Here is a 144,179-nt window from a genome sequence, read left to right as displayed (position 1 = left end):
ATTTGATTGCATTCAGCAACAAGAGCTGACAAGAGGTCAGGATGTTGGATGATCACCACACCACCTCATCCCCAACTCATCCCAGAAATATTGGACGGCTCAATGCTGAGGGGCTTTATACCCTGCTAGCCCACACATGGCTTTAGACATGGTGTGAATTGGTTCAGTTTTATCTGCTCCAGGTGGCTCTAGATGGCACATCTTAAAGGGTTCTGCTATCTCTACAAGCTACAGAACCTTGTATGGGTGGGATGTGTATAGATCCTTTTTGCTAGGGATGTATAACAATGATACTGTGGGTTCATTCTGTGAACTTTTGTTCCAGAAGAAGGTATCCCCAATGACAAAGTCATGGGGAAAACCTTGTATCTCCAAAATGCAAATTTTATATAAGAAGAAAAAGTGTTATTAACTTTAATATACTTTCAAGTCAGATTGTATTCCAAGAAGTTCTGTATCACATATATAGGTGTATTTATCATATGTTCACACAGTGTGAAAAGGGAAGCTGGCACTTTCCAGTGGTCTAAAAAGAGCGAGCAAAATAAATGGAGTTATGAGGTTCTGATACGACAGTGGCGATATCTCTAAGTCTGGAGCTGACATAAAACTCACAAGTGTGACTCTCGGAGTAGTCTTCCCTGCTCCCAGCTAGGCAGATAATGGAGGCTGCTTGGCTGTCCTTTCTTGTTGTGTATCAGCCACGTCTGATTCAGTAGCCTGAGCTGTGGTACAGCGGGCCAGATTAGGTCATCAGTTACCTGCGGTGCAACCATTCTGTCCCGCCACTAGCAGCCTGCTCGGGGAGTCGTTGGGTGTGATACGCGGCTAATATCTAACACGGGAACACAACAGGCCCCGCTGCCTCTGCCGGAGCATTTGTCTTTGTATGTGGGCCGCTTCGTGGCGCGCTCCCCACGCGGCACGGGAGGAACCTATCCGGCAAATTCATTTTACCGTTATTATGTTTAACTTCCTCGCCCACTTTCTCATAGTGACACTTCTGTAAGAGAGTAGGCTACTTGGCTAAGAGCCGGGAGCTTTCCTGCTGCAGCTCCGGACATAGACATTCACACGGAAAGCCGCGGGAGCGGGCGTGGGCCTCTCCGCAGCGAACAAACAATGTAGCACCAGCTCTACAGACTAAAAAACTGCCATTTCCCCCTGCCTGGGAGGGCACATTGCTGTAGAACATGTGAATAATCAGAATCAAAGTGTTGCACGGCGAGATAGTTACTCTTGTAAACTCGTAGGCCTTGTGTGCGGAGGATTCAGCGGAGGAAGCCAAGATCACAGCATTTGAATAATGCCAGTTGAAGGCACCTTTTTTTCCCCCCGTACCAGCAGAAGAGATTAAAATTCTGAAATGTGTAAACGTCTTTAAGAGGCTGGGGCTCAGTGATAAAGCATGACGCGCATCTCTGAGAGAGAGCGCGAGAGCGGGAGAGGGAGAGAGAGAGGGGCGTGCGAGGCAAGCGGAGAAGAAGAAAACACACAGACTTTGGCAAATGTGGTCTCTTCAGGATCTTCTGGGCTGGGATATACCTTCACTTTGACTGCTTGCCTTTTTTCGGCAGCTGGTAAGCCTTCAATTAAATGACGGCTACCTTTTTCAAGTCGCTAATCCTCTTAGCATGGAGCCTACCCTTTGCCATGTGCGGTTTCAGTGCCTGGCAAGACAGTGTACAAACTCTGCGAGCAAGAATTATACCACTCCGCCTCCTCTGCCTGGCTTGGGGGGTGTCAGAACGGAGCCCGTTGCTGGTTCCTGCAGTCTCAGCACCCTCAGATTCTCTCTTTTTCACTTAGACATACACCACACTCACAGTCTTAGCTCACAGAGAATGACCCCGTGATGACCAGGCGGTGTCGTCATAAAAGTCACAGTAGATCATGAGGAACACGTTATCAGCATGAGCAGACACCTCCTGGTGCTTCTCCCTTTTAACCAGAGGCAACGTGTCTTTTTGTCGGGATGAGGTTCCAAATGGCTTTGTTAGTTCGCATGACGTGTGAGACGCTTTTCGCTCGCTGTGCATTTTCACTTGGTGCCACTCTTGCCCTCTTGACGCCGTTACGATGCCCCTCTGCCTCCACTCCAAAGGGAAAAGAGGGCAACTTAAAGACTAAATCTCAGCTCGCCTGATTGGGAGGTCCTCTACACTTTGCCTTCCCATCAAATTGCCCTACCAATTTGAACTCCTCTACAATTTAGCAAATCTGAGTGAGGAAAATTGCCATTGTTAAATATTTCATTTCCTCCAGTGTTCCAGTTGAAAATTTGGTTCCATTTCCATCTCAAATTCATTACATCCAAGGAAATGGGTGGGCCTGAGAAATTACATCCAAACTATACATCTTGATGTTCTCTGACATAATAGGCTTGCATCCATTTTGGTAAAGAGTGCTTGTAAGTATATGGAATAAAAAAACAACAACATTAGCAGTAGCAGACCCTCACCTTAACCCTAGCCATTAAAAGCATCAGTTTTAGCCTCGCTTCAGGTGCATGAAGGTCAAGGCTTTGTAGATTCTGGCCTCATCGTGATCTTGAGTACAGCTTAGATATGCACCACTATAGAGATGTCATGAAGTTCAGATGTCAAAATTGCCAACTATCCACTGTCACAAGGAGTATCAGCTATGACAATGGTCAAAGCACTGCAGGACTTTCCCTACACTCTAAAAGAAGCCCATTTGTGGTCAGTATTCCGGGCTTTGCAGTCCTGATGCCATAATAGCAATCTGACAACCTCTACTGAAATGACAGGCTGACTCCTGGTCCTTTGACTTCATAAATAAGCTCTGATTGCTAGCTCACCCTGCTCCTGTCAAAGCACTGGACGATACTTGCCATGTCCTCCTAATGATTGGTCCTAGCTCTCCGCCGCCGAGCGCGGCTGGCAAAAGAAGAGCTATGCAGACTAAATGACTGCAATATCAGCCTGGTCAAAATGGGCCAAACCACATGGCAGGAGCGAGGGGAGGGGAGAAGGCCGCTGCACGGGACAGCTTTGTCACCTCCAGTCACAGCGAATGGAGGAGCTGTCACACGCTATAATCAAACAGATTTACCTCCACACACACATACAGACACACACGCACACAGTCTGAGGGCTTTCAGCTCACCGGCAGTTTGGTGAAGAAGGCGAGTGCCCACACACACATGGCCTGGGAACAATACCACTGGACATACAAGGCAAACACTCCCATCTCAATGTCCAGCCTGAAGACAGTGAGAGCTGAAGAGGAGGGGGAAAATGGGGGGCAGGGAGAGAAAGAAGCAAGGGAAAGACTGTAAATAACAGGGGGCAGTGACCCGTGCTGGGTGTGGGAGTGGACGAACAGGAGATGGAGATCTACACTAGTGACACCTTCCCAAACTCCCTTCCTTTCTGCATGAAGAGTCTATTGTTAGGTTGTTGTTGTTGTTTTGGAAAGTTCTCAGACAATTCCTCAGTTTCAGCATCTTTATGTCCTACAGCTAAAGCAGCTAACATTGTTAGTTGGAGCAATGCCACAGAAGACCACTTCTGCAACGATACTGCAGCAAGTAAAGTCGTAATAAATCTAATTTAAATATCACTAGTTACTATAAGAATAGGGTTACTCTAAGAAGATTAGTTGACATGTTTATACACATTTCTTGTAACACTTTAATGAAGGGCTTGATGACACCTGTCATAAACCTGCATTGACATTTATTAGGGCCAATTCCTACAAGAATTAGTTGTCCTAAAGTTTGCTTTTGCCAATTCTGATGTAATTTTACCTCAGCAATTGCATTAACAATTATTATTAGTTGGAATTATCCTTAATAAATGTCTATATTGGTTTATCTCTATTACAAAGTTTTTTGTAGACGCATTGTAGCCTTATGAATGCCCCCTCCATTTATACCCATTTTAAATAAATTGATTTGAAAGTGGCTTGTCATGGTGGCGCAACGGGTGGGTGCCGTACAGCTCCAGAAAACTTGGGCTTGTGGGTTCACATGGTTTCCTTCTGTGAGGAGTTGGGTTTGGTGCAGGGATGTCTGAGCCGATCCAGTGAAACAGGATGGGGCCAATACTGGCGTATTTTAATGGCTATTTTAATCCCAATCCAGTTCCGACTCTTTGTTTTAACTACAGTGTTCAGAGCGCCTCAAGGTGCCATTAATGGACATTTTTGCCCATCTCCATGTGGGTTTCCTTCAAGGACTCATCCCACATCCTGGTTTCATCCCGCCTTCAAAAACATGATAGGTGAATTGGCTATGCTTAAATGGTTCTAGCAGTGAGTGAATGGGTGTGGATGGTACCTGGCGATGGACTGCCATCTTGTCCAGTGGGTGTTCCTGCCTTGTGCCCAGTGATTCCAGGTAGGCTCCAGATCAACTGTGACCTTAACCAGGAAGAAGTGAATCAGAAGATGAAAAAATGATCAGAAAGTGTTTCTTGAAAGAACCTCTTTAAGTTTAATCGCTTAATAATTCTATGGTCGGCCGGTGGTCCATTGTAATAAGCCTTTCTGTGTTAAGGGATTATGAACCATCCTTGCAATTTTAAGGATCTACAACTATATATTTTTCTAAATCTCAACTGTTAATCCATGAACCTTTATTTTAAAGAGTTCAGCTCTTCCAGCTGCAGAAAGTGTCACCTCTTCTACAGAAATGGTTCAGTTGTTCAGTTTATTGTTTTCGGAAATCCATAACCCAAGCATGCCCATTAAAGCAAAAATTAAACATTGACATCACACTGGGAATAGTATAACAATTGGAAAGAATCATGTTGTCTCTCCAGACATGCAAGGAAGAAAAAACAGAATGAAAATTGCTAATGGTGAATCACGGGAATAAAATAAGCTATTATCTGTCAATATCTCTGTTTCTCATTCACGGTGGCGAGTTGAGCTAGGATACTCTGATTTACTGGCCAATTTTATGGCTTCCTGAAATCCTTTTCAATCAAGTACATTATATTAAAACTGGGCAATAATTTCTTCTGCTTTACTGCAGACACAACCCATATATCATACCCTAAACGAGGGAATGATTCATCCTAGGAACCATATTTTCAATCAAACACAATTTTACAAGGGCAAAGCCACTAATTGAATGACTCACCACCAACCGCTAGTGCACTGCTAAGCCTGGTCTAAGTAGTTTGAGAGGCGTTACATTATTTGTCGTGTAAAATCATTTCCGTCTTCAGATGGGATTTAATTTGAAGTCGTCATTCAGGTTGCTCAGCAGGAGGCTCAGGAATGACACACATACTGTGTCTATCAACATGCATGAAGCTACTTGCATATAGAAAGGGACACCTGTGGTGCAGCCATCACGTTACTGGAGTATACAAACTTTGTCTGTTTGTGATACTCTGTGTTCATGATCATCATCCTTCATTACTGTAGGTACTTCTTAGGAATGCCTTTCACTACTTTACATCCTAAGTTAGTGCTCCACAGTTTTCTGAACACTGTTGAAAGCTTGTCCATTGGTAGGAAGAGAAATGTAAGCCATTCCATTTAAATTCAGATCCATTTATGTCCAAATATGTTTAGGGCTTTTAACACACTTGCTTTTATCAAGCAATTTTAAATGTGCCAAAGGATGCATACACTCACTATGTTGCTGTCGTTATGTTGCATGTTGTGTCCTCAGCTCTGTGCTGTTATCAAGCTACAGACACTGTAGCTGGTTAGATTTTGGTCTTGCCCCCTGTCACTTCTCTGGGTTTAAAAAACAAAAAACGGTACTTTACATTCTGATGTGTGTTCAGCCCCAGTTTTTTCAGCTGAGGTAGTCCAGTGCATGGACGATGGAGTGACATGATGGTAAAGGCTAGCGTTAGCTTTTAGCCCAGTACAGCTCACCGTTCACCCTCACTGGCTTTCCCATCGCTGTGTGCCGAGTTTGGAGGAGATGTGCTGTTCTCTAGTATTAACACTATATTCTTACAAAGAACCGTCACGTTTTACAGCTTTGCCAGCTTTGACTATGGCTTTCTTTAGTGGGCTGGGTTTATGCACATTTCTGAGGCATAATTATAGCAAGACAAGACAGTTATTACACAGTTTGTGGGTTTTTGGGAATTGGAATTGGCTCATTCTTTTAAAAAAAGAACAGTTTCTTTCTTTCTGAAAATCGTGAAATTATTTTCTATACCAAAGAAAATACAGTTTTCCATTCTTAAATACAGTCATAATGCAAGTGCAGTCCAGGTTTCTGATGCTTTTAAATGGTTAAGGACATTTAAAATGGACTGGCATCTTGTCCAAGGGGTGTTCCTGCTTTGTACCCAGTGTTTCCAGGTAGGCTTTAGGGCCACTGTGACCTTAACCAGGATTAAGTGGATAAGAGACTAGGTTTCGGATGCTTTTTAGATGTTTAAGGACATTCAATCTAAACCACTCCAACTTGATGATTTTTTAGGATACAGGCTCTTTAAGGTAGCTCTACTCAAGACTGCTGCAGCGTTCCAGGAAGCCACAATAAAACACGGTGCTACTATTTACAATCTGTGCACGGCTGCACCAATTAGCAGCAATTAACACCAGGCATGGAGCACCTGCATCTTGTTTCTCAGTGAGCGGCGGGTCAAAATCGGTGGGGCCTGTGGTGAAAAAAGCCCCCCCAGCAAACACCCCCCCCCCCCCCCCCCCCCATGTCTCCTTGCCTCAGACCGGCAACGCAAGACGTGTTTATGTGTGTTCGATTCCTTATCTACACCCTGATGATTACGCTCCGCTTTGTCTGTAAATGCCACCCAAACTCACCCAAAGGAGGTGGGGGCAGCAGCTGGAGAAGAGAGTGCGAGAGAGGCGGGGAAGAAAAGGATGGGGCGAAGGAAGAGTGGAGAAGGGGAGGAGGACAGATGAAAGAAACAGCTGTATACAAATGACAAGTGTGTGTTGCTCGCCAGCACCCGCTGCTAGAGGTCCCAGTGCGGTCATCGAGCAGCTTCAAAGCACCAGAGCTGGCCGCAATGCACAATGGGCCTCCCACCCTTCTCTCGCTCTCTCTCTTTCTCTCTCTCTCTCTACACGACACGACCACCCGCACACTGGCTATCACTGTAGTGTGCAGAGAAAGGGAGCTGTGCCGAAGGATCCCCAATAAAAATCTCACAATTTCTACACCTACAGTAAATACTTGTATGGCAGGAACTCGTTACTGTCCTTTTTGGATAGGGTGTGCTGTAGTGAATGGTATCAGAAAAAAGGCATTTTGGTACTAGAGGTCATGGAGATGTCATTTTGCACATGATAATTAGCTTAGAAACCTTAGAAAACATAACATCTGTTATAGGCAATAGACAAGATGTTCAGTGGCCACTGAAAACAGCTAAGCAAACAGCGAACAACTGGAAACAGGTTCAATCAGATTCACTCAGGTTCACTCAGACTGCTTGAGTTGTTAACATGTTATAACATGCATTATAAAAGACCCTGCTGGAACCTAAAGGCCTACAGGACCAAACACATATTCTTCAATATCTGACTTATGAAAGATAACTTACCAACAAATCAGAACTCAGACCATGACCAGACAGACTCCAGACAGACTGCATCTGTGTTCTAACCCTCGTCCTGGAGCAAATGTTGGTGTTTTCCCTCCCTATAAGCTGGATTAACTCAGGAGCCTGGTTTCAACAGAATGTACCATGACTTGATAAACCCCAGTAACACAAACAACAAGCACATTTGAGTGTTTTTTCTGCATTAAGACATCTGATCCAACAACAAATCGCTAAATAGTAAAATAAGTGAATTAATTAGCTGAGTGAGTCCTTGCTAAGTGAAGTCCTGTGTGGGGATTGGGGCAGCGTCCCAACTGTTACCACACACTAATACTAAAGGTATATACTATATACTGATTCTAAAGGCCTATTCACACCATGTACACATTTTTGGATTTGAAAAAATGGATCCTTCTGTACTCTGTAAACAGAGCTTAAAACTCCATAACTCCCATAATTTCCACTCTCTATTTCTCACCGTTCCCTGTCCGCTTTTGCTCTCTTTAATTTTCCACCTCCACCAGGAGTGCTCTTTATGGACATGAACAGACTAGGGTGGAGCAAAACAAACATGGTGACAAAAAATGGCTACATAAATTTGCTGAAATATACTTACTGTCAATTCAGCCTTTCAACTATTTTACCACCGTCTGGATGCTCATTTGTTTGGTCTGCAACCATGACAACAGAGCTCTGATTGATCAGCCTGATTTTAATACATGCGCAGAACACAGAAAATAGAGCAGGATACATTCAAAAATTTCGCGCAGTGTCACAGTCCTTCAGCTTTGGACTCGCTGTAAAGGACATGAGTAGTTCCTCCCTTTCCACTTTGCACTGCATTTACATTATTTGCATTTAGCAGACACTCGTATTACACGTATTACAGAGGTGGGCCAATGTAGTGTTAGGAGTCTTGCCCAGGGACTCTTATTGGTGTAGCGCAGCATAGTTACCCAGACTGGAAATCGAACCCCAGTCTCCCACATGGTGTGGTAGCTTACTGGCCGGTAGTGGTGTTATGTAGATGTGGGATAACAGTGTCCACTGTAACCACCCTCAGAAATCGACCAATTCAGAGTATGTATCCTGGATATTTGAGTATGCTCAACTATACTACATACTTTTTACTCGAAAACCCGTTAGTATTAGTAATTAGTACACAATTGGGACACACCCTGGGTTTCTTCAAGGGTTCTTTTATTGAAGCCAGCAGTCCTATATATGACAATATCCATAACAACTCACAATATTATATTCATGACAAGTCAGAAAGCCGTCTGAGTGCTCAAACACTTCTATTCCTGGGTACATAATCCCTCTTTGTGAAGAAATATTTAAAGAATATTTCTATTTAGCACCAAAAGGGTTCCACTACGAGTCATTTTTTATATAGAGGTTCTATAATCTTGCAGAAATTTGAGAGGTTCTCAACAAGAGAGGTTCTTCTATTGCAGTGGTTCTTAATCCAGGTCCTGGAGTAACACTGCCCTTCATGCTCTAGTTTATTTTCTGCTCTAACACACACTTCACCTCAGGAAGAGCTTAGTTATTTAATTAGTTCATTAGCTACATCAGGTGTGTTGGGAGCGAGGGAGACTAAAATTTCCAGGTTATTGGAACGCCAAGATTAGGATTGAGAACCACTGTTCTATGGTGTTACTTTTTAGTGCCTTCATTTTTAAGAGTGTATGACCAGGATTGGGTTTCTTGGACCAAAGGCTGAGACAGGGGCTGCTAACCTGAGGGGTACAACCATGGCAGTAGGGGCTGTAGAGAGTGCTTGGCATGGATTGTGCCTTCACCAAGTGGTTCTGGATCTAATGCCCTCACCTGGGGTGAATAACAGGGGGAGGGGGGAGTGAGGGGTGTGGGGGTTGAGGGGTTGTCTCTAAAGAGCTAAAGGGGGGTGGAGGGGTGGGAGGTAGTGGGGTGCGGGTAAGAAGGGGGTGAGTGTTACCAGGAGAAGGAATCGCACCTTCACGACACCCCATAGTAATTACACACTCGAGTGGCTGGACTGTGGAGGAAATTGAAGGCCTGAGCAGGAGCCCAGCTGCCTCCCTCTCCCTCCCCATCAGCGTGCTCGTGATTGAGCCTGCTCACGCACACACACACACACACACGCACACACACTTTCCCTCAATCCTCAGAGGAAATGCCGCTTTGTGTCCTGGTAATGAGATTCTCACACACCCAACCTTATTTACCATCCCAGACAGGGGAGCAGCGAGCAGACGAGAGCAGAAGAGGAGAAGAGAGGGAGTTATACACTGCACAACTTTACCGCTCAATTACAGAGCCACTAATCAAACCAGTGTGAGAAGTGTGTCTCTACAGTCTTATGTGTAAAATACAGCTGTAGGAACAACACACTGAATTTCATGTAACATTTTATTTTTAGATTTTATTTCTACAGTTCTACATGTAACTTGACCATGTTTTTGTTTGTGTTAGTAAAGGTAATGTGGCTTTTCAAGGCTAATGTAAATAAATTAGGAACTTTACATAGTCATAAACTGGATTCAGTATGGCTGGATTCAGTAGCCCTTACGCAAAATACACAGGACTTGCTAAATGTTAGTATAATTGAAAGTCTCAATCATAAATATCTGCCCCTGACTGGAACAGCTATGCCACACAGCTACAACATGACAATGTGCCAAGTATTCAGTAAACAGAGTTAATTCTGGAATGATAAGCAACTCTCCACTTAAATAAACGTAAATACACTCTTAAACTGTTTGTAGAGCCTGTTAGGTCATTTTGCTGGGTTACTTCCATAGTGGTGGGTAGTGTTTAAGGCAGTTTCTGTGTAGTCCAGCTGCTGGGTTACTGAATACAGTACAGTAACATCTCAGCCAATGGGTCAAATATCAGCATTATCAAACACCACCTGAGGAAGCCGTTTTTGATCAGTTTTTAATTTGGCAGCACAGATTGATATGTAATTCCATAAAATAAATGTTTTCCTACTTAGTATTAAGTGAAATGCATCAATATGTGGATTAGGATTGTCTCAGCTTGCTCTTATGATATTATGTTTATTTCCACAGTTTTATTAGATGCTCACTGGTAGCTCGCCCGTTTTATGATATTTGTCCATTTATAGCTGACAATTAAGTTATTTTTAACTAGTTATTAATGTTCTCTGCGATATAGTTGTGTTGTGCTTGGCTAATGAGTTACTTAGCTAACCTAACTAGACAAACACTAAACAAACTTAGACTAGAATTTATCACTACTCCTCTATTTTAGTTGTTAGTACATTGAATTATTTTGGGCTGCAAAATGTCTCATGTGTTTTTTTGAGTGTCTGTATAAAGTTTCTACAATTTTCTAAAAGTATGTATTTCATTTATAGAAGTTAGAACAGCAGAATAGCTGCAGTAAATATTAATAACGCTGTTAGACAGACTAATAAGCCCTTAATTTTATTAAGAAAAATAAAATATGCTTGATTCAAATACAAAATGAAGAGCAAGCCAACAAAAGAGACAACCCTGTGTTGGGTCAAAGTAAGCACATATTTGGGTAACTTTTATGACCCACTGTATTGGGCTGTTCATAAAACCTAATGATGGCTGGGTCAGTTAAACTCAGCATGTGTTCTGCTATACAGTAACCCAGCACTGGTTGAGTGGAGAGGATCAGTAAATGTGAAGTTTCACATACACCATTCTATAAGACAGATTCTTCTTTTTTAGTAATATTTGTCAGTAGCTGCTGGGTAGATCGCAAGTCCTCAACTAATGAATGTAGCGTTAATGAATGAAATTGGACACAACATATCTCTATAACTCTACAAAAACTGAACAAACTCAGTAGCCCTGACTTACATTAGTATCATATGCAATTTCAATCAAGAATATCTGACTATTAGTGCTACAACAATGTCTAACTATAACTACAGCTGTAACACAGCTACTCTAAGTAAAGCAAATCTGGAAAGGGGAAGGCCATTGCATTTTCCTCCAAGCCTTAATATCTCAAACATATCAGTATCTGCAGATGTTCAGATTTGACTGACCTTTAAAATTCATGTTTGATATGTATGTATTGTACTCTGGAAGAGCAGAGCGTTAAGATGATGACTGACTACTGCATTTGTAAGCCTATAGAAATACATGCTTAGGATGTTAAGGATGTTGTGGCCTAAATTGCCTATATGACCAAGTAATCTCCTTACATTTTACAAGTAAAATATATTTTACAAAGCAAAAGAGTAGCTTTCACCACCTTTTACATATTTTATGTATTTTCATATCAAAAAAAGACCTACATAAATAATAGGGTCAGTTGCCATAAAAACCCACTGTTTCACTAAATACTGTTCAGTCCTCTGTGTGTGATACTGATTTAATTAAAAGCTGCTGTTCCAAAAAGTGAATATTTATATATACAAATATACAACTATACTACAAATCAATTAGAATAAAAAAGAATGACAGCAATGAGTATTACTATAAACAGTAACTCTCTCTCTCTCTCTCTCTCTTTCTCTCTCTCTCTCTCTCTCTCTCTCTCTCTCTCTCTCTCTCTCTCTCTCTCTCTCTCTGAAGCATTTTCACCAGTGGCTGCATGTAGATACAGTTACATAGAGACTTACATGTTTAAAACTGTAAAACATACGGCACATGTAAAAGCATAAACATTCTTCAGTTCAGAAATCCCTATCGGACACATTTTTTAGATCCCAAAAAGAGGACATGTCTGGGGGGGAATTGAGGCATGGTCACCATATTGAAATATTAATCAAGGAGGACTTTGTCCAAATTGCAAGTTTATGTATCAGCATAATCAGATACTGTATGTAGGCTACATAAACAATAAGGGTATAGGCATCAGTTCACAATTCCTATATCAGTGCATCCCTAATAAAAATCTTAATCAGCAGTTTCAGGCCATTTCTGCAACATTGCTCAAAGCTACAATATGAAACCATGCTTTCTGTTTGTGAAGCCAACGGTGAAAACAACTACAGCTGCCTGTTTTAGCTCTTTACACAGGTACTAGAGGCTAGTTAAGGAGTATTTGCAGTGAATCCATTTCTCCACACTGTTTACGTCCAACAGAAGCAGAAAACACAGCTACTTTAACGAGATGCGGCTGAGGCAGCTCCCCGGGCCTACCTGCCATCAGCGGGGTGACCGGCAGGTTCTTTTTGACCACCTGGGTGTGTGAGAAGAAGTTGGCCTGGCCAGCGTTCTTTTCCCTGCACAGTGCGAACACACACTTGTCACAGAGGCCTGGGAACGCACACAATTAAACACGTCAGCATGGGGTAACTGCCCTAGGCCAGCCAGGACATGGCTCAAAAAGCATCGCCCTCGACATGCTGTCCCTGGACGCCTCCATGTGTGTGTGTGTATGTGTGTGTGAGAGAGTGTGTGTGCATGCTCATTCAAGAAGGGTTGATGATTAAGAAGTTAGCCTGAGCAACATACAAAACAAAGCATGGCTGCGACCTCAATTTACACCACACCACTGTAGCGCCACTCAATGTGTAGCAAGCAAAGAGAGAGAGACAAGAGTCACACCAGCGAATCAACTCTGGATCTGTTTTGTACGCCGCCAGTGCACCGCGCTGGGTTAACGAATCACTTCCCGGGCAAGGGCCGCAAGTTTAACCCCATAATTCTGCATTTCTAGACAACTCGTTTACATTTATGGTGATATAACTCTGATTAAATGAGCCACAAGTGTGTCTGAGCAATTCAACGCAAGCCTGTATGTCTGCTTGGCAACAACGCAAGCTGTTATTTTTGTTTGTGACAGGCGGAGACAGAATTACCTCGATTATGTGCAAAAAGTCAATTAAATTAACTGTGAAAGGCTATTTATTTTGACCTGAGGATACATTTATTCTCCGTTCTTAGAAATTATAGGGAAAACAGCACAGCTCATATGCTGGCAAGAGAACAAAGAAAGCAGCAGCTCTTGTAGTTGGGCTTGGATCATACTGCCATCATGTGGGAAAGAGAGGTAAGACAGTGCTGCACCGGTGAGTTGCCCAATGCAGTGCCCAAATGCAATGAGATCCATGAAGGGGTTTACAGCCGTTGCATCAAAGACCTCCATTCAGACACCTGCACAGAGACCCACACCGACTTTCAGGTAGTTACACACAGTGGGTCATAACATGCTTTTCATGGCATGAATATGCATGTGTGCTAAACACGGCCTACTGACAGTATAATAATATGTATGCGGCACTTCTGATAATACATTAATCATTTATTACATTCATTCTGCAGTTTGTGTGCTGTCTACTGCATAAATGTGTACTGCACATCATTTCAGCTTTAACATAGTCCAACCTGTTCTGTACATAAATAATAAAGAATGGCTTATGCACCAGTTTATGCACCAGTATGGATGATTATTTAGCTTTGTTAACATTACTTGGTTGTTCTGGTTAGTACACAACACAGCTACACAGAATTCAATGCATTCAGCCACATAAGGTTGCACCTATTTCTAACATGGATGTGCATATGCACACACAGTTTGTCTACTTCCTGTAGAGAAGTATATTTCAATATTCAGTATGTAAATTAGAATTATTTTTATAAATTATAATAAATTGTGCTCTGAAATATGCAATGCAATTATTTTAGCGGGATATTTCATGTAAAGAATGTGTTTAGGCATATACACAATCATATGTCAAGTTTTTGACACCCTTGTTCAAATTATTGGTTAATTTTTCCATCAAAAGTGCAAAATTGTGATTAAAGTCTATACAGGAAATAAATGAAGACTTTCAGAATTATCTACATTTATCATATTGGGAATAATAAAATGTTATAAATAAACCATAATAAATGTGCCATAATCACTGCACCTGCTACCTTTTATATGGGCTAGTTTCATCAAGCAAATAAACAGAATTGTGCATTAAAAGTGCAGCAGTGTGTCCCTTAATTGAAACTTCTGTTTGATTAATAACATCAGTAAAACATATCATTGGAACAGCAGTGCCCAAAGTTTTGCATGTGACTGTATATACAGTATACAGTAAAGACGTGAATGCATCCTGTTACTGTAGGAAGATTACAAGATTATTTAACCTATTTGTTATTAATAAACGGTGTTATTAATAAACATTGTTATATATGAAAAAATAACTCACTTGACGGAAATACATTATTTACCAGTGCTATAAATCATATATTTCTATTAATAAAATCATTTTACAGAACTCACACATACACACACATATACTTATCTGCACTATAAACAGAGTCTATTAGCTCTCAGTGTAAATATCTATATATTTGGCAACCAAAGCTGTTTTTCTCAGCTTCTCTCAGTTTCAGTTACAGCTCTTTGCCTTTAGTAGGACTACGTGCAGCACTGCACAATATTTTCCAGCACAAACACACACACATCTCCCACCATCTACCCCATTAGTGTACAGCATGCAGCACATAGAGAGTGAAAGCGCTTGGCTTGTAGAGTCTTGTTAACCGAGTACCCGCTGGCTGGAGGACTGGCGGAGGATGGAGGTGTGGTTGTTGCCATAGCAGGCTCTCTCTCTCTCTCTCTCTCTCTCTCTCTCTCCTGATGGGCCAGTCATACTCTCGCACACAAACACACACACACGCTGCTTAGGACGTCCTGCAGTTATAGCATCGTGAAATACACAGCCCACATCAGTCAACATCAGCGTCCACAAGTACCTTAACCAAGAGAGAACAAGAAGAGCACACATTCACATACATGTGTCTTCAGTATGTGATTTAAACTGTAAACATATGTAACAATTCGTACAGAATGGAAATACAACGAGATGGTTGTACAATTTTGTGATTCATCTTTGACCAAAAAACAGAAGCTTAATGGCTCATTACAGTCAGACAATATTGACAGTGAAGTGTTCAAGAAGTTCAGCTTCGCTTTGTACAATTTACTGTGCTCAGAAGAGCTGTAGTCTGTTTCTGGTGGACTCCCAAGTTGTGGTGTGACAGCGGATCCATTGATTATAGATTAGAAACACAGTGATTATAAACACAGTGTGTAGTAAAATATGCTCAGATAGAGGGTGTCACAATAACTGGAGAAATAGGGGAATTTCACGTAAACTACAGTGCTGTGAAGCACCATATATAACCATACTTATGTCCACCACCTTCTATAGAGGTGGACCTGCGTCTATGGATAAGGTCACCCACCCAAACGCCCATACGCCTGCTCTTACTGTTTTGTGAAGGGAAAACCAACACCAGAACATCCTTACCCAGATAAATGGCTCGGTTCTGAACTTTTCAGGTGCTTGTGAGGCTCTTAGACTAACATCTTACCTGATTGCTTCACAAACACATGATACGTCTGCTTCACTAGAGCTTCATAGCCGTGCCAATTTCCCTGGGTAAGGATATTCTGGTGTTGGTTTTCCCCCCAAAAAAACAGTGATGGCAGGTATGTGAATGTTGTTGGTTTTGTTGGAGTCCTCTTCTTTGGATGTGGTGCACTCCAGTCTTTTGCATTGTGGTGGAAAGCTCTAGTTGGCTATGCGCTTAATATCTCTAAATAGCGTTAAAAAGGCTGTTGTTACACAAAATGACGAAGAAGAAGCAGAAGAGACAAACTCTGGAAAGTGGGAGTGGCAAAATAAGGTGGATTGACATGTAACCATAAGTTACCTGCAGAAAGGGTTAGAAACTAGCTACACGTATACAGTTATACAGTTATACATGCTCAGGTAACAATTTGATGCATTTGTACTTCTTCAAGTGCTAATGTTTTGATCTCTACTTAAGTCTAACAGTATCTCAGAAAAGTAAGTGATTTTTTTATTGATAGCATTGGTAATCATTTGTTGATAGGTGCTGGGTTTGCTACGTTTCTCAGCAGCTCTTGGTACTCAATTACTTTTTGAGTGTTTCCCTGAAAAACTGTGAGTTGTCAATTGCACAGCTCTTAGTAAATGGGGTTATTTGACTTGTAACAGTAGTGGAACAGTATTTGTTGCTATACAGAACCTTTTTTAACAGATTCAGTAAAGAGGTTTAGTCTTCTATATGGAGAACCATTTAACAGCCAAATGGTTCTTTGAGTTGCCTTGGTTAGAACCCTTGAAATATACTTGGGAGCAAACAACAGATGCTTGGCAAGTACACTGTAAGGACAAAAAGTATTGGGACACCTGCTTATTCATTGTTTCTTCCCAAATCAAGGGTATTAAAAAAGAGTTTGTTGGAGTTACTGTTTCTACTGTCATGGCAAGGCTTTTTGTTATGTTGTGGAGAATTGCTGTGCAGATTTGATTGCATTTAGCAACAAGAGCATTAGTAAGGTCTTGATGTTCGATGATTAACACCCTACCTGATCCCCAACTTCTCAACTCATCCAAGTCAAGTCAAGTCAACAGGCTTTATTGTAATTTTATCTATAGATAGAGTACACAGTGAAACGAAACAATGTTCCTCTAGGACTGTGGTGCAACACACAACACAGTGCAGACAGAAACAAGTACATGCAGACAGTACAACACAATACACAGAATGCAGACGAGACACAGAGTGCAGACGAGAAATGATTGGATAGAGCACCATCATTCCATAGAACATAGTTCCACAGCTACTTTAGTCCACACCTGGCATTAGGCATGGCGTCAGTAGGTTCATGTTTAACTTCTCTAGAGTCCTACTATGTTGGCAATACGTCACTACAGGAGCATGCTCTGTGTGTATGTGTGTGTGTGTGTGTGTGCATTTGCACATCTGTGTCAGCAATGGGCCCAACTGAATGCATTCATTAGAAGCAGTGTTCACAGACATTTGGATTTGCAATTTTTAGTAACAATAGCAGAACCCTTTTTGTTGCCATGCAGAACCCGTTATAAAAGATTCCTTGCAGAACCATCTACAAGAGGTTTGTTTGTTCTTGTTGTCTGCTAGTTGCCTTGGTTCTGCTTAGAATCCATGAAGATCCCTTGAAGCAAGCAAAGGTTACCAACATGCTTGGTTAGCATGTTCAGTTTTATGACCATCTGTAAATAAATAAATGCATCAAGTTTGTACTGAGCCATAAAGTACACCTTCCTGCTGTGTCTCAGGTTCTGCTGAGCAGAAATGTCACTTCTGAAACAGCACTCTGTGATATGGAAATGAGGTTTACTGTGCTCTGAGCATGTTAATGATGCTAATCCTGGGATTACTGGCACATTTTCAAGGTGCAATTACATCACCGAGTGTTGGGGATCACCATAATCAGAGATTCTGCATGGTGCTTCAGTTTAATCCTGTCACATTCATTATCAGACCAGGTGGAGAAGTGTCATCTGGGCTGTTGCAAAATGATGCTGAATTAGAAGGCTTTGTCTTTTAGAAAATGGATATAGATCAATTCAAAAGCTATGGATTTCAGGGACCGTTTTAGGATAGAGACTTGCAAACCAGAGACACAGGAAGCCCTGTGTGTGTTGTCTCCATGTTTCACATGACAGTGGAGGAAGTGCTTTTACTGAGAGGCCAGTTTATTGTATAGCCACCACCTTCATAAACATTGGATGAGGTTTCTAGCATCAGAGTTCAACTGAGGAGGAAAAAACAAATGACCTCAGTGACTTTGAGCATGGCATGACAGCTACAACTACTCCAAGAATTTAACAACCAGTGGTTTTTAATGCTGCAGATGATGATACTGCAGCTTCTGGATCAGATGCGTTGATGAAGAATGGTAAGTGTCAGATGGGCCACGACCAGGCCAATTCAATCCAAATACATCATTGTTTATATAACTAACCACTTAATATAGTTATAGTTGTCTGGTTGATGGGCTACAGCAGAGAATATGTGAGGTGCTGAGGTTGCCAGCAAAGAACAAGAAAGCAGTGGGAGAATCAAAACTGAATCACTGAGGAGTCAAAAGTAGTGGCAGGTCAAATAAATACCTTTGCATTATGTTGACTGAAGGGCTTTTAGATTTGTGGGGAATGTATTTCTAACACACATCAAGGCCCCTGATGCCCACTGAAAATCTGAAATCTCAACAGCATGGTGTATTTGAACATCGGTGCAGACCAATGTTGACTACGGTTTATCCACAGATGGCCACTTCTCACATTGTCTCCAGATATTGCTCAGTTGAGAATCGTTGGCATGAGGTGGAAAGGGCCCTATATAAAGTATACAGAGCTGTCCAACTTGCAACAAGTGTGCAAAGCAACCGTTTCCCCATGGTCAACTTAAAAAAAAAATTTTTTTTTAGGTGCAAGTATTTGTCACTGTACAGTGTACAGCGAAATGTGTCCTCCGCATTTAACCCATCTGTGGTAGTGAACACACACACACACACTAGTGAACTAGGGGCAGTGAGTACACACACACACCCAGAGCGGCAGGCAGCCAACTCCAGCGCCCGGGGAGCAGAGACGGTAAAGGGCCTTGCTCAAGGGCCCAACAGTGGCAGCTTGCCGAGCCCGGGAATCAAACCCACAACTCTGTTTCTGCTCAACACATCCTGCATCATAACCCCCAAAAAATTCATGCTGGTTCAGACAATGAAGATTTTGGACCAGCATAACTAATGCAAGACCAGAGGCTCTTAAATCTGGACCTTGAATCCAGTTTGAATTCAGTCCTGGACTTTGTAATCCTTGATAGGTGGACACTACATGCCCAAGCAATTACATCACCTGGTCCAATTAACTTCCAGGACTGAAAAGTGGAGGCACAGTCCAGATTTGAAGACCTCAGTGCAAGAGGAAACACATGCTAGCCTTCATTCTCCCAGCTTGGTAGCACTATATGACTGGGGGAAACCTAGCTAGAGATGGGATCTGCAAAATACAACTGCAAACTGCTTCACACCACAGCGTACAAACACCTAAACTAAATCAGTTATAGAAAAAATACGTCATGTGATTTCGTTTCTTTTGTCTTTTCTAGAAAGTACTTTTATATTAACATGAGAAAACATGGTTACATGGTATTTAATTATTCCCTTCATCCCTTACACATAGTTTGGTCCTAACACTTGGACTACTTGAAGCCCCCCCAGCTACAGCATCCTCACCACAGTGGATCACATATGATGCACAGAAAGGATACGGCGGCTCACTCAGCAGCTCCTGACGTTGCTACACGAGATACGGGACACTCCCATTTCCTGGAACCCACGGCTGCGTGTCCTAATGTTTGTGGACACCTGCATCAACTACTTTAAGTTGCACCAGTTGCTGACACAGATGTGCAAATGCACAGACATAGCTTGTCAATAGAACAGGACTCTCTGGAGCAGGTATACATGGGCCTATTGACACCATGACTAATGACATGAGGGGTATAAAGCCCTCCACATTGAGCTGTGGAGATCTCTGGAATGAAGGTGCTCCATATAATAGTATTGGGATGAGCTGAGGATGAGGTAGGTGGCCACCATCCAAGATCCTGACTACCTCACTAAGGCTCTTGTTTGTTATGTATAATACCAAAATATTAGGACACCTGTTCATTCACTTTTTTTTTTCTAAAATCAAGCGTATTAAAGAGTTTATCCTGCATTTGCTGGAGTCTAGGTACTAGACTTTGGAGCATTGCTGTAAGGATCTGACTGTATTCAGCAAACAAGAGCCTTAGTGAGGTAGTCAGGATCTTGGATGGTGGCCACCTACCTCATCCTCAGCTCATCCCAATACTATTATATGGAGCACCTTCATTCCAGAGATCTCCACAGCTCAATGCTGGACAGGCAAGCGCTACGACGAGTGAGACGTTCAGCAGAGCGAATCACTAGGATGGAGTTTCCTGACCTGCAGTCCATCTACAAGAAGCGGTGTTGGACCAAGGCCAAGAAGATTGTGAAGGACCCCAGTCATCCCAACAATGGACTGTTCTCTCTGTTGCCCTCGGGGAAACGCTTAAGAACCCTGAAGGCTAACACAGAGAGAATGAGGAGGAGCTTCTTTCCACAAGCCATCCGTGCCTTGAATGGGGACAGGGACTTAGGACACTAAATCAAAGTATCTACATACACAAACTGGACCCTCACTCACTACAATACACAACCATGGCTCACGGAAAACACACTACGGACAACGATGAAAATATTTCTTTTAACTCACACATACACTTACATACAGATAAATATGTACATATGTATATGTATGTATATATACACACACACACACAGACACGCACTATTTCATCTCTGTATATATATTTGTATATTTGTATTCTGTACTTTTTTTTGCTTATATTTCTATATTTTCATTTTTATATTCTATTCTTTAACTTAAATGTAACTTATTCTATTTTTATTTTCTTCATTTTTATTTTATTTTTCTTTTGCACTTTTGCACTTTACTTCATTAAGTTAAGGTTTAGTTAAGTTTAAATGTAGATTTTTATTGTATAGCTTGATGTGAGCAGACTGTCAAAAAAGCATTTCACTGCAAGTTATACTGTGTATGACTATGTATGTGACAAATAAAATTTGATTTGATTTTTTTTTTTTGATTTGGCTTTATACCCCTCATGTCATTAGTCATGGTGTCAATAGGCCCATGTATACCTGCTCCAGAGAGTCCTGTTCTATTGACAAGCTGTGTCTGTGCATTTGCACATCTGTGTCAGCAACTGGTGCAACTTAAAGTAGTTGATGCAGGTGTCCACAAACATTAGGACACGCAGCCGTGGGTTCCAGGAAATGGGAGTGTCCCGTATCTCGTGTAGCAACGTCAGGAGCTGCTGAGTGAGCCGCCGTATGGCGTTAGCTGTGTTAGCTCGGGAGCTAGCGGTACGCAGTCTGGTAGCTAGCTACTAGCTATCCTAGCATTGCGGCGGAACCAAATGTTATTAAACAACAGTTAGTTTAAGTCGTTTAAGAGCGGAGTCAGCACAGCAAAACAGCCTTATAGTCTCAAGGTAGGACTCCACTAGTTATCCATGCTAATGTTTGTGTGCTAGCTTCCTTTCTGTTTGTTTTCATTGCTTCGTAATAGAGGCTAGCTAGCGTTAGCCTATGGTGGCGAGTCCAGGTCCGTGGAGTGGAAATCCAGGCCAGGATTGCGTTCCAACTGCCTGGGCGGCTCGGCTGCAGCCGAGCCGCCCAGGCAGTTGGAACGCAATCCTGGCCTGGATTTCCACTCCACGGACCTGGACTCGCCTGGCCTGGATTTTTACTCCACGGACCTGGACTCGCCACATCTGAACCCCGAGGCCGTTCAGTTAACATGTCGCCTGTATGTGACAGCTTGCTAAGTCCTGGCATTATTTTCTATTTCTATTTCTATTTTCTATTTATTGTATTCACGACCAACAGTTTAATTTTAAGCCATTGATTTATTAGTTGCCTCCACCGCAATAGCTTGCATATCTTCAATTCTGAGTATAGCTGCTTAGACAGACAGTGTAGCCACTACCTAAATAACCTAAAATCATGCAGTTGAATAAGATAGCTGACCATCTAACCGACTTTCAGAAGATGTTCACCAAATATTATGTAGTAATTGACTTCCAGGAGCAACAGCTAGCTACAGCTAGTGTGTGGTAGATTACTACTGGAAGCCTCTAGAAAGCCAATGTTAGATCTAGGACTGGAGGTTTGGGGTTAGGAGACCCTGAAGTATCAAGGTTTTAATATTTGCAGATATTTACAGACTTAAATCTGTTAACTGAACTTATTAGCCCTTCTTTTGATTTAGTAAATGGTTACAATAACTTAATAAATGATTCCCTCACTTTATGATTTGTTCCTTCGATTTTACAGTCAGGTCCTTCGGTTTATTAAATCATTCCCTCAGTTTTATAAATCGTTCCCTCGATTTCACTGTTACTTCAATTTAACTGTTTGTTCCCTCAGTTTAATAAATTGTTCCCTTTACTTAGCGATCGTTCCCTCAATTTTATAATGTGGTTCCCTCAATTTTACAGTGTGTTCCGTCAGATTATTAAATCGTTCCCTCAATTTAACAACCTAGTCCCTCAATTTAATAAATCATTCCCTCAATTTAACAACCTAGTCCCTCAATTTCAGTGTTCCCTCAATTTAACAACCTAGTCCCTCAATTTCAGTGTTCCCTCAATTTAGCAACCTAGTCCCTCAATTTCAGTGTTCCCTCAATTTAACAACCTAGTCCCTCAATTTCAGTGTTCCCTCAATTTAACAACCTAGTCCCTCAATTTCAGTGTTCCCTCAATTTAACAACCTAGTCCCTCAACTTCAGTGTTCCCTCAATTTAACAACCTAGTCCCTCAATTTCAGTGTTCCCTCAATTTAACAACCTAGTCCCTCAATTTAACAACCTAGTCCCTCAATTTAACAACCTAGTCCCTCAATTTCAGTGTTCCCTCAATTTAACAACCTAGTCCCTCAACTTCAGTGTTCCCTCAATTTAACAACCTAGTCCCTCAACTTCAGTGTTCCCTCAATTTAACAACCTAGTCCCTCAACTTCAGTGTTCCCTCAATTTAACAACCTAGTCCCTCAATTTCAGTGTTCCCTCAATTTAACAACCTAGTCCCTCAATTTCAGTGTTCCCTCAATTTAACAACCTAGTCCCTCAACTTCAGTGTTCCCTCAATTTAACAACCTAGTCCCTCAATTTCAGTGTTCCCTCAATTTAACAACCTAGTCCCTCAATTTCAGTGTTCCCTCAATTTAACAACCTAGTCCCTCAATTTCAGTGTTCCCTCAATTTAACAACCTAGTCCCTCAATTTAACAACCTAGTCCCTCAATTTAACAACCTAGTCCCTCAACTTCAGTGTTCCCTCAATTTAACAACCTAGTCCCTCAACTTCAGTGTTCCCTCAATTTAACAACCTAGTCCCTCAACTTCAGTGTTCCCTCAATTTAACAACCTAGTCCCTCAATTTCAGTGTTCCCTCAATTTAACAACCTAGTCCCTCAATTTCAGTGTTCCCTCAATTTAACAACCTAGTCCCTCAATTTCAGTGTTCCCTCAATTTAATAAATCGTTCCCTCAATGTAACAATGCGTTCCCATAATTTTATAAACCATTCCTTCAATTTAACAATTCATTCCCTCAGTTTAATAAATTGTCTCTTAACTTAGCAATCATTTCCTCAGTTTTATAATGTGGTTCCCTTGATTTTTCAGTCTGTTTCTTCATTTTTATATTTTTTTGCCCTAAATTTCACAGTTACTTCAATTTAATAAATAATTCCCTCAATTTAACAATATACCCCCTCAGTTTTATAATGTGGTTCCCTCAAATTTACAGTCTGTTTCTTATAGTTTATAAAATGTACATTCTACAAGCTACATTTAATAAATTGTTTCCTCTGTTTTAATAATTGTTCTCTCCAATCCTTCCCCTGTTTTATTCATTTTCCTCTTAATGTAACAATCCTTCCCCTCAATGTAACAATTTCCCTTAGTTTAATAAACCATTCCCTCAACTTAACAATCATTTCATCAATTTTATAAATTGTTTTATCTATTTAAAAATCACTTATAATACTAAATAAATAAATAATTGATTAAATTGAAGTAATGGTTTATGGTTAAAGCAAGTGATCCATTTATATTTCTAAATAAATATTTTATTTCTTCCTCGATACGTTTGAGCCTCTGTATAAATCTGTATGCTTGCATGGTTTTACTTTCAGAGAAATGAGAAGTTGCCCTGTTAGCCCTGTTGTATTATTTTAAGGAAACCGTTTGATTTGTGGGTTCATTATCTGACAATGATTTCTGTGTCATTCATATAGTCACCCAATATACTGCTATCATGGAGGAGCAAGGAAATGGTGATATAGAAGTAACTGTCAAAACTCTGGACTCACAGAGCCGAAGTTACACTGTGACAGCACGGGTGAGTTTTCCCAATGGCTTCTTGTTGTTATTAATATTGTCATTGTGAGTGCTCTAATTTCTGAGTGCACTTACTTAAATGACCCCGCTGTTTCTTTACGATCACCAGATGACTGTGAAAGAGTTTAAAGAGCATATAGCCCCATCTGTTGGAATACCTGTCGACAAACAGAGGCTAATCTACCAGGGAAGAGTGCTTCAGGATGAGAAAACTCTGACAGAATACAGTGAGTTTGTTCTGACATTTGCAACACACTGTTCAACTGGTTCTATTTAGCTACAGAGCCCTTGGGGCATAGCTTAAAGGTGGCATGGTAGTGAAGTGAGTATTACTCATAGCAGCAGTCATAGGATATTGTTTTCTTAGAATTTAACTCTTAAAGATAAATTGTACGGTGTATAGTTGTTTAACATTTAAATTGTAAGACTTTTTATACTTCCCAAATTCAGCACTAAGGACATGCAAGATGACTATGGCTGGTATTTATGTTCCTGTCAGTACTGACGTTTTAATACCTGCACTTTTTAGTCTGTTAAATTGGACCCTTGGTGCAATCCGTTTGGGGAGGTGTAAACACAGTAATCACACTCAGGACCAAAACAACTGCACAGAGACCCTTGAGAAGAGGTGGTCGTGGTCTAGCCCCATACAAACTCTGAAAACTGTCAAGTGTACTAGTCAGGTGTTAACCTGGTGTGTTGCCCAGATGATTAACTGCTACAGCAATGGACAGATGCCATCTCTACAGCTGCTTCATGTTACATTGCTCAGAAATATGCACTAGTCCAGAACACAGGACCTTCTTACTGTATTTACTTTGTTGCTCCCGCCCCAGACAGGTCTGACCAATAAGCAGAGAATTAACCACAGCAGCTGATTGCTGTCAGGGCCGATCTTGATAGATTTTGAAATTAAAGTTCTTCCTCATTTTCCCTTCATTTCTGTTCTTGCGTTGGCAGATGTAAATGGTAAAGTCATCCACTTGGTGGAGCGAGCCCCACCTCAGACAACCCAGCCAGGATCAGGTTCAGGGGGAGTACCAGGCACCTCTGGTAGCCCACAGGCAGGAAACACCAGCTCCTCCACAACCTCTCAGGGGATGCCACATGGACCCACGCATGATCGAAATGCCAACAGCTATGTCATGCTTGGTACCCTTAATCTCCCAGTCAACATCATGGACCCCCAGCAAATTCAGGTATGAGCAAAGACATTCTTTGCTTTTTATGTGTTTGAGTGATAGACCATTATTATGCAGCAACATTTAGGCATCGTGTGCCTTTTTGCACCATGTTGGTCAATTTTAAACACTATGCTTTTCAGCTGTTATTTACTTATGGTGTGGAATTAAAGATATGACATATTTTTAAAAATAAATGCTATTGCTCTGCATATCATGCCATACTCACTAGACATCCCTTTTAGTATCGAGCCTGAGAAAAATAGATCAATTTCTGAAGACTCATCTAGACCTTCTGATGATTTCTGCTCATCTAATCCATTGTAACTGAATCTGAATATATTATTTCTCAGATGTCTATCCAGCAAATGATGTCCGGTCTGGGAGAGGGTGTTAGGAATACTCGTGTCAACACCAGTACTGGGGTAGGAGTGTGTTTCAGCCATTTAAAACTGTAAGTCCTGGAACATCCTTCTTTTTAATATTTCAAGTGATGTAACCAATTGTGTATCTTCCTGTTCTAGACCAGCGGCTCTGTGAATGTGCATGTTGATATGGACCAGTCCCTGCAGAGTGAGCCCAGGCTGCGACTGCTCTTGGCTGAGAACTTGCTGAGGGACACCATTGCCCTGATTCAAAGACTTGAGGTGTTAAGTAGCTCTAACGCATGATATTGCTTCTCATGGGTGCAAAATAAGATTATATATGTGTTCTATTCTAACTGGCGGTTTGTGGGCTGTCCAAAGATTATGGACCGTCCAAGTAGAGGTTTTATGTTACAGAAAGAAGACTCTCTTGACCAACATTCACACATGCAACACTCACTGACTGCCACTGTGATGTCTAGGGTCAGCCTGCAGATGGCTCTGCACCTCCTGAGGATTCTGCACCTCCTCCATCTTCATCTACTTCCACACCTTCTCCTTCTGTCCAGCCCATGGACACCTCCCCACCTCCATCCAGCCCACATCCATCATCATCTTCTGCCACTCAGACTGACGGTGCAACACCTCCTTCTTCAGGCCCCAGGTAAGGCCAGACACTATAGTTAGATAACTAACTATTGTACAATGTAATCACATCACATATATAAATATAAAAAAGGCTGAATATGCCATCCCAAAAAGTCAATGTTTTTCTATGTTTCTGCCCGCTGCTCTGGTCATGTATTCTCACTGTGTGTGTGTGTGTGTGTGTGTGTGTGTGTGTGTGTGTGTGTGTGTGTGTGTGTGTGTGTGTGTGTGTGTGTGTGTGTCTGTTCACTGTACGGATTGGATAAAGGCTGAGGCCACTGGAAATTATTAATATGGTTGTCATGTCTTGTGTTGTCTTGATAGAGAGAGAGAGCTGAGATTGTTCTGAATATTTTGATATAAAATGTGGGTTTTTTCTTATATGCAATGTCTTTTAAAAGGACCCAGCTGAAAATGATGGTAGATTGTGGGTATTTGTATGTGTTCCTGCATTCCCACCAGTCATCCTAGCCCTGCAGAGCTGGTAGAAATGTTGGCAGAGCTGAGAAGAGTAGAAGAGAGACTGCAGCCCTTTATCCAAAGAGCCCACACCATCCTTGAAGCAGCTACCACTGCTGACTACAACAATAACGTAAGCACTACACAGTTCTGCAGCACTGATTTGAAGTTATTTGACGTACAGCACAAAATCAACACTATTTTTTTTCACATCATTCGTGAGTCATTTTAATTTGTGTATATATATATGATATTTAATATGTTTTTTTTTTCTTAGTGTTTTCCTTTCCTTGGATAAGCATCTTTTGCTTTACGAGCATAAATTGAATGTGCAGGAATTCCCAGTCTGTATTCCCTTGCTCACTTCAGTAGATCATTTGGAGAAATGTCTTCTCTCTAGACACAGGAGAGGGAGGAGGACCAGCGCGTTCTAAACCTGGTCGGAGAGGCCCTTCGACTCTTGGGGAATGCTCTGGTAGCTCTAAGCGACTTGCGCTGTAATCTATCGAGTGCTCCTCCTCGCCACTTGCATGTGATCCGGCCCCTGTCCCACTACACTTCCTCTGTCCTGACACCAGGTGGAGTGCATCATATGCCTGTACAGGTAAGGGTTTTGCTTGAAAGTGCACCTTTTCAAGATCAGACAATAATTGTAAACATAGAAGGCATAATAGCCATTAAAAAAAGAAAAGCAATGCTTAGCAAGTGTAATCATCTTAAATCTAGTCAATATATCTAATATTTCTAATTTTTAAATTATTATTATTATTATAGAAATTATTTTTAGGTGAATATTTTTTCCTTTTTTTGCAGTGTTGGGATTAAGTTAGAAATATGGAATTCACATATTTCACATGAAAACTAGAGAATAGTTTAAGGTATTAAACAGACAATATACAGTATTGATTTCCGGTTCACATTAATGAAATTCCGGGTTTAAAGTTTGAGAGGTGATATTATAATTAACCACTTACAACAGTAACCTTTATACTTTGGTTTTAACTAGAATCATTACCTGGGAAACTTGCATTTTCCTTTTTGTTAATATATATTTTATATCTTCTTATAGGTTAACCTGGGAACCACAATGACCATGTCAGCCAACGGCAGACCCACAGCAGAGAGTCAGCCTCAACCCACTGGCCAGTCAGAGCAGCAAGGGCAGGGACAAACCCCCAACCTACAGCCAGGTATGGCCAATCAGCAGATGGGGCAGCCAGGGCCCAGAGTGATACGAATAAGCCATCAAACCATGGAGCCAGTGGTCATGATGCAGATTAACGTTGATGGTGGGTCTTTTGTGTTGCCACGTGAATGTGTGCATGCGCATGTGTGTGCTCGCACTTGCACATGCACTGTGTGTATTTGGTAAGCTACATGTTTATTTTTACATATCATTTTTTAATGATATTTAGAAGCTGGAAATGCTGCTCAAAGCACAACTGCTGGACAACAGAATGCTGCTGCTACCGGACAGCCTGGTAAGAGTTAAGCTGTCTGTACAATGAGGATTATGTTCTTTGTCTTTGTCTTACTGTGTCAATGTTTATGCATTTGATATGGAACTAATCCAAAAGTGTGCCCATTAATGCTGTTCCTTCCACTGTACAGTAGATTAAGTGACATTGTCACTACCTTGCGGTTCTTAAATCCCAGAATGTGTGGAATAATGAATAATAGTATAAATAATGATGTGCATCGTTGATTTGTATGCATGTCTTTTGTGTTTACTCAACCTTCTAGGTGCAGCTCCTACTATACAAATACCGGGTCTACCTCCAGAGTTCATGCAAGCCATTGTAAACCAAGTAACCCAGCAAGCCATGGCCATGGCAAATGCTGCCTCTGCTGGACAGCAGGGACAACAGATCCCTACTCCTGGTACAGGCCCTGCTGGTACAGGCCCTGCTGCCCCTCCGATGCCCCCTAACCCTTCTCAGGCTCGGGTAGTATTCACCCTTCCTTCATTCGCCCACCGGATGGCAAACCCTTCCTTCACCACCAGAGGCACCACCATCAATCTGAGAGCTGCTGTTCCACCAACAGTGGGCCAACAGCCAGGCCAGGTTACTGCCTTAACTTTCATGGGTCATGAACAAGTAAAATCTGAATCTGTCGCAACATTGTCTACTTCGACTCTTTATTTTTGTGCCTGTTACGGTTCATATTCCTAAATTGTGTGTTTTAATGTGCATGTTTAAAAGGCAACACCCCTGAATCCAGCTGCTCTCAACCAAATGATCAGTGTTCTGGTGGGACATCTCTTGACAGGATCTTCTGGTCAGATGAGTATGTTTGCAATGCTCTCAGTTCAATGTTTTTAGGTGGTGTCCCATAGAACCACTTATTGTGATGAACATGCCCTTTTTATTTCCACAGACAGTCAAACCACTACCTCCTCTTCCTCCCACACTTTCACTTTCTCCACTTCGTCATCCTCTTCAACACCAACCTCCACCACTTCCTCGTCCTCCTCAGCCTTTCCACCAACTTCTGCTCCTGCTGCTGCTGCTGCTGCTGCTGCTGCCGCCGCCGCCGCCAGTGCCTCAGGACCGACACAGTCCACAGGCACCACTGCAGGCTCTACTCCCCAGCCTGGTGCTGCCCCTACACCTCCTCAAGGGGCTCCTTTTGGGGGCAACCTGGACCAGATTCTAGGCTCTCTCCTGGGAGGAGGGGTAGCTGCTGCAGGCCAGGCCCCTGGAGCCAGTCCTTCTGTTACTGTGACCATGCCAGGAATACCTGCCTTTATTCAGGGAGTCACTGACTTCATACAGGTCAGAAAGACCATCAGACACATTTATATAAATTGCCTTTTTATATTAAGCATAAATTAAACTCATAGAGTAAAGTCAGCTGTATACCTAATGACAAGTGGACATTTCAGAATTGCTCAATTACTACATGTTTTAATCGCCATTGGCCTGTTATGTGGATGTGGTAGTGTGCATACTATACATGAATGCTTGCAAACCAGGCTTACAATCACACAAATATTCACACAGAAATATGACACGAAGCATGCCTGATCACACAGTCTCACTGTTTTTTTGTAAATAAACAAGATAACTTCATAATTATGATGCATTATGACTTGTAATAGAGAAATTAGTGTGTCTATCATTGCTGCTCTATGCAATGATAACACTCAAGAAAATTACATAATGCTGTGTAGTTATTTGTGAAAATTTGTGTCTCAAAGTTTGAACTGCACTTCCAGCCTGAGCCTAGGTGCAAGAAATCCCTCATTACATGATTAACTACTAAGAATTCCACATTTTTGATCATATCAGGGCTCCCATGACTGATTAAACTTGAATGATTGATTTAACAAGCTAGAGTGTTCAGTATAAACAATATTTGTTATAAGAAGGCATACATTGATGACTGATTAGTAACTGTATTATGGTTTCCTTAAGATAATGATATATAAATATATTAATATACTCTTCTTTTATCAGGCTTCTCAACAAGCCCAGTTTCAGCCACCCACAGATCAACCTGCAGCCCCAACCCCCCCTCCAACTAATAACCAACAAGCAGCCCCTGAGGCGGGTGCAGCTGAAGAAGTCTTGAACACTGAGCTGTTCACTGGGATAGTACAGGGTGTCCTCTCCACTATGATGGGCTCTCTTGGTGCCCCCCAGAACAATACAGAGAGCATTGCCCAGTTTATCCAGAGGCTCTCTCAGACCAGCAACATTTTCACCCCCAGCACAGGAGAAGCCATGGGTGAGCTCTGCTTTCAATAACACAGCTTATGGTTTCACACACTGTGCTTATTGGAAAGTTGTGCTATTCCAGACTGTTAAACATTTTTACATTAACAGATATTAAACTAATGTACTTAGATTATGATATTTAAGATATGCAGTGTTTTATGAGAGCAAATATATTAGTTATAATGAAATAATTATATGCTGCATTTTCAGGCTGATAAAACCAAAGCTAGTTGATATATGTCTATACTCTAGGGTTGTTTGATGATCTTACAAAGCATACGTGACATTTGTTTCATACCTCTTTTGAAAATCTGCCTATATAAAACTGAATAAACTATTTGTGTACATAGGTTTCTTTGGGGACTTGTTAACTCTGGTGTGTCAGAACTTCTCCATGGTTGACATGGTCCTGCTGCTTCATGGTCAGGCGCAACCCCTGAGCCGCATCCAACCCCAGCTGGCCCAGTTCTTCTCAGAGCACTATCTACAGGGCCGAGAGTCCACGGAGGCTAACATCACCGTATGTTACACAAGAAATATTTCTTCACTATCATATATTATGGGAATGGGAATTCTTACATTCATTTCTAACTAGTTGTTCCAGTCCGTTAATATTGATTCTTTTCTTCTTTATTTTCCAAAAAAAAAGGCAGCTGCTGATGACCTGATTAGAGAACTTGATGAATACATAACAGAGAGTTTTGTAAGTAGTTCAAGCCATTTCTCAGTGTTCATTTCAGTGGATTGTGCATTTGTGGGATGTTTATTGTGTCTTTTTATTCCTTAAAATCCCTTATCCCTTAATCTTTGTACTTTCACTATTCCGCTCCCTTTCTCTCTCACTCAGTCAACAGTTACAGTCCGGGAAGGAGTTGACATCACTCAGACAAACCGCTCATTTCTAAGACAGCAACTTACAGCCATTGCCACACATGTTCTGCGCTGCACAGGTGTGCCCAGGATATTTTATTATTATTATTATTATTTTTTTTTTTTTTAGACTGACCGCTGTACTTCAAACCTGCACTTGCTAATTTAAATTAAAGATTCAAGTGACATTATGAGCTGATTAGAAGCTTTCTAAACAGCTGGCTAAGAGTAATGTGCAAGGGTTAAATGCCCTCTATATTCCTCTAAATGTATGATTATCTTGCAAATTTTTTTTTTTTTTGCCCCACCAAGAATTTCTGTTAATTTATTTGTATGTATAATACAGTTAGTGCTATACAAAGGTTGCATTTCTCTTTCTTGTAGACCACACGTTTGGACCACGCTTGCTGCAGCTGTGTAACCGTGCTCTGTTTGAATGTTTGGCCCTCAATCTGTACTGCCTGAGAGGAGAGCAGAATGCCCTTACTGCAGTTATCAACAACCGCATAGTCAGTACTGCACTACTGAAGTTGTTTACACACTGTATTTTTCTTTAAAAGTCATGATGTAATCACAAATGCACCCCCCCCCTTTTTTATCTTGCTCTTTTACTCTCCAGAGAACTATGTCAGCAGAGGTTAACCCAAGTGTGGTGAGCTGGTTGACTAGTATGATGACTATGAGACTGCAGGTCATTCTGGAGCACATACCAGTTACAGAGGAGCAAGTTCTCCATTACGTTGTTCATGCTCGGGTGAGTGTTGTCTTGTATAAGATTGGTACATACATACACAACTGTTATAGGGAAAATTCACTTTTATATATTTTACAAAAATGGTTATACACTACAAGTTTTGTAAACTAAACAGGAAAAGGGATTTTACATAATTTAATATTTTAATAATGTGGGTACTCTGTACAATTCATAACTGTTTAAATAGCATCACCAAAAATTATACATATATTATGTTTATGTTTAAATTATACATAAAAATGATATAATAATACCTTAATATGAGGATACTATGTAGACCCTAGAGCTCAGTCAATATCAGGGGAGTTTGCTTAGCTTGACTCTACCAGTGCCAGAGGTGGCAAGTAACAAAAGTACAAGTAGATTTTTGAAGTCTCTGTACTTGAGTATTTCTGTTACTTGATGCCAAAATAGATGAACCACAGTGCAAGGGGATTTCAGATGAAGAGTACCAGTTTTTATTTAGCTAGTTTAAAAATGACTTTAATTTGTTATAATTATCAATAACGATGCCAAAGAAATACTACAACAGTATATTAGTAAATGTGTTAATTTTATTTGTTAGTGGCTATTAGTGGTGATCTCATGGTCAGTAAATAAGAGCTGAGAACCATATATTACCACAGTTAGCATCTGTGAACTGATTATGAAACTGGTAAAGTCAATAATTTAGTTATGTTTGTTTTAGTTTTTGCTGTGAAATGCTAATATGTCATTTTGTATGATTTTTGTTTCAGATTTTTCAGCACGTATCTTGCACTTAAGTCTTATGATTGTGCTCATGTCTAACTTGATTTGTTTGATATTTAGGTAAAGTGTAGTGTCTGTTTATCTGCACTGACTTAAGTTTGAGACTTGTTGGCACTTCTGCCACCTCTGACTAGTGCAGTGATCAGTGATCCTTGTTCATTCTTCAACTGTAAATATCTCAATGTTTCATTCTCAATTATATGTCAGAATGAAGAGGCAAGAGAGATCCCCCCACTTGAATCAGATCTTCAGCCTGTGGAGGTATACAAATACATATATATATATATATATATATATATATATATATATATATGAATCTTTTATCACTCAAAATACTCATACATGCCAATGCAGTGTCACTGCACCGGTAAAATCTAAACTTTAACTTCTTTCTCATATCTGCAGATGGATGACACACGCTCTCCCACTCCAGCTACCACTGCAGAAGAGGCCATGGCTACCTCCCAGGAGGCAGGGGCAGTTGGAGGCTTGGCTGGAGAAACAGCTGGGGCAACTGGTGGAGAGGAACCTGCCGGGGAAGCCGAAGCCTGGGCAGCTGCTTTACCTCCTGTAAACGGTTTTATACCTTTTTTGCTTTGTCCTTCTAATAATACAACAACTAACGGTTGTCTACTTCAGTACAGTTTATTTCATGACATGATATGATTAAAAACGTTATGATTAAAATAATGCTTAAGGAGTGCACACTGAAAGTGTGGTTTTCTTTTGTCTCGTGCAGGATTGGGTTCCCATCATCAGACAGGATTTACTCAGCCAGCGGAAGATAAAAGCTCAACCTCCTCTTTCTGATGCGTATTTGCAAGGGATGCCTGCCAAGAGGAGAAAGGTAATACTGTCTTGCAGATTGAATAGCATAAAGCTAAAGGTGAGGCGGGACATGCCTTTGTTCTTGTAAAGTTACTTTTCTTTCTTTTGGCAACCATTTTAAAGAGGGGCACCAATGTTTTGGAAAGCAAAGTCATCCTATGCTTGAATATTACCTGGTAAGCTTGTAAGTTTACATACAATGTTCTATTGGTGATTATACTAAGACTAAAGAGCTAGCAGATGTTATTTTCATTTTTCCTTTTACAAGAATATTCTTGTCCATTTGAGCACTGACTCCAAAAAGCTCTTTAACCTGACCCTCAGAGGCTCTACAGTACCAAGCAGTGATTTGTCTACATGTGTGTGTTTGTTTTTGCAGACAGCACAGAGTGATGGCCCCAGGCTCTCACTCTCTGAGGCAGTGAGCCAAGCTGCAAGGTCAGCTGGTGTCACACCTGTCACATCTTCCAGTGCCTTACAAGGTGACCTTGAACGATCTGAACTTCAGGAAGCATACACACAACAGGTACTACAGAAATAGGCTAAACCGATTCTCATTAAACTCCATCTTTAAAAACACATTGGAATTGAAAATGCTGCTTAATGAAACTACGTTCAAACATTTTCTAGAAGAGGGTGCCCATTCCTCATCCTGAAAATGTGATCTGAAGACTTTAAAAGTTTTAGATCCTGCAGACCAGGTTCTAAAATTAAGGTGGTCCTGAAAGTCTCCATTATCAAGAGCAGATGTGTTGTTTTCTGCCTTTGTTACCTGTTAAAATCAACACTGTTACATAGTGAGTTCTGTGCATACCATAAATCTTGAGGAGATGGTGTTTGTGTCTACATTAACAACAGCTGGTGCACTAACGCTGAAATCTTCTCAAGTCATTGTTCAGAAGAGATAGAGATCCTGACACTAAAATGTAGAACATTCTACTTGCCACGAGAATTCGCAGCTGTTTACATCACAGCTGTCTATATAGCCCCCAGTGCTAACACAAAAGAAGCACTGTCTACACTGTACCAGTCACAATCAGCACGATGCAAAGCACCAAACCCCAACTGTGTTTACCTTATTGCTGGAGACTCCAATCAGGCAAACTTGAAGACACTTTTACCACTTTACCACCAATATGTGCACTTTCCAACCAGGGGTGAAAATACACTTGACCAGGTCTACACAAACATCAAGCAGGCATTCAAGGCAGCTTCAGACCATCTCTCTGTGATGCTGTTTCCAGCATACCAGCCACTGCTAACCAGAAGCAAACCATCTGTAAAGCAGATAAGAACCTGGCCAGAGGGAGCAGTTTCAGCACTTTGGGACTGTTTTGAATGCACAGACTGGAGTATGTTCAAAGAGGCTGCTACTGTCAACAAACATATCATGCTGGGGGAGTATGCTGAGTCTGTGACTGGATTTATATCCAAATGTGTGGAATATGTGACCGTTGTGAAAAACATCAGCACACATGTCAATCAGAAACTCTGGCTCACCAAAGAGGTGCTTATGCTTCTACTAGAGCCAACTTGAATCGGAGCATGAGAGCAGCAAAGCGTGCTTATAGACAGAAGATCCAAAGTCACTTTACAGACTCAAAAGACCCCCAGACGCAAGTGTCAAGGCATCCAATCCGTCACAGACTACAGGTCACTTCTACCATTCAGTCTGCACAGTGCTGACTTCCTCAACACACTCAACACCTACTTCAGCCAGTTTGAGAAAAGGAACTTTAAGCACAAAGGCCTCCCCTCAGTCCAGGCGATGAAGTACTTCGTCTGGACCCTGCTGACGTACAACGGGGTCATTCCGCAAAAAGCTGTAGGTCCTGACAATATACCAGGGTGTGTACTTAGGGGATGTGCTGATGAACTGGCACACATCCTCACTGATACCTGTAACACTTCCCTCAGCCAAGGCAAATACCGCAGTCCCATAGCACTTACTCCTATCATGATGAAGACCTTTGAAAGGCTGGTCAAAAAACACATATCTGGACTCCTTGCAACACTTGACCCTCTCCAGTTTGCATATAGCCCCAACCGTTCTACGGATTATGCTAAATCAGCAGCGCTTCACCTGAGCCTAGCACATCTGAAATGTTATGTGCGGATGCTCTTCATTGACTTCAGCTCTGCCTTCAATTTGGTCATCCCTTAGAACTTGGTCTGGAAACTTGAACCACTAGGCATCAATACCCCACTGTGTAACTGGTTATTGGACTTCCTCACAGACAGACCCCAAACAGTACGAGTTGGACCAAACATCTCTGAAATCATCATCATGAACACTGGTGGTCCCCAGGGGTGTGTCCTGAGTCCTCTGCTGTTCACCTTGACGGCCCATGACTGCTGTGCCAAGTACAACACGAACCACTTCATCAAGTTCGCAGACGACACAACAGTCATAGGCCTCATCGGGAACAACAGTGAGTCTGCCTACAGAGAGGAAACAAACCAACTTGTGGTCTGGTGTGACAACAACAATCGGTCACTGAATGTCAACAAGACAAAGGAGATTATTGTCGACTTCGGGAGGAAGCACACAGTACACCTGCCACTTACAGTCCATGGCAATGCTGTGGAGTCAGTGAGAAGTGCAAAGTTTCCAGGAGTGCACATCACATTCCGCACAACCCCCACCTCCAATCAGAAAGGGTCATCAGATCCTCACTTCTGTCCATTCAAGATCTGTACCCGTCATGCTGCCTCAGCATAGCCCATAGATAGTCAGAGACCCCACCCACCCTGCCCATGGACTGTTTAGCCTCTTGCCATCTGGCAAATGCTACCACTGTATGTGGTGTAAGACTGACCGATTCAACAAGATCTTTGTCCCACAAGCCATATGATTACTAAACACCCACTAACACAACACAAAACATGATGACCTTTAGGACTGTTGATCAAAACATACACAAGCATACAAGTGCAATAATAACAGTAAATAAGTGCAAACTTACTATGCACAATAACTTTATTCTATATATGTCTACTTGCGTAGTGTAATCTTTTTGTGTTGTATTTGCGCATTGGAGCCTGGAGAAACGCAATTTCGTTTAGCTATGCACTCCTGCTGTATAATGACTAGTTTACTTTGACTTAACTCCTTAAATTTACCTTTGTGACACATACTGGACATCCTGGATGGGTCATAGGACAGTACAGCGACTATAGGACATAGGACAGTTTGCGAATGTGTGTACATGTGACCGGTTGTTACGTTTTACAACTGTCTCCACTGTACAGATGTATAGCTAAGCGTTTTTTTTTTTTTTGTTTTTTTTTAGACGTTTTAGATAGTAGACATTAATAAACCAGTTCTGCAGTGCGGTCTTTTGTTCAACTGACTAAAACACCAGCATGTGTCTAATGACCTTTGTGTCCTTTCTTAGGTAAAAAATGACATGAAGAAACGTGTAAAAGAAGACCCTGATTTCAATCCTAGAAGGTTCCCCAACACACACAAAGCCTTTTCTCCAGACTCATAACCTGTGGTCCATTTTTGCACCTTAGCCCTTATTTTTGTTTTGTGTGTGTGTGCACATTTTTGTTTCTTTTTAATTCTCTGAATTAAAAACAAAAATCTACAGTTTCAGCTATCAGATGATTTTTATGCTGTCTAAAGGATTGCCTCTGCTGTAATTACACTATATTTGTATCATGAAATGGCCAAGTGCAGCCTTAAACATCTTGAGATGCACAGCCAACTCAAATGACCTAAATTGAATGGTGGCAATGAAACGTGAGTCATGTCCTATAACATCAGTTACAAAGGCCACAGTGTCGATGGAAATATGTGACTTTCAAAGCAAGAACGTTCATGGCAAGTAAAGTAATCACGGCAAAAAAAATAACATATTGCTTTTTTTACTGACTGTCTGTACATCCTCATCAAAAAGATTCTCCATTTGCCAAGATTGTGATCCACATCACCTAATGCAATACAGATGTGTGTAAACAATTTCTCATCATATTTAATGACGGTATACATTGTTTAATTACAACTTTAAGTATAGTTTGCTCCTTTCATCCTTTTCATCTGTTTTAAAATAAAGCCAGGGGAAATCAATTAAAACCTGATTGTTACCTTTGTAACAATATTGTTACAAAGTATTCTTTTATTACTCTTCATCTTTATTGCTCTTCATCTTGCCTGCTGTGTCATTACAGGACTACATCAGTGTAAAATGCCAGAGATTAAACAGCTTTGCAACTATCAAGCAGAAGTAAGTTTTTTTTGTTTGTTTGTTTGTTTGACAATTTGTGCGTATATCAGTTGTATATATTTTTTTTTTCTCTCAAATGTCAGCTTTAAAATGAAACCATGGTCAAGTTAAAAAACTGACTGAGAGCTATAATATATACCAAGCACTTTATTAAGAAGACCTGTACACCTACTCACTCATGTTAACTCAAGTTAATCAACCAACTATGTCGCAGCAGTGCAATGCACAAAATCATGCAGATACAGGCCAGTAGCTTCAGGTAATGTTCAATGATCAGCTATGTGAAAAATGTGTAGTGTGATCTAGTGTGTAGTGTGAAATCTCAGTGTAGTGTGATTGTTGATGCCAGAAAGCCTGGTTTGAGTATTTCTGTAACTGCTGTACTCAGAATAGTGTAATAAAGACAAAACATCCAGTGAGTGATGGTTTAGCAGCCGAGATCACTTTGTTAAGAGGGAGGTCAACAGTCAGACTGGTTTGCAGTGAGAGAAAGGCTACAGTAACTCAGATAACCACTCTGTAACATTGGACAGTTGAAGACTAGGAAAACAAAGCCTGGTCTGATGAATGTTGATTTCTGCTGTTTACATTAGACTTTTTACCTGAATCCCTATTTGGATTGGATTCATTTTTCAAGTGGACGTCACATGATCGTATTTAATAAGAACAATTTGAGAAAGTTCTTATTTCCAACAACAATACAGTGTCATTTTCATTTCACAATTCGGAAAGTATCTGTTTTGCAGTTTGAAAAGTTAATATAAAATGTATAGCTCAGATACTAAATACAGCCTTTGTTTTAGTTTTTTTCCTCCCAGTGCAAGGTGATGTGGATCTGGACAGGACCATAATTAAGACCACCACTGAACTAGTATTCTTGTAAATTTGCTCTTCCCCAAACTGAAATAAGAAGTATGTCTGCCTGTGTGGACACAACTGGTGATCATGTGATGCAAACATCTGGGCTAGAAATGTCCTTATCCTGTGATGATTTTTATAGCTGTTCAGGTGTCAGAGTTTTACTACTCAGGAGGTAGATATGTACTAAAAACCTCCTGATAAACTAATCCAATCCAAATATCCTGAAAAAGATCCCTTTAGTTGATGTTTGATGGAGTCTTTATCCAGAGCAGAAGAGATTTGCATACTTTGATGTGCTGCTTGCAGGATATTTTTTTTTACCATGCTGGGGTTTCATTTTCTATTTGTAAGTACTAGCTATAAACAGAGGTTTACTCCTCCAAGTTGAACTTCACTCTGACAAAAGTTAGATTGTTAGCTTGTCTGAACTAAAGTTCTAGCTCCCAAACCAAAGGAAGAGCTAGTTCTTCTATGGCATCTCTCAAAGAACCATTTGTAGCACCATCATTATGTTTAAGAGTGTAGGGGTATTCCTGCCTTATGTTCAATGATCAAATGCAGGCTCCGGTTCTACCTTGACCCTAACCAGGAGGAAGTGAAAAAGAAGATGGATGGATGTTTTAATGTAATAATAATAACTAATAATAATACAAATATTATTATAATTACTGTTTTTCCTTGCCTTCACTTAAACGTTTAGCTGTTGTGAATTAGAGATTAAATGTGTGGTATAGCAGACCACTTCAGTTTTAACACACATCAGTCTATTTGAAGAGGTTGCCTTCATCTGGTTGACCCTACCATTAAAATATCTTCTAAGAAGAAGACATATTGGTACTGTAGTGACACAGGAAAGCGTGTTGACATTAGCTGAGCTGCTCTGATGTTGACTGTAAAAAATGTCATGTTAAATGATCTAAACACTGTAGTTTCCTTTCAAGAATGAAAAGAAACTAGTTGTCATTTTAAAGAACTTAGATAAACATTACACCATACGGGTTCTAGACTACTGGATTTCATTTTATTCTCCAATTCTGATTCAGAAAGTTTTTATTTCAGAACAGAGGTTGGTGTGTTTTTTTTAGCACAAATTGAAACTTCCTTCAGAGGTAACTGTGTAGTCTGAATTAAAGTTCTAGATAACATCTTGCTGGTACAACTATTATGCTTATTTACTGGCTTTAACACAGATTGACTAAACTGAAACACCACAAACACTGGACAATGGAAACCGTTTCAAGGGCAGCCTGGTTGTTCTACCTTTAGGGAGTGGCAAAATGATAGGAAGGATTGTCTGCCTGTAGTCATTGAGGATGGCACCTACTGAAAGATGAACACTCGATTTAAACAAGCACGTTCTTGCTTTTCAATGTAAGTGGCATTATTATTACTATTACTGCCTTTCATTTAGTCATTTTTCCTTGCTTTCACTTAAAGGTCGAGTGGTTGTGTTTTCTGAATTACAGGTTAAGTGTTTTATATAACAGATTCACTGATGAACTCGATTTGAGCATTTTTTTAAAAGAGCCTCTTTAACTTTTAGCTTTAACCTCAGTTTTAACACGCATCAATCGTGCCTTCATCTGGTTGACCCAACTGTCCAGATTAATTAGAAATGTTTACTGTAGTGACACAGGAAAGCGTGTTGACATTAGCTGAGCTGCTCTGACACTGAATGTGAAAAATGGAATGTTAACTAATCTAAAATCTAAAAAATTAAAACACTGTAGTTTCCTTTTTAAAATGAAATGAAACCGATTGTCATTTTCATGAACTTAGATAAACTTTACACCACGTGGATTCTAGACTACTGGTTTTCATAAACAAACTGCTGAAGGCTGGCAATCACTAAGGAAATGGTCATGGGAGTTTTTATGTGTACCTGTGATGAAGAGAAGATTCAGTGTTAACACTAGCAGGATTTGTCTACAGTAGTCCCTATTCTGATTAGATTCACTTATCAGGGGGACGTCTGTAATAAAAACACCTCTCCTCAGTGATGAAACGAGTGAGTTTGGACTTATTTGATCACATTTCCACTAGCATCCACATAGTCAAAGAGACACAAAGTTCCAACCGCAATTTGACCGATTTTAGATTCTCAAAGTTTTCATTTCAGAAAGTTTCTGTTTTGGGATTTGGGAAGTGTTTAATATTATTATACTGGAGGATCTCAGGTGTGGATTCAGACAGGACTAAAACTCAGACCAGTAAAAATCCCATTTTCTAATAGAAGAGGGGAGAAAAACACTGACATGACCGATCTGGACTGAAATATAATCACAGAAGAGCTCCATGAAAGAGAGAATCACTCCTGGCCCCTATGGAAGGTTAAGCCTGCTGCATGGTGATTTCATTTGGTACTGTGGCTTTGCTTTGCCCTCAGCTGAAACAAACTGAAACCAGTGTCTCTCTGACTGTGAGGATGCAGCTGGTGATCATGTGACCATGTATGGAATATTTGGGCTAGAAACCTGCTCGTCCTGTGAGTGTTTTATCGCGAATACATGCTGGGGGTTCCATTTTTTTAAATTAGGACAGGAAACTGTAAGCTGTGGCTTAGTTTCGCTCTAGCACAAACTGGAACTTCACACAGACGAAAGCATCTAACATCTTGCTAGTGCACCTATTGTTCTTTTTATTTTATGTATTTTTATATGGTTTATTTATTCACTTTCTTATTCACTTACATAGTTTAACACACAGATCGACTAAACTGAGACAATAACACAAACACTGGGCAATGGAAATTTTAAAGACGGACTGACTATCGACACTGTCCAGCAAAAATTTGTTTCATTTGGAATCTGGCAGTTGTTTGTTACATGTTAGCTAAATTTTATGATGAATGAAATAGAAATGCTCCAAAATGACTAAAATCTTTTAACATTGGCTTCCATTGAAAGATAGGGTTCCATTAACAGAAGGTTTTTCTTGCTCCTGTAAGGTTTTGGAGATGTTTTTTGTGTGCTCAATAAAAGCTGAAGGTAAAAAGGTTATTAAAGATAAAGAGGAACAACTCACTCTAGATACAAAACCTTGTGTCTTTGACTAATGAAACCATTTGTCATAAGTTTTAAAGCTCTTAAGACCCTTTAACACCCATATTTGGGACATAAAAAAAAACATTGTCTTAAAGCACATTTTGGAAGCAGACTTTGAACCTGTTTGTTTTTATTGTCATGGGTCATTTTTTTTTATCATGCTTGAAGTTTTAAAATGATGTTTAATGAGAAGCTGTGGGTTTAAAACCCCAAAATATTTATTTTTATTATTTAATGTTTGACATCAAGGAATCCATTTAAAGTCATTTTTAAATTACTTTTAAATGACATTTTTAAATTTACTGTAGTTCATAAATTTTGGCAGTACCAGAACCTGGTCCCTCATTTACTCACTTACTCTTTCCCAAGTGATTTTGACAGATGAACAATCTCTGGTGTGAACATATAAATTCCAGCTGTTCGCTTCAGTTTTCTTGTGTGCGGAAGCAGCAGTAGGCACATGACCTTTATAAACTAGATATGTATTCAGCTATGTATTTGAGAAGTATAGTTTATTTCTACCATCACTTGTCTGAAGTGTGATGCACACTGTCCGGCTTCAGTCTCACTACAAGGCAGATGTACACCACGTTCCAAATGATAATGCAAATGAGATTTTTATCTGGCTTTTATAAATGGTTAGATGCAAATGACAGTCAGCATAAGTAATCAACTGTTAGAGTATAAATATCATTTTATTGAACAAACCTCCCAATGATAACAGTATTTAAAAAAAAAAAAACCCAAAATGCACTGTTCTGAATGATTATGCTTAACACAGTTTCAAAACGTTTCATAGGTTAAAAATGGTAATTTGTTGAGTTTGCAGCATTAAGAGCCGCATTTACTGAAATCAAAAGCTATTTCAATCAAAAATCTTAACAGACCAAGTTACATGTTAACATAGGACCCTTCTTTAATATCACCTTCACAATTCTTGCATCCATTAAACCTATGAGCTTTTGGAGAGTGTCTGCTTGACACTCATTGCAGGGTGTCAGAATACCCACCTAGAGCTGCTGTTTTGATGTGAACTGCCTCCCACCCTCATAGATGTTTTGCTTGAAGGTTCTCAATAGGGTTGAGGTCAGGTGAGGATGGTGGCCACACCACGAGTTTCTCTCCTTTCATGCCCATAGCAGCCAATGACACAGAGGTATTCTTTGCAGCATGAGATGGTGCATTGTCATGCATGAAGATTATTTGACTACAGAAGGCACGTTTCTTCATTTTGTACCATGGAAGGAAGTGGCCAGTCAGAAACTCTGTATACTTTGCGTAGGCCTACCAGCTTTCTTCCCATGATTCTGGCCCAAAACATGAATCTGCCACCATCTTACTGATGTCGTAGCCTTGTTGGGACATGATGGCCATCCACCAACCATCCACTACTCAATCCATCTGCCCCATCCAGGGTAGCACGGCACTCATCAGTATACAAGACTATTTCAAATGTAGTCTTCATGTGCGTCTGGGCCCGCTGCCACCGTTTCTTCTTGTGAACACTGGTAAGAGTGGCCGATCAGTATGTTTATGCACAACTGCAAGCCTCTGGAGGGTCCTACACCTTGACGTTTGCGGGACTCCCGAGGAACCAGCAGCTTCAAAAACCTGTTTGCTGCTTTGAACTGGCATTTTAGCAGCTGCTCTCTTAATCTGATGAATTTGTCTGGCAGAAACCTTCCTCATGATGCCTTTATCTGCACAAACCCGTCTGTGCTCTGAATCAGCTGTTTTCACACCCTGTTCAAGGCATTGCACTGCTTTTCAGCAGCAGAGAGATTCTTTTTCATTCCCATACTGCTTGAAACCTGTGGTCTGTTTAATAATGTGGAACATCCTGCTTTAGTGGTTAACTGGGCTCACCTGGCAAACTAATTATCACAGGTGTCAGAGATTGCTTTCAGTGATCCAAAGAGCCCTGAGACACAATACCGTTCATAAGTTTAACTGAAAAATAAAAAATTTAATCTTTAACTCTTAAATGCAATTTGCATAATAATTTAGAACGCGGTGAACATGAAAACTTACTGAGCAAGCATGTTTTCTAGATATTCACTCGCTGCCCATTGTGTTTGATGAATCACTGGACAGGGACATACGCTATAGCAATATTGTCCAGCAGTGCAGTCCCATCTTCACATTTACTGTAGACTGTGATATTTAGATTTTTGATTCAACAATGGGGCTTAAATCAAATTAAAATTACGTTTAGTAGTATGGCAATTTTTACAACTGGTGCTGTCACAAAGCAGCTTTACACAATCAGACATAAAGAGATATAAAAATCTAAGACCCTCAGTGAGCAAGCCAACGGAGGCAGTGGCAAGAAAAAACTCCCTCAGAGCTGGAGGAGAAAACCTTGTGTGAAACGAAGACTCACATGGAGGACTCATCCATGTATACTTTAACCAGCTCATTAGACAGGTAGCAGTGGCAGGAGGGTGTAAGTGAAGCTGAGTGACCGCTTGAAAGCAGTGAAATATAAAAGAGGTTCAGAGTGAACCATAAGTTAAACCGACTGAACTGGCCTGGTAGGTTTCTGTTATGATCTTAGTAACAATGAACATAACTGATATGATGTAACACATGGATCTACACTGACTCCTGTAATGATATGCATCTGTATGCTTCCTCTTATCAGTAAAGAGGAAAGGCTCCAGGGGGTCAGAACGAGCCGAATGCTTTACAAGAGCAGAGCAATAGCGTTCCTCTTCAATATGAATCTGACACATTTTAAGGAGTTACAGAAAACTCTAGAAATATTACTGACAACATATACTCAGATATACTGAGACCGTACACCCACGATCGCCATCGTCTCAACAGCGGTTACATTTTCTTCAAGAGAACAACTTAAGGATTTGTAGACAAACAAATATAGGTAAGCTGCACTTCTGTCAAACGTGTAAACAGGAATGGAATCTATAGAAAAAGATTGAGTGTCAAAGGATTTGATAAAGTACATCATTGTCTGTGTTTATTATGAAGCATTTTGCTGGTAGAGTGAAATTTTGCATGCATTTCACTACATTTGTTTTCATTTGTTTGGCAGGTATCAACATTTAGTCATTGAGTTTGGGAAATACTGAAAGAGGGACACTCGATTAAATCAAACTTGTTCTTGCTTTTCTATGTAAGTGAAAGTATTATTATTATTGTTGTTGTTGGTGGTGGTGGTGATGATATTACTGGCTGAATTTAGTAGTTTTTCCTTGCTTTCACTTAAAGGTCGAGTGGTTGTGTTTTCTGAATTACAGGTTAAGTGTGTTATATAACAGATTTACTGATGAACTCGATTTGAGCATTTTTTTTAAAAGAGCCTCTTTAACTTTTAGCTTTAACCTCAGTTTTAACACGCATCAATCGTGCCTTCATCTGGTTGACCCGACTGTCCAGAATAATTAGAAATGTTTACTGTAGTGACACAGGAAAGCGTGTTGACATTAGCTGTGAAAAATGGAATGTAAACTACTCAGAAATCTAAAAACTGAAAGCAGGCTGGCTACACTAAGGAACTGGTCATGGGAGTTTTATGTGTACCTGTGATGAAGAGAAGATTCAGTGTTAACACTAGCAGGATTTGTCTACAGTAGTCCCTATTCTGATTAGATTCACTTCAGGGGACGTCAGTAATAAAAACACCTCTCCTCAGTGATGAAACTAGTGAGTTTGCGTCCAAACAGTCGAAGAGACACAAAGTTCCAACCACAATTTGACTGATTTTTTTTTATTTCAGAAAGTTTCTGTTTTGGGATTTGGAAAGTGTTTAATATTATTATACTGGAGGATCTCAGGTGTGGATCCGGACAGGACTAAAATTTAGAGCAGTTCAGTGAAAACACTGACATGACTGATCTGGACAGACTGTACGTCCAGAAGATCCTCCATGAAAGAGAGGATCACTCCAGGCCCCTATGGAAGGTTGATCCCGCTACATGGTGATTTCATTTGGTACTGTGGCTTTGCTTTGCCCTCAGCTGAAACAAACTGAAACCAGTGTCTCTCTGACTGTGAGGATGCAGCTGGTGTCATCATGCATCATGTGATGCAAACATTTGGGTTAGAAACCGGCTCGTCCTGTGAGAGTTCCTAGAAACTTCCTGGAAAGGGTCTTTTTAGTTGATGTTTAGTAGAGTATCTTCATCCAGAGCAGACGAGATGTGACAGGATGATAAAGTACTGACAGCAGGAATGCATCATTTTTACCATGCTGGGGGTTCCATTTAAATTAGGACTGGAAACTGTAACTTGTGGCTTAGTTTCGCTCTTTAGCACAAACTGGAAATTCACACAGAAGAAAGTGAAAGTAACCCTGTACACAGACTCTATACTTTGAACTGAAGTTCTAGCTAACATCTTGCTAGTACACCTACTGTTTTATGTGTTTATTTAGTAATGTATTTGTATTACATATGTGTACAGTTCTTATGTAGATGTTTAGTTTAACAGATTGACTAAACTGAGACAATACCACAACTGGGCAATGGAAATTTCAGTCTGAATATGTTTGGAAAGCTCAGTAAAATCTGAAGGTGAAAATGTTAGGATAGATAAAGAGGAACAAGGCAGCTTAAACACACTCTAGATACAGAACCTTATGTCTTTGACTAATGAAACCATTTCTCATACGTTTGAAAGCTCTTAAGAAGTTCTTAAGACGTTGTCTTTAACAGCCATATTTAGGACATTTTAAGAAACACTTAATTAGATAAATAAATATTGTAAATTGTTTAATGAGCAACTATGTATTTTAAACCCAAGTTATTTATTTAAATGATTCACTCTATGACATTAAGCAATCGGTTTAATTTCCTGGGCCAATATTTTCAGTTGTTTCAAGGTAAACACTGAGATGTTTTTAACATATATCATACATTTTGGCATGATTTATTCACTCTTTCCCAAATTATTTTGACAAATGAACAAACCTCTGATTTAAACTGCTAATTTTTTTAAATGTTCACTTCAGTTCATGCACAAATTCCTTGTGTGCAGAAGCAGCAGTAGGCTCATGACCTTTAGAAACTAGCCATGTATTTACTTGAGAAGTATAGTTTATTTCTACCATCACTAGTTTGTAGTGAGATGCACACTGTCCAGCATCAAACTCACTACCTGTACAAGAAAACTTACTAAGCAAGCATTGCTCTCCAGATTGTCATTCGCAACATTTATATACTAGCCCTTAATTTGCAGGGCAAGAACAGCTAAATGAAGTTCCCCTTCCTCTAATGTATCTCTTCAACATTTTCTCCTAGGTTGGACAGTAACTGACATCCATTAAGTTAACAAGGTAAGATTGTGGTCCACCCTGAATTGAACAAATTGCAATAAATCAATAAAAAAGTCTAATCATTTTAATTTGATTGAAGACTTTAACTGTTCTTTGGCATTGCAGCTTTCTGGATCTGGTCTTGTCCCTGTAAAGTGGACATGCTTTTCTTTCAGCTTGTACTCAGGCTCACAGCAAAGCACTGAAACACACTGAACGCAGAGCCTGTAAGACTCAAAAACAAAGACCCTCATCATGAGTGACTGTACTAAGAATAAGAAGCAAACACTCACTGTCCTCTCATGGAACGTAAACGGTTTAACCCGGAAAAAATCAGACGTCCTTCGTCATTTGAACCTTCTACAGGCTGATGTTGTCTTTCTTCAGGAAACTCACAAGGGTCCTAGTACCAACTGTCCAGCTGGAAGTATTCAAATTCAGAGCTTAGGACATGACTATGACTGGGCTGTGTATACCACATTCAAAAGAACATGTCGTGGAGTGGCCATCCTGTTCAGAAAGGGCTTGGGGTGTGAAGGACTCAAAGTAGTTGGAGACGAAAATGGAAGATTCATGGTTATTAGCTGCAGTATTCAGGAACAGGAATTCGTATTTGTTAACGTGTATAATCCAATGGATGAAAATCTGGATTTCACCAAGTTAAAAGATTCTCTCATCTCAGCCTCGGAATCGGCATATTTAGTAGTAGGTGGAGATTTTAACACTGTTATGGATGCCGAAGTTGACAAAACATCAAACAACAAAAACCGAGGACACCGTGATCGCTTCAAAGGTCTCATGAGTTTTCTGGAAACCTTTAGCCTAGTGGATGTCTGGAGGTGGCTTTTTCCTGAGGTGAAAAGCTTTACATACTTTGACGGGAAAGGAAAGTCAAGGCTGGATTATTTCTTTCTACCAGTCCGAATTTTGACAAGTGTGACTGCTTGTGAAATTCATGGAAGAATTCAGTACTTGGATAAGGAAGCCTGTATTTCTGATCACGCTCCTATATCAGTTCAGATCCAAACAGGGGGCCAAAAGTGGCAGTTTCAGTCTGGGTTTCTCCAGGATCAAAACATCATGGGACAACTTTCAAACATGATCTTAAACATCTCAGAAGCCAAACTGAACAGTAAAGGAGATCTGTGGCCAGCGCTGAAAGTCAGAATGATTTGTGAGACGCTGGCTTTTGCTGACAGCGAAGACGACCTCAAATCATCAAGACAGCTGGCTGAGATTCAAGCATCTCAGGTTTTTGAGAAGCAGCCACTGGAACAGAAAGGCAAGTGATGCTTCTTCCTTTCCTTTGTCTAATCCCAAAGCTATGTGTAATCAGCTAACCTTTCTCTCTTCTGTGTTCCAGATATTTCGAGTGAAGCTTCACCTCTTGAGAAATACTTGGACCACTTACATGAAACCCAAAAGTTTGAAGAGATCAATACAACACTGAACGCGACTCTAAATGAGCCAATTTCAAAGAAGGAAATTCTCTCTGCCATCTTCTCCCTACCTAACTATGAGCATGTAACACCAGATGGGCTGACAGCCTTGTTCTACAAGAACTTTGCAAGTAAAATAACTGACCTGCTTCAAGCGTTCTTCAACCAAGCCCTTGAGCTACAGAGCTTTAAGTGTATATTTAACGAAGCTTTTATTTCAGACACCTTGGAAACTACAGCGCTGAATTTCAGTGACACTGATCATACCTACAGCACTAAAGTCCAACACTACAGCCCAGTCTCCATATTTAATTTAGACTATCATATTCTAGCCTTGATTCTTGCAGAGAGATTGAACAGCATCATGGGGTATATGATGAAATGGGGGAAAATCAGGCCACATCTGCCTGCTCAAGAGTACGTTAATGCTTTTGAGATAATCAGAGCAGACCGAGTCCCAGTACTAGTTTTTTCACTAAAAGTGGATCCAGGTGCAGTAAAATGGACATACCTGTTTCAAAGGTTGAAGACTCTGAACCTGCCTGACAGATTTAGATCTATTGTGCGGTCCTTGGTACTGGGAGAAGGTACAGCAATCAACAGCATGAACACTACATCGGAATGTATAACATCTGCTCCTCCGTCACGAGGACTCAAAGTGGGCTGCCCACTGACTCCTTTACTGATAAGCATCTGTCTGCTTCCTCTTATTCACGCTATCAATGAAGAGGACAAGCTTCAGGGAGTTCGAATAGAAAGAGAGAACATAAAAGCAGTGCTTGACAAAGACAGGGTGATTATATTCATCTCAAATGCAAGTGAAATTCTGGATGTTTTTGAGGAGTTGCTCAAAGATTTCATGAAAAATTCAGGATTTGTGATTGACCCTAGGTTCTCTGAGGTATTCGTAACAGGACCCCCAGGCTTTAGGTTACAGAAAGAGAGGTTGCAAGAATTCAAGAGGATGAATAAGGGATTTTGGTACAAAGGTGTCTTTGTAGGCCCAGAGAATCATGGACATTAATATTAATAACACTGTGTAACACTGTTAAGAACTGAACTCATAAAACATAACTATGGTCAATCTAGATTATAGAAGTTATAAAAGTCCCTAACAAATAGAACGGATTGTTATTGGTAAATTATTATAATGCAAAGCTGCCAAAGTTCAACAGTTAAAGTGACCGTCTGTGGGGTGGCATTATCATATCACTATGTGGTAATGTCTCATTTTGATTTAGAATTAAAGACAGATCTAGTCCCAGTCCCCAGGCTCAGTCCAGAAATTTCTACACTGCTTACAACAGGAAATAAAGCCTGGACCTTTGCCAGACATTCTAGTCCATTGGCTTACATTTAGGCAGCTGAGGAATACATGTACCTCTACAATTAGAAAGGCTAGATCACATTAGAAATTATTTACAGTTAATGACTAACTGCTCTTTAAAGACAGTAAATTCTTTAAAAAATATTCATGTCCAATTCCAACCCGTTATAATTGAAGACCACTCCGTTTCAGTTTTCCACTACTGCTGGTGAACTTTTTCATAATTTAAATAACTCATTGCCTTCTAATACTTTTAACAAGCAGAATTCCCAGGATCTGGAAAACAGCTCATGTCATCCCACTTTATAAAGGAGGGGGTGCATCAGAGCTTAACCATGTTAGACCTAAATTATCAAAAAATTTGAAGCCTTAGTGAACGATCAACTCAAGACATTCCTTTAGGCAAACTCACGCAGTTTGATGCAGTTATCAGTCCGGTTTCAGACTTCATCTCTGGTTCACACTTGTTTTAAATGACCTCTTCTCTGCCATACACAGAAAGAAACATTGTGCTGCCATATTCATTGATCTCTCCAAAGCCTTTGACGCAGTTGATCATTTCTTTCTCTTAAACAGCTTACAAAACACTGGCTTTGGTGGCAAAGCTAAAAGCTGGGCTCAGAACTACCTTTCTGATAGGTACCAGTGGCCCTGGGACCCCATAAATCTGATCTGCTGCCAGTTATTAAAGGTGTTCTGCAAGGTTCAGTATTAGGTCTGACTTTGTTTAATATATACATCAACATTACTCACGCCTCTATTCCACACTGTAAAGTACATCTGCATGCAGCTGACCCTGTTTTTGCTGCTCTGCTGATTCTATACAGGAATAGCAGCAGTTGAAAAACTCAAGTGCCCTTCTGATACCTTACAGATAGCTCTTTAAGCATAGCATTATCATGCTGTTTTCCAGAAAAGCTAACTTTGCTTATGTTCAGTTTTGGTCTTATTTGCATGTTTTTGCTATACATTTTGTCATAAATGCATACTTATAATTTCCAGTCCCTTCTGTATAATGCTGGGCTACATTGTAAATGAGGGTCACTCTTAATGGACTCAAAAAAGTAACAAAGTAACAAAAAAGAGTAACAAAAAAGAGAAAAAAAGAAAAAGCTTGATTGATTAATTGATTGATTGGTTGATATTGGTCGAGGTTTATGGACCAACACTATAAGAAAGTGAAATGCATTATATAGCAGCATATATCCCTCTGCTGGTTACAATAAATTGTTGCTGTCTACCATTGGTAGGAATTATTAGGATAAGTATAGTCCATATTTGCAATAAAATGTAACATATCTTGGTGTAGCTGCTTCTTAACATGCTTTGTACAAGAGCCATATTTAACCAATGACAGGTGAAGGGAATAACATTGGTTATCCAGTCACAGTGGCACCTGTCAAGGGGTGGGATATACGTTAGGCAGCAAGTGAACAGTCCTTTCTTTAAGTTGGTGTGTTGGAAGCTGGGAAAAGTCAAACCCATGAAGGCCGTACCTCAGCTTATAGGGTTTAGTGAAGCTGTTAAGGTGAAAGGTGAAAAGGTGAAAGGCTTCTTTTGTCATTTTAAGTATTTACGTCTTTCACGTTTAACAGTTTTTACACATAACATTTTGAATGGTGCTGGAAGTCTACCACAACTTTTTTTTATTTGCTAAACTTAGAATAAACAGATCTAAAATAGAGCATCAGCAAACAGGGTTCTAGACAAAGTTCTTTACACTGTTGCTCTTGTTTATTTATTTTTTTCTTTTCACATGTGGTAAGTGTAATAAGTGTACACTGAATAAAAATCCTTATTTAAAAAGGACCCTAGAACTGTATTTTTCTTGGTATAGTATAGTAGAGAGTTTGTACATGAATCTGACACACGATGAACCTCAAACACTGTTTTCCTACTTGAGAAGAAATCCCAGCATAATAAAAAATGATGGAAAATATGGAAATTCCAAAAACACCAAAACTCTTCTGTTACAGTCTTGCCTCATTATATTTACTTCGCCAAAATTCCCATACACCCAGCCCACTAGTGAAATGCCTAATCAAACCTGCCTAATCAGTAAAATGTGGCAGTGACGTCTGTGAGTTTTGTCACATCACATCTAAGCATTTCTCCCCCCCCCCTGCGAAGGCAAATGCTTTTTACACATAGGGCCCTATCCTGCCATCAGGAAGAAGGTACCGCAGCATCCGATCCAACACGACCAGACTCTGCAATAGCTTCTTCCACCAAGCCATCAGACTTCTCAACTCCAGAGACTGAACTGATGTCTTTTCTCTCTCTCTCGCTCTCTCTCTCTCTCTCTCTCTCTCTCTCAGATAAAATGGGAAGCATTTCTTGCACAAAGCATTTGCACTAATAACTTTATTACCTCACTGGACTCAATATTTATTACATACTGCATAATTTGCACACTACCACCAATTATTTATTATTCTCTGTCTGTATTGTGTTGTATGGTCTGTCCGCACTTGTTTGTGTTGCACTTGTGTTCTGTATGCACTGTGTCTATGTTGCACCATGGTCCTGGAGGAACGTTGTTTCGTTTCACTGTGTACTCTGTATGTAGCTGAAATGACAATAAAACCCACTTGACTTTACTATACCCTGCGCAAGGCACGTTGAGATGCTCATTGCTATCTTACACCCCGCCAACAGTCTATTTTCAGGCCTTCCACATGTGTCATTGTCTCGAAATGTGGTGTGTTCAAGGAAATTTTGGCTTATTGCTATTTTGGCAACGGAAAACGCCACTGACTAAAAACAACCAAGTCAGGCGTTTATTGCTATCTTGGCAGTTAATTGTCAACACAGGCGCGTGCAGCCCAACACAAGTGCACCCCCTCTCTTTGTGCCATTGAAATAGCAATCCGCCAAAGTCAGACCTGGCGCCTGGCTCCAAAAGGGAATGGCAAGTGACATGCTGATTGATTTACTGCACACAAAAAACATCCATGATAAATTAAGAGACTTAGTACATGCCTTTTACATGTTTCGAGCCGTGCAAGGCGCACTTTTCCTGCTGTTACGATAGCATAGACACGCGGACACTCCCTAAATCAACCTGTGTGGTGCACAGTTGACAGCTCGCCAAAAAGACACTAAAATAAGGCCCCTGAACTTAAATCCTCAATTAATGCCTTTTTAATGCCTTTAATGCACCTTCAGGCACACATACTACATGGGAACAGGCCATACCCGGTATGAGGATCTTTAGTTGTAGTACAGTGACCGCATTATAGCACAGTGACCGTATCTAAGGCTGGCTCTAAAGTGGTGCTACTGTATGTGCATCTCAGCTCACAGCGTATTAATTCTATGTATTATTAAAATGTGTTCAGTCATCATGCCTGTTTATCAGGTTGAGCCAGAAAGTAGGACTGTGGCTAAAACAGAATCCAAATAAATGATGTCACGGTTCCTGCTCACATCCTGTTCTGCAGAACAGTGTGACTGTGTGGCACTGGGCTGAGGTCACATGGCTCTCTGCTTTTGTGAACCAGTGAAGGCTGAGACTGAAATGAGCAGCTTCCACTTACGACCCTCTGAGAAGAAGTAAGAAAATACTCAATTTTACTGGAGCAGAGGAGGAGATATAGACCTCGGGTTCTCCTGTAAGACGTCTCGAGAAATGTACCAGGTCATTCCTGGTTTAACACGCCAGTGTTTCACCACCACGTGAATTGCTAATGACTGCCTCACTTTATACTGTACTTTGTACTTTATTGCTACCTGTTTGCAAAGGGTGTTATTTCTTGGTGATTGTAGCTTCCATGACCGCATTCACACATTTCAGAGGTAAACAACCATTCAGTGACCAGCTCTCAGAACTATCACACCACTCAAATAAAATCATATCTTTACATTTATTATTTGAGGATTATTGTCTAATGGTACACAGTCAGATGCATCCTGCATTTTGTCATATGTTGTGTCAAAATTTGATGAACCAATAGAAATGCTCCAAAATGACTTGGATTAAAATATTTTTACACTGACTTCCATTGAAAGTTAAGGAGGGTTTTTTTCTTTTAAATGTAAAGTTGCCGTTCTGGAGAGGACAGTGGCAATATGCAAAAAGCAACTACTAAAAATAATCAAACATTGAACTGCATATATTCCAATATGGCATTTTAAAAGCTGTACATTACAAGACTATGAGAAGTTCAGTGGAAAGGGTTCTTCTAACTAGTTGAATGGGCCGGGATTTAAACGAGGCTCCTTTAGATTCCTGTATCTGTACGTTAGCCATACACCCAGAATCTGAAACGACAAAAACAAATAGCTGATAATAATATTCATGTAAAATACTTAGAAGGAACTAGAGAATGCAATACACAGATCAGCCATAACATTAACACCACTGACTGTTGAAGTGACAAACACTGATTATCTTCATCTACAGTGGTTTCATCTGTCAAGGGGTGGACATATTAGGAAGCAAGTGAACAGTCAGTTCTTGGAGGTTGTGAAAAATGAGGAAAATGTGCAAGCATAAAAATCTGATCCACTTCAACAAGAACCAAATTATGATGTCTAGACAACTGGGCCAGAACATCTCCAAAACATCAGGTAGGTATTTTGGGGTTTCTGGTATGCAGTGGTCAGTATCTACCAGAACTGGTTTAAGAAAGGACAACCGGTAAGCCAGCAACAGGGTCATGGGCACCTAAGGCTCACTGATGTGATCCATTGAGGCCACACCTCACAACTTACAGGACTTAAAGGATCGACTGCTAAAGGATCGTCTTGGTGCCAGAAACCACAGGCCACCTCAGAAGTCTTGAGGAGTCCATGCCTCCTGTAGTTAAATCTGCTGTGGCAGATTAAGGGGAACCTACTCAAAATTAGGCAGGTAGTACTAATGTTATGGCTGACAAGTGTGGGTACACTTTTGCCAAATCACACTCTATTAAAAGAGAAGCAATGATCATGTTTGAGCAGTAATGACCATGTAAACCAAAACCCATTATTTAGAGAACTGTGCACACAGGTTAACCGAGAAATAGCCTCACCCACCTCAGTGAAACTGAAGAACAGGCTCATTCCTCCTACAAAGCGCAGTGCATCATCAGCATATGCCTGAATTGTGGCTGAACATGGCCCACACTGCTGGTTTTTGACACAGTCCTGTTGGTATACAAAAGACATTACTATGGTGAAACTAGAACAGAATGGAAAAATATGATTAACCATAGGCCACTACGTCAGGGCATTAATGGATTTATTATAGATTGTCCCACATCAGAAAAACAGTACTGACATTTTCTACCTATAAAAGACATGGGAGAGCCAAGGTAGAGGCAAGGCTCAAAGCTAACTCTTCAGCTTGCTTACAGCTTATTGCACTGAAGAAGCAACAACAGTGACACTATGCGCTGCATTTAGCTAGTTTATTTGATATCAAATAATGGTAGTGGCTTCTTCTGGCTGGACATATAAAAAATTCCAGGTAATACTTACAGCATCACATGTTCCATTGTAGTTGACTTTGTAGAAGTCACAGCAGTCCAGTGATCTTTCTATGTCCTTCCGCATGGCCTCAGACTTGTTCCATCCCATCTCAAGTAGCTGGTTCTGCAGCAGGAAAAGACCTCTTTAGGAGTTAGCTTTGTGGACAAATATTCAACTGCTGTGAGAAAAGATTCTGTTAATACCTTCCAATTCATATTAAAAGGTAAATACATTAGTAATGAGGAGTTTGACCACATGTTTACATTAGTAATGAGGAGTTTGACCACATGTAGCTACATGTGAAAGGTTTTTTTTGTAGATATGTATTCTGTGTGTGTTTTTTCCAAAAACATTAGATTAGTGAATAGATGAATAGATAAGTGCTTTACATTTCACTGATAATTCCTTTTATGGTAAGTCAGGACTGTATAGATGGTCCTTTCTACCCCTCTGCATCCCATGGCTCTATGGTATCCACTGAGGTATCACTCAAGTTTCTGGGCACCACCATATCCAGTTGGGCTGCACAATAGATTGTTACAGCATCATTATCGCCATGTGGGCATGAGCAATAGTCACATTGCAGAATCTGCAATCTTATGTAAGACTAATTATTTTTGACTGACACATTATTATACTCCAATCTTCGATACAGAGAGTTTATCATGCTATGTTAGATCACTGACTTCTGGAGAATCCCTGTATTATGTTTTTAATATCACCATACATAGCAGATCAACTAAATATGGTAATGCTGCAATGTCAATTCCCATGCAACGGTTAATGTCCACTATCATGAAGTCCTAATATCTAGGGACCTGAAGTGGGAGGAGACCCCGGTCTCAAAAGCAGCACTGGATGTTCCAAATCTGCCACAGGCCTTAAAGATCCAGTTCTACACAACAATTATCAAGTCCATCCCCACATCATCTATAACCACCTAGTTATAGCTTAAAGAACAATACCTGGTGTACTCTGCCAGTGCTTTAGGACATACACACAACAACAGGGTCATGACTTGCACTGGCAAACTTACCACATACCTGACTCCTCTCACCCTGGACAGCACCTCTGTCTCTACTCTACTGTCCAGGGAAGAAGACTTTCCACAGATTTTGGTGCATTGATGTGAGGATTAAATTGCATGTACGGATAAGAGTGTTAGTGAGGCCAGTGTTGGATGATCACCACCCCACCTCATCCCCAACTCATCCCAAAAGTTCTGGATGGAGCCCCATCCATCATTCCAGAGAACACAGTTCCACTGCTCCACAGCTCAATGTTGGGGGGCTTTTTATACCCCTCTAGCCCACACCTGGTATTAGACATGGTGCTAGTAGGTTCATGTTCATCTGCTCCAGAGAGTCCTATTCCATTGGCAGTACAGATGTGCATTTGCAACTTGCATTTGCATTTGAAGTAGCTAAATGCATTCAATAGAAGGAATGTCTACAAGCATTTGGACATACAGTGTATGACCAGAGACATGAAGAAAGTACAGGTAAAATGTAAATATTAATTTCAGGTTGTTTTTTAAAATGTAATTCTGTGTGGTTGCTTGACTACATGGACTACAGTCCACCACTTTTAGCTTTATCATTTTACAGACTAGGGTTTGATTCCCTGGCTGGGCAAGCCCACCACACTACATTTGCCGACCTTTGTAACATGATTCACACGCAAGATGATTCACTCTGGATAAGAGCATCAGCCAAATACCATAAATGTAAGTTATGGCCCCAATTTCTGTGTAAAAGATGCTGGAGATTTCTCTTAAGGGACCACTTGCACTAGCTGTGATTAATATTAATAGTAAGCTTATATAGAATATACATGTTGAACTGAGTTCAGGTTTGCCTAGTACTGAAATTACAGTGTTAACAAAAGACATGCAATTAATCCCAAACTCTATACAAAACTCCTACAGAAGTCCTTTTGGACCTGATTTTCAACTGGTTTTGCTACCCATACCTCTGTTTGTATGCAGGTCATTATTTCACTGAAGCCATTAAAACCTCAATTAAGGCCCACAACCGCTCTCCCCTCCATGGTAAGCGCTGTGCTCATTTGTCTTACCTGCTGCTCCTTACTGATGGCCAGACATGCACAGGACACCGAGAACTGCACAATGAAAACCATGAATAGGATGACCATGTACTGACGGCAGCACAGTTAAGGTTTTTACTCCACACAAACATGAACTAGACAATATTTGGTTAACAAGGCGTCAATACCAGTCACATGTGCTCTGATATGAAGATTGTATCAGTACGTAGAAACAGATCATTGTGAAGGATACAAAAAACAAGAGGACTTGATGATGCTTCAGAGCTCCACACAGACCCACAACTGCCACAATGAAGAGAAAGAAGCCCACTCCAATGACGGCCGCTAACACTTGGAAACTGGAGACCAATCCAAACCACTTACCCCAGGCTGCCACAGCAATCATGAGCAGACTCACCAGCTGGCAGAGACAGGTAAATGTATTAGGACACAGCTTTAACCTGAGGAGGTGTTGGTTTAATTATATCATTGATATAATTAATGAAACCATTATATTATTATTATAGTACTATACGATTAGTAAGGTTGTGATGATTTCAATAATGTTTCAATAAATAAATGTTTGATTAAAACTGCATGGCTGATATGGCCCTATGCCTGAAACCACTGTCAGTAATAAGAGATACATATCTGGGTGCATCCTATCTATGATTGAGTTGTTTAGTGGCTAATTCTAATAATAATAATAATAATAATAATAATAATAAATCATCTGATATTAGAATCTAAGTAGCATATAAATAAAACTAGATTCAATGCTATTTACTATATAAAAAGAGAAATGTAATAATACCTTGACAACAGAACTGGATATTGTATTGATGGTTATATCCATTATTATTATTATTATTATTATTATTATTATTATTATTATTATCTTCAGTGGCCATGAATGAGTAGACTAGACACATTACAAAAAAGCACTCAAGAATATCTACAAAACAACCCAACTATAGTCCAATAAGTAGACTAGATATGTTACAAAACTAGATACATTACTAAAGGAACCCTTAAAATATCTAGAACACCAGTCTAACTATAGGCCCATAAGTAGACTATATACATTACTAAAGGAACCCTTAAAATATCTAGAACACCAGTCCACCTACAGGCCCATAAGTAGACTAGATACATTACTAAAGGAACCCTTAGAATATCTAGAACACCAGTCCAACTATAGGCCCATAAGTAGACTAGATACATTACTAAAGGAACCCTTAAAATATCTAGAACACCAGTCCACCTACAGGCCCATACATAGACTATATACATTACTAAAGGAACCCTTAAAATATCTAGAACACCAGTCCAACTACAGGCCCATAAGTAGACTAGATACATTACTAAAGGAACCCTTAAAATATCTAGAACACCAGTCCACCTACAGGCCCATAAATAAACTAGATACATTACTAAAGGAACCCTTAAAATATCTAGAACATCAGTCCACCTATAGGCCCATAAATAAACTAGATACATTACTAAAGGAACCCTTAGAATATCTAGAACACCAGTCCACCTACAGGCCCATAAGTAGACTAGATACATTACTAAAGGAACCCTTAAAATATCTAGAACACCAGTCCACCTACAGGCCCATAAGTAGACTATATACATTACTAAAGGAACCCTTAAAATATCTAGAACATCAGTCCACCTATAGGCCCATAAATAAACTAGATACATTACTAAAGGAACCCTTAGAATATCTAGAACACCAGTCCACCTACAGGCCCATAAGTAGACTAGATACATTACTAAAGGAACCCTTAAAATATCTAGAACACCAGTCCACCTACAGGCCCATAAGTAGACTATATACATTACTAAAGGAACCCTTAAAATATCTAGAACACCAGTCCACCTACAGGCCCATAAGTAGACTAGATACATTACTAAAGGAACCCTTAGAATATCTAGAACACCAGTCCACCTACAGGCCCATAAGTAGACTATATACATTACTAAAGGAACCCTTAAAATATCTAGAACACCAGTCCAACTACAGGCCCATAAGTAGACTATATACATTACTAAAGGAACCCTTAAAATATCTAGAACACCAGTCCACCTACAGGCCCATAAGTAGACTAGATACATTACTAAAGGAACCCTTACAATATCTAGAACACCAGTCCAACTACAGGCCCATAAGTAGACTATATACATTACTAAAGGAACCCTTAAAATATCTAGAACACCAGTCCAACTACAGGCCCATAAGTAGACTATATACATTACTAAAGGAACCCTTAAAATATTTAGAACACCAGTCCACCTATAGGCCCATAAGTAGACTATATACACATTACTAAAGGAACCCTTAAAATATTTAGAACACCAGTCCACCTATAGGCCCATAAGTAGACTAGATACACATTACTAAAGGAACCCTTAAAATATTTAGAACACCAGTCCACCTATAGGCCCATAAGTAGACTAGATACACATTACTAAAGGAACCCTTAAAATATTTAGAACACCAGTCCACCTACAGGCCCATAAGTAGACTAGATACACATTACTAAAGGAACCCTTAAAATACTTAGAACACCAGTCCACCTATAGGCCCATAAGTAGACTAGATACATTATTAAAGGAACCCTTAAAATATTTAGAACATCAGTCCACCTATAGGCCCATAAATAAACTAGATACATTACTAAAGGAACCCTTAGAATATCTAGAACACCAGTCCACCTACAGGCCCATAAGTAGACTAGATACATTACTAAAGGAACCCTTAAAATATCTAGAACACCAGTCCACCTACAGGCCCATAAGTAGACTAGATACATTACTAAAGGAACCCTTAAAATATCTAGAACATCAGTCCACTTATAGGCCCATAAGTAGACTATATACACATTACTAAAGGAACCCTTAAAATATCTAGAACACCAGTCCACCTACAGGCCCATAAGTAGACTATATACACATTACTAAAGGAACCCTTAAAATATCTAGAACACCAGTCCACCTACAGGCCCATAAGTAGACTAGATACATTACTAAAGAAACCCTTAAAATATCTAGAACACCAGTCCACCTATAGGCCCATAAGTAGACTAGATACATTACTAAAGAAACCCTTAAAATATCTAGAACACCAGTCCACCTACAGGCCCATAAGTAGACTAGATACATTACTAAAGGAACCCTTAGAATATCTAGAACACCATCACAGAGAGCAGACAGGTTCAGACAGAGGAGGAAGAGGGTCTGTGTTCAGAAACTCACCACATAGAGGATATTCAGCGCACAGAGGGCGTTTTTCGAACAGAAAAATCCACCACAAGTCATTCTGGCCGCTTCCCTGGATCACACGCAGCTCCTCTCGCAGACTCCTGCGGGTTAATGAAGAGTAAACACAGCTAAGGCTGCCAGTCTTCCTCTCAGGATCCTGCTCAGCCGACAGGTGTCGATTGGTCGCTGTGTTTCCTTCAAACTCATGGAAATCAGGAGCACAGCAGGAGCACGTCGCAGGGGGCTGAACAGACCTGTAGTTAATGAAGGTGGATCAGCAGGGTTTATCAGAGCGGCCAGAGTTCAGCGCTTTATCTGAACGTTGCAAACCATAAAATCTTAGTAACCCGAGCTCAGCTCAGCACAGCACACATCAACATGACCATCTTTAGATATACCTTTACCATTTTCACAATTACCTTTCTTTAAAAAAAACGATTATTATTATTATTATTATTATTATTATTATTATTATTAGCAACATAGTTACTAATTCAAAACCTGCATTTTCCAGAAACAAGCAAAAAGAACAAATTATATCAACAGAAAAATATTTTACAAATAAGTTAGGGAAGTAGGGAAATTAAAAAATACCAGCATCTATTTTTTTATTTGAAAGTTGTTATTTTTAGATACTTAGTCATTAAATAACAATAATAATAATAATAATAATAATAATAATAATAATAATAATAATGTCCTCCACATTTAACCCATCTGTGGTAGTGAACACACACGCACTAGTGAACTAGGGGCAGTAAGTATACACACACCCAGAGCAGTGGGCAGCCAACTCCAGCGTCAAGGGCCTAACAGTGGCAGCTTGCCAAGCCTGGGAATCAAACCCACAACCAGCGCTCTAACCACTGAGCCAGCACTGCTGTGAGCTTCCATAACATAAACAAACATGAATTAATTCAGTTTGTGCTGTTTGTTTGAAGTGATGGGTCAGTTATGTGCTGACTGTGTATAGCCTATGGTGGACGAATAGCAAACAAGGTACAATGCACTAACATGCTGAAATGATCATGCTGTAATATTGATCTGTCTTGGGGGAATGTTTCATATTCTTAAAGCCAGAGCTCTGAAACCTGACGTCTGATTTTTCTGTTTTTATATTCTTTAGAGAACCAAATCAAATCAAATTAAAATGTATTTGTCACCGTACAACTAGCAGTGACGCGTTTAGGGAACATTTAGGGAACAGTTTATTGAATTGAGAGAATGATTTAGTACATTTAGAGAACAGTTTATTGAACTGAGGGAACAGTTTGTTGAACTGAGAGAATGATTTAGTACATTTAGGGAACAGTTTATTGAACTGAGGGAACAGTTTGTTGAACTGAGAGAATGATTTAGTACATTTAGGGAACAGTTTATTGAACTGAGGGAACAGTTTGTTGAACTGAGAGAATGATTTAGTACATTTAGGGAACAGTTTATTGAACTGAGGGAACAGTTTGTTGAACTGAGAGAATGATTTAGTACATTTAGGGAACAGTTTATTGAACTGAGGGAACAGTTTGTTGAACTGAGAGAATGATTTAGTACATTTAGGGAACAGTTTATTGAACTGAGGGAACAGTTTGTTGAACTGAGAGAATGATTTAGTACATTTAGGGAACAGTTTATTGAACTGAGGGAACAGTTTGTTGAATTGAGAGAATGATTTAGTACATTTAGGGAACAGTTTATTGAACTGAGGGAACAGTTTGTTGAACTGAGAGAATGATTTAGTACATTTAGGGAACAGTTTATTGAACTGAGGGAACAGTTTGTTGAACTGAGAGAATGATTTAGTACATTTAGGGAACAGTTTATTGAACTGAGGGAACAGTTTGTTGAACTGAGAGAATGATTTAGTACATTTAGGGAACAGTTTATTGAACTGAGGGAACAGTTTGTTGAACTGAGAGAATGATTTAGTACATTTAGAGAACAGTTTATTGAACTGAGGGAACAGTTTGTTGAACTGAGAGAATGATTTAGTACATTTAGGGAACAGTTTATTGAACTGAGGGAACAGTTTGTTGAACTGAAAGAATGATTTAGTACATTTAGAGAACAGTTTATTGAACTGAGGGAACAGTTTGTTGAACTGAGAGAATGATTTAGTACATTTAGGGAACAGTTTATTGAACTGAGGGAACAGTTTGTTGAACCGAGAGAATGATTTAGTACATTTAGAGAACAGTTTATTGAACTGAGGGAACAGTTTGTTGAACTGAGAGAATGATTTAGTACATTTAGGGAACAGTTTATTGAACTGAGGGAACAGTTTGTTGAACTGAGAGAATGATTTAGTACATTTAGGGAACAGTTTATTGAACTGAGGGAACAGTTTGTTGAACTGAGAGAATGATTTAGTACATTTAGGGAACAGTTTATTGAACTGAGGGAACAGTTTGTTGAACTGAGAGAATGATTTAGTACATTTAGGGAACAGTTTATTGAACTGAGGGAACAGTTTGTTGAACTGAGAGAATGATTTAGTACATTTAGGGAACAGTTTATTGAACTGAGGGAACAGTTTGTTGAACTGAGAGAATGATTTAGTACATTTAGGGAACAGTTTATTGAACTGAGGGAACAGTTTGTTGAACTGAGAGAATGATTTAGTACATTTAGAGAACAGTTTATTGAACTGAGGGAACAGTTTGTTGAACTGAGAGAATGATTTAGTACATTTAGGGAACAGTTTATTGAACTGAGGGAACAGTTTGTTGAACTGAGAGAATGATTTAGTACATTTAGGGAACAGTTTATTGAACTGAGGGAACAGTTTGTTGAACTAAGAGAATGATTTAGTACATTTAGGGAACAGTTTATTGAACCGAGGGAACAGTTTGTTGAACTGAGAGAATGATTTAGTACATTTAGGGAACAGTTTATTGAACCGAGGGAGCAGTTTGTTGAACTGAGAGAGTGATTTAGTACATTTAGGGAACAGTTTATTGAACCGAGGGAACAGTTTGTTGAACTGAGAGAGTGATTTAGTACATTTAGGGAACAGTTTATTGAACCGAGGGAACAGTTTGTTGAACTGAGAGAGTGATTTAGTACATTTAGGGAACAGTTTATTGAACTGAGAGAATGATTTAGTACATTTAGAGAACAGTTTATTGAACCGAGGGAACAGTTTGTTGAACTGAGAGAATGATTTAGTACATTTAGGGAACAGTTTGTTGAACTGAGGGAACAGTTTGTTGAACTGAGAGAGTGATTTAGTACATTTAGGGAACAGTTTGTTGAATTGAGAGAATGATTTAGTACATTTAGGGAACAGTTTATTGAATTGAGAGAATGATTTAGTACATTTAGGGAACAGTTTATTGAATTGAGAGAATGATTTAGTACATTTAGGGAACAGTTTATTGAATTGAGAGAATGATTTAGTACATTTAGGGAACAGTTTATTATTATTATATATATATATATATATATATCTACAACCTGAAGAAATAGGAAAGTGGTGAAGTGGCGGAGAAATACAGGCATCAGATGAAGTTTCTAGACTGTGGTGGCCTGTACCACTCCAACATCCAGACCTGAATTTTGGAAATATCGTAAAATAGACGTATAGTATAGAAATATAGACGTACCTACCACATGCATATTAAGCAGCACATATATACACATCATTATCACTGGGGTTGATCAAATTTACTGTACACAGACAAACAAGAGCTGGAATGGATAACTTAGTGGGAGATCCTCAAACAACCCCCCCCTGTCCAGTGCTGATGGTACAGTCCTGTGTAACCATCCCATGCTGCGCCTCGGCTCCGCTGCTCTCTGTGACAGTCTGGTACTTTAGCTGTCGGGGTTTCAGGTCTTCTGAGTCGTCTTTAGATAAACAGCTGTGACTGATAATGTCTGCCCCGAAGAAAGGAGATCTGTCCGACACTGAGAGGGAGTTATTCGTGGTTATTGCTGCAGGTAAACGTCAGCGTTAGCAGCTAGCTAGCTAACTGTTGGAGAAGTAGGCTAGCTGGCTACTGCACTGATTTAACGATAATGGCAGCGCCAGAATCGTGGACATGCTGGGTTTGGGTCGTACTTTACTTGCCAGTAATATGTGCGATAGTTGGCTCAGTAGTGAGGCGTTAAACTGTACTATTGCTACTGTAAAATCATCTGATCAGCTGTGAGATTGAGAGTTAGCTAGCTGTTAGCTAGCCTGCTGGCTAGCAGCCTGTCAGTGACAGGCACTTTACTAAGCCAGGGTGGTGCTAGCTAGCCTGTACATAGCTGTAACGTTACAGCTGACATTATATATATATATATAAAGACAGGAGACGAATAAAACATGGGTGCTTGTATTGAGCTTGGCCAGGCATCCTTATTATTGAATGTGTTCAGCTATAGCCCTGTTACACCTGTTTCTCAGGGAGCTGGCTAATGTTAGGCTCATGTTGAGTGTGTTTAATGTTGAGTCTTTAATGTTGAGTCTTTAATGTTGAGTGTCTAATGTTGAGTGTCTAATGTTGAGTGTCTAATGTTGAGTGTCTAATGTTGAGTCTTTAATGTTGAGTCTTTAATGTTGAGTCTTTAATGTTGAGTCTTTAATGTTGAGTCTTTAATGTTGAGTGTTTAATGTTGAGTGTGTTTCTGTTGAGTCTTTAATGTTGAGTCTTTAATGTTGAGTCTTTAATGTTGAGTGTGTTTCTGTTGAGTCTTTAATGTTGAGTCTTTAATGTTGAGTCTTTAATGTTGAGTCTTTAATGTTGAGTGTGTTTCTGTTGAGTCTTTAATGTTGTGTGTGTTTCTGTTGTGATTGTTTAATGTTGTGAGTGTGTAATGTTGTGTGTGTAATGTTGTGTGTGTTTCTGTTGTGTGTGTTTCTGTTGTGTGTGTTTCTGTTGTGTGTGTTTAATGTTGTGTGTGTTTCTGTTGTGTGTGTTTAATGTTGAGTGTTTCTGTTGTGTGTGTTTAATGTTGTGTGTGTTTAATGTTGAGTGTTTCTGTTGTGAGTGTTTCTGTTGTGAGTGTTTCTGTTGTGAGTGTTTCTGTTGTGAGTGTTTCTGTTGTGAGTGTTTCTGTTGTGAGTGTTTCTGTTGTGAGTGTTTCTGTTGTGAGTGTTTAATGTTGTGTGTGTTTAATGTTGAGTGTTTCTGTTGTGTGTTTTGTAGGTAATGTGCAAGAAGCCTCAAGACTGCTCGGCTCCAAAGATGTCAGGGTTAACTGCTTGGACGAGGTAATGTTTAGCAAGACAGGTTTTGTGTAGAGATCAGACACATTTCACACATCTGCTGTTTCCATTTGTATGACAGGAAGAAAAAAAACTGCTGAAGTTAATCAGGTGATTCATACAGAGCCCCTGAAGTATCAAGGTGGAAAATTCATATTAAGAGACATATACCGTTCCCTCAATTTAATCCCTAAATTTAATAAAATTGCTCTGTTGATTTATTAAATTGTTCCTTTAGTTTAATAAACCGTTCCTTCAGTTTGGATGAGACACTTTAGTTAAATTATTGGTTAAATATTAAGGAACATATATTTAAATTAATGGAACAGTTTATTAAAATGAGAGAATGATTTAGTAAATTTAGGAAACCGTGTATTAAAATTACAGAATGATTTATTGAATAGAGGGGACAGTCTGTTGAATTGAGAAAATGGTTTAGTAAATTGAGGGAACAGTATTACATTGAGGGGTCAGTTTATTAACATAAGGGAATCATTTAGTAATTTAAGGGAATTGATTTAGTACATTGAGGGAACAGTTTATTTAATTATAGGAACAATTAATTAAATTGAAGGAACAGTTTATTAAATTAAGGGGAATGATTTAGTAAATTGAGGGAATGATTTAATAAATTGAGGAAATTGATTGTCGAATCTTTAAATTTAGAGAATGATTTATTAACTTGAGCGAACACATTTTTTTAAATTGAGGGAATGTTTCAGGTATCTTGATGCTTTAGGGACTGCAGTAAATTAAACCTTCATTCATTTGCTGGCGGGGGAGAGAAGATGATTGCATCCACGACTAGAGACCTGCCAAGATCAGGTGTCAAGGGCACTTTGCTTCCAAAGCAGCTGTAGTCCTAATTGGCGTTGACTGTTCAGTGTCTGTCTTTGTCAGTTACTCAGGCTGCTTGTGTTAGCCAAATAAGTAGTTAATGTTTTAGTGCTTTGTGCTCCTGGCCTGTTTGTTTGCCAAAACACCATCACTTTAAGTCTTGAAATGTATTTTGTGATTGATTGATTGATTAATTGACCGATTGACAGTTCTTCCCTGACATTCTTTATGTTCCTGTACCACAGTATGGAATGACTCCCCTCATGCATGCTGCCTATAAGGGCAAAGCAGACATGTGTAAGCTGCTATTGCAGCATGGAGCAGATGTCAACTGTAATGAGCATGAACATGGCTACACAGCTCTCATGTTTGCCGGCCTCTCAGGTTTGTCTTACCATCACTGTGTGGAAATGTACAGATTTTAATTCTTAAACTGTTCTCCCACAGAATAATACTCTTAATCCTGAGTGTATGGGCACTTGCCATTTGGAAGCAGCACTAAATAAAGCACTGCTTCATTTTGTTTGTGTTGAAGGAAAGACGGATATCACCTGGATGATGTTGGACGCTGGAGCAGAGACAGATGTGGTGAACTCAGTTGGCAGAACAGCAGCACAAATGGCTGCTTTTGTAGGTAGGGTGACATTGACACAAATACTGCGAAGATCTCAGCCTAAGACATATCTAGCACTTTACAAGCCTGTTTGAAGTGCTTATTATATTGTAAAGGATACTTCCCTTCCTTTTTTCATCTCTGTCTCTAGGGCAACATGACTGTGTGACCGTTATTAATAATTTTTTCTCCCGGAAGAGGCTTGACTATTATACAAAAGCCCAGGGCTTAGAAACGGACCCAAAACTACCTCCTAAACTGGCTGGACCGTTGCATAAAATCATCATGAGCACAAACCTCAACCCTGTCAAGGTAGCAGCAAATGAAATGCACTGTTAATTGGTTTGTTTGTTACGTCTCCACTCTTCATTTCTTCTAATTAAATTAAGTTTGAACCATTTTTTAATGTTTTTTTATTATTAGTTCTTTTTATTAGTAATATTTATTGCGTTACCTCATTAATTTGTGGGTTTGTCTCAAAATCAGATCTTCTTACAAGTTCTCCTCACATTTGATGCCCTCCTGCAGATGGTGATGCTGGTGAAGGAGAACCCTCTGCTTGTGGATGCAGAGGCTCTGGAGAAGTGCCGTAAGGTGATGGAGCTGATCTGTGAGAAGTGTGTGAAGCAGCAAGACATGAATGAGGTGCTAGCCATGAAGATGCACTACATCAGCTGTGTGCTGCAGAAGTGTAGCTCCTTCATCAAAGACCGTGAGGATAAACTGGATGGCCTCATCAAGAGGTACTGAGACATTTGTGGTGGTAACTGAATTTAGGGTAAGATGAGGCTAATATAAACACCAATGACCATGAGCCATTCAAAATATGAAAGCAACACTTATTCAAGATACAAGTGAAAAAAGTACAGTACATACAGTAAGGCTTAATTATAGGTGTTAATTTAGTACCTGGAATAAATGATGTGTAGAGTTCCACAATCTCTGGTCAAGGCCTATATTGACTAGAAATGGAAGGATCGATCGACTGTGTATCAGCCGATTTTTATTTTTTATTTTTATGTGATTTGTGATTGGACAATAATTTAGCCCATCTGCACAAGATGTGGTCAGATTATATGATGTGCAAGGTTACAAAACACTGCAGTTCCTTGTTCTACCGCTAGATGGCACTTGCATCGGCAGAATCACATTAAAGCCAGATTCCATGTGATCTGACCTCATTAAGGTTTGCGAAAGGTTTCATAACAATGAATGTGTATTATTGTTTATCTTCCCTAGTTTACTGAAGGGTAGAGACAGTGATGGCTTCCCAGTGTTCCAGGAAAAATTTATTCGGGAATGCATCCGGAAATTTCCTTACTGCGATGCTACGTTGCTTCAGCAGCTTGTCAGAAGTATAGCTCCAGTGGAAATAGTGAGTAATCCTCAATTTATCTTATTTTGCTCAAGAAGAGTAAGTTTACCATATCAGAACTTAAACTGTAACTTATACTGGAGCTTGTACTGGTCTTTAAAGCATCTATATTGGCCCAGTAATATGTAGATTATAGTCATAAGCATTATGATGATTGAAATTTATTGACAAAGTATTAACAATGCGTTTGTTTCTCTTAGGGTAATGACCCCACAGCTTTATCAGTGCTTACCCAGGCCATCACAGGGCAGGTGGGCTTTATGGATGCAGAATTCTGCACTACGTGTGGGGAGAAGGGGGCAGAGAAGAGGTGCTCCATTTGTAAAATGGTAACGCTGTTTTTGTTTTGATTTTCTTGCTCTGTGCTCTTTCTCTATCTCTCTCACTCTTTCTGATTAGTTAGAGTGGGCAATAAGTCAATGATATTGTTATTAATATGGAATATGGAATATGTAATATGTAGTACATAGTGTAGATCATTATAGCACAGTAGCACGTTTTTCTTTTCTGATATTGTTGTTATTGCATGAGGATCAGCTAATACATATTTAATATTTTAAGAATTACATTCAAAACTAAAGTGAGCTACATTAAATAGACAAAAGTATTGGGACGCCTGCTCATTCCTTGTTCTTCTGTAATCAAGGGTATTTGAAAAAAAGAGTTCATCCTGCTTTTGTTGGAGTAACTGTTTCTAGTGTCCAGGAAAGACTTTCTTCTAGATTTTGGAGCATTGCTGTGAGGATTTGCTTCCATTCAAATCCTCGCTAAGAGCGTTAGTGAGGTCAGGGTGTTTGATGATCGCCACCCAACTTATCACAAACTCTACAACTCATCACAAAAGTACTTCTTCAGAGAGATAAGCAATACGTCTCTACAGGGACTTTGTTTGTGTTGGCACATCTGGCTGCTTTTGTAGGTAGGGTGACATTGACACAAATACTGCGAACATCTCAGCCTAAGACATATCTAGCACTTTACAAGCCTGTTTGAAGTGCTTATTATATTGTAAAGGATATTTCCCTTCCTTTTTCATCTCTGTCTCTAGGGCAACATGTGCATTAGTGAGCATTAGTGAGGTCAGGGTGTTTGATGATCGCCACCCAACTTATCACAAACTCTACAACTCATCACAAAAGTACTTCTTCAGAGAGATAAGCAATACATCTCTACAGGGACTTTGTTTGTGTTGGCACATCTGGGTCAGCTATGGGGGCAATAGAAGGAGCTGAATGCATGTATTATAAGGGGTATCCACAAACATTTAGACATATAGTGTCATTGTAACTAAAGCTTAAGCTTTACTTGAGATAAGTTTCTAAAAGGAAACTACCAAACTATTTAACACTGTACCTCCAAATATACACAGCTAAGGGATTTGATTGGATCCATAGGTTTTCCCCCTTTATCAGATCCAGCATTTTTGACATCTGGACTGATTTTGGACCGATAACTGGTATCAGATCAGTGCCATCTCTATAAGACTTCTGTTGTAACCACATAAACTGCACAGTATTAAGTAGCTATTTCAGTGTAAGCCCATTATGCCTGTTTTTTACTGTGGCATGTTTAAATACTGACATACACATCCTGTATTGCAAAAAGTAAAAGCTACTTCTGCATCATCACCCACCCTTATTCTGTAGGTAGATGTAGGTTGTCATTAACAGGCGCCATTTTATGTTCTCAGGTGATTTACTGCAACCAAGATTGTCAGAAGCTTCACTGGTTCACCCATAAGAAGATCTGCAAGATGCTCCAAGAGCAGAGGCAGAAGCATGAGGCTGAGTCAGCCAAGCGACTAGAAAAACAGGCCAAAGGTATCCTCAGCCTGTTCTATCTCCTGCCTGACAAAAACATGACTTCAGTATTGTTGCGAGTCATCCAAATGTCTTCATTTCTGTTTTTTTTCCTCCCCAGAAGCTGAGGAGCATAAAGCACTTGAAGAGACGACCAACACCATGGAAAGTCTCTCCGTTGAGAAGAGCGAAGTTGCAAGCACATCAGACATCCAAATAGAAACGGGTAGCTCGGAGCCCATTTCAATAAATGCAGAATGATCATTCCGAGACGAGGCGTTATCCCAGCTTGTCTCCCGTCATCATCATTCCCTCTTTATCAAAAACCAGCCTCAGCTAGAACATTCTGATCTCGTCATCGTCCAGCATCTGAGGTGGCCTTCAGAATGTTTCTGAGAGAGAAGGGCTTCATGGAGTTTGAGATCATGTGGAAAAAGCAACAAAGCTTTTGACAGCTGCACACTACGAAGGGTTTCCGTCCACATATAACACTTCGTACTGCGTGTTTTTTAAGTTAACATAATGTGTGTGACAATGTATAGAGAAACAGATAGATTTATTTATGATAGTTGGTTTACTTTGAGTTGGTTTTTGTAATAAATTGCATAAGGACACTGACGCCTATGCCTTAAAACATGCTGTCAAGTCCATACATGTGGCAGGAGATTAAAAAATATATATATCTATACTCTGACTTGCCTTCTCAATAGAATTCTCCAGTCGGTGTCTCTGTTCTACAACTATGATTTCAAGTAAAGTGAGTAGAACACCAAGAAAATCACAGCAGTGGACATTAAATTTAAATAAGTTAAACAAGACTATGTCCTCTTTTAGCAGTGAAACGTGAATTTAGTGAATGTTGCATAATTAATGATAACACCCAGAAAAGCATACTGCAATATATACTATATTGACAAAAGTATTGGGACACCTCATTCATCATTTTATATACTCCTCTAGCCCATGCCTGGCATTAGGCATGGTGCTAATAATTGAATGTTTATTTCCTCTTCCATTGGAAATACATCTCTACAGGGATTAAACAAGTTGTATGTGTGCGCATTTGCACAAATGTCAGCAATTGGTGCAACTTAAAGTAACTGAATGCATTCATTAAAAAGGGGTGTCCACAAACATTTAGACATGTAGTGTTTAACATTTTAGTACAGTAAAAATATTGTAATATTGTAACTGGTAATGTGAAAACACCTCTGTGATCAGTAGAAAAGTAGAAAAAGGTAAGAAAGTAAATAATTAATACAAATAATAAAAAAAACACTGAGGTGTTTTAGTGTTTATTACAGCAGAGGTATGTCTGTGTGACAGGCCGAGACTGTAAATGCATGGGTTATCTGAACTTGACAGTAAGGATCTTGGGTGCAGTTGGGCTACAGTCCTCCAGGGGGCTCTGCTGAGCTGTTCCCATACAGCACCAGTCCATGATAGAGAATTGCAAGGCTGATCTGTACTCAGATGGGCTGCTGAAAATACCAAACAAGATTACACTACTACTTTCTCTTCAACCCCTTTTAGCCCGAGCAGTTTGGACTAGTTTCTCATTTTAATCTTATTTAATAATTCAGTGTTCACTTACTTGCAGGATCTTCTTCTACGTTGACCTGGAATCAATAAAAATGAATTATTGATGGAGCCTTTATAAAGCAGTAGCCTATCAAACTTACAAGAATCCAAGTAAACAGAGTAAACCTGCATATCCCTTGCCAGTTCGCATATACACTACATAGGTCTGCTGGCACATTCAATATCCATAGATTCAATGTATGTATGTTCACAGCCATAATATTAAAATATTGCCTAATATATACTGCAAAACAGCTCTGACCTGGCATCGACTCCACAACACCATTCTGCTAAAATACTCAATTAATGCTTTTTGTAGGACCCCTGTCAATCTCAGGTCCCCCATCTAGCCCCCCACCCCCATTTCACATGGCATATAGGTCCATAAAGGTGTCCTGTGGTATCTGGCACCAATACATTAACAGCAGATCCTGTACATTCTTTTGTGAGGTGCGGCCCATAGGGATCAAATCAATGATCAATAGACCTTGGGCACCTGTGGCCTCGTCACCAGTTCACCAGGATTTCTTCCATGGACCATTTCCATTTCCATTCCAAGTACTAACCACTGCATGCTGGGAACACCTCACAACACCTGCCGTTACAGAGATGTTCTAACCCAGTTATCTGATTTCCATACTGAAATAAACAGCTCGGCCAGCTCAAGCCGGTCAAGCTGGTTAATCTGTTTGACCAGCTTAGCTCTCGATCAAGCCCAACAACCAAGCTGATTCGACCAGCATCACCAGCATCATCAAGCTGGAGGACCTGCATGACTAGCAAGACTAAGTTGGTCGACCAGCATGACCAAGCTTGACCAAAATCAAATGCAACATACACTATGCCAAGAGCTGGTCAAGAGCTTGTTAACCAGCTAGCTTAGGGTATGTTTTTGGTCTGGATGACCAGCTTTTAAACCACCTTGACCATCATAGACCAGCTTAGGCCACCCAAAACCAGCAAAAGCTGGATTGTTCAGCATGGTTGGCCCTTGTTAAAGTGGCTCAGATCCTAAAGCTTGCCCATTTTATCTTCCAGCTTCGGCAATGACTCTTCATTTGCTGCCCAATATGTAAATCCAACCTTTTGACAGGTATGACTGTAACAAGAAAATCGATGTTATTCACTTCATCTTTTTTATGGCTGTTATGCTATGGCTATTAGTTTATATTTCTATGTAAAGTCTCAGTACCTCTCAGATTGAACGTATCAGGAGTCGTTTTTCTTCCAGCAGGGGGCGTCACTGCACGTCTACCAAATGCAAGTGTGTCCAGAACTCTCTGTCTGTCAGAACAGAAGAGTCGGAAGGCATGTCTCCTCTCCTGCGGCCTCACTTCTGTCAGTCAGTGAAATACAACCTTCTCAAATACAACATTCTCCTTCATTTCTGAACACAATCACCACATATTAGTAAAGTCAGTAAAGCTGAGAAATACAGTACCTTTCCTGTCCAATATTTGCACAGTTGGCAAGTGATGGATCACATATTGCCTGTATTCAGGGTCTTGTGTGAAGGGATTGAGGAAGAAATCTGAAGGGTAATATGCATTGAAGCGGTGGCTTCATTACTCAACACTCAGCACAGGTTTTATAGACTACTGCTCACTTATTGCACACTACAAAAACCTGAGACACAGGGTTTTTGTGGGACAGCAGCGAAATGCTACTTTTAGGCCAGAATTCCCCTTAAAACAGACGCTGCTGTGTAATCCCAAAGGGAAAATTTGTTCTCACTCACTGACGGTTTGCAAGCAATGTGTGTGCCTCAGCTCAGCCACTGTCTCCTCCAGATTCTTCAGCCGGTTATTGTGAAGCAACAGCACTCGCAGACAGGTCAGGTGCCTCAAGGCCCCTATGTGTGCAAAGGAAAAGGCAGAGAGTGCTCGAGTTCTGCAGGACAAAGACTGGACATCATTACATGTATTTCTTAAAGTGCCCATATCCCACATTTACTGTACTTGATTCAGATTAATAATGTGATTTATTAAAAATGTGGATATAGAGCAATAGGATCACTCACATCCTGGCTTTAGCTAAACTAGTTAGCGACCTAGCATTTTCCAGGAATATTCTGGAGTCAAAATTTAAACTCTACTATCCGCAGTAAATAGTATGTTTCCTAGCTACATGTCTGTAATGGGCTTCAGATATCTACAATTAATCCACAAAGCTGCTCAAAATCCAAAAGTCACTGCTGTTAGCTTGATGCTTACATAACAGGCAAATCCCCATTACCAGGCTCACTGAAATTAGCGGGGCTCAGACGTTGGTTTCTGGGTTAAACGTTGGCTGACTCTTGCTCAATTTGTAGTAACTGTATCCAGGATAAGACAGGGATTGACAGGGGTCCTACAAAAAGCATTAATTGAGTATTTTGGCAGAATTATGTTGTGGGGCCCAGTGTGACATCTTTTCATGGCATCTTTTCAAAATTTCTGGCAGCGCCCCTGTTCAGAGTTCTTGTGGAGTCGATGCCAGGTCAGAGCTGTTTTGCAATACTGTATATATTTTATGGCTGATCTGTGAACGTATATACATTGAATCTATGGATATTGAATGTGCAAGCAGACCTATGTAGTGTAAATGTGAACTGGCAAGCACTTATACCGGAAATAAGCCTAAATAAGCTTAAAAAGTGGGGGCTCAGTGGTTAGAGCTCCGGGCTATTGATGACAGGGTTGTGTCTGCCACTGTTGGGCTCTTGAGCAAGACCCTTCACCCTCTCTGCTCTCCGGGCGCTGCAGCAATGGCTGCCCACTGCTCCGGGCACATGTGCTCACTGTGTGTTTGATCACTGATACACTAGTGTGTATGTGTGTGTGTGTGTGTGTGTGTTTACTGCACGGAAGGGTTAAAGTCACAGGCCAAGTTCCTTCTGTGTCCAACACCAAAGGTAAATATTGTCTTGTGTGTGTGTGTGTGTGTGTGTGTGTATCATTGCTGTCATGCAAAAATCTTCATTTTTCATTTTATCACATTTTGACATAAGCTGCATCTAGAAACTTCCCTTTACATTCTGTCACAATTTCATGATGAATGGACCAATAGAAATGATCCTGAGTTGGAGTAAAATCTTTTTACACTGACTTCCATTGAAAAGTTTTTTTGTAAGGTTGAAGATGAAGAAGAAGGAAGATTTTTATGTGACAGCAGTGATTAGACCAGTAATTCAAAGTCAACAGAGATATTACACTGAAAAATACCTGAGATTGAGGAGATTTCATTATTCTGGAGGTAGAGCTCTGCTATGCAGCAGTGAAACACGTGGCCATGGACTTCCTTTATCTGGGAAGAGTTTAAAACACAGAGGAAAAACACTGGTGGAGCCATATGAGGGGTCTACATGCTCGATGCTATGACAGAGACAAACACAAGTGCTACATAGAGGAAAATGTAGGGTATAATTGCTATATTTAGGAACATCAGAAATCTCACTTTGTTGTTGTTAAGCCATACGTGTCTCAGCTGTCTGAATCTAGACAGATCAGGAATAGCTGAGAGGCCCCTGCAAGCACAAGAATGCAGTGTTGTAAAGTACCATCTATACTTCATCTGTAATTATAATGTACTCGTGTTTGATGAATTGTCTGATCATGATGTGTTGTAGTGTTGCAGTCTAACAGCAGCATTACCTTTCTGCAAGATGAAGTTCACTGATATGGAGGTCTTCTGAAGGGTTGTGCAGAGGGCTTCCATTTTCCTGCAAAAAAACAAAAACAAAAAACAACAACAACAGTGGCACTAACTGTGTAGTGGAAACACTGATCTGATGTTGAGATTAGGTGATTAGGTGTTGTTACCTTCCTGCTCACCTCCATGTCTGCCACAACCAGCCTGTTGCCAAGAAACGCACTGTGTGTTTGTTTGAGAACCGAGCAGATCTTTGAAGTGCTCACAATGGAGCTGCTTCTAGAGTCTGAGAGAGGCCTGTTAAAGGCCCTGTGAGGCGCAGTAGCGGCTAAACTTACCCATAAAAATGCAGAGTGAGACTAGAGCAATAACCTCAGAACAGGGGTGGAAAATACTCAGTACTCAGTATATACTGTACTATTATTGGAATACTCAGTTACAGGAGAAAAAATTTATTGTTACTCCTTATATTTTCAATTATATTTTCTATATTTTTATTTTAGATTTTCCACTATTCTGCCACATATACTATATGTATTTTACACCAAATCCAGCTATGCATATTTGTGTAAGGACCAGGAACATCCAAAAATCACCACATACTATACTATATACACACTACACACAGACTTTACATACACTATACAGATACTATACACACACACTACACACACACTATACATATACTATACACACACACTATCCATATACTATATACACAATACATATACTATACACACACATATACTATATACACTAGACATATACTATACACACACTTTACATACACTACACATATACTACACACACACTATACACACACTATACATATACTGTACACACACTATACAAACACACTATACTTATACTATACACACACTATACATATACTATACACACACTAAACATATACTATATACACATTATACACACACTAAACATATACTATACACACACTACACATATACTATACACACACTATATACACACTATACATATACTATACACACACTAAACATATACTATACACACACTATGCATCCATTACACATACACTATAAACATTATACATATACTATGCACACACTATACATACATTACTGCACTGTTTAAAATGTACCTTTTAATATATATCTGTGAAATTGTTATATTACGATTAAATCTAGACATTGGATAAGGTGTGTAGGTTTACTGTAGTGTGAGTGTGGGTGGGTGCAGTATGACTGAGCAGAAGTCACAGTTTCAGTAAGTAAGGAAGTGCAGGGTCCAGAGAGAGTGTGTGTGTGTGTGTGGGGTGGAGGTGTGATGAGATCCTGTGTGATGAGACCGGTGGGATAGCTTTGTGATGGACTGGACTGATACACTGTACTACTTGTTGTTCAGCAACCTAAAATGAGTACATTTTGGCTCCTTACATCCACTTTTAACTGAATATTTAAAATTGTAATAAAATGTATTTGTACATTTTTCACACCTGCAACAGACAGTGTAGCTGTTGTTTGTGCTTAAGGGATCCGTTGCAATGAGCCATCATTGCCACAAGAGGGCATACACTTCTCTCAAATATCGAACATTTGGTCCTTGACTGGTCAATCTATCCATGCCCCATCATTACGGTGATGATATATATATATATATATATATATATATATATATATATATATATATATATATATATATATATATAGAAAGAGAGAGAGGGAGATTTTGGAGCATTGCTGTGAGGATTTGATTGCATTTAGAGACAAGAGTACTAATGAGGCCATGATGTTTGATAAACACATCATCTCATCTCATCCATGACAAAAGTATTGGATGAAACACCATCCATCATTCCAGAGAACTCCTCCACAGCTTAAGGATGGGGGGCTTTAAACCCCTCTCGAGCCCACGCCTGGCAATAGGCATGGTTCCAATAGGTTCATGTTTATCTGCTCCTGAGAATCCTATTCTATTGCCCATACTTCTTTGCAGGGATTAGACAAGCTGTGTGTGAGTGTGTATTTGCATATATGTATGCAATGGCTGCAACTTAAGGTATGTAAATGCATTCATTAGAAGGGGTGTCCACAAACATTTGAACATTGGAAGGTAAAGAATAGGGCTTTACATTTATTGGCTATCTATTCTGTTTAGCATGGTTCTGTGCTGGTTCCTGGAAAGCACACCTCTTGCTCACACTTCTTACTCCCAAAATATATTATTTTATTTTAGACCAAACAGATTTTTGTACTTTTGAAAGTTTCAGTTTTACTAAAGTCACTTCTTCACTGAAGTAGGACCAGGCTTAATCAGACATCTGGCTTTTTACTGTTATTATATTTTTACTAGAAGTTCTTTCATTCGTGGCAACTACAGGATCTGACCTATGGGCATCAACCAGTCCACCAACTGATCAATAGTTTTATTGGTGTTGAAGGCATTGGAGAAGATGATGGCGTGAAGTGAGGTAGATGCCGGAGAGAATGAAAGCTAGAGCTTTGATTATGTAAGCTTCATATGGTGATTAAGTGTGCCTCCCTGATCCGGAGCATAAGCAGACCAGTGATTTGTGCTTCAGAAGCCTGTACCTGAAAGCTGGAGAATCCAGATCAAACTGAGCTCATGTCTGTGTGGTTCAGCCAGGAGGACAAGCTCAGACTAATCATAACTCAACTCATGTTATGTAGCGTCAGACAGACACATTACTCACGGACGATAGATGTGATAAAGCAGTGTGTATTCCAAGCCAACTCTGAGGCCCCGACTTTTACTTGATTCAGTCCAAAATGAACATGGCAAGTGAAGCGCTGCGGGTTCAGAGGAAATATGGAAATGTCCTTCAGAATGACATTATAGAAATGTGAATGTACTTGAGAAAAAATATGGAAAATCCAGAAAATGACATGTTCTTTAGGAAAAAACAGGTAATAGAGGTGATCAGACAAGTCACAGACATTTAGATGTTCTTCAGAGAAAAATCTGGTCATAGAAAAGCTCTTCAGAATAAAAGGCTTTAAGAAATAAGCTGGTAACAGAGACGATCCTCAGAAAGAGACAGATGTTTAGATGCTTTTCAAAAAAGAAAAGCTGGAGATTGAGATCTATTTTAGGGTCTATAAATGTATGTCAGATGTTACGGTAACGTAGCAATGAGAGGAAAAAAATACTGTGGTCCTTCTTACAGGGTTTAGGTGGTGGAAAGATAGTAATGAAGAATACGTTTTAACAGAAAGACAGAAAGAGACCCAAGGGAATAACAAACGAGAGGATGTTGAGAGGGAAGTGTGGGTTTTTTTTTTTTATAAATAAGCTGGTAGTAGAGACGATCCTCAGAAAAATAAGCTGGTAAAAGCGACGATCCTTAGAAAGAGACAGAAGTTCAGATGGTTTTCAGAAAAGAAAATGATGTTGAGATGTTCTCATAAATACTAAAAACTGAAATTCAGAAAAAAAATATGAAAAGATAAAAATGTAACGAAAGAAACTTGAGAAAAGATTAAAAAAGGATGAAAAGAACAACAGAATGGAAATGTAGATGTCTTAAAAAAATGAAAAAGGAGATCCTTCCTTAAAAAAACATGAAAATAAAGATGCTCCCCAGAAAATAAGATTGAATATCTTCAGAAATAAGGTAAAGGTGCAGGTATTTGTCACTGGACAGTGTACACTGCACAGCGAAATGTGTCCTCCGCATTTAACCCATCTGTGGTAGTGAACACACACTCACACACACATGTGTTAGGGGCAGTGAGTACACACACACAGCCAGAGCGGTGGGCAGCCAACTCCAGCGCCCGGGGAGCAGAGAGGGTAAAGGGCCTTGCTCAAGGGCCCAACAGTGGCAGCTTGCCGAGTCCGGGAATCGAACCCACAACCCTGTTATCAATATCCCGGCGCTCTAACCTGAGCCACCACTGCCCCAAGCTGGGAATGAATGACGATGGTGTTTTTCAGAACTGTGGAAAAGCTTATGTTCTTCAGAAAGAAACATGCTAATGGATGTGATCTGCTGGAAACAGAGACGGGCATCTTTAAATGAAGACGGTGGAAATGGAGATTGAGATGGTCTTCAGAAGACAGAACTGGAAAAGAGAGGCTCTTTCAGAAGGTCTTCAGATGAGGCTTCATTACATTTGGGAGCAACATTCATCACCAGCAGTGTCAGTCTTCTAAGTGCTAGGAGCAAAATCTAATCTAATCACTTTCTGCTGCTGATGACGTCACCCGGATCCCCCCCAGACGCGCACTCTGTTTACTCGGAGCGCGGATGGGCGTGGAGCTGCACGCGCGAGTCTTCCGTTCACCTGAGCCCGGCAGCGGACTCGGGAGGGGTGTAGAAGTGTCCGGGTGGAGGAAGGAGGAGGTATATATAAGTGTCCAGGCGGCTGTGGTCTGACACAGTGCAAATCCGGTGCACACGCTCCTTCACGCAGATATGCGCGCGAGCTCCGAGCCCTGCAGCTTCGTGCTGCTCTTGTGCGTCCTGCTGCGGAGCGCAGCGTCTCTCAGCAACCACAACACGGAGCTGCGGCACAGCACACACGCCACACACACCGCACACACCACACACACCACACACACCAGCCACAGCACCGAGCCGGACACAGCCGGGGCGGCAGTGCTTAACCGCGCACGGAGCGCAGGCAGGGGACTGGAGAACACGGGAGCGCGCAGGAATGACGGTGAGTGGATGAGCACGCGCATGTGGTTGGGCTGAGAGGATGGTATGGGGTAGAGTATGGGGTGCAGTTTATGGAGAGTACACAGAAAGAACGGGAAGGGCAGGATAAGGGAAGGTAGTATTGTAGATGTATTCATGTATTCATTCGTCTGATTGTAGAAGATTAAAGATGAAAAGAAAGAAGAAAGGAAGGACTGAAAGTGACCAATAGTCATGATGAAAGAATGGATGAATGAAGAAGGGGGTTAAAAACCAAGGAAGAGAGACAAGGTGACGGGAAAATTAGAAAGAAAGGAGGTTAGACATTAATTTAGGGCAAAGTTGCTGAGAAAGAAAGACATATCAGGACAGACGGATGAATGAAGATCATAATTTAGGGTAAAGTTTGCTTGTAGAGGTTTAAAACAAGAAGGAAAGAGAGAATAAAGATAGTAATGTAGAGTAAATTCGGATTATGTGGTGTTAAAACAGAAAGAATGAAAGGGATCAAAGCGAATGATGAACAAAATGATGAATGGAGATTTTAAGTCATTTAGATGTATTGTGGGGAGTAAAGGGTTAAAAAAACATAATCAGGACAGATAAATGGGGAGGATGGAAGAAAAAAAGAAAGGAATGGATGAATGAAGATTATAATTTAGGTAAATTGTAGAGACTATTATGAATTATTCTGATTAGTCCCACAAGGTTCTATTTTAGGGCCTATAAATGTTTGTTAAATGTTGCAGTTACGTAGCTATGAGAGAAAAAAAATACTGTGGTCCTTCTTACAGGGTTTAGGCAGTTACAGAAAGAGGAAAGATAGTAGAATAAATTTTAAAAGAAAGACAGAAAGAGACCCAAGGGAATAACAAATGAGAGGATGGATGGAGATAGTAATGTGGATGTGATTTGGGGAGTGTGGGGTTAAAAAACTGAGAAAGACAGAGAGATTAGAGATGAAGGGAAGGGCGGAGGGATAAAAGAAAGGAAGACAAAATAATGAATGAATGACTATAATTTAGAAAAACTATAATTTAGGGCAAAGTTTGATTATGGAGGGTTAAAGAAAGAAAGAAGGAGCGGATCAGGTTCTTTGATAGCTGCATTCCTAGTGTTAATTCTATAGGGGAATAACTGCACAGTAGTCCTGCTGAACCCAGGAGAGCAGGCCACTATAGACCCTATGAACAGTGAGGGTTTTACCGTGTTTAATGAATAATACAAAAACAAGCCTCAGACATCAAGATAATCCTCTAATCCTCTAATAATACCAATAACGCAGATTTCTTCCACACTCTCAAAGTTCCCCAGTACTGTCAGCTATAAGGTGACTTTTCCTTCAATGAGTCGCTGTAGCAGTGAATGGGCCGATATGCATTACACAGTCCTCTGGCACACACCCATGCTGAGCGGCGGAGATGAGAGGGCTCGGCAGACAATGTGTGCTGAGTGAATCCTGTCAGGCTGGCTGAATGGCGCTGCGGCTCAGTTGCTCAGGAAGTCTCCGGTCAGGGCCGCGTTTGTCTTGAACTCCTGCTACCTGAAGCGGGGAGAAAGAAAGGCTCCTGCGCTCCTCCATTCATTCGCAGCCTGTCATGGAGAAGGGGGCTCATTGTTGCTGAGGTGTGTGTGCTGCCCAGTGAAAGGGGCTTGGCTTAGGTTGCACCGTTAGGAGGTGTAGCCTCAAGGCAGAACAATGCTCATAGTATTTAGCAGCTGCATCTGCCTAATCCAACAATAAGAGTCGACATCCGTCGGGGCACTAAACCATTTGCACTAGGCCAGAGGTGTAGAGATGTAGAGACGTAGGTGGGACACCCCACCTGAGAAGCGCAAAAACCGTGATTCTAGGGCTTAATGTAAGATAGATCAGACACTCCTAAATGGTTCTTTAAAGGTTCACTTACACAACTAATTTATAGAAATAGGTATTTAAAGAAAGGTTCTCTAGGGAACCAAGATTGGTTCCTCTATGGTATCTCTTCAAAGAACTGTAGGCAGCATGTTCTAACTGGCCAATTACTAGTCAAAGCATACTGTTAGCAAAAAGGGTTCAACAGTGCCACATAGAACCAGGCTCTTAGAACCATATACAAGAGGTTTTCCTGCTTAACCAGGCCTAGAACCAGTTAAGCATTCAATCCAGTTATTAGGGTTCTAGATATAACCACTGTCTTTGCCAAAGAACCCCTGAAGTACCACTTTTAAGGTGCAGAAAATGCCATTTTCTAAAACACAGCTTTTTGTTTCAGATCAAGGCCCGGTGGGCTGCAGGGAGCTGCGCTCCACTAAGTACATCTCCGACGGCCAGTGCACCAGCATCAGCCCCATTAAAGAGCTAGTGTGTGCAGGAGAGTGCCTCCCGGCCCAGATGCTGCCCAACTGGATAGGTGGACATGGCAGGAAGTCCTGGAACCGGCGGAGCAGCTCCAACCACGACTGGCGCTGCGTCAACGACAAGAGCCGGACCCAGCGCATCCAGCTGCAGTGTCAGGACGGCAGCACCAGGACCTACAAGATTGCGGTGGTGACTGGCTGCAAGTGCAAGCGCTACTTGAGGCAGCATAACGAATCAGGGAACAAGTCAGAGAGCATCTCTCAGCCACAGCAGATCCACAAGCCCAAAAGTAAGCGGAAGCACGGGAATACCAAGGTAAACGGGAACTGGCCTGAGCTGGAGTCGTGAGACTGGCCGAGGCTGTGGATTACCTCTGAGAGAAGGACTGCACAATGGAGCAGCGGAGAGGAAGACACAGTGAGGGTGAGGGTGGAGAGGTTGAATGACAATCAATGGCTATTACATCCTGAAGTGACTGAAACTTCAGACCAAGCTTGGCCTCCAGCAAAACGCCACCATCAACCATCACAGCTCCTGATTCCTAAGACAAAAACCACAGTGACTACATGCCAGAGTCTGGCATTTGAATATATCTAAAACATACTCTGATGATGACCGTCTCTCTGTGAGAAATCATATCTCTGGCTGTAGTATTATGAAGGCCAGATAAAGTTGAATGTCTCAAGTTTGAGAAAGATTTAGCTATGTGTAAATACAGTCTGTGTAAATAAACAGCATATGCATTTGTATGTAATGACCTGTTCTGCAAGATATTTGCTTATTTCAAATGTGCTATAATGAATATGGTATGGTATATATTGATGTAATATATTTTGTACTAATATTTTCTACCAGTTTCATCTACTCCTGCATATTGCATATACATGTTTTAATTTCATATAGGCCTTCATTCAACACATGGTATTGCACTATCCTATGAGACAGCAATGTTCATATTCACTGTTTTAGTGTGAAAGTATTAAATGGTAATACTTTGAATACATCTAATGTCCTGTCGGTCATTCCACTACTCACCCTTTCACCCTTTCGTCAGTACATGGAGGCTTTTGGCATCTCACTGTGAAAATGTTAGGCAGCAACAATTTGACTGTAGGTGCACATTTCTTTATATTTGAATGAAACTTGTAATCATATATATATATATATAAAGAATAAAATTACATTAAAAACAGTTGCCCACTAAGATTGCACTCACAATAAGAGGTTTAGAGGATGCCTAATGACTAAGAAATAAATAAAAGAAATAAGAAAAGCAAGAAGCGAAAGTGTTTCTTATATTTAGGAGAAAGGAAGAGAACCTTTGCTTATCCCAATATTATGGTCGAATTTGCACGGGGCATGCTCATAATATTAATACTGGGCAGGGAAAATAATGGATCATTTTTTATAGGAATAGTTTACGAACAGTTCAGAATATATATATATATATATATTATAACTATATATGTGGTGTGTGTATATATGAACATTGGACATTAAACATCTTGGCCAAGCAACTATTTTAGGGGGGCTTGGGGGTATATATGAGGTTTGCAGGCTCTATTAAATAAAGCACTTTTAATCCTAAAGGTATTTAATGTACATATTTAAGGGACAGCTAACAGGGGCATATTGTTTAATGTATTATTTAAGTTGGTGGGAGCTGTTTTTTCTTTAATAAGACAAGGGACCTTGGTAAATAGTATAGATTATTTTAGATAATAGCTAATTAAGTGCTATTTTACAAACTTGCACAGTAAATTAAATAGTAAAGTGCACAGGACTGCGGTCAAACAGCTTCACCAGACCACAATGATGACAGTCTTCTTCTACATGGAAAGATTAAACAGCAGGGAAAACTATCTGATCTATCCTAAAATCCCCATCCCAGCGCAGCGCATTGCCCTCCAGTGTCTGCAGCGCTGCTCCGTGCTCCTTAGCCTCTCCGTGCTAAAGCTGCAGAAAGCTGGCGAAGCTGCCACGGCTCCGGACCTGCGACAGTGGGTTTACACAGTACCGAGAGAGACATCGCTATGCAGGGGAAACACTATGCTACACGTCCCAGACTAGCATAATAACCAAGCGGAGCGACGCAGCTACGGAAATATGCAGGGCGACAGATCCGCATCCGACAGGCCCTGTGATCCGCGATGTCTCCTGAAATCCTCGGCCGGACTCAACGAGGGAAAGACGGGGCACCGCGCGGTGGATTTTCCGGTCGCTGTGGTTCTTCCAGCCGCTGGCTCTGGGGAAAGAATGGGCTTGGCCACACCGAAGCAGTTCTGCACTTTCCTTAACAGACCGCTGATCAGCTACACAATTGAAACCTTTGAGAGGTATGTCAGACTGAAAGGTGCTAATAATTCAGCTTTGGCAGTTCCCCTTTCATCCTAAAGAGACCGGATTAGTGGGAGGGTAAGTGAGCACAGCCCAGTCCATGTAGAGGAACCTCAGCTGCAGTCTGCTGTATGAAGCTGATCAAGCAGGCTGTGTTTTCACTCATTTAAAAAGTAGGCTGGTACTATCTCCACTATTTGCACGGTGTTTCTCCCAGGTAAACACACATAAATATACATATAAGATAACCAGAGGATATAATAAGGTCTGTACCCGACTACTCTTCAGCCAGACCTGGTCCATAAGCAGGTCTGATACTTGACAGATCCTTGTATTCTTGTGTTCACCAAAGTCATGTATATTGGGCGACTATTGCATGTAAATAGAAAAACATGTATTTCTCATAATATGCTGTTATCCTGGCACATTGCATGATATCCATGACTTTATGAGCTACCAAACGGGACTACTCTTCTGCCAGACCTGGTACATAAAGGGGTATTTGTACCTTCTGTATTAAATGTCTTAGGATATTCCATAATAAAACAATTTCTTGTATTCCTGCATTCACCAACTACTGTACGTGAGAGCCAATGGAAACCTCATTTATAATCTGCTGTTATCCTGGTACATTGCATGATCTCCATATATTTATTACTAACCGTGACTGACAAACTCCTCAAAATCTTACGCCTTATTGTTTTCTTCCTATAGGATCCCATGGATCGAGGCCATTGTGGTTGTGGTCGCTAAAGAGAGCCATGACCTGATGCTCCACATCGTTCACAAATTTCACCACACAAAAGTAAAGGTGGTTGAAGGTGGAACTAGTAGACATAGGTCCATCTTTAATGGCCTGCAAGCCTTTAATGAGAGCACGGAGGGTTCCTCACTCCCCAGACCGAAAGTGGTCATCGTCCATGATGCTGTGCGGCCTTTTGTGGAGGAAGACTTTCTTCTTAAAATTACATTGGCTGCCAAAGAGCAAGGGGTTAGTGTGTTCCTTGGTTGCTCGGGAATGTTAGTGGCACCTACAGCACTGTGCAAAAGCCAAAGACCCTGTTTACAGCTGGTCACTTCATGGGAATAGTATCTGGATTGTATTCTGATAAAATTTCAGCCACGCTGGGCAGTCAAATGTGTCTCTGGACAGTCAGACTGAAATCCAATTGCTGTATGGGACAGAATATGCAAATTCGCTCATTGTGCGGCAGTTATTACTGGTGTTTTGGTGTTACTGGGAGGGTTTACACTGCCATAACGTGGCTCAAATGCATGTCAGACCACCTCCTGAAGTGGCTTGAGTGATCAGATTTATCGTAGTAGATGAAGTGAAGTGACCAGGTGTAAACAAGGTCTTGGGTCATCTGGAGAAAAACAGATGGTACATGAAGGTGTTAATCTGAGCAGAGACCTACATAAAAGTGTATATACCTACATACAAATTATATATATTAGAATAAATACAAATGTATGTGAGTTAGCCTCATGATTTCCAATGCCAGGACCAGGATTGCAGTTAATATCCAACATCTAGTTTATGAAATCAAGCCTTTAGTGAAGTTATATCTTCTGCTAGAATAAAACAATCATGTTTAGAGAACAGTTTTCTACAGTTTTCTCGTATTCACACTCTTTATCTTAGGATGGGAGCCCTGTGTCTGTGTTTTGCCCAGCTCGCGGTTTATTCAGTCGTTGATGAAGCCTATCAAGCTAAAATGCATTGTTAATGGCTACGCTTCAGTTAAAATCCTTTGTAATCTATTCTAGCCCTAATACGCATCTGGAAGGCTGGCTATTTGTGTGTGCTGTTGCCGAGTGAGACACTCGCTCTGTGAATATCCATGTGACTGGCTGTGACCACACACTGTTTGTTAGTGGAATCTCTCCATGCTGGCTTTTAATCAGAGCACACAATAATGTGGCTTTGTTTCATAAGGCCACAAAATGTTGAAACTGTGTAGGTGTTTGTGTCATAGTTTATCGCAGTTCTAAAGTAGGAATTTGACGCAGTGCTTATTGAGACGAATGCTTAGGCTGATTGATTGTTGCTGGAACGAGCCACAGTCCCGCTGGCATTGGGTCAAATTTACGAGGTGAGTAAGAGCTGACCATCCAGTCCCAGAAATCAGAGATTATTACAGGTTCCTACAGTTCCTGCGAGTGGAGCATGAGGTACTGCACTTGCTTGTCCATTTCAGTTTTAGTATCTCGAAGCCAGTTTGCCTGCTGGCTTTCATTATCTCCTCATTACTCCTGATTATAAAGGAATGTCAGTTTGACTGGAGAAGCAGCCATTAAACTCTGCAGAGCTTGAACTGTATACACACCACACAAAACACACTGTTTACTCACTCGGCAGGGTAATCAAAAATCTGGTAAAATATGGGGAGTCTAGCATGCTTCTTGGATGGTTTGTTATTTCTGTGAATTAGAAGGGTCTAGATTTAGAAGTCCTGCTTAGACGTGAAGGACCCCCCAGAGGTTCATTCATTTATTCATTCATTTATTCATTTATTTATTTATAATTAAAGGTTTTTATTATAAAGATAAGCAAGAAGTCATTAACTCTACATTTGTTCTAAAAATAAAATTATAGAATAATATTAATATCTACATACAAATACATCCTGACGTCCACATTTGATGTTTGATGGGAGGTGGAACATGGCCGAGATGGGAGTGGCTACTTGACTTACGCACTGCTGTCATCTCCAAAACCACAGTTGTGTTTACTGTGTTACAGAATGATAACCCGGTTTTAGTAGTAATTAGGTTTTAGTGTGAAAGTTAACAGCTGCATGTTCATAACACATACGTAGGCTATAAGCTACGCTACGCAATGACTTAACTAAAGCCGCCAGAAGGGTCATGCCTCTGAGGAGTCCTTTGGCTCGACTTTTGGATTTGAATGTTGTATGTTGTACAATACCTGAGGTGCCATCAGTGAAAGTGACTGACATGGTGCATTCAGGCAGGTACTAAAATCACTGAGAAACTCTGGTAATAATTACACTACCCCAGTTCCCCATGTAGAACTTAGCCCATCTGAATAGGGCTCTAGAATCGTAGTTCGAATCAGGCTGTTCCTGACTGTCTTCAAGAGTGATCAATTTCTGATCGGCTTGTTTAGGCAGATATTGTTTAGGCAGAATAGGCAGATTTTGTTTTTTTCTGACATTATAAAACTAATAATTAAACATTGTATGGACTACATGAACTAGAAAGTAGATCATATTAGTATGTTTTTAGATTTTAATCTTTCTATATATATATATATATATATTTCTATAATGTGGGTCATGTATATAGATATGTGAGCTATCAGGTCATTCTTAAAGGTTGTTTATTTCAGAAAAAAAAGATACTGGTCATGAGTGTACATTTAGTTTCATGGTGCTGTGGGAATCTGAGAATGACTGAAGTATGTGGACTCTTTTGTCAGGCTGCAGGAGCCATCCGTCCTCTGGTGTCCACAGTGATTGCCACCACCTCAGAAAGCTACTTGGACCATTCTCTGGAGAGAGCCAAATACAGAGCCAGTGAAATGCCACAGGGCTTTCTCTACGACGTCATTCATCAGGCCTACCAGCGGGTAAGAGACACGTCAGGGTGAATCTGCCTCAGGTCACCAGATTTCAGAAAAGGTTCCTGACTGATTCATTAATCCTGGCACATTACGTGATATTCAGGCTTTAGTACTAACCTCAGCTGTAGAAATAAATACAATCACATGTGTCTTATTGTTTTCTTCATGTCGAAAAACGTTAAGATGGTCCTGGCTGATCAGCTCTGATTTGCTATCATGAAATAATGCTGTGTAGCTAGCAGTGGTTAGCAAAATATTAGAAAATCTATACAGCTTATAAGCATATAACCATATTTACCAGCATTGGGCAGCCTGGGGAGCGCTGAGGCAGCGACATCGCTGAGCCACCACTGCTCTCCAAAAAAGTAAATAATTTTTATGGCTTTTTGGTGTGTTTTGGCACAGTTATATCGTCACACTTGAAGCACATCAAATCTTAAAGATGTTTTCCACCTCCTATATCTTAAAAACTTATAAAGATATATACCTTTTCATAGAATCTGATGGACATAATGGCCGTTTCCTGAAAGTAATAAGCAAATCTGACATGATCAATTAGAAGGCTGTTGGTGATTTGACACAGATTGACCTAGGGATGCACAATGATATGATTAAATCATATTGTTATTGGCAGATAATTGCTTTAAAATAATTATTGACTTTCAACACATGTTTAGGTTTAAGTGCATTTTGCTATATTTGTGACTCTATATAAACAGATATTTCTAAGTATCAATAATAATCCAGGTAGATTTGCTCACAGATTCTACATTTTAAATATTTATGTTTGGAACTGCTATTGGCAATATGACGACCAACTACCAACCAACAAACCCAACTTTCACTGTTTTCATATAAACTGTCATCATATCAACCTAACAAATGTCTCACTTCTCAGGAAGTTTAGGATAAGGGGGTTTATTTCCAGTTCTGATGAGTCAACATTGTCTGTAAAACTTGTTGTACTGAGTTGAACTGGGTGTGCTAAGTGAGGGAAAGCACAAAAATGTGCATAGTGTGGGGTTCCCCAGCTGTTTCAGATCTTTAAACTGTAATTCATGCCTTCAGTATAATTACTGTGTCTTAGTATCAAAGGAATCCTAATCTTCCTGTCCTGAACTCCATTGTTGCTGAAGGCTGATTGGACCTGCAGCCCCCTGTTGCTGTTTAAATGGCATCTTGTGTCTCTTCTGTTTGTTTGTTTGTTGATTTGTTGGTTTTTAATGAAAAGCAGGAAACGCAGAAGCCAGGCTATGCCTGACTAAAATCAACAGCTGACAAATTTGGCTTTGACAGGCAGACTCACTTTTGAAAACCCTCAGCAGTAAAACCTCCTTATCAGAGTTTTTTCCCTGTAAATATACAGATAATTACAGTTTTACATGTTGTTCAGTATTTATGCAGCATTACTGTTGTTCTTACTGTCCTATGTTCATTAGATTTGTGTGTGTAGTAATTCAACCATGGCATCATACATCATACTGTGAGGTCTTAGGCCCTTAAAAGCTAGCTCCATGTTTTATCACTGACACGTTGTGAGTACACATTTACTAGCAAATGTATTGTTTTTGGCTCTCCTGTTGCAATACCATAGTTGTCATATTGCATTTTAATGGGAATGAAAGTCCACAGATATCTGCTATTGTGTAGAGGCGTTGTCAGACGGCTAGCTCCGTCTATCAAGGCATGCACTTGGCTGATACCTGACACTCTAACACTCCTGGGCCTTTTCGCATTCATCTCCTGCAGTCAGCTCTTTTTAAGGCTGAATATATAGCTCCCCGCTTTTGAATCCAAGCGTTATAGATCTTCCAGAATATGACAGGCGATAGTTCAGACCTCATTTTAACTCCGGACAGGCATTTTAGCCACATTTGCTACTTCTAGGTTGAAGGTTATTGTGGTTTCTCTTTAAATTTCAAAAAGGGCCCATCCACGCACTGTTCCAGTGTTGCCAAAGGCCATATGTGAAAGCCTTTGCTGAAGTGCTTTCTGCTTGAGTGATGTATTCACAGTGTGACATCCATTGAGGCTGATGGAGCTGTGGTAGAGGAAAAATAGACACCCAACCCCCCCTGTGCGGTATACTTTAGTAAAGGAAAAATGCCAAAGGTTAAATGACTGCAGGACCCAGCATATTTTCTCCTCTAATTTGCCTTGAAATCACTGATCCCTGTGAACGAAGCTCTCCCTTACGCTGGGGATAAAATATGGCTGTACAAATTGCCTCCGCGGTATCTCAGATGGCATGATTTAAACCCTGTAATATAAGTACTTGTCTTAGAGCTGTGAGCTAACAACTCAAATTCAGAGTGCTGAATGTTTCTGGTGTCCTAAGATTCCTTTTGGAGAAGAAAAAAAAAGCACACATTAAACAGTGACTTGGTTGAACTCACGTTCTACATAGCCGAAATGCAACAAGGGATAACCAAGTGATTGACACTGAAAGGTTTAAAAACTAGATAAAAAAATAAAGTCTGGGTGAGTAGGTTTATCCTGCCCAGCTTCCCGTTTCATTTGGAATGGACATTCTATCTGTGTGCGTATTTACCTTCCTCCTCTTGTGGTTCTCCTTGGCTGTCTGCAGTAAATAAGTAAATAAGCCCACTTCAGTATTTACTAAACACATACAAATGGGACTGGGCTTGTTTCTGTTATGTCCTGATTTCTCTCCGCAGTGTAGCGAGTTTGACTTTGAGTTTGGCACAGAGTGCCTGCACTTGGCCCTGCAGTACAGCGGCACCAATGCCAAGCTCATCGAGGGACCACCGACACTGTGGAAAGTAAGCGATGATGCTTTTTCACTTCACTGGATCTCTATGCACATAAATTAGTCATTTTCTTTTTTTCAGCACTACAGTTATTAGCATTAGGTGGACATACTTTCATAATTTCATTTATTTGGTTCGCTTTTTTTTAGGTGACGTACAAACGGGACCTGGCTGCAGCAGAGTCTGTTATCAAAGGTATTTATTCCTGAATTTCAGTGATACAGTACACTGCTTGTCTAGTGCCTGTAGAGACGTATTCCAATAAAAAAATGAATCTGTGAGGCAGATACACATGAACCTATTGGCACCGGGCCTAATGCCAGTCATGGGGTAGAGGGCACAGACTTGAGCTATGGAGCAGTGGAACTGAGTTTTCTGGAATGATGGTGCTTCATCCAATTCTTTTGGGTCGAGTGCTCCAAAATCTAGTAGAAAGCCTTCTTCCCTGGACAGTAAAGATAGTTACTCCAACAAAAGTAGGACAAATCTTGATTTCTGAAGAAACGGTGAACGAGTAGGTGTCCCAGTACTTTTGTCCATTTGGAATGGGTTCTGAAAACACTTTATTTATTTAGTTGCTTATTTCTGTCATGAATGTCATTAGCTTCATATCAAGAAGCCAGTAAACAAGACGTAATGCTACTGTAGAACACTTCTCAGGTTCTCAGTTCCGGTCCTAGAGCAGCATTGTCCAGCGTGTTGTAGTGTTTTCCAGTCCCTAACACACCAGGAAGGGTTTTGTTAATTAGTAAATCTGTGCATCAGATGTGTTGCGAAAATGGAAAATTGAGTCATTCTATGCAACAGGTTTGATAAGATGCATTAAGCACAGTAAAATGTGCCAGTGTGAGTTTCCAAAGCTTAAAAATATAATAAGTGTTCTTGTTAATATTATATATGAGAAAATAATACTATTTCTTAACGGGTTTTTCATTTTAATTAGTACATGACTATTTCCATATGTGGGTATTCACCAACAATACAGTTTGGTGATATTTTCATCTAAAATATCACCAAATATATGATTATATATGATTTGTGTGCATCCCTCAGTGTGACACACCACCCTGTAAGACTAACTTGTTTAGTCTATAAATAATGTACTGTTGCTTTAAATAACATCACTTATCGGAAGTGACATCATTTCAGCCTTTGGAGCAGCCGAGATCAGCCGAAAATTTTTTGCATCGTTGATTTGTTGCTTTTTCATTTTAGACAGTGTCTTTCAAGCTTAACCTCACCACCCAGTTGTGCAACATGGATAGTGAACAGTTTTTACACAAAGAATGAATGCTAGGTCAGGGACCACAAAAGCTCACAGTATGGTGTTATTTTAGGATGGAATTTACCACCCTGTCACGTTTTCAAAATGTTCATCAATCGAGCAAACGCTATATTTGAAAGATATATTCATCCTTAAAAAAACTATTTTCCCACCTTATATTTATACTGTCCATTTTATTTGGACAAGAAAGTCACATTTACAATAAAACATGTGTTGTTGTTTTTTTTGAATTAATGAATGAATATGTCTTTCAAATATACCGTTTGCTCTTGATGAAAATTTTGAAAATTGCAGCATGGCACCTGTTTCATAGAATGACTCAACTACTGCTTTAGAAAAGCGAAAGTTATTGCAGGTCTGCCTGTGTGTGCACACCTTTGCTTATGTTTGTAAAAAAATATGAGGCAAACAATGATAGCTCCAACAGCTCCAATTCAGTTCATTCAGTCCAAATCACGTGTTGAAACTGACGTGGAAAATTACTTTTACTTTTTCGAAAGAACCCATAACTTCACCACATGAGCTTATTCCTCGGCAAGCCCATGATCATTTACTGGAAAATCTCAGTGGTACCTTTAGTAGGCCCAAGGTTGTAAGGTACTGTGTTTTTTATTTTTTTTATCACTGTTATATGATGGTTTAATCGTGTGTGCATATTTATGTGATTGTGTGGGATCAATGCATTAAGGAGAATTTCCATTCAGTCAGTCGCTCTGCTGGCTATCCTGCCTGGGCATTACTCTCCGCTTGGAAGGCAGCTCTGTAACATAATGCCAAACTGCATTTGGAGTGGAAAAACAACAAATTCTTTTAAGACCCCATCCATGAGGTTGCTCCGCTAAGGCCCATGGTTAATGGCTTTCTCAGGTCTGCCTTTATGATGTTGGATCTTTGGCTGCATTTGATGTTTTATTCAGGGTGAAACAATACATCTACGTTTATGGTAAGCAATGGTTTGGCTTTATTAGAGCAGTGATATTTCCCGAGTCTTAATGCAGGGTGAACTCTGAACCTCTAAAATATGTGGGGGGTGGCGGGGTGTGTGTGTGGGGGTGCTTTTGACCATTAGAAATGCTTGTTAGGTTTTATTGCTTTGCAGAGACCTTCCAAATGTTTGGCATTTATGAAAACCTTGGTTGTTTACTTTATGTTCTTGTTTATTGTTGTTGAAGAACCCGTTGAAGAATCATGGATGTGCATTTTATGAATGAATTGATAAGATTTCTGAAAGTAATGAAGGATTTAGAGAGTTTTAAGTGCTGCGGTTTCTTTGTTTTGCAGTGAGGTTTCATCTTCATCAGCTAAGCTAAACAAGTTGCTGTGCTGGAAGACTTTTTCCCCCCAAACATCTTATCGCAGGTGTGTAGAGTAAGACTCTTCTGTTCTTTATTATCTATTTCCAGAGACTCTCTCGCTGTCAGCATGCCTCATCTCAGGAACCATAGCAGAAACGGTTGAGCTGGCCAGGACGGTCCAGAAAAACTTGGCAGCTCACAACATGGTAGGTTATGAGAATGGTTTTCTTAATAAGTCACGTGATGATCATGATGATTATGACCATAATGTCCTTTGGAATTGGTAGACCTTCACCTCGCTGCTTTACAAAAAATTTATCAAATTAAAAAAAGGCTCTGCTTGGGTGGGCTTTGTGTATCAGATGTTCCGAGCCTGATGTCTACTGGAGTAAGCTTGGGCTCTCAACCCTTCCAAAAAAACAAAGAAAAAACAAACACACACCCACCCCATCCACACGCTCTCACCTGCACTGCATGAAGAGTTGCAGATGGGGAGCCGCTATAGCAGGGCCTGCAGACGTAATGCTGAAATGGATACAACATCCTTGAAAGAAAGAAAGAAAAAAAAAACCTGTGACCGCCATTTGTTTCTTTTTATTCCTGGAGCCGACCCAACTCTTCTCAGGTCCCCACATTGTGGTCCTGCCTGTGGTTCCCTTGGACGTCTCAGGAGATCCATCCTTTGATGGCAGGCTTTGACAAAGGGGAATATGACGTGCCTCAGCAGGGTCCTACACGCTGAAAGTCCATCCTTCTTTGTAGCTGTGCCAAGTTCTAACTCATATAGTGCCAAGTGCATGTCCCCCTTTTGATAATGCTGCAAGCCACGGAGACACCGCTAGTCCATCTTGGTCTGTTGCGGCTGATGAGCCCCAGAAGCGTGTTGTTCCTCAGGTGGCGGGTTGTGTTATTACCCTCCCTTGTGTGTGTACATGTGACCTGACGCGGCCCTCCGCAGGACTCCAGGGAGATGAAAGAAAAGCAGGAAATGGTGGATCAGGAGCTGAGCTTGTTTCCGAGCCATGTGTGATTCTAATCCACGATACGGTGATCCTGTTCCCCCAGTACAGGACATCTGTGATACAAGCCAGTTCCACGAGTGCAGGTGGTGTGGTTGGCTCTGGGTTTTTGTTGCATTTGCCACTGAGAACAAGGACAAAGAGTGAAGATAAGGGCTGTCCTTTTAGCAAGATGTAATAAAGATGGCAGGGCCTGCCATGTGACTGTGGTCAGGAGACCTTGGAAGGGACTGTCTGTTTTATGGAATGATTCAGGACACATGGAGATTCCCTCAGTTCTAGGGGTGTGGTGATACATGTGTTTATCCCGAACCGCCACAACGTTTGGCACAAAGCCTCTATCTGCAGCAACTGGTTATTTCCCAGTAACACACCAGTGAAACGAATGCTAACAGTAAGGGTGATCAGTTACAGGGCAGCGGACTGCCCCCAGCTCAGTTTCTCAGCAGCTTTGTAGTATTAAAGTGGTGTAAAATGGTAAAGAAGGTGTTTCGTGTTGCAGAGCAATAATCAGTACATGAACTGCGTGAATGTTTTGATACTGAAGACTAGAGCTGAATGGATCTAAATACAGAACAAATAAAGGGTGTTAATTTATTGCTTTATAGTGGCTTATTGTTGAGAGAAAGAACCGTATACTGAGTAAAAGTGGATACAGGTGGGTCTACTTTTCTGATTCTCTTCTATTCTCTAGATTTTTTTAGATGAATTTACTCTGAACTGGTAAAGAAAATGACGTTGGTCTTTTCTGTGGAGATATTTTCTTAAACAGTTTTTCTCTGTTGAATTACAGTTGGACAGGACTAAATTTGGCCCGACCGATGTCAAATTTGTTTTAGCAACACCTGTGTTGATCAATGTACATTTACAGATCAAACTGGCCACACACTTTTGTGGCCACACAATTAGCTAAAACAGCATAAAAATGTTCTAGTTTGTCAACCTTTGATCTCCTAACATAACCTCTGTAAAACATTTCTCACTTTAAATGCTTTGTGTTTTTTTATTTCTATTTAATTATATTACATTATATATACATTATATAACATTTTATATTACATGCAAAAAGCAGCATTATTAATAAAAACAGCACTGGCTTAATGATCTGACCTTGTCTGCGCATTTAGCTGGCATTAGCATTAGCTTGATATCATTTTTTTGTACACATGTCTTTGGTACACCTCTGCAGCTCTGAGTCAGATGCAGCTTACTATTGTTACTATTTTAACTATGATTAAACTGCATTAATATGTAAATATATGTTTATATGAACTTAACATTGCTAAATGCTTTATTAAAATAAACATATTGATATTTCAAACCACTAGACTAGTAAATGTGGATACAGGTGGGCCTTCTCATTTTTCTGATTCTCTTCGATTATCTAGAGTTGTGGTACTTTGAACTGGCAGAGTAAAAAAATGATATTAGCTAAAGGAAAAAAAAAATAATTTGAGGGTTTTTAAGTCTTTTTCCTGTTGTTCCTGTTTCCTCGTTCCAAACCAACTTGTGGTGTAAATCAAAACTTAACTACTGTGTACCATTACACCCCTACCTAATTCAATCCCACTTGGCCATAAGAATTTAATGAAAAATGAATGTGTTTGTGTCTGTGTGTGTCTGTGTGTGTCTGTGTGTGTGTGTAACGAGGGTCACACTATTAGAATCCTGGATAGATTGGGTGCCTTTTGTCTTTTGTAACTGAGCTGCTTGAGCATTGTAGCAAATTCATCATTTTGGTTTCCAACATGCCTAGTATTTGGAAGTAGCGCATAGAAAGGTCAAATTGTTTCCTCATAAAGATGTGAATTCTAGGCGCATTTATTATTGTCATCCAAATTCTCTATGTTTATCCAAAAATCGGAGACAGGTATTTGTCTTTGTGCTCTCTGGAGTATTTTACTTCATTGTGTGCATTTGTTTGGCAGTGGTCAAACCCGAATGCATTCAGGTCCACTGCAGCCCTGTGACCCCTACCAATATGTCTTGATGTTGATGTCATTTTGGAAGAGTAATCAGCTCTGCTTCTGTCCATTCCCTCCATTCCATTCCTATTGAAGGCTTAATGGCTCATGCCAGTCTATAATTACAAAGCATGTCATACCTAACATGGTTTAGATCAACTCAGAACGCTCAATCTCGCCAATCACCAGATTTAGAAGCATTTTTGTTTAAAGTCATGGTTGGTTACCTTTCAACAGCATTTACGAGCCCACATGTGTTTCATATTTCTTCTTTCATATTTGCAATTCGCCCTGTTTCGTTTACCGTCGATATTGTCAAGTTTGTGTCAGGCACAGATCGCACTTGCTTGTTTCTGTTTATTTCATTTGCGTGTGGGAGATCTGACAAGATTCAGTTCAGACAAGGTACTGAGTAATCTCGTGTTTGTGTTGAAATAAAAATGTAGGAAAGTTTATGTTTATTTGTTGAGCATGTGCACATGAACAAGAAATACACTATGTGTCCAAATGTTTGTGGACACCACTTTTAACTTTTAACTACTTTAAGTTGCTCCCATTGTGTACACAGATGTGCAAATGCACACACACACACACACACAATTTGTCTGGTCCCTGTAGAGAAGTATTGCCAATAGAATAGGACTCTCTGGGGAAGATAAACATGAACCTAGGCCTAGGCTAGAGGGGTATGAAGCCCCCCAGCATTGAGCTGTGGAGCAGTGGTACGGTGTCCTCTGGAATGATGGATAATGCTCTTTCCAGTACTTTTGAGATGAGCTGTGGAGTTGGGGATGAGGTGGGGTGGTGATCATCCAGCGTCCTGACATCACTAACGCTCTTGTTGCTGAATACTGTCAGATCATCACAGCAGTGCTCCAGAATCTAGTAGAACGCCAAATATTTCAGTTACTGTTAATGATTTGTAATAACTATACATTATTCATTAACTGCTGTAAGTTTTTAAGGTTCAATAACTACTGTACGTTTAGTAACAGTAAGCGCTAATTACTCAGAAACTGCTACAATTTATATATACTGAGTAATTTATATTGTTTGAAGGTGAGAAACTGAAGAATGGCACACATACAGGCCTTTAAGGACGTTTAAAGGACTAATGAATGTGCAGGTGTTCCAATACTTCTGGCCATATAGCGTATGTTACAAAATACGATATTTCTGATGTGATATGATTTCTAATATATGACTAAAAGTTCTCTATTACCAACAGCATTATTATTAAATAATTCTTTCTTTTTTTGTGTAACTGAATGCTTGTCTTTTTGTGTTTTGTAGACAGTGGATGTCTTCTCGTGTGCAAAGGAATACAAAGAGTTGCTGTCCAAGACCAGGAATTTCATCCAGATATCTGTAATCAACCATTGTTCATTGCACAAGATATGAAAAAGAGCAAAGCCTGTCTTCAGTCACATTCATCATAATATGCTTTATCGTGTGTGTGTTTTTTTTTTTTTTGAAGGCAGATGGGGAAAGGTTATCTGAAATTGCAGAGCTGATAAAGGTTTTGGAAGAGACAAGCCATGCTCTTTTATATCCAGTGGTTGTTATATGGGTAGGTATATATCTGATGATTGCCCACCTCTTTTTGAGTGTTTGCTTCCTGTGCTGACCTTACACTTAGAATGTTCTCCCATAAGGCCAGTAGCCATTTCTTATGATATTTAGTGGCATGAAGAGAGAGAGAATATTCTGGAGAGAAATTCTGTTGAGTTTGGATGAATTTGGTGTTGCTTAAGCTGACCTGTCTCACGTAACTATGTTGCTCACCTGACCATTATGTTACCATACACACTGGTGATGCTGTTTACTAAATCAAGGCTAACTACATTGATTAACTCGTGTTTAGGCTAGTTTTGTATATATCTGTAACAAAAACAGTAAATGTGCCGAACCGCTAATCCTTGATATAAACATACCAAAGGTAATTGTAACTTCTGATTGAACTTGATCCTGTTTGGAGCCAAATGGCAGCAAGAGTTGGAAAAACCCTGGACAGTTTGAACGTTGATTCTTTTCCAGTATGTCCACTGCAAAACAAATCTGTCTTAATCATGGGAAATGTCATCCCGAAGCGACTTGATTAAACCTTCAGCATGATTTGTGTAAGAGCTCCTAGCTTCTCAAACATGTTTTGAAAACACAACAGCCCTGTGCCTGTTATTATAAAGCTCCATCTCGGTGCAGGCAGTGCTTCAGAATAGAAGTCTTTTGTGTTCCCATTACATCTCCTTCTAGGATCCTGGTAGAAATTAGCTCCTCGTTTTCATTTGTATGATTTGGATTTTAGCTTAATTGTCAAACTTAATTGTTTAATTTTAGATCTTTAAAGAACATTTAATGTAAGACGAAAGACAGTCCAATTAAATGCAAAATACAGTGATTAAACCATATCATTTATTAAAGGGAAAATGTTCCAACTGGCCCTTTCTTACTTAATCAACCAGTTAACCATGTTTAGTTGATAACGGGGATCCATTAAACTAGACACATTCAGGCTTGATTACAGCTAAGATCAAAAGAAAATCTGGAACATCTGAGAGAAAAAACTCTTTGAAATATTTGAGTCTGGAAAGTGTTTTGAAGCCATTTATCTCCAATTGGGAAAACCATGGAACAGTAGAGAATCTTCCCAGAAGTGTCCAGCCTACCAAACGTCTCCCAAAAGCACAGCAATGATTTATCAAGGCAGTCACAAAAAACGAGAGGAACATCTAAGGAACTGCAATTCTCACTTGTCTCAGACTTGCTCATTTATCCTGATTTCACCATTTGAAAGAGACTTAAATGTGTTTTTTTTTGTTTGTTTTTTTTGCAAGAGACAAACCACTTCTAATCCAATAGAAACTCAAAGCTTGCCTCACATTTGGCAAAAAACACCACCCAACCTTTTTTGAATAATTTTTTGTGGACTGATTTGGAAGTGGAACTTTTTGGAAGACAGGGGTCCCATAAGATCGTTCAGCATTCCATAACAGTAGCAATATATAACCAGTCAAACATGGTGGTGGTAGTGTAAAGGTGTGGGGATGTTTTGCTGCTTCAGGTTCTAGGTGATGTGGCGTAATTGACTGCTTTAATAGTCCTGCTAGACAAACCAGACTCTACCACAGGACCTGGCCATAACACACTCCCCGTGGGCTCTATGTTTTTTCGTCTTAAATAACCATAGCCTCGCCCCTTAACTATCTAACTAGTTCACAGTTTAACTCAGAATAGATAATAAATGTGTGGTTTATTACACAAAAATAATAAACCCTAAACAGGTCTTTTTTGTGTTTTTTTTAACTACTAAAATGAGATTTCTCACATTAGAGACACTAATATGAACTGTTAAGAGGAACCTTGGATTTTTGCAGACAACTCCGTTACTCTGCCACCTCCATTTACAGTTTAAAGAGGCATGGAGATCTGTGACAATCCATGGTCTAAAGCTAAAGATTTCGGATTGCGCTCTTCAAAGTACTGACTGGAACCCAATTGAGATCCTATGGCAGGACCTTAAATGGACAATTCATGCTCAAACTCCCTGCAGTCTTGCTGAATGAAAGATATTCTGTTGCCAAAATTCTTTGTAATGTGAAAGACTGATCCCGCGTCTTAGGAAGTGTTTGGTTGCTGTTGTTTCTGCTAAATATGACATAATCCTTTTTTAAGTTTAGGTGCATTGCCAGTATTTGGACACCTGCTTTTTTATTATTTCTTCAGAAATCAATGCTATTAAAACAGACTTCATTTTGCTTTTGTCGGAGTAACTGTCTCTACTGTCCAGAGAAGGCTTTCTGCTAGATTTTGGAGCATTACTGTAAGGTGATTTGATTGCGTTCTTAAAGTAGCTGTATGCATTTATGAGAAGTTATGAGAAAAGTTGCTTTGCATAAAATAAATGAAATGGTAAAAAAAAAACAGAACTGTACATGTCATTGTTATGAAATCCATCTTTAATGCAACTTAATAGTTATAATAATTTCTAAATTATTTCAGCCCCGTTAAGGATAAGATCTGTAAAACTTTGTTTTTGTTGCAAAGGGCAGTGAATTTGAAACCGCTAATTGGTTTCATGTCAGTGGATCAACAGTTGGTAATCCTTTTGTGTTATTGGAAGGTTGTCATTATTATAAGATTAGGTTCGGTTGCATTTAGCCATTTGTCATCTTTTTTCATCATCAGTCACCTCCTATCATTTTTGAGCAAAACATGAAGCTTTCAAAGAAAGCACAGACCGAGTTCATGGAAAATGAAACGGCAGTTAATTCGCAACATACTTTTAGTTAGCTTATGTCAACAGAGTACTGTTACTTAGAAGTAGAGTCGCAGTGGAAACTGCACTGCTTTTAATTGCTCTGTTTGAAGTGTTTGTGCTGTTTACATGAGCCCCCAATTTTCTGAATAAACACAGAATACTGTTGTACGTGCAGAAATTTATAGCTTAGCAAGATGGATTATGTCCTATACACAGCAGCAGCTAATTAGAATTTTCTGTCAGTGGAAATACGTGTTAACATGCGTCTTTTCGCGCCCAGCACCTGGAACTAACTGTCTCGTCGAATTGCCGGACACCAAATGTGGTTTCAACAATGTGGGCTTTTGTGTTTATTATTCCATGTATGAGTATTTATGGCGTGGTGGTCTTTTTCGTTGAGAGATATTTTATGTTTCTCTGTTGTATGTTGATAGGTTAATTTATACATGTCGGAAGAGCAGTCCCACAGACAAAAGGCTGATGAGCTGACTCCCATCATGGACCTCTCTATGAAGGCCAAACAGAGGAATATATTACTCTACGGTATTCGCATTATCCACTCAAAGGTAGGTCTCCAGATGTCCTTAATTAAGTGTACATTATCACATAAGTTGTATCATTTGTATAAAACCTACATGTTTAACCACCCACAATATGACAAATGATCTAGATGTTCTTACGTTGCTGGACGTTCAGCAGTATTAGACTTCCAGGGATGAAACAGTCATGCTGTTGTGCATGGGAATGTTCATATTGCTAAGCACTGAGAGCAGCTGGGAGCTGTTGGAGATTACTTAGGTGTCTTTTGACAGAGCCCGAGTTGGCCAGAAGGTAAGTCTGTGGACCGCGGAGCTTATGTAGTTTCCCAATTAGTAAGCCAGTCGGCCGCATGTGTCTTACACTGACGTCAGAGTGTTGTATAATTAAAAAACGCTGCACCCTACATTCGTCATCTGGAGGCCCGAGAGGTCCCCCTTCCACATGTGAGTTTGATTCGACTCCTTGTAGTATGACCCCTCTCCGTGATACAGAGCATTCCAGAGTTCAGGGTCATGTTATCTGAAGCGATATTGTAATTCAGCTCTTCCAGCTGCAGTCTCTTTTAGGCAAGGGAGTGGACGGAGATGATGTGTGTTCAGCATGATAAAATGCTTATCATTATGAGATAGTGAAAGTGTATAAATCATTCTTGTGGACGCTACGATAATGAGCCTAATTCCTCCCAGATGCTTCTTATTCATACTTTTCAAAACAACTGCCAGGACTCTTTTTGCAAGCGCCGACCTCATGTCCTGCTGGTGCTCTGTGAGTTCCGACCTTGTGTCCTGATGGTACTCTTTTTGAGTGCAGACCTCATGTCCTGCTGATGCTCTTTGTGACTACGGACCTCACATCCTGCCGATACTCAGCTTAGACCTTGTGTCCTGCTGGTGCTCTTTGTGAGTGCCGATCTCATGTCTTGCTAATACTTATAGTGAGTGCCGACCTCATGTCCTGCTGGTGCTCTTTGTGAGTGCTGACATCATGTCTTGGTAATACTTGTAGTGAGTGCCGACCTCATGTCCTGAAGGTGCTCTTTGTGAGTTTTGACCTCGTGTTCTGCGGACACTCTTTGTGAATTCCAACTTGGTGCCCTGATGGTACTATTTATGAGCTCTGACCACATGTCCTGCTAAAACTCTTTGTGAGCTCCGACATTGTGCCCTGATGGTACTCTTTGTGAGTTCCAACCTCATGTCCTGATGGTATGATTGGGTTAAATACCATCAGGACATTTCAGACTCAAACAAAAACAGGTTTCTTATAGGTTTCTTGGTTAGAACATGGAGTTCTAGGTGAAATATTTAATAGTGGTAGAACATTTGGTTTATGCAGAGGATTTTTAAAGATAGATACTTTAGAATACTCTTAGAGTTTTCCTAGAACTGATAGGGTTACATATGAAGTACATGCAGGCCAAGAACCATTTAGAACTTTTATTTTAGGGCTCTGGGACATTAGGTCTCAGAGGGTTAATTTATGGTTTCATAATTGGAGCCTGTATTTCTTTATTCTGGATGTATTATTATACGCCACATTTATTTGTGAAGCAGTGCACAGAGCTTTGTGCCGAGTGTATTTGCTCTGACTCACTGTTGTAAACTGTGCTCTGAAATGATTATGACAAGCATAGAGGCAGGCAGCAACACAGTTGAGGAATGTTTCATAAGACCCGTTAAAAGACATTGCCAAATGTTTACATTGTGAGCCCTCCAGTCCTGCAGAGAGATTGTTGTTTTAGCAGTACTGGTATTTGATAAGGATCAGTAAACATTTTATTGTAAATTCAGTTTCAAATGTCTTATTAAAAACATCTAGCTTCTTTATCTAGGAGTTCCTTGTTTTTCCCCTGTTCCTATTAGTAAAACGAAGCTTCTGTCATGTCCAATTTCCTCCAAGGCTAGGATATGTTTGCTATTGCCGCTGGCTGCTGATGTATTTCATTATTGCGCTGCTTTTTCAACAAATTCGACTCAGCGAGTTGTATATAATTTGACAGATTCACTCAGCGCTTCAGTGGGTCTCTTTCTACTAAACTCAGGGGACCTGAGTGCTGGTCCTGTGAGTCAGGGTCTTGTAACTCAGGGTCTTTTGCTCAAGATTTGAAATTTAGTTCAATTTTTTGAACTGCTATCTTACTGACCTTCACCTATGGTCATTTTTCAGTACATGGTGGGAAAGACTAATTTAGTGTCCTCTCACCCTCCTATGTACATGTACACTCCTCATAGACATTAAGGTCCTGAAAACAGTTCTGAGATGGTCTAAGCCTGGATGTGTAGTTCTGTGAAACACCTTTAATGGGTATAGAACCTCAACACTATTTTTAAAACCTGTAAAAAACAGCCACTGAAGGTAATTAAGGACTACAGTAGTTCCTCTTTGCCATTGGTCCAAATAGCCCCTTTTTTCAAAGACTATAGATTTTGTAGTCTCCTTTTTCCAGTTTTCATGGATATCATCTTCAAATTGGATTGACTACAAACACACTTAACATCTAAACACATACTCCACACCGCAGTGTTATTAAGATGATCAAATGGTGTGAGTAAGGCAATTTTTGACCCGATCAATGTTTCCAGCAGTGACAGGAAGTGTCACCGGATCCCTGTTGCGCCGGGCCCTGGTGACCTGTCACTCGCTGAAAAGGCTTGTCACGATGATATATGGGCCCACTAATCCCTTCAGTGAGAGCCCTGCTGTTTACCCTCCCTCCGCTTCCTTCTCCTCAAAGAGCCTGGCCAAGGAATCCTAAACCTGAGAGGAGATTAGCTGCTCCTTAAAAAAGAGAAAGAGAAAGAGAGAATGAGGGGAGACTCTGGAGAGCCATTCTCTTACCTGCTCAGATCCACCACTGAATGGCAGGTTGTGAAACTGGACACTTGGAAAGTGGAGTCTTTTCACAAGAATGTGGCGCATCCGAGTTCGATATTGCATTCTCACATTCTCACAAGATTCTCTAGGCTTTAGGTTCTCGACTGTAAGCAGGTTTTTTTTATTATTTGAGACCTACACTTTGCACCGTGGAGTTGACAAATTCAGAAAAATACAGATTTATTTTCAGAATAAAAGATTGCCAAGTAGCTTTTGCAGGCCAGTGATCCTGTTAAACTGTGCCTTTGAGATATAAACAATACAAAGAGGACACACTCAGATGATTAGTTTCCACAAATGATGACAAATGGGGACTCTCCGAAGAGACTAAAGGGGTGCATCTGTCTTGCAGTATTAAATTTCAGTTCACTGTTTGACCTTTCCTTTTTTCCATTTTTGTAGTCGGGTTTAGACATTTATAACACCCATACTAAGTAAGGAAACACACAAACATAAATACACAGATCAGCATTAACATTAAAACCATTAAAGTACATAAAGCCAAGTCAAGTCAAGTCAGGTTTATTTGTATAGCGCTTTTTACAACTGTTGTCGTCACAAAGCAGCTTTACATAATTAGTACTTAATAAAGGACAGAGACAGAGAAGAAAGAAGAAATAACATGAAGGGTCAAAGACCCCCGTGAGCGGCGATAGTGGCAAGGAAAAACACCCTCAGAGCTGGAGGAAGAAACCTTGGGAGGAACCAAGACTCACAAGGGGGACCCATCCTCCTCTGGCCAGACTATTTAAACATTAATGATAAAAATGACCAAACCAGATACAACAGACAGTTAATAGTGGTGATATTAATAGTGGCAGACAGCCACGAGTCCATCTAGGTTTCTGCACGGCCACCACACAGGCAGCAGCGGCAGGCGGGTGAGCCACCGGTCCGCCATGGGTGGTGGCGGGTGGGGGATGCCCGCTGGCTGGACTGGTAGGTGGCAGCTGGTTTGACGCAGGTAGAGGGGACCTCAGCGGGCAATCTTCCTGCAGGTCGGGCTGGGTGGCCATTTACTCGGAGAAGGTAAAAAGTTAGTTCTGAGAGGAATTTTATGGAGGGCAGAGAATGTTGAGCATCAGCATCAGAATATGTCTGACGACTCCGGCAGGTCTGATTATAACAGCCTAATTAAAAGGAGAGAGCCAGAAGGTAAGCAAATATCATTTCTTTACACTGACTCCTGCTGTCAAGGTGTGTGTATCTATCTATCTATCTATCTATATATATATATATATATATATATAGATAGATAGATAGATAGATAGATATAGATATGAAATATATTAGGCAGCAAGTGAATATCTAGAAGTTGGTGTGAGTAAGCAATCCGAGCCACTTTTGTGATGGCTAGACAACTGGGTCGGAGCGTCTCCAAAACATCAGGCAGGTCTTGTGGGGGTTTTCTGGTATGCAGTGGTCAGTACCTACCAAAAGTGCTCCAAGGAAGGACAACCAGTCATGTGCACCTAAGACTCTTTGGTGTTTCTGAAGAGTTCAGGCTAGCCCGTCTGATCTGATACCACAGAAGATTCATTTGTAGCACAAATTGCTAAAAACAATGTACTGGATATGTCTTGTGAACATCTACACAGTATTTCGCATGTGGTTTTAATGTTAAGGCTCATCGGTCTACATATACATATCATGGCGCTGTTGTAACAGGATCTGGTATCTAAGACCCTGTTTACACCTGGTCACATCTTGTGACTAGTATCTAGATTGTATTTTAGCCACATGTATTTACACCTAGTAGTTAATCAGACTGAAATCTGATTGCTGTGTGGGACAGAATATGCAAATTTGCTCATTGCACAGCAATTATTACCGGTGCTTGTGTTGTAATGGGAGGGTTTTGGTTGTTTAATGCGTCTTGGACAGACGGATGTGTTTACACTGCTGTAACGGGGCGTCTCAGACCACCTCCTGCAGTGGCTTGTGTGATTGGATTTGTATCTGTTGTAAATGTGTCTTCGGTGTGTTTACACTTGCAATTGTATGTGGTTTGGCCTTATCCAGATAATTATCAAGTCACATGAAGTCACCAGGTGTTAACGTGGTCTGACAAATGGCACTAACATACAGAAATATGACAAGATATTGGACCACTCCTTGTAGTCCATTGAAGTCATGGAGAGTTCACTGTATAGTGAAGTGGGTAGCATATGGTGTAAAATGAAGTAAAAATGAGATAATGAAGTAAAACAGTAACATTTAGGGGACGTCTAATGTCTAACTATGCCGTACCTATGGAACACTCCTCTCCCCAGACAGTTGCATGAGCATATTTGGTCTGTTATACCGTCCCATGGTCATCCTTCATACCCCAAATATTTCCTCTCTGTACCAGTGCCTGCTTGTTACTCGTTTGTTTTCCATCAGCTGGAAAAGGCAGATAAGTCTTTGAGTGGAGCTGATCTATCTGCTCTGACAGTTCCAGGATCAGCCTTCTGTTCCCTGATGTATTAACCTAGTGTTAAAGGGAAAAGCCATAGGAGATCACAGGAGACCGTGGCGACTCACGCTGCATATCGCGAGCGATCTTTTTTACGCCCGGAGTGCTCCAGATGTGCGCTGGCATGTGCAAATGTGAGCCGGCAGGGGAAAAATGTAACTCCCTGGACCGCTGTTTACCCAGCTTTGATTTAGCAGATTACACAAAAACCATTGATGGGCTCTCAGAGCTCCCTTCACAAATACTCGTGCTAAGGCTCATTGTGAGACAGCATTCCGACCTGGAACAATCACAAACAAATGATACGTTCTTATGGAAGACATGAACACTTACCAGGTCCACTGAATTGGTTTGTAAACATTTAATCAGTAAAAGAACACTGTAGCGCATTCTGTACGTGCAGCCTATGCTCAAGGAGCACTTGTTTTAAATTTGTGCCGACCACCCACAGTCACACGTAGAGCATCTACTTGTTAGTAATCTCATGTTGGGCTCACAGCATCTAGCATGAAGCTTGTTTCAGAAATCTCCAATTCCAATTCCAATTCCAGTTCAAAAGTTAGGTGATGATTTTTTTGTTTGTTTGTTTTATTTTCTGTTAGATTTGTATTAGTAACAGTATGTTTATTATTACATTAATCTTTGTAGGCCTTTTCACTGTTCATTACATATATTATTGACATGGTTTTAGATTGCTGAGTACTTGTTATACATTCAGCAAGACTACACACACTGTATATTATGTTGTTTATGCATCCTTGACTAAATTTTTAATAAAATTTGTCTTTTCTTTTCTCTTGAAATATTTGTCTAATTTTACGTAATATGGCCCTAGCTTATAAACCTAGTGCAATGAATGATTCACTTACATTTACATTTACACCATTTAGCTGTTGCTCTTATCCAGAGCGGCTTACAAGGTTACTCGTACTACAGCCCAAGGACTCTTATTGGTGTAGCACAGCACAGTCAGGCCGGGAATCAAACCATAGTGTCCTTGCAAACATTTGAAATATTGGAATGCTTTTAGTAAAATAAATCCCATTTGATTGCAGATAAGCGTATAAAATTATTCTAATATGCCAGACCTGTTTACTTTCCCAGGTTTTACATAATTTGTTGGAAAACCTTGAACTGCAGATCTTGACAGGAATTATAATACATAACACATAATAGATAATAGATGTAATTGTATAAATTATGTTTTTTGTTGTGACTGCTGATTATTGTGAGAAAGCTTGGAGTATTTATTAAGATTTGTCCTTTCCTAATGATAAGTAAAACATGCCATAGCCTTAACAAGCTAATTAAAGTCTGAAGCCTTGATAAAAGTTATTTGAGAGCTCAAATCTTTTAAAGAGCCCAAACTTGGCCCAGCCTTTTCTTGCTTCATTCTAAAATTGTACAAAACAAAAAGTAACACACAATTTATTTATTTATTTATGTATTGTACTTTTTTATTATTTATTGTACTTTTCAAAACAAATATTATTTGGCAACATCAGCACTCTTTAGTGGGGAAATTACATTTATTTAATTATTATTAATGTATTCATTGCCTTTTCTTTCATTGGTGGCCAAACTTTTGCATGCGACTGTATGGTAGTTTTTCATTCATGACGTTTTCCAACAGGGAGTCAGGTGGTTACAGCATATGTAACTCACTGCAGTTTGCACAGTTTACCTAACCTTGACCAAAGTTACAGGAGTGTAAAGCTACTTACCTAATTTAAAGCTAATTTATTTGGCCTGTGACCAGTTACTTTACCATATAATAGGTATGGTCTTTCAGCTCAGTGTCAGATGGGCTCCATTTGAAGATATTTGAATATTTTGACACTATTAGTTTGGAGTGTTACATATTGACCACCCTCATTCCCACACTTTCACCTCCGCTCGTCTGTTAATCACAGTTGTTTAGTCTGGGTTGCAGCCTTGTTTTGACAGCCGTGTAAAATGTGACCTGTATCTCTAGTCTTTTTGTGCGCGGCTGTGTTCGAACGCGTAACAACTTTTCTTCCTGAGTTCAGGTGTTCAGCTGCTGCTCAGCGGAGCCGTGATGGATGCGTGGTGCCGCTATTTGAAAAGTTGTGTCACTTAATGAAATAATATACGTGACCCTGTTTGACCGTGAATGTGTTGTGTGTATCTGTCGCGTACGTAGCCCAGTGGTTCACTAAGGGTGTCATAACTTCGGAAGTTTTGTTTCTTCATGTGGGCTTTGGGATGTCATAACACACGTTTCCACCGTCCCTTCATTCCAGCAAATGTAAGAGTGCATTGTAGTCTTTAACGTCTGTAAGTGTGTCTGTCGCCAGGTCGTACAAACACAGTAATCACTCACTTGTTCAAACAGAAATGCATTCACTTGTAAGGTAACAAAAGCTTCCTGTATTTTCTTAGCTCCGGCGCTGTGTATGTGTCTGATTATGACTAAGGAGCTCTAGGTAAGAAAGAAGAGGATATGGACCCAGACAGCACAGACAGTGCATTGTGGAATCTGTTTGGTTAGACATGGAAAACTCTATAGATAGCCGAGCTCTATTCAAGCCCAAAGCGGAAATATGCTTTATCACTTTTTTTTTTACCTTAGTTTATCTGAGATGCTCTTAAATCAACAGTGCAGAGTGCAGGGCTTGAAAAGAAATGTGGAAAGCGAGTTTTGGAGGCACACACAAAAAAAAGTCAAACAATCCAGACTATTATATGAAGTGAGAGTGATTAGGGATGACTGGGTCATCATAAGTACAGATACATATTTTAGGTGCAGTTCCACACAAGTATTTTCCTTTTGAGAGAGAAAAAAAAGGAAAGATGAAAAAAAAGTACTTTTTTACACTGTACAGTTATGTACATTTCTCTCAATTAAAAAAAATACAGAAGCACTTAATTTGCTTAACTCTTACTGATTAATTCTGCTTGTGACTAAATCTTACTTTACTGAAAAAGCTACTTAACTATTCACATGAAATTGACCCAGTCAATAAGTACTTATTTAGACAACTGGCAACTTCTAAAACTATTAGTTTAACAAAATAAATCAAATTAGTTTTATTAAGAAATGCATATTAGACCAGTATGCCTAAAATTGAGCAAACATTAACATTATGCTCTCAGTTGCTTTCACAAGTGCTGCATTATTTGCATAGCCAAGTTAATCAGAACTGCTATGTCAACACTAGCCTTTGTTTCAGAGCTTCATTTACTAGAATAGAGTAGACATCACTTAACCGCAATTCTCCAGGTCTGAGTGTCAACCCTGTGTAACCTTACTGCTAAAGGGGTCAACCGATTTGAGCTCATCCATGAGGAAAGTACCCTCTTAGACAAGGGGCAGTCCACCAAGGACTACAGTGGGACCTAGAGCCCATATCAGATCTCTTGAGCTGCCAGTAAAATCTCTGTCATGGTCTTTCCCTCCAGCTACTGCCCACTGAATGGGCTAGAGATGGGTGGGGGGCAGTCTGTACCCAGTGCTATCATAATACCCTAAAAGAAACGCACTGTTGAGCGAGAAATGTAATACTGGTTAGCCAGAGATATGACTGCCTTTAAGTCTATTGTGTTGGCCCCCGTTCTCATGATATAGTGTAGTGGAGTTGGGAGAAGTGCGGTAGGAAGGTGTGTTGTGTATTATCCTCACCTGCTTTACTTATGAGGCTTTAGCCCATCACTAAACTAAGGTCATGTGAAGCAATTGTAAAAAGAAAGTAATTAAAAGAATTTTTCAGAGCAGTGTTGTATAAAAATCCTAAATAGTCTTTTAATCAGGAATGTTCTGGTAGAAAAACGTGGGTAAACCCTAAATTTACATGGACACCCTTTTGTGTAACTGTAGGACAATTAACTACATACATAAACCAAGCATCACTATACTGTTATGACTTCAGATTAGCTGTAAATCTGTTTTACAGTTTGCATACTTTCTGTAAAATAAATGATTCTTCTATTGTTCTATTGATAAGCATCAGGATTGGAATTATTCACTGTTGTATTTGTATCAACAGCAATCTTCAAATTCAGACCAATATCACAAATTGATGTTTTTTCTCTAGTTTGGCAGATTCTGTCCATAATACAATTATTTTCATAAGAACTGTGTACTACCGCTTAAAGATTTTGTTGATAGACATGTTCTGAAATCTTTTTTACTTTCATTTTACTCATTTTTGGTGATATGGTACTGCCACTTACATCCCTCTGCCTGTTTGATCAACTCTCTGACTTACATCGCTCTGCTGAATGTTGCCCGAGGCTATAACTGTCTTATTCTCCTAAATGGCAAAGTGGTTTTATTTTCCAGAACATCGTATCATGTGTTAGATTAGTTGATGTCTAGACAGTGTGATTGCTTTCAACTGCCCCATTCCCAAAAGTGCATGTATTCCTTAGAAAAGCTTTCTATTGTACATATTAGTAGCAGGGTCCTCTCATAAGTGATACACTACAGTGTTTAGTCATAGTTTGTTTTAGTCCAGCTTCAGTTGACACAAATGAAGTAAAGTTATATATAAGTTTATATATAATGAAGTTATAGTTTTAGTCCAGTAATTTCTAAAATATATAGTCTAAGTTTTAGTCTAAAGTCATGCATTTTAAAGGTTTCACTATTTTAAGTTATATTTATTGCTAACTTTCTTACAATAACAATAGCTAACAATAGCTTGAAAATTATTACATTTAATAACACATTAGCATCTGAAATTATTTAAGGAATATGTTTTGTTATTTGTCTAATTATGTGTACATATAATATGGTTTCACTGTGACTGAGGATGTTTTGTTCATACGTATCCTCTTGTTGCCCTTTATTTTTGCTATATTATTCATATTTATTACTTTTAGTGATTTGTAATTTTTTGTAATTTGCACATTTTTAAACTTAGCAAACTAAGGTAGATTGCTATTAGATATTCAGTGGCAATTAGTGTTTTGCACCTCCTACATTTTTTGAAGAGTTCATAACAAACACCAACAGGCTTTATCTCTGTGAATGTTTTACATTTTTTGGTCTCTAACCATCTTTGATGTACTTGACAAAGCTGAAAGATCAGAAATGATTGCAATTTCTTGTTCCGCCACAATTTAGAACATGTACTTTCAGAGATGGCTGATTTGAAAAGTGCTGAAAAATGTCATTTCAAATAATTAAAAAAATGTTTCATTATTGTTTAGTTTTTATTGGTTTTATTGATTACTTTTTGTGTAATTCTCATCTTGATTTCGGCATGAAAGATAAGTCATTGACGAGTAGTTCTCGCTAACAAAATTAGCACTGCTACAGTTGGTGAATGGAGCTGGAAAGAGACGGTGGAATGGGAAAACTTTTAACCAGAACAGGACTGAGTGCAAGCGTGCTCAGTCGAACAACATTATACAACCTCAAGAAGTGATCTCTCAAAGTAAACTCTCAAAATGTTAGTAAGGGAAGGGAAGGTAAGGTACACAAGAGTACACAAGATTATACATTTTAAAAATGATGTAATCTGTGTTTACGTACATTTACCCTCCACTGCATCCTTGCTTCCAGTAGAAGCTCCAGCGCTTTTCAACATGATCTCTATCTGCCATATTTTAGGCAAGTTTCCCTGTAATCAGTGAAGGGAAGAGTCCAAACACTCTTAAAATGAAATACAGTGAGCAGGTGCTAAAGCAGGTGTGTTTTTAGTCAACAGTTTTTTGTTGAAATTATTGTCCGGGGTAATTTACCACACAGTACAGATGCTGCAGATGCATCGCTCCAAAGAAACTTCATGGCACTTCTTTATTATTATTATTTATGACAGTGTCATTTAAGAGTGCACTTACACTCCTATTTGTGATCCAGGCACAAGTGATTTATACAGATTAGACATTTGGAGTATTAGAGCTGGTGGTTGCATCTCTATCTTATTGATCTGGGACCTGCAATTGATATTAGCCTTCTTTTTCAATCTTCTACTATATCTGGTCTTAGAAGACTGAAGCCTTTGCAAAGACCATTACAGCAGCAAAGCTGGCAGAGATTTAGGGAAAAGAGGAGAGAAGCTGGGTAGCTGGCTGCAAAGAAGCCAATTTAACTTGATGGAGTGGTGCAAATTGTCACTGTTAAGTTCCTAATTGCTGAGGCTACATCTTCAAAGGACGTGTTGGTGCGAGGCGGTGGTGGGTCGCCCCGCGCCGATGGAAAGGTTGATTGCCGCTGTGGAATTTTCAAGGACAGTTGGAGAAAGGCTGCTCACTGTGTGGTCTGCTGGCATGACGGGCGTCCTCTTTTCCTCCATGAATTTTCCTTTGTCAGAGAAATCCAGTCTCGCGAAGGGCCACAGCATTTCTGTTTCAGTAATGAATGAGCAGTGCCACATTGTTTTTACTGCTCATATGAAAGGCAGTATGTGGCAGTCCGCAGTACAGAGTGATGTACCTGGCTATCAGCACATTTTCTCAGTCCTTATAACTATGCTCATCTCTGTCCCTTAACTCATAAACCTACACTCTTAAAAATAAAGGTGCTACAAAGTGTTCTTTGAATTATGCACAATGAAGAGATACACTGCATTTCCACATATTTGTGGACACCCCTTCTAATGAATGCCTTTAGCTACTTTAAAGTTGTACCCATTGCTGAGACAGATGTGCAATTGCGCACACACACACACACACACACATGCAGTGGTGGCTCAGTGGTTAGAGCGCTGGGATATCGATAACAGGGTTGTGGGTTCGATTCCCGGGCTCAAGCTGCCACTGTTGGGCCCTTGAGCAAGGCCCTTTACCCTCTCTGCTCCCCGGGCGCTGGAGTTGGCTGCCCACCGCTCTGGGTGTGTGTGTGTACTCACTGCCCCTAACACGTGTGTGTGTGAGTGTGTGTTCACTACCAGATGGGTTAAATGCGGAGGACACATTTCGCTGTACAGTGTACACTGTACAGTGACAAATACGTGACAAATACGTGCACCTTTAAACGCAGCTTGTGTAGTCCCTGTAGAATGTTGGTGCTCCATTTATTGCATTTGGGACGAGTTGGGGAGTTTGGGATGGTGGTGGGGTTCTGATCATCCAACATCCTGACCTCAATAATGCAGTGAGGTCACTGAATGCAATCAAAATCCACACAGCCATGCTCCAGAATCTAGTAGAAAGTCTTCCCTGGACAGTAGAGACAGTTACTCCTACAAAAGCAGGATAAACTATTTTGTGTTATACCCTTGATTTCAGAAGAAACAATGAATGAGCAGGTGTCCCAAAACTTTTGTCCATATAATGTATATTGTATGTATGTAAGATCCTTATAAAGATTTAAAGAAGTCAATGTAAAGGTTCTTTACCAGTTTAAAGGTTTATCACATACAACGTAGTTCTTTGTGGAACCAAAATAGGGTCTTCTGTGGCATCTCGGAAAGAACCTTTTGTAGCACAGTTATTTTTAAGACTGTTTAGTGAGTATTTACATTCTCTGTAGACATTTTAGCTTATGTTAAGTCCAAATAATTTGGAATAATTAAAATCTCTGTTTTAAATGCACGGAATGGCTCACACATTGTTTTTACCACAAATGGTAAAAACAAAAATCCAGACAGATCTGCTGTTCTGTCCAATTCTGGTCAATTCTGGTAACTGAACTTTAAATAGAAACTGTGGAAATGTGGAAATAGTGATGAAATGTCCAGTGTCCATGGAATTGTTCTGATTTGAGTTGTCTGCATTAAGATACAGCTTACTCATTCAGCTGTCGCTGGCCAGAAGGTAGTGAAGGGATATGGGCAATTCCCTTTTTATGGCTTTTTATTTTCAGATAATTGGATAAATGACCCATAGCAGTTGAGGTGAAGTGGTGACCAAGTTACCTTCAGCTGTGTCCGTTTACAGTAAACATATGTGGTCAATGGAAGAAGAAGCCAGCAGACATTAATGAGAGTTAGACCAGTAAATGCTAATTATTAAAGAAGCTTTGATGTGCTGTAGTTGATTCCTGCAGTAATGTGTAATGTGCATTTAGTACGGTTATAGGTATAAACACCAGCCCGGCTGCATTAACCTTCACTATAAAGAGGCAACTGCTTTGGTTCTGGAGCTGCATGGAGCACCACCGAATGGTTTATCCATCTCATAAAAGCCTGGAAAAGACACTGTGAATCAGTGGAAAGTCCTCTCACTTGCACACGACAAGTTATTGCCTCTGACAAGACGGAGACTTTAAGAGAAGTTAAAATTCCAAGTGTTGAATTTCCTCTTTCTTTTCAAGTGAGAGCCATAACAATAGTCCAGAATAGAGCTCATTAGCTAAGCCTCTCTTTCTCCCCCTGGCCTGCTGTCAGTTCAGAGTGGAAATATGACGGAGTGGGAGAGAAAGTGTGTTCTTCACACATCACTTCTACTCCACCCAGCTCTGACTGATTTACAATCCCCTGAGCGCTCAGTGCTGGGCCATTTCAGACTCGAGTGTTTTAGCCACTAGCATGCCTCTCTGACCCCTCTGCGGTTCAAGTTCACTTTAATAAAGGCCTCAAGTCGAAACCAATGCAGAAATTATATTTCCATTATTTGCCAAAAAAATAATGTTAGATTGTAGGGTCATTGTAAGAACTACATTTATCTCTTTCTTCGGTCATAAATTAAATGTTAATTTGCTATCTGGAGACTTGTGATTTGCCTCAGATATACATATTGGGACATATTCATAAAGCATACTAATGACTTAAGATGTAATGAATGTTTCCTCGTTTGTAATCAGGATTACCTTCATGTTTTACTGTGTCTGTGCTTTTCACTCATATGCATGCACCATTAGTTGCACGACCACTGTTGCTCAAACATTACTGTACTGAACCTGATGGAGAAGTTCCAGGTAAGTTGAAATAAATGTCTTTTCACACAGTCAAGCCCTAAAGCATGTACACCCACTCAGCTGATCAACCAATATATTTAGAAGGCATATTTTTGTTTTCACAATTAAATTTATTTGTATAGTAACACAGCAGGTGTTCTCACAAGGCAGATTTACAGCAAACCGGGTCCAAGCCTCTTTTGAATAAGACTATGGCAGCAATGGCAAGAAAATCTGCCTCAGAAGCAAAGGAAAAAGGTTTGAGAGGAACCAAGACTCAAAAAGGGAACCCATCCTCCTGGAATAATGTTGGAATAATGCTGAATTATGATTAACGTGAGAACAAACCATGGGTTATGAGAATGGAAGTAAGTGCAGGACACATGCTTCGTATTACTGTAGAGGGCATGGGAATGAGGTGATGATGTGTAGAGTCAGTGCGGGATAAACAGTCACAATTATGCAACATCATCCCTTTGTGGACAAATTGATGCAAACATTCAGAGCAGACCAGCTAGAAAGTGGATAGCCAGATCAAGGCAGGAGGGATACAGACAGCTTGACCAGCTCATCCCAGATAGAGAGACAGAAAAAGGAACAAAAAGAAAGGAAAAAAACAGAGGACTTAAGGCTTGTTTATACTCCATGTTAAATATGGATATGGACGGAAATGAGCAGTACCACTGGAAATCGTGGGGGCAGCGACCACTGTCATATGGACACAACGAAGAAACTTAGACAGTGGTCATGTTTTGCTTGAACTATTGGCTACACTGCCCCCAACTTTTTTTTTTTAACAATGTTTACAGACTTCTGCTACTTTTTCATCTTTTTGACGAAAGTGGATCTACTGCTGTACATCTTAATCAGCGTTAATCAAGGACACATAAAAGTATGTTTAAAGTGAATGTTACAATGTTTGAGTATAAATGAGACTTTAAAGGATTACCACAATTATCAACAATTGTGGTGGGAGGTTGTGGAGGGAGAATCTGATCCAGAGGAAAGACAGGCAGCAGCACCTAGCCGCAAACAAACTGATGCCAGCATCAAGTGGACAGCGGTAAAGGAAAACAAACACTTGAGCGTTTGAGAGAACAGATGGATTCCTGTGGAAAGAGAAGTGTTATAAGTATAATAACTATTTTAGCATTTATTTAGCAACAAAAAATGGGAGTAATAGATAACCTAAAACTCAAAAAAAACCAAAGAAGAACATTTTCAGTCAAGATTTAAAGAATGAGATTTGAGTCCTAAACTAGAACAGGAAGGTTGTTCCAAAGTTCATGAGCTTTATGAGAGAAAGCACTTACCCCTGCACTATTTTTTTCAAATCAAGAAATGCGTGACAAGTTGTGCGATACACTGAGATCACTAAGACCTTACAGGGCCAAACCATTGAGAGCTTTTCTTGCCAGGAGAAGTGTTTTATAATCGATTCAGAATTTACCAGGCAACCAGTAAAGAAACGAGAGAATTGAAGTTCAGTGGCTGAGTGGTCTAGCTCTGCATTCAGCGTCCATCCAATTTTTTAATTAGTGACTAGTTAATGCTGTTTCAGTGCTGTGATTGAGTTTAAATCCAGACTGAAAAACTTTATGAACTCCATTGATTTGCAGGCTGTTTTGCTGCTGTGATACTATTTTCTGAGAGATCTTGGCATTGAAAGGGGAAGTTGATGTTGGCCTTATGTTTTTGTTTTATATATAATTGATTTAATGGTTGCTAGTTTTGATGATTAAGACATTTATCCAAGGTTAATGGATGGGTTAATGTTGAATCAAGTATATATGAAGAACAAGTCAATTTTGATGAGCATTGGCATTCTTCTACAAATACAGCTGTAGTTGGAGACAAACTTTGCATTCAGACATGGTTCCAATTAAACCAATTTTTAAAAACAAAAAAAATATTTTTGTGAACTTGTTAATCAAAATGACAATTTCAGTTTAAACCAAGTAATTAGTTCTTGCTCTGACACTTTCATACGATGTCTGATTTCAGTGTTCCACAAATGGAAATATTCCAGTGTTATACAGGCTGTGAATCTTTGATCCTCCTTGGTGATCTTTCACTGGCTTTCATGACTCGCCTGCTTTTTTTTTTTTAATTTGTGTTTTTCCAGTGTTGCTGTCGTGTCGCCCCAATAACAAAACAAACCACATGAACAGTGTTGTGTTTAGTTGTGGTTACGTTTCTTTAGCATTATAGACAAGGCTGAAAAACAGTACTGCACACAGTATTTTCCACTGACCTCAGGAACACGTGGGTGGCTTTCTCCAGTTTTGTTTTCAATTCTATGACTTAAAAGCCTTATTCAGAAAATCCAAAGAATGGTTTCATACATGTTTATCTTGTTTTTCAGACAAACACACCCAGGTCAAATGGAGGGACTGAACAGGCAGTTGAGGGTTAACAGACCCTAAAAGCAACACTTTCTGTTGACTGCTCACAGATGTATTGGCTTTGTACCCAGTGCGTCTTACCATTAATTGGGGGGGTAAAAAGAAAAGTGACTTTGTCACATCCTTAAGAAACACAAGAAACCTCTTTTTAATCATTTCCATGTCAGGGTCAAATGTAAATTTTAGAAAAATTACTGCCGTCCATGAGGAATGCTGGTTATATTATCAGATCATGTTCAGATGTGCTTACAGAAAACATTTTTTTAATAAGTGAGACGCTTTGGTTTGGTTTGGAAATGTATGGAATAATCCATGTTCTCAGAGTCATATCGAGTTTGATATACTGTTGTAATTACTCAAAATTGAGCAGAATTGACAAACTTTCAGCTGATTGCAAAATACCAAGTAAACAAGACCAATTTCATTAGCTCAACACAAGCACTTTCAACTGCTGCGGGTTTAGAATTATTTAACCCCCTCAATAAAATCCCTCATAAGAGCACACATCTGCAAATTAGGTGGGAAATCAAGGGCTTCATTATTTGCATCAGGTGTGCTTGAAATAAAACACATCAAATACCTGGACTGGCTGGTAGTTTGTTGACTGTGAAATTTAATAACAGCATAAATAAATGTAAGCAAATCAAGTCAAAACAGTTGTCCAGAAAGTTCAGAGAAGAGAGCATTGCCTTGCTCAAACAAGGAAAAGGATACAAAAAGATAACAAAGGCAATGAACGCTCCTAGAAATACAGTTGGAAGAACAGTTTACTGGCTCCGCAACCGGGCCGTGGACATCAGATTGCTGAGGAGGCAGGTGGTCAAAAACCCTTAAGTCAGTGCAAAAGTAAAATGCATACTAAGCGCTAAAGGTCCCCATGGCCCTGCACCTCCTCTGACCCTTGCAAGAAGGATTCAGTTAGTTATTGGGAAATTCTAAGAGAAAATGTCATGCCTTCTGTGAGGAAGCTGAAACTTGGGGGTCACTGGTCCTTCCGACTGCACAGTGATCTTAAGCATACCTAAATGTCTTCCAGAGCTTGGTTTCAGAAGAAGTCCCGGAAGATTTTGGAGTGGTCATCACAGTCGCCTGACTTGAACCCCATAGTATATATTTGGTGGGATTTGAAGAATGTGGTTGCAGCAGCAAACCCATGAATATTAGAGACCTGGAGGCCACTGCCCATAAGGAATGGGTTATGGTTCTTCAGGAATGCTGCCAGAAGCTGTTTTCTGGAAATGCATCACGCTCGCAGCGGGTCATAACAGCAAAAGGTACTAAAGTAAGTACTAAAGGCTTATTATATAAGCTGTGTTGAGCTATTTAAATTGGTCTTTGGTTTGTTTTTATTTCAAACAGCTGAAAGCTTGGTACATTTTGCTAGTAAACCTAATTTGCTGTGGGGAGTGAATACTTTCGATTGCAACTGTAGGTATATTTCCTAGTCATGGAGGGCTGTCACTGGTATACAAAAAAAAGAATATCAGTTAAAGTTTACCTTCTTGAAGAATCAGCAGTGATTTTTAGAGCACAATTAACTCACACATATTGCCATGGTAATATTGGGTTTTCTATATTTTCTAATATTTCTTTAAATAAATGTACTATGTACTAATCTTTAAGAGAACAAATATTGGTGCACATTTATATGGGTTTTAAAATTCACACAGGGTCAAAATTATACATTCAGCCCAACTAATTATTGATAGATATCCTCTGGAAAATTGCAACTTGACCAGACGCTTTTGGTAGCCCTTAGCAAACTTCTTGGATGAATATTTGACCACTCTTCTTAACAGAATTGGTAGAGTTCAGTGATGGAGATCTTCTTACACCCCATTTATATGCTATATGCTCTTCAGAGTCAGGGCTTTTGTTTTCGTTAGAAATATAAGTAACAGAAGTGGGATTTCTGTCATGAGGCAGTGAAGCGTCATACCGTAGGAATTCATTTAAAATAAATTCTGAAAACCTGATGTAGTTTATTCCTGAGTGGATGTGACTTAAATATAGTATGTCTGAGTTCAAATGAACCTTAACAGGGAAAGTATTTTATGTGGAAACACTAATATCATATCCAAATGGATGTTCCATTTGATTTCTGCATTTTTCTTTTTATTTCCACACACTAACGCAATTCAGGTGACAAATTAGAAGCTGCGAGACTTGGATGATCGTTATTTTGTTGGATGCCAATTAGCAGCTGATGTAAAGCACCAAAAAAGCACAAGGTCTAGCCATTAAAAACATGCCACACAAAAAGAGACTAGAGAAAGGACACAAACGAAACATGAGACCAGAAGGCCACAACGGGAGGGCAGGCATTTTAAAGAACGTGGGGCTCGACTGACTAAAAGAATAAAAGCTCTTTGGTGTCTAGCAGCCGGTTTCTTTTCTGCTGCCTAATATCACGGCCTGTAAACTGTAAAGAATGCTGAGGAAGTATCAAGTGAGACATCTTTTCCATTAAGGGCCTAAAAAAACACAATAGACCCTGAGCTTCATCTGATGCTGTTTAGGCCAAATATCAAACATCTGTATTACTGTAATGTTCCTGCACAGGTTATGTAATGAACTTGATTTCCAGATCACTTGCTTTAACTGCAGTCTCACAGTGATGGGGTGGTTCCTGTTGACTCCTTCTGGCTTCCTGTAAGCTTGTGTGGGTATCTGTGTACTCAGTATTTGTTTCCTTGTTTGGTTCCCTTGTGAAACATCTGTCTTTGTCCTGATCTGAACTGAATTAACTTTGAAATCTTTGCTTGGGAGTTTCATGTCTTGGATAATCCCTTTAACCCTGTTGTTATTATTCAGTTTATTATTTTGAATTATTTGGTAACCAATCGGTTTAGCATGTGATGTGGAGTCCCACAGGGTTCTATTTTAGGGTTTGTGAAACTGATGTTAAATGACAGCAATAAAGTTCTGAGAGTGAATAACTAAAGTGTGGGTTTACACACAGGTTAAATGCTCAGCCTTAAAAAGGGTTTATTATTATTATTATTATTATGGGAAAAACCTGTATTTTTTATTGTTGCAGGTTCCTGAGCTGTGGGAGAAGTCTGCAGAGAGACTATCAGAGATCACAGCAGCTCTCATCAGAGACAGAAACCCTGCATTTACTGGACAGCTGCTACAAGCATGAGATAAATACACACATACACACCATCCCAAGCATTCACTAAACCTACAGTACTTTCAAAACCAAGATGTTCAATAAAACTGATATCTGTTTAAGATAAACGTGTCTGTTCTTGCCACTGCTTGGAGATTAGGCTCAAGTTTGAGTTACTATGATTAACTATAAATATATAATAATAACTATGAAACTACTATATAGGTGATACACCAGAAGGATGTTAGTTAAGACCTGAAGGTTGAAGGTTTAATCACCTGAGCCGCCAGGAAGTGGGGGCGGGGGCAGTGAAGGAACAGGGCTTTTCCCCTTTTTTGACATTAATGGCTGAGGTGCCCTTGAGCAACGTACCTAACCCCCAGTTGCTCCCTGGGTGCTGAGGTGGCTGCCCTCCCCTCCGGGTGTGTGTGTTTCACACCGCCCTAATCGTTAGTGTGTGAGGTTAAATGTGGCAGCTGAGATCAGTTGTACTGCTGTGCAACAGGCTGTGAAGTAGAGCTGGGCAATATGACAATGTTTTTGCATATTGTGATAAATTTTGTTATGGTGATAACAATATTTATAAGCCTATTGAGGATATTGTTAGTGCTTAATAATCACTGACCACCTGCATGTTTCATTACAAACAGTCTAATTAGACTGGTTTAATTAGATAAAGAGCAGCAGATGTTAAATGAAAATCACTCTTCAGTACGGGAGAGTATCTGGATAGTAGTTTTTAAGGATCTGTCGCTACTGATGTTTTCAGTCTGTGAGTACATTTATCGTGATAAATATCGTCTATTGCAAAAAAAAAAGTTAAATATGAAATATTTTTACCATATCTTCCAGCCCTACTGTAAAGTGTATTTCTTATTCTATCTGAGAGCAAAGCACCACTGTTCATTATTTCGAATGCAACATGTTGGTTTACATGCACTTTGGCAATCTCAGACCTAGTCTAAGCCATGTTGTATAGTTTGTATATTATTCATCATATCCGTCTTACATCTTCCAGAGGCATTATCTGTCTTGCAGTGTGAGTGGTGTTGTGCGGTCCTGCTCAGTCCAGGCTAAAAGCATTAGAGGGCCTGTGTTTGTGAGGTAATGCTGACCTCTTGTGGAATAGTGGAAGATATTTAGCTCTCTTTGGAAAACCAGTCTTTTTCCACTAGGGGCAGTATTGGCATTTGTTTTTATCAGCCATATCGATGGAGATATCTATAGATATTTATATTTGTCTCAAAATGAAATGAAATATTTAAGTGGAAAATGGCCTTGAATGAATGAATGAATGGTCTTGAAGGGTGTGGTAGTTTTTTTTACTGCAGTTTGAATAAAGTGTAGACCACCTCTAGCTTCATCCATATGCTTAATTTCTTTTACTAATTATCTAGAGCATAATGACCAAGATTGGAACTGGTTTGTGCTTTATATAGTTTCAATATCTTAATATGTTATCTAAATATTTTTTGTTTTAGGTTAGTAGTCACAAGGCATTACTTAACCTACCAAATTGTCGCTGTCATGCAGAAATCATGCAAAAGCCTCAATTTGTGTTGTTTTTTACTTTTTGACATAATGTTCTTCACATTGTGTTAACATTTCATTATAAATAGACTAATAGAAATGCCCCAAAATGACTTGGAATAAAATCTTTTACTTTGACTTTCATTGATAATTAAGATTACTATATATAATACACTATATGTTCAAATGTTTGTGGACACCCCTTCTTCAAATGAATGCATCCATTGCTGACACAAATGTGCAAATACGCATACACCGCTTGTCTACCCCTTGTAAAGAGGTATTCATAAACATGACCTTGTTGGCACCATGAGACTAATGGCAGGCGTGGGCTCTAGGGGTATAAGCATTGAGCTATGGAGCAGTGGAACTGTACTCTGTGAAATGATGGTGCTCCATCCAGTACTTTTGGGATGAATGCGATCATACCCTCATAGCAATGCCCCAAAATCTAGTTAAGGGCCTTCTCTGGACAGTAGAAATATTTACTCCAACAAACGAAGGATGAACACATTTTTATACCCTTGATTTTGAAAGAAACATTGAATGAGCAGGTGTCCCAAAACTTTTGCCTATGTAGTAAATACCGAATGTACTATTTAATAGCACTTTATTATTACATTGCCACAGTTGTGTATTCTTTAGAAACACTAAGTCTTGTGGTCTTGTTTTATTTTTTATTTTTCTTGTTTTAACTTCAGTCTAGTGAATATTTAATATTGAAAAGGTTTTTTTTTTCTTTCTACCAAAATTGTTTACACAAGGTTTCTGGGTGATAACAGGGTGAATGTTTTATTTCCATTTAAAACAGATGCTGTAACAAAGCTCCTGTTTTCAGGTGGGTTTTGTCTTTATTTCACTGCAGATTTAAAAACACTTTGCTCTGCTGGAGCTTCTTTGGGACTTCAAACATCTACTTTCCAATTTGTTTGGCGGTTAGGCTTAACACTAGCCAGACCGGAGTGATGATGCTGACCACATTTCATAAACTGGGCTGTTTTTATAGCATTACCCTGGCCTGAGGAAAACAGGGCCTCGGACGAGCCCCTAAATTTGTGTCTGCGCTCTGGGGCCATGCAGGCCTCTCGCTCCTCCTGAGCCAACCACTGATTGCTAATTGATTATGGCCTTGGGTTTCCCGTCGGCTGAGCCAGAGTGTGAGGTAATTATGGAGGGTGGCGGGAGAGCAGGAGAGTATCCTTCCCCCCCCCTCATCCTTTCAGCTTGCAGTGGAAAAGAGTAGTGGATAGAGCAGAACCCAACAGAAATAGACAGGAACCTGGACTCATCCTTTGGTTTTCTTTGAGTGACACTTTAAAGGCCAGAACAGCCTCTGACCCACACTAAAACCAACAGCACTTCAACCATTGGAATTAATAAGTTAATTACACTGTTAAATTGTTTAAATTTAATTCTATAATTAGTTGCAAAAATGAATAACATTGTATTTTAATTCTGTATTGACAGGTTCGAGTCTACAGTTCTGGAAAGAAAGGACAAATACAATATAAATAAGCTATAAGCATAAGCTTTCCGCCCAAAGTATTTTTTATTTAGAAAATGTCTTTACCTTTTCAAAACGTTGGGAGATTAAGGCTATTTATTAGTAAAAAAATACATTTTATGAATGCAGACAAAAGTCAGTTTGTATTTTTTTCATTCAACTTCCATTTGTCCCTACCTGATATAATCATCCATAACATTAACACCACCTGTCTAATATATTTAGTAGGCCACACTCTTGCCATCACAACAGATCTGTCCATCCAAGGCATGAACTCGAGCGGCGATGGCTGCCCACCGCTCTGGGCATGTGTGCTCACTGTTACTGTGTGTGTGTGTTTGCTCACTAGTGTGTATGTGTGAGTTCGCTACACGGATGAGTTAAAGGCAGAGGTCAAATTCCATCTGTATCTGAATATAGTGTAGAATATAGTTTAGTAAGTAGTCTTGTCTTGTCTCTCTTTATTAAAACTCTAAAATCCATAGTCTTGCCAGCATTCCTGTGGGTGTTTCCAAAAGATACAAGTTGGGGAAAAATCTTCTTAAATTGTAGCAGGTTTTGGATATTTCTGGTGATAATTGGGAATTCTATGGGCTTATGTGTTCTGTTTTGTATCAGAGTCTTTAAACAGCTTTAGCAATAGAAGCTATTAAAACCAGCACTCAACTTTTAGTGCTAAAACATATCTGTGTCGCCCTCCCCTCACTTCATCCAGTCGTTCTGTGTGCACTGTTTTAATTTGTTCCACATTTCCATGTGACATGTACATATGTGAAGTGAGTGCCCCCCCCTATGTTCTTGGGAATCAGCAGGGTACAGACTCGGTGAAAGACAAGAACGGCTCTCTGTGTGAAGCCACCGCTTATGATTGAGATGGATTAACCTCTCCTCAGATGCTCTGGATCGCATGCCTCTGTGGCTTCTCGGTAAAAATGCACACACACACACACACACGCAAAAGAGAAAGACAAAGGGTTTCTGCTAATACTGGTATCACAGCTCAGGGAGTACATCTTCTATCATAAGACGTTTGATTCTAAGACCAGTGGTTGTTTGTGTGAATGGCTGTAATGGCTCACTGTCACTTTACACAAAGGTACATTGACTGCAGAGCAGATGACGATTGGGATGGTAAGGGTCTCGGAGATGGCTGAGACTCCAGATGAATGGAGGGAAGATTCAGATCTTCTCTGATCTTTCTTTTGCTACTAAATTGACTCCTTAAAACGACACACTGTCACCTGCTAGGCTTTAAAAAAGCAGAAATGAGTCAAAATCATATCACGGCAATCTGATTCCCGTGTTCTCCTGTTCTCCCAGCTGTGTGAGTTTGTGGGAAATTCGCTGTGATAGCTGCTAATTGAGAACAGCTGTGATTCCGACTCCAAAGTGCTTCAGATATTTATTCATGAGAGGGGCTTCAGTCATTTTCTGATGTCGGAGTTGCAGCATGTAAAATGCATGGTGCATCGTGGATGAAGTTCAGCCGGGGGTTTCTCTCCCCCTGGAGTTGTGCCTCTCACATTCGGCAGTTTAACTCGGTTTGTGTTCCGCACTTCCTTTGAATTCCTCTGGTTCCCTCAACAGCACCTGCTTAGAATTATAGCACAAGTCCAGCAGAGAGGCCAGGAAGATATTGACCTTATGTGTCTGTGTCTGTATGTGTGTGTGTGCACAGTGCAAAATGTTGCATGTTAAAAAATAGATCGTTTTTGTTTGATACAGATGGGTTTTCATGAAGCATTTCCTCTGTATGACATGTAGAAAGTATAAGTAAAGCAGAGCATGTGTGGAATGAGGGGGTGTGTGAGATGGACTCTGCAGAACATGACCGATGCTCAGTGCTTGGCGGCCTCCCACTGTCCTGCAGAAATGATTTATGACTGCAAATCACTCACACTCACCGCGGCCTCTGTGCAGAATTTGCAGAGGCACCATATTCACAGCACACCAAATTCTCTTCGTCCCATTCCCTGCCTCAAATCCACACGCTGTAGGTTCTTCCATTCTCTCCTTATTACAAGAGAAAGTCTTGCACCCAAGTCAGAGAGATACAGCTATTTCTATATCACCATAATCAGCGAGTTTGGCCTGTTAAAATACTACATAAACTTGGAAACACGTAGTAATGCAGTAATGCAGAAAGATATATGAGTTTCTTGTGAGATACATTACATGGACAAAATGTTTTGGGACACCTGCTCATTCATTGTTTCTGCTCAATCACCTCTTCACCTTATCCCCATCTCCCCAATTTTATCCCAAAAGTGTTGCATGGAGCACCAACCATCATTCCAGAAGACAAAGTTACACTATATATATACACATATATATATATAGCCATTACATACATTAGCATAATAGGAATTTGTAGTGCGGCACTGAATTATTGGCAAAATACAGCGTACAGATTTCATCTGCCAAACAAAAGCTTGAATTGTCAGTCAACCTTAGATCTTCATCTAATCTCCAAAACTAGATAACGAAAGCTGTTTGAAAAAAATGACAAAAACATTGAGGTGTGTACATTTATTTATTGAGCAACATTAAATATCTTTGTCGGGGGGAAGGTGGTTGAGTGTGTGATCACCAGCTTTTTAAACAAAATGAGCCATCACTTTTTCACACCGCAGAATAATATATATATATATATATATATATATATATATATATATATATGTATGTATAGAGCCATTACATACATTTGCCTAATGGGAATATGTAGTGTGGCACTAAATTGTTGGTGAAATACAGCGATGTAAAAATTCTATTTTTTTTTTTTTGATTTCTGGGACAATTTCATTTGCCAAACAAAAGCTTGAATTGTCAGTCAACATTTTTAAAGGTCTAAAGAACCATCACTTGATATAAAGGATTTTTATTTAGAAGACCAATTTAATGGTCTTCACACACATCTCTATTCTAAAAGTAGTTCTTCCACAGCATCGCTCAAAAGACCCTTCGTAGCACTTTTATTTTGAAAGTATCCAGTAGCTTTACCTGTATTTAACTGCTCCTTCAAGAGCACTGAGGTTTCTAATTGGCCATTCCGGCCTTGACCCGGCCACGAGGGCTCTGTTTTCCTCCTGACCATAGCCCTGTGTGCCTCTCCTCTTGGGTGAGCGTTACGCGCTGGCTGTGCCATAAATCCTGGTAAAGACTGGCGACTTTGCAGAAGTGGTTGTGTCAGCACACCATTGGGTGTAACAGAATCCCATCTGACCGCCATTTAGGTCATTTCCTCCCTTTAAGACCCCATATTACAGCTCTGAAGGTAGGGTTTGCCCAGAGCACAGCCCTGGACGTGAAGTGGAGAATTTGGGTAATCTAATTAGAGGCCGAGGATGGAGGCCCACAGGGCCCGAGGCTGGGGTGAAGTGGGGAAACCATGCGGGCCTAGAAACTATGCACCACAGGCTGCGATGTGGTAATGTCTGAGGGACTAATTCTTCCGCAAGGACACAAAGCAGGACCCTCGCTGGCTCTGGAGGCGACGGCCACTTCCCCTACCCTGATGAGGGAGAGAGAGATGAAGTGAAAATGATAGAAAGAGAGTCACAGGGAGGGAGAGAGAGAGAGCGAGAGAGGCCGACGTGATTTATGCCCTGTGATTGAGACACAAAAATAAATGCAGGCTCTTAGAGAGGAAAACACAAGCCATAAAACAAAGTACAAGCTCAGACGTTTTCTCTTTCGCAACCTCAAATGATTGCAGTCCCTCTCCACCATGTCAAAGCCAATCGTTTTGGGTTTTGTCACAAGAGCTTTTATGATAGCGTCTTAAAGGAAGAGGGCATTGTTTTCCCTTTAAGCTCCAGAAGGCCATGGACTGAATAATTACAGACCTGGAGAGCACTCTGCTTTTATCAGAACTGCAGGAATAGTGAAGAGAAGCCTCATTTAAACACTGACTATTTCCATCATTCTTCATTAAGCACTGAACTGCTGCTCCTTGCTGCAATGCACTGCTGCAGTACACTCTTCAAAATAAAGGTGCTACAATTGGTTCTTTGTGAGAAACCATGGAAGAACCACCTTTAGTTCCATTAAGAGCCATGCCTGGAAAAACCTTTTTAAAAGCTTATCAATTTCATCAATTTAAAGGTTCGTCACTCTATATTACAAACATATGACCTTCCTCATCCACCCACTTACCCAGTTTTTACCCAGGAGCGGTTGTTTTGCTGGTCCGCCTAGAGCAAAAACACATTTTCACATAAGCTCACCTTTGTGGAGTGATTGTGTGCCTCCTGGCTCTTATTTTGCTGGTGTTCCTGCACAGTTAAATTGCGTGACTCCAGAAAGCATGGTTCTTCACTGTTTGAGTGTTTATATCCAAGGAAAATAATGAAAATCAATGAACGGATGAGCGTTGGCCTTGAAGGGGCAGTTTTGCTTACTGACTGGCTGAGTGAGAGAATGAGTGACTGACTGATTGATTGCCTCTTATTTGCCTAGAAAAGACATTTTCTGGTACTGAGGACTACATTTTGCCACGAAACTAACAAGCATATGTGCTGCTGAGGGAAGATGTAATCTTAGGTAAGCTGAAGTTGTGTCTCCTTGTTTAAAACCATAGCATCGCCATTGCAGCATTAACATCACTATTGCAGAAACAGCCTCCCCACTGCGCCGGCCTCTAGCCACCGGCTACGCCCAGCGCCACTATTGCTGCGTTAGCATTGTTTTTTCTTGCTTTCCGGACCTGGGAGCACTTGCTATGAGAGTCCCGTATATTTGGTTAAGTGTGAAAGCTGTTTTTTAGCCAGGGTCTGGCCAGGGAACCGATCTCCTGTCCTTCTAAAATCAGTGGTCTGAGTGCCACGTGTTGTGTTGCGTGATTGGTTCATTTTGTCACATGACTACTTTGACTTATTGATATATGCCTAGAACAAAAACACATTTTCACATAAGCTCACCTTTATGGAGTGATTGTGTGCACTGAGAGCATCATGAAAAATACATGTCTGGTGTTGGCCTGCGTGTTTTGCTGGTGTTCCTGCACAGTTAAATTGCGTGACTCCAGAAAGCATGGTTCTTCACTGTTTGAGTGTTTATATCCAAGGAAAATAATGAAAATCAATAAACACATGAACCAAGCTCTGACTATTTCGCAAAAATGTGCGCAGAAAAGTGACGTTCGCAATCGCACTGTTGATCCACAGTTCAAATGGAATTCTTCTGTGTGAAAGAAAGCCAGCTATAACGAGCTCCTTTACCAAGAAGCAGTCCTAAGTGCTGACCTTTGTATTTGGGACAAGTGTGTAACACCCCTATTTTCAGGACACTGAAATCCGTCATTATGAGAGTAGAGTTGTGAACAGTTCTGCGGTTTCAAAACAAATTTAAGAAAATTCTCTGGAAGATATTGAGGCCCAAAGTTTTTTACGGAACCAACAGTAGTTTTTCTATGCCGTTGCTCTCAGAACCAGTCGTAGCACCTTATTGTTTTGAGTGTATACCATTAGATCGTCCTGCACCCTAAGACACTTAGCACAAGTTCAGCTGGAGTAATCAGAGAGAGAAGGTCCATCGGTCTTTAGGTAAACATGGTGGATGGTTCGTGACACAGCCCATTTAGCGAGAAACTAACACATCATGGGGTGTTTGATCAGCATTATTTATATGACTCACCACAAGTGTGGCAATGGGAGTTTCCCAGGCTTTCATGTGTTGGCAAGCTTTTAACACACACAGATAGTCAGCCACACACTCAGCATTCCGCACTCTTCACTTTAAGGTGTTTATTTATCGTGAGGGAAGCGTAATGATGTCTTGATTACACAGTAACAGATCTGACATGGTTTTTGAATGATTGAAGTGGCTATTGTGAAGGTATGGGAGAATTTGTAAACCATCCCACTGATTCAATTGCGTGTTGGTCAGAACACCTTCAAAACTTACCATAAAAGCTCTGAAAAAAAAAAATATATATATATACATATATATTAGAATTGTAAACATTTTTCATATTAATATATTTATAAATGCACTTAAATATCACTCAAATATATATACAAAAATATAAAAACATGTAAAAAAATAAAATAAATGACACATTTGTCTTTACATTGACTTTAAGTATTACTTGCGTCCAGAGTTGTGCTCTGTTTTTATTAAAAGTACAAATGACCTAAAAACATTATTGAGTACCAGTTCAATGGTGTCGCATTTGAATAGCTTACTTAACATGATAGCAGGACACCCTGACAGAGAAACACTGAAATCTAAGTCTGCTCATTAATATACACTCACTTAGAACTTCATTAGGAACAGCTGTACATCTACTCATTCATGCAATTACCTAATCAGACAATTGTGTGGCAGCAGTGGATTCCACATTAAACCCTGCATAAAGGGAAGCAAAAAGCTTCAGGTAATGTCCACATTAAACATCAGAATCAGGTGATCTCAGTGATTTTGGGTGAGGCATGATTGTTGGTGCCAGACGGACTGGTCGGACTATTTCTATACACAACAGTCTCTATAGTTTCCTCAGAGTGCTGTAATTAAGAAAAAACACTCAGTGGGCGACAGTTCTGCAGATGAAACGCCTCGTTGGTGAGAGAGGTTAACTGAGAATGGCCACACTAGTTCAAGCTGACAGAAAGGCTATGGTTACTCAGACAACCAGAACAACTTTGAGGTGGTTGGGCTACAAAAGCAGAAGACCCCATCGAGTTCTGCTTCTGTCAGTCAAGAACAGAAGGCTGAGGCTGAAGTGGGTCACCAAACCTGGACAGTTGACGATAATTAATGGATAATAATTTTTTTTATTTCTGCTGAGGCACACAGATGGTAGGGGGCCACAATTTACCCACAATTTATTATCTTCTGATGACTACTTCCAGCATGATAATCCAACATGTTACCATGCAAAGTAGCCTTCCAATCATCTTCGGGATGTGGTGGAATGGAAGTTTGAAAAAACTGCAGCTGCATGCCAACATGGACCAGAATCTCAAAGAAATGTTTCCAAGACCTTGTGGAACTGAGGCTGCTTAAGAGCAATGGGAGGCAATTCCCAATATTAGCAATAGTGTTCGTATTAAAGAGCTCAGTAAGTGTATATTATATACACATGCTGTTTACAGGTCCACCCTGGCAGTCCCCAAAAGGAAGAGCCTAAACTCATCAGCCATTTTTTTATGACCTTCTTGTGTTAGCCATCCTCTGGACCTTCATCAATAGTAATTTTCTGACCACGGAACTGCTCTTGACTGGACATTTTTTTGGGTGGCAGATCAATCTCAACCTAGCAGTAATCACTGGCATGTAAAAGTTCCTTCCAGACTAGTGGATCTAATACACTCGTACCACTGCCACACACACACACAGACTTACTAACATGCCAGTGTCACTGCTGTGCTAAGAATGATCCACCACCCAAATTATAGTAGGTCGACAGACGTCTGTGGTCAGAAACTGGCCAATGATTAATTGAGTAAAGCGTTACTGACGAATTGTGCATGACAACAAACAGTCTACAGTCTTTAATTGTATATATAGTGGACCTAAAGTAGTCAGTGGGTGTAAGTAGAAGGTAGGTGTTCCTAATAGAGTGTATAAGCTAATGTGGGTATTCATCAGTGGAGCCTATAGTTTCAGACTAAAATAACAGGCCTATAATTAGAGAGTCTTTAATAAGCCTGGCTTGGACATCACTCTAGATACTGTTTGATTGTAGGAGTAAAGTTGAGCAGACTCGATCAATTACAGCAATTATGAGTCTGGAAATAATCAGAACCTGGAACAGATGGAATTGAATCTGATTAGTTTTCACCAGCTGAAGCAGTCAAGGTCAGAACAACACACAGTTAAGAACTGTTACTCAGTGTTCAGGCTGTTCCTTGCCCTTAATGTCTTTGAGAACTGCTGTGCAGAGGGAGATGCAGTAGCCTACAGTGATGCTGTTTTTTCTTGCTGATGAACTTGGTGTAAAACATAATATACTTTAAAAGTCAGAGGTGTGCACAATCGCAAAGCACTACAGACAGTATGCTGTCTCCAGTGTAACAGCAAAATTGCAGTAGATGAATTTTTAATATACAGTTATGTAAAAGTCAGAGACCAGCATTGATTTTTTTTTTTTACCTCAAAAAAGCCATATTTTATAATATTAGCCATAATATTAGCAGTAAAAACATTATCTTCTACAGTGGCATATGTCAAGGTAGGCAGCAAGTGAACAGTCAGTTCTTGAAGGTGATAAAGGTGTTAAAAGCAGGACAAATGGGCAAGCACAAGAACCTGAGCCAATTTGGACAAGAACCAAATTGTGATGGCTAGACAACTGGGTCAGATCTTCTCCAAAACATCAGGCAGGTCTTGTGGGGTTTTTCTGGTAGGCAGTGGTCAGTACCTACCAAAAGCGCTCCAAGAAATGACAACCTGTGAACCGTTCATGGGTACCTATGTTTTTTTGATGCGATCCATGAAGGCCTCAACCCCTCACGACTTAAAGGATCTGCCGCTAACATTAGTTAGGAAGCCTTCAGAGGTCTTGTGGAGTCCATGCCTCGACTAGTTGTGGCAGAACAAGGAGGCCTTCTCAATAGTAGATAGCTGGTACTAATGTTATGGCTGAAGTGTAGAAGTTATTTATTACAGCAGAAGCTTCAACAACTAAATATAATATCAAATGTTGTAGGATTTAGTGCATCCACCTTTTCCCTTTATTACAACTTCCATTTGTTTAGTTCTTCTCGAGATCTTTCCACACACTTTTTTCTTCTTTTATTTTCCAAGTAAAGCCCTGGGATGGTGCTGAGCTCTCTACTCTACTCTGCTTTGGCCAGACCATTGTTCTAAGAACACCAACAGCTTCAGCAGTTTGATTTCCTTTAAAGTCTTCTTGGTCAGCGCCACATCCTTTTAGACCCACAACATTGAGTCATCTCCTCAGAGTGGAAGAGTGAAGAGAAACACTTGTGGACTTTCTCAAAGATGAACGTTTTAAGCTGTTTGTCTGATGGCTGCAGTTTTGGTGGCCTACCAGGTCTTGCATGATTGCTAGGGGTCTCTTGTTTTCTATATCTTCTAGTCTTTCCATGTTATAATGGAACTGGGCTATTGTATATCAGATAGCCTCGAGATCTTGCCATTTCGCCTAGAATTGCTCTGAAATGGTGTAATGAGTAAGTGTAACTAGTTACTGCTCCCTGTAGCTCTATGTCAGGGCGGTTTGAAGACATCAGGACAAAAACTGATAGCGATCTACAACAGAATGAGTGACATTAGTTTGGGACAGCTTTCTCACTTTCACAAACAAACACACTTGACCCATTTACACATCAACTATGACAAATACGGAACTGAGGTTGATGAGGTGAGGCACTCTTAACCTTTCTGCATTCTCCATTTGCCCCATAGCCGGAGCTGGCAGTGGCGTGAGGGGACTTTCATGCAGACACCAACGCGTTTCAATATCCTTCCATTGTCCTGAGGCTGCGTCATGGCCTGAGCATGTGGCTGGAGGTGGGATGAGGATGGAGCTGGCTACTGGTCCAGGCCTGATTAGGGCCTGATGGGATTGTTGTGGATCTGTGTAGGGAAATGCTCCAGAGCCCCGCTTCCCACTGTAAGAGAGGGAGAGGTCCAGCATAACAGCTCCCCTGGGCAATATGTGTGTGTATGTGCATGTGTGCATGACCCCAGCTGGAGAAAAATGCAAGGGTCACCGAGTTCTGTTGGCTTGGATCTAAATTTGACTGACAGCACACAAGGCGAAACCAACCATTTTAGCCTGGCTCATTCCTCAGAAACCATTACACTTCCATTTGATGGAGGCTATTTTTATTTCACATGCCAGATACATATACAGGACTGCTACTGGGTCATCAGCCCACATGTGTATTACACGGATGTTATTACTGTAGTCTTATTTTCTGAGTTTCGACGGGAGCTGTTTGAGATTGAAACTTTACAGTGGTAAACAAAATGAAACATAGCAACTTACTGTTAATATAAAAAGTAGCATTAGTTGAGTTTCTTACATTTTCTCACTAATTATATATATATATATATATATATATATATATACAGTCATGCCCGAAAGTATTCATACCCCTGTCAAAGTTTGACTTAAATTTACTTTTATTTAACCAGAAATTATATTTTTGCCTTGAAACGACACAGGCATCTCCCAGGAGATAACACGATGATGTACAAGAGGCATCATTGTGGGAAAAAATATTTCTCAGCTTTTATACACATTTGAACAAAAAGTGGCATGTCCAAAATTATTCATACCCTTCTCAATAATTAATAGAAAAGCCTTTATTGGCTATTACAGCAATCAAATGCTTCCTGTAATTGCTGACCAGCTTTTTGCATGTCTCCACTGGTATTTTTGCCCATTCATCGTCAGTGATGAGCTCCAACTCTTTGAGGTTCGAGGGTCTCCTTGCCATCACCCTGATCTTTAGCTCCCTCCACAGATTCTCAATTGGATTCAAGTCAGGACTCTTGCTGGGCCACTGCAAAACATTAATGTTTTTGTCTGCTAACCATTTCTTCACCACTTTGGCTGTGTGTTTTGGGTCGTTGTCGTGCTGAAATGTCCACCGGTTTCCAAGGCCAAGTTTCTCTGCAGACTGCCTGATGTTGTTGTTGAGAATCTTGATGTATTGCTCTTTTTTCATGGTGCCATTTACTGCGATCAAGTTCCCTGGTCCATTGGCTGAAAAACACCCCCAAAACATTAGGTTCCCACCACCATGTTTGACAGTGGGGATGGTGTTCTTAGGGTTGAAGGCTTCTCCTTTTTTACGCCAAATGGTGCACACATCATTGTGGCCAAACAATTAAATTTTTGTTTCATCTGACCATAAAACAGAACACCAGAAGTCTTCTTCTTTGTCCAGATGAGCATTTGCAAAGGTCAAGCGGGCTTTTGTGTGCCTTTTCTGGAGAAGTGGTGTCCTCCTTGGCCTGCGTCCGTGGAACCCAGCAGTGTGCAGTGTCCGTTGAACTGTCTGCCTTGAGATGTCGCCACCAGCAGAGTCCAGATTCACCAGGATGGCCTTGGTGGTGATCCTTGGATTTTTCTTCACCTCTCTCACTATTCTCCTGGCCAGCACAGGTGTCACTTTTGGCTTCCGACCACATCTTCTGAGATTTTCCACAGTGCGGAACTTCTTGTATTTTTTAATAATACTTTGCACTGTAGCCACTGGAACTTGAAAACATTTTGATATGGCTTTATAGCCCTTTCCTGACTTGTGAGCGGCCACAATGCACAGCCGCAGGTCCTTAGTGAGCTCCTTTGTCTTAGCCATGACTGTCCACAAACCAACTGCAGAGAGCTGCTGTTTTTCTCCTGTTGAGTTGATTAAAACAGCTGTTCCCAATGAATCAGGGTAATTAGGATGCTTTAAAACAGCTTGGACTATTTGGAATGGTATAGAACTTTGGATTTTCCCATATACTGTGACAGTTTTCAAAGGGTATGAATAATTTTGGACATGCCACTTTTTGTTCAAATGTGTATAAAAGCTGAGAAATATTTTTTCCCACAATGATGCCTCTTGTACATCATCGTGTTATCTCCTGGGAGATGCCTGTGTCGTTTCAAGGCAAAAATATAACTTCTGGTTAAATAAAAGTAAATTTAAGTCAAACTTTGCCAGGGGTATGAATACTTTCGGGCATGACTGTATATATATATATATATATATATATATATATATATATATATATATATATATATATATGTTTATTTTTATTTTTATTTATTTATTTTTTTTATAATATGTATAATATCATAAAATATTCATTATTTTAGCAATGACTTCAGCACATGTTTATGAGATGCCAGAGAAAAAAAAAATTACACTGATCTCCTGTCAGTCTGAATGAGACACTTTTCAGTGGCCCATCTCCTCAATGTTCTATTACTCCACTCCCATCTCCATCTGTTCAGCTAACACACATGAAGCAAGCTGCTAAGTGCCCTGTATCACTCAAAAACAAAAACACACTGTAATACCCATAAACATCACAACATGAAATGCACTAAAGAGGAGCTAACAGCTTTTTTGCTAAATGGTATATAATATAAGTATTACACACTTGGATGCACAATTAGTGCCATTCCTCTTGGACAGGTATGTAAACGCTGTAAATCTGAATAATGTGTTGAACTGTTGACAGACTTTATATAATGTTTCGAGTATAAATCTTCATCACAGAGAGGGCTGAGTAAGGTAAAGTTTTGGGTGAACCTCCTTCAGAGGAATATGTGTAACTGCAGCTAACAGTGGGTAACCATCTAACACAGGCAGTGAAAACACTTGACTATTCTTACAGCAGCTAATCATTACCAGTATCAAGCAGCACCACATATCAGGGTAAAATGCTAACACCATCACACCCCTCAGACACAAGAGTTTAATGCTTGCTCTGGACAAATGCTCACCTTCTATACCCAATCTCGCCACTTTCACTGGATGTACTATTTTCACATATTTTTTCAAAACTATGTAAAGCTTCATGCAAAGAAAGTAAGATCATACAAGAAAATAAACAAAGTATTACATTTGTGAATTTAACAGCAAAAGCATTTTTTAACATAATATATTGTAAATAGTGTAAATCACTTATCAACTAGAATTTTATCAGCTAGCTAATTTATATGTGGTAACAACCTTTAAAATGTAGCTGTAGTGCAGCGAACAGCAAACTGTATACTAGAACTACAGAAGCTACAATATATCTAGTCATCTTGTGCATCTTGTCTGTTCGTACATCAAAGCACATTTCTGTCTGTTAGAGCTTGAATGTGGGTCTATAGAGGGGCAAGATTAGGACTACAAGCAGAATGTGTAAGTAGGCAGCACAGACAGTCTGTCCAGTCTCGGACATTCACACGCACATCAGCAGTATATTTCAATTACCAGCAAGTGTTATTTCAACATGGGGCACACAATTACTCTGTCCGTACCCTTCCCTTCTTACAAATTCCATTTTAATGAACACACTGCAAACAAATGTGGCGAGATTAGCCCCCAACTATGCTACGTCTCTGAAAAAGAAATTTTAGAAACGTGCATTGTGTTCATGACTGGGAATGAAAGGCAGATCTGAAGGGATAAAAGTGTTCCAGTGGTTTTGTGTTCAGCGCCACTTAAATTTTGACTAATGCTCTTTTAAGTCAATTTCAGTGGTTTCTAACACTATATAACATCAAGTGTAAGAGGTATGGCCATACTTTGGGCATTGACATGGGTGATTATAACTCTCATACAGTGTCAGGAACCACATAAACACAAGCAAGCCCATTTGATTATATTGCTTAGGGAGCAATTCTAGCACTGAAAAATGAAGTGGTTCAGATAGTTAAGGGATGGAGAAATGTACAGCTCTGAGATGAGCTTTTCACTCAAGAAGAAGACTATGTATGTTCACTGATTATTCTGGTGATTTCAGAAAATAGCTGGTTTTGGTATTGTAGACACTGTGAGCCCTGCTTCCTGTAACCCCCACTGTAAAGAACTGGTTGATGGAAGCACATTGCATTATTACACACTATGGCGTATCATTCAGTAACTACAGGGCCTTCTGTACAAACTTCCAGGCCTTAGGCTTTTTAAGGGATTAAGATGGACATACATGCCACATGGGTTAAATCTGAAAACTAGAGCTGCTCCTTTTTTTGCCTTCTGTGTAAGACTGGTCAGTGAGACTGTACGGACGTTTCTTCCCCTTTTTCCTGAACCTGCCAAAACACAGAGTAAGCAAACACTGGTATGCTAACCAAGAAAACACACACTACTGAGAAGGACAAGAGTGGATAATTATGACTAGCTGGAGAGGCACAATTTGGGGGCCTGAAAGTCCCTGCACTGCTTTCCTAAGGCTCAGAAATCATGTTTACAGCTTTGTTTTTTTCCCTGCTAAATGATTTGCACAGTATTACAATTGGGGACAGCAGGGTTTCACTAGACAGTTGACAGGTTATGACAGTTAATTGGTGCATTAAAATGGTTTCTTGATTTGTACATTTCCAAAAGAAAAACAATTCCACAGACTAATGTACAATTAAATTGAAATTGACTGCAATGGGCCATGCACCAGTAGGGGTCACCAGATGCATATACAGCAAATACAGCCAGAATAAAACGGGCAGAGCAAACAATAGACAACCAATGAAACAATTAAAGCTGTTTCTGCAATATCACTAACATTGAGCCCTTACAAAGCCTACAGCCTGGTGGTCATTTACAAACTTCTGTTACAAGAATAGCCCCATCAGTTTGTACAGACGTCCCTGTCATTACTAAATAATAGGCCTTAGCATGTAATAAGCCTTCTGCATTAGGAGGCTAACACTGGTCAGTAATTGCACTGGCATGGAATGGCTGGGTCATATATATACTCATAACGGAGTGATTGGTTCCTTAATAATGACTTATTCATAATGAACCTTGGTGAGAATGGCAAATTACAAACAAATTTGATGAGCAAAGCAGCTCAGAACTCATTCATGCATTAAAGCATCAGGATTGGTATCAAATCAAAGCAATTGGGTTTTATTTCCTCAGAGCTGACTGACGTATGGACTTCATGAATGAAGCGCATGCTTGGAGTGGCGCCTACAGAAAGTCCGAGCTCATGCGGCTGGTTTTTCTGATGAAGTTCTACCTCCACATTGAGAATCCATTAGTCTGCTGTTGGAAGAAACGCCCCCCTCCCCAGTAGTGCAGTGGGAGACCTCCGGGCCCTGCACTGAGGGACTTGGCCTGCGCCATAGGCACCAAAAGAGAGAAGGAAGCCATTAAATCATAAAAAGTTGACTTCACTTTTCAAAATGATTGGCCTTATTGAAACAGTATGGTGAATTGCAATGGGGGTTTGGGTTGGGGGGGTGAAAAAAGAGTTGGTGATGCAGATTACTGTATCCAAGCAGTAAGAGTAACAGGCGCTTGTGGGCGATATAGGAATTAACTGGATTGTGTGACAGACAGCATAAAGAAATGCTGCAAATGCACTCAAAAGCCTTTGTGATGTATTCACGAATTGTAGTCAACACAATGGACGGCTGGGCCTATTTCTTATTTAAGTGGGGGGGAAACAGGATGATGGAGCGCAAACTACGCCAAACAATTAGTCTCAAAGGACACACGCTTAATGCCACAGTGAACACATGGAATCCGAGGCTGGGGATGCTGGGTTTTGTAGTCCCAATTACAATGCACTTGAGTGGTGTTTGCGGTGAGCCTTCGCTATTTCGTGTGTGAGTATGTGTCCAGTCTCAGGAACTGTCTCTCTCTCTTTCTCTCTCTCTTTCTGTCCATCCATTCATCCATCCTAAGTAAAATCTCATGTGCTCAGTTCTTACACATCCTGCCCATCAGTGTACGAGAACTAGCTTTTTAAGTCTTGTTAATACAGAGAAAACAACGAGAAAGCTTTCTTTACCAGTTTTTACAACAAAGTAACACTGACCAAAAAACCCCTCCAATATTCTTAACTTTTAAGTTAAGTTAATGTTAATATATTTTACTCCCAGGTAATTCATTTCAATTCATGAATATTTCTATTGGTCCATGAAATGTGCATATAATGTAAAGGACTGATGCCACTTTTACATGAAATACAAAATATAAATAAGAAACAAAAAAAATCCATATATAAATAATGTGACAGCATCATCTTGGGAATAATATCATTTTATCCGCTGGTCGTAATATCAGCACACATCATCACTCAAACCTTTCATCTTTTTAAAGGCACTTTCGAGCTGAAAGATTTTCAATATGTGCTTTTTACCACAGGAAAAGAAAACTGTGCTATGATCATGCTAACATGTAGACCTACTACAGTACAACCATTATTACTATAGTATACCCATTATTACTGTACATTATTACTGTATAAACAGACAGAATAATAACGACTGAGCGAACAGTAGACAAACACTTGCAATGGGATTCTTTGCTTTACCAGTTCACATAAACATATTGTCATGCTGTGTTAATCGGTGTGTCATTATTCACTTTAACTATATGAAGGATATCTTTGGATCAAAAGCTCAGACAGAAAAACAAAACACCAACTAATGATTAAGAGAATTAGGGAATACACTCCTGCTCAACGGTTTGCAGCCACTCCTCATATTATTATTATTCTCTTTTATATAGAGTAATAACCAGTGCAGTGCAGATTTACTGCTACATGTCAGTTTATTATTATATTTATTATTATAACTACTTCATGAACTCATTGCACTGTTTTTTTCTACCTTTTCTGACCTGCTGCTGTTACTACAATTTCACTCTCCTGTCACTGTGGCTCATAGTAATAATATTTTAGCAATAGTCCTACTACCTCATATCTCTATAGTGCAATAATACATATGCTGCTCTTGTACATATTTCATAGATCCACATCTACCCTGTTTTCTTTTTATTTATTGTTTGTTGTTAATAGCTCTTGTACAGTACTGTGACACAATTCCTTCTGGATCTATAAAGTGCTTTCTTATCTTATTTAAATGTTGAACTAAACTAAATACCTGATGGCATTTTTTATGCACTACTGAGGATTCAAGGACTTTGGGAACACTATGCATTTGTTCAATGTTAAATCATATACTGTAATTATCTGTCTACAGAATTTAAATGGCAGTTTTGATAATCACTTTAAAAACACATGGCATCATGGATATTTATTTTATTTTTATTTATGATGTTTTACAAATTTCTGAGTCATTTTAGATACTATTATAGTTCAATATTCATTATACAAAATATACAACTCATTTTTATCATTATTTTACCACATTGTAGTTTCCTACAATGACTATATGAAGCTGGTGAAGTTGCACAGGATAAATATTATAAACATTTTAAGCACTTTATCCATAGTAAAATCTTCTATGGAGTTCTATCGAGTTCCTAGATGCATCAGCATGAAGACTAGCTTTTACATTTTTGGAAATACAGAAAATACAATGAGAAAGTTTTTTTTATAAGCATAACAAATATATAATTAGCTGTTTTAATCTCTCTAAAAAAAAGAGCAACATAAAAAAACTAAGCTACAAAAAATTGGTCTGGGAGGGAGGCTATCTAGCACAGTTTAATGATTTCCCTGCTTAAACAGACATACTTAACCTGGCAATTAACATATTTAACAAATGAGAGAACCAGGTGTTTTCAAGCTCATACTTAAAAATATTAAGTGAATAACAGTGAAACGATGACCCGAATAAAAGTATATCATCTTTACAACAACCTGAGTAGAAGTGCAAAAGTGTCAGGTCAACAATCTACTCAGGTACATCATCATAGAAGTGATTTTATTTTATTTTCGATGAGTTTTAAACTCCAGAAGTGCATAAGAAGTTCAGATCAAAGAGACAATGCCAAAGATGTGACTGACCAAAATTACTGATACAAAAAAAATCTAACTACAAATTCTCCACCTCCCCTGATTCTCTTGATTAGTTTCTAATGCTGGATTAAATAAATACATTTGATCATTTAAAAAGTACATATCTATAACATTTGCACTGGAGTAGATGTACTTCTGGTGACTTTATGCATTTACTGTAAAAATAGAGCAGATGTTCACCCACAACAGAGTCGTCTGATAAAATCTGCTTGACTTAAAAGGGTTGTGTGCTTAACTGATGTGGTAACACCATCGTGTTTCAAAGCAAGGCTCGTTTTGACACAATGATCACAACTGCACTGTAATGAAAGAGTTATTACCGCACTTTACAGGCGGTGGTTCTGACATATAGGCTAGTGCAATGTTTGTAACTTATACAGAATTGAACATATATATTTATATAAATGGATTTTATGTACATTTTGTGTTATACACTGCATATGAAAAACAAAACAGGAAAACAGCATGAATTACCATATCTGATTGCATACTGTTGTAGAGCATAAAATGAATACACAGGAACTGTAGACATTGTAGAGGATGTTTAACATCTGAATGTATATCGTGATGACAGTGTAATGTAAAAAGTACAAATTTAAAATGTATAAAATATTTAAGGTACTACATCCTGTACTTTTTACATTACACTGTCATCATGACAAATTTTCGCAGTAACATTTAAACTATATATATATATATATATATATATATATATATATATATATATATATATATATATTGTTCAATGAAAATCATGAAAATAGACCAGAAGTAATTTATAAGTAATTTAGAGCATTTCTATTGGTCTATTCATCCAACATTATTTACACAGTAAACTGAGAAGCTATAGGGATCAAAAATGTCTCTTTTTTTCATTGGAATTGAGATGATGTTATGCTATTTGTGAAGTATAATGGCTTAAATATTGAGAATGGAGAAAAAAATTCACACTTTTAACAATAAAATCCACAATTTAAAAAGTACGCAATTTTAGAAAAAAACAAAAGCAAAAAAAGGTTCTTTGCTGTAGTATTAATTTTTTTCTCTACAGAAGATGTACGGAGCATCAGCGTTCAGCAGCCTTTCCTCTCTGAGCTGCCTTATTCATCCTCCATTTTCCAGCACCATCCAAAAGTTGACATGAGTGTGAACTTTGCTGCGTTGCATTAACTTGGCCTGCAGAGAACTCTATTATCCTTTCAAGATGGGCATCTAATTTCTAACAACATCTCCAGGCACTAAAGTCCAAGCTAACAAGATTTATCTACATTTGATTTGATTGATAAATTATTCTAGTTTAACATCAGCAATTTTACATCGACGCTAACTTTTTACTTTCACCTCTGTTAATGCCATTCAGCCCTGCATTCGATCCCATACCGACCTGATATGGATAAATAATATGTTTCCATATAACAGTAATAATAATATCTTGAAAATAAAACACAATCTAGAGGTTTGCTCCAAAAGCTTGGACCTGCTATCTCTGCTCATGTCACTTGGCCCTACCCAAACTAGGTGTAGCTTTTTCTGTCAGTTTTTCCACACGGATGAGTGATGCACACAAGTGTGTCTCAATCTTTCTCTTTCATTCTCTCTCTCTCAGCCAAAAGTCATCACCTAATTCCAGCCTACCGCATGTTGAGAGCATTAAGGTTGAGTGTGAGGCCCAAATTAGGCCCATAGAGCACACGGATTAAACACACGTCCACAGAATTACCCAACACAACAGAGCAATTCAGTTTCATGAATAAACACAAAAATCCGTGCTTGTCTTTAGCACCTAATTATACTAATGAAAACAAACAGAATTGTGGAACTACTCACCTTAGATGTGTTTTATGTGGCACATCGTTCCGAGTGTGTGATGAGAATACTGGTCTCCTCTCCACTCTTCCCTCTCGTCCCACAGTTCAGGCTTGTATCTCCCCCCTCAACTGTCTGTTAAAGCCATTTCCCAGAGCGCTGCCTTTTATTTCCTCTCTCTCACGGGCAGAACAGGCCCGAGCCCCTTTGCTGTGGCCGCCCTCGGGAGACGCTGTCCATGAGGGATGCCAGTGTGTGCTGTTGAAACTCTTTGAGTTAAGGACACATGCAGAACCGTTGCTGTACGGTTGTGCGAAATAACAGCAACTCCTTTCTTGTTTAATCACATAATAAATCAAAGAAACCAAATATGACAAATGCATCAGGCAATACTAGTGTG

The 144,179-nt window shown here is 39.9% G+C and overlaps 6 protein-coding genes and 1 long non-coding RNA gene across 9 annotated transcripts; 5 read left to right on the top strand and 2 right to left on the bottom strand.

Moving 5' to 3' along the window:
- The first annotated feature begins 21,222 nt into the window (after positions 1 to 21,222).
- Positions 21,223 to 38,098, top strand: bag6 (BCL2 associated athanogene 6). The gene is made up of 25 exons (XM_072691654.1): positions 21,223 to 21,382; positions 24,193 to 24,296; positions 24,405 to 24,522; positions 25,256 to 25,494; positions 25,830 to 25,901; positions 26,001 to 26,123; positions 26,324 to 26,505; positions 26,952 to 27,081; positions 27,349 to 27,552; positions 28,018 to 28,237; positions 28,364 to 28,429; positions 28,692 to 29,014; positions 29,153 to 29,237; positions 29,328 to 29,725; positions 30,410 to 30,680; positions 31,021 to 31,190; positions 31,320 to 31,373; positions 31,518 to 31,620; positions 31,925 to 32,049; positions 32,160 to 32,294; positions 33,252 to 33,305; positions 33,450 to 33,614; positions 33,784 to 33,891; positions 34,252 to 34,398; positions 37,271 to 38,098. The coding sequence occupies exons 2-25, from the start codon at positions 24,213 to 24,215 to the stop codon at positions 37,364 to 37,366; spliced, it is 3,672 nt and encodes a 1,223-aa protein (XP_072547755.1). The 5' UTR covers positions 21,223 to 21,382; positions 24,193 to 24,212; the 3' UTR covers positions 37,367 to 38,098.
- A 15,842-nt stretch (positions 38,099 to 53,940) lies between these two features.
- tspan13a (tetraspanin 13a) lies at positions 53,941 to 60,999 on the bottom strand. The gene is made up of 6 exons (XM_072691050.1): positions 60,812 to 60,999; positions 57,804 to 57,971; positions 57,581 to 57,661; positions 55,514 to 55,627; positions 55,070 to 55,180; positions 53,941 to 54,313 (listed from the first exon to the last, which is right to left on the bottom strand). Exons 1-6 carry the CDS (start codon positions 60,872 to 60,874, stop codon positions 54,239 to 54,241), a joined length of 612 nt encoding a protein of 203 aa, XP_072547151.1. The 5' UTR covers positions 60,875 to 60,999; the 3' UTR covers positions 53,941 to 54,238.
- Positions 61,000 to 64,578: 3,579 nt separating this feature from the next.
- On the top strand, positions 64,579 to 71,320 carry ankmy2a (ankyrin repeat and MYND domain containing 2a). 3 transcript variants are annotated; one of them, XM_072691002.1, is made up of 10 exons: positions 64,579 to 64,756; positions 65,950 to 66,014; positions 67,091 to 67,229; positions 67,381 to 67,479; positions 67,610 to 67,770; positions 67,987 to 68,201; positions 68,698 to 68,833; positions 69,034 to 69,162; positions 70,524 to 70,653; positions 70,757 to 71,320. In XM_072691002.1, exons 1-10 carry the CDS (start codon positions 64,690 to 64,692, stop codon positions 70,891 to 70,893), a joined length of 1,278 nt encoding a protein of 425 aa, XP_072547103.1. In that variant the 5' UTR covers positions 64,579 to 64,689; the 3' UTR covers positions 70,894 to 71,320. The 3 variants fall into 3 exon arrangements, 2 of the variants coding, with proteins under 2 accessions (XP_072547103.1, XP_072547102.1); XM_072691001.1 differs by having other exon boundaries at positions 70,754 to 71,320; XR_011980576.1 differs by lacking the exon at positions 70,757 to 71,320 and having other exon boundaries at positions 69,034 to 69,752; positions 69,882 to 70,617.
- A 274-nt stretch (positions 71,321 to 71,594) lies between these two features.
- On the bottom strand, positions 71,595 to 77,436 carry LOC140565241 (leucine-rich repeat-containing protein 72). The gene is made up of 9 exons (XM_072691080.1): positions 76,014 to 77,436; positions 75,846 to 75,913; positions 75,649 to 75,718; positions 75,417 to 75,498; positions 73,952 to 74,065; positions 73,655 to 73,744; positions 73,406 to 73,549; positions 72,227 to 72,251; positions 71,595 to 72,113 (listed from the first exon to the last, which is right to left on the bottom strand). Exons 1-9 carry the CDS (start codon positions 76,029 to 76,031, stop codon positions 71,981 to 71,983), a joined length of 744 nt encoding a protein of 247 aa, XP_072547181.1. The 5' UTR covers positions 76,032 to 77,436; the 3' UTR covers positions 71,595 to 71,980.
- Positions 77,437 to 80,096: 2,660 nt separating this feature from the next.
- Positions 80,097 to 83,829, top strand: sostdc1a (sclerostin domain containing 1a). The gene is made up of 2 exons (XM_072691653.1): positions 80,097 to 80,507; positions 82,741 to 83,829. The coding sequence occupies exons 1-2, from the start codon at positions 80,261 to 80,263 to the stop codon at positions 83,172 to 83,174; spliced, it is 681 nt and encodes a 226-aa protein (XP_072547754.1). The 5' UTR covers positions 80,097 to 80,260; the 3' UTR covers positions 83,175 to 83,829.
- An 897-nt stretch (positions 83,830 to 84,726) lies between these two features.
- Positions 84,727 to 121,670, top strand: crppa (CDP-L-ribitol pyrophosphorylase A). Its single transcript, XM_072691650.1, has 10 exons — positions 84,727 to 85,162; positions 85,878 to 86,154; positions 88,609 to 88,758; positions 91,431 to 91,535; positions 91,673 to 91,718; positions 94,212 to 94,309; positions 98,380 to 98,454; positions 98,564 to 98,656; positions 101,779 to 101,910; positions 121,468 to 121,670. Exons 1-10 carry the CDS (start codon positions 84,933 to 84,935, stop codon positions 121,570 to 121,572), a joined length of 1,311 nt encoding a protein of 436 aa, XP_072547751.1. The 5' UTR covers positions 84,727 to 84,932; the 3' UTR covers positions 121,573 to 121,670.
- Positions 121,671 to 123,302: 1,632 nt separating this feature from the next.
- Positions 123,303 to 134,572, top strand: LOC140565625 (uncharacterized). Its single transcript, XR_011980608.1, has 3 exons — positions 123,303 to 123,910; positions 125,389 to 125,502; positions 133,949 to 134,572. It is a non-coding gene; the product is annotated as an uncharacterized lncRNA (long non-coding RNA).
- The last annotated feature ends 9,607 nt before the right edge of the window (positions 134,573 to 144,179 follow it).

The sequence above is a fragment of the Salminus brasiliensis genome, chromosome 11 (genome assembly GCF_030463535.1).
Source record: "Salminus brasiliensis chromosome 11, fSalBra1.hap2, whole genome shotgun sequence".
Classification (NCBI taxonomy): domain Eukaryota; kingdom Metazoa; phylum Chordata; class Actinopteri; order Characiformes; family Bryconidae; genus Salminus; species Salminus brasiliensis.
The sequence above is the reverse complement of the archived record's forward strand: the minus strand, read 5'-3'. Positions and strand labels throughout refer to the sequence as shown.

Excerpts from the sequence above, each read along its gene's own strand:
- ankmy2a (XM_072691001.1), top strand. The coding sequence starts at position 64,690 with ATGTCTGCCCCGAAGAAAGGAGATCTGTCCGACACTGAGAGGGAGTTA. Across the intron at positions 64,757-65,949 it reads ATTCGTGGTTATTGCTGCAG|GTAATGTGCAAGAAGCCTCA; the intron begins GTAAACGTCAGC and ends TGTGTTTTGTAG. Across the intron at positions 68,834-69,033 it reads GTATAGCTCCAGTGGAAATA|GGTAATGACCCCACAGCTTT; the intron begins GTGAGTAATCCT and ends TGTTTCTCTTAG.
- bag6 (XM_072691654.1), top strand. The coding sequence starts at position 24,213 with ATGGAGGAGCAAGGAAATGGTGATATAGAAGTAACTGTCAAAACTCTG. Across the intron at positions 25,495-25,829 it reads TGGACCCCCAGCAAATTCAG|ATGTCTATCCAGCAAATGAT; the intron begins GTATGAGCAAAG and ends ATTATTTCTCAG. Across the intron at positions 30,681-31,020 it reads CAGCACAGGAGAAGCCATGG|GTTTCTTTGGGGACTTGTTA; the intron begins GTGAGCTCTGCT and ends TTGTGTACATAG.
- LOC140565241 (XM_072691080.1), bottom strand. Across the intron at positions 75,499-75,648 it reads TATGGCTTAACAACAACAAA|ATAAAGGAAGTCCATGGCCA; the intron begins GTGAGATTTCTG and ends AACTCTTCCCAG. Across the intron at positions 73,745-73,951 it reads ACATTGCTTGCAAACCGTCA|ATTTCTTCCTCAATCCCTTC; the intron begins GTGAGTGAGAAC and ends ATTACCCTTCAG.
- crppa (XM_072691650.1), top strand. The coding sequence starts at position 84,933 with ATGCAGGGCGACAGATCCGCATCCGACAGGCCCTGTGATCCGCGATGT. Across the intron at positions 91,719-94,211 it reads AGCAGAGTCTGTTATCAAAG|AGACTCTCTCGCTGTCAGCA; the intron begins GTATTTATTCCT and ends ATCTATTTCCAG. Across the intron at positions 98,455-98,563 it reads GGAATTTCATCCAGATATCT|GCAGATGGGGAAAGGTTATC; the intron begins GTAATCAACCAT and ends TTTTTTTTGAAG.
- tspan13a (XM_072691050.1), bottom strand. The coding sequence starts at position 60,874 with ATGACTTGTGGTGGATTTTTCTGTTCGAAAAACGCCCTCTGTGCGCTG. Across the intron at positions 57,662-57,803 it reads ATCAAGTCCTCTTGTTTTTT|TACATGGTCATCCTATTCAT; the intron begins GTATCCTTCACA and ends TGCTGCCGTCAG. Across the intron at positions 55,628-57,580 it reads CCATCAGTAAGGAGCAGCAG|AACCAGCTACTTGAGATGGG; the intron begins GTAAGACAAATG and ends TTCCTGCTGCAG.
- sostdc1a (XM_072691653.1), top strand. The coding sequence starts at position 80,261 with ATGCGCGCGAGCTCCGAGCCCTGCAGCTTCGTGCTGCTCTTGTGCGTC. Across the intron at positions 80,508-82,740 it reads GGGAGCGCGCAGGAATGACG|ATCAAGGCCCGGTGGGCTGC; the intron begins GTGAGTGGATGA and ends TTTTTGTTTCAG.